This window comes from Carettochelys insculpta, chromosome 2 (assembly GCF_033958435.1).
Source record: "Carettochelys insculpta isolate YL-2023 chromosome 2, ASM3395843v1, whole genome shotgun sequence".
NCBI lineage: Eukaryota > Metazoa > Chordata > Testudines > Carettochelyidae > Carettochelys > Carettochelys insculpta.
In genome coordinates, this window is record NC_134138.1 from 134,265,717 (window position 1) to 134,409,895 (window position 144,179).

The 144,179-nt window shown below is 42.4% G+C and overlaps 1 protein-coding gene and 1 long non-coding RNA gene across 2 annotated transcripts in view; one reads left to right on the forward strand and one right to left on the reverse strand.

Moving 5' to 3' along the window:
* Positions 1–4,616: 4,616 nt before the first annotated feature.
* CDH6 (cadherin 6) lies at positions 4,617–71,361 on the reverse strand. The gene is made up of 11 exons (XM_074985950.1): positions 71,131–71,361; positions 35,533–35,827; positions 32,615–32,734; positions 29,523–29,690; positions 27,996–28,183; positions 24,564–24,817; positions 17,512–17,648; positions 13,445–13,566; positions 12,498–12,615; positions 12,152–12,403; positions 4,617–6,299 (listed from the first exon to the last, which is right to left on the reverse strand). The coding sequence occupies exons 1-11, from the start codon at positions 71,359–71,361 to the stop codon at positions 5,809–5,811; spliced, it is 2,376 nt and encodes a 791-aa protein (XP_074842051.1). The 3' UTR covers positions 4,617–5,808.
* A 62,004-nt stretch (positions 71,362–133,365) lies between these two features.
* The window catches only part of LOC142008988 (uncharacterized), an 11,556-nt gene continuing 742 nt past the window's right edge, over positions 133,366–144,179 (forward strand). The window contains exons 1-2 of the long non-coding RNA XR_012644296.1: positions 133,366–133,396; positions 139,639–139,801. This is a non-coding gene — a long non-coding RNA (uncharacterized LOC142008988). The remainder of the gene's footprint in view (positions 133,397–139,638; positions 139,802–144,179) is intronic.

The following is a 144,179-nucleotide window of genomic DNA, read 5'->3' on the forward strand; positions in this document are numbered from 1 at the left end:
AACTTTTAAAATGATGAAAATCTTATCACCCACAAATGTTCCTCTGCGCTGAACAGTGACTACTTCCCTCTGATTTCATGCTCTTGCTGCAGAACAAGGGAATGACAACTGAGAGTAACTGCATGACTGGAGCACTCCAGCTAGTAAATCTTCCTAGGCAGTGGCATCAATTTCAATTTATGCTTGGAAGTATTTTTAATTAAAAAAAATCAATACCAAAACCCATTTATTTTAGGGGTTGAAAAAAAACCCGCACATCGCAATAGGAGTTTGCCAGATTGACTTAGCTCGGCAGCACAGTTACAATGTACATAGCATTCAGTATAAGGCCCATTTCTGAACGTTTAATTTGAAAAGAGATAAAAGGAATCACAGAAATAAAATAGTACAAGCATCTTAAAGAGATTTGGGGATTTATTTTGTCAAAGAAAAAAACAACGTTGTGTTTGCTGTGTTGTCTCTTGTGTTCACCTGAATGTCTAATAATTCTATACAATTTGTTTCTTTAATAATCATTAAACTAGTAGATCATAGAAAACTAAGAGCTTATAGAAAGTGTATCCAGATGTATTTACAGCAATAGTGCAGTCCTGTAGGGAAGGATAAGAGTCCACTGGAATGGAAAGGATTTCCCTAAACTCTGGGCTTATTTGTTAAACCAAACCCACCGAAAGAGACATTTAAGTTTGCAGACTCCCTTTAAAATAAATACTGGCCAAAAACATGCAGTTATTGTAAAAACTCATCTGCAGTCTAACAACATTAGGGTTAACATGGTAGCGTTGCTGCTTTAAGTGTCACCCTGGCTCTGCTTAGCATACAGCTTGACTGTTTAGTTTTGCTCCCTCATTTTCTCTCACCCCACCTGCAACTCCTTGGCCTCCATCTCATTAGAAAAACAACACAATCCCCAAACGTGCATTGTAACCACCTGTTCCTGAATTCCCTGATGAGCAGCAGCCAATCTCCCCTCAACTTCACCCCTGACATCTTCCCCTTGGAGGAAACTGCCTCATGACCAGAATGTAGGACCAGACCACGTGTACAGTATTGCAGAACGGTGGTGAGGTTACAGAGTGTCTCGGCTATGCTTAAATTAAACCAAAAAGAGAGGGACCATAAACCATTCTTTTTTAAAAAAAGATCCTTTGCTGTATTAAGTTTTAAAAAGTGAGATAGCTACTGTATTTCCTGCCTACTAGGGCAAGCCGTAAAGCCACAGACGTTAAATATGGTTTTATTTTACCTTTGTTTTCACAATAGAAAAATCTTTATTTTTCTTTTGCTAATTTTTCTTTCTAACTGCTGAAGGGAAATTTAAAATGCTGTGGTTGTAACATTCATTGGAGGGGGAGGAAGCTTCTGTGTCATAATTTCTTGAAGGGCTGAAAGGAAAATTGCCCTTTCAAAATTTATGAAACAGTTTGCACCCATCAGGATAAACACAGCAACTGTTAGACTGTCAGCTCTCATAATTTGATAAAGAAACTCAGATTGAAGCGTTAATTTAAACACAATGGGCCATTGGGACTTTGGACCACCTGCTAGCATCGCAGCATCCAGATAAGAGTTCACAGAGACAGAGGTGACGTATAAAGCATAACAAAAAAAAGTAAAAAGTTGTCTTACAGCTGTTGAACTTTCTAGTGGTAGGGTCTTTTCTTGTTAGATTTTGCACCTAAATGGCACTGCTTCTGAGTTATTTTGCCTAAACAAGACAAATAGGAGTCTATCGTGCTCTTCTGAGAGAGCTCTTGTGCTCTTTGCACTCACAAAACACCTATTTGAATTCTGAAAGTGTAAGATCCGGCCCCAAGGAACTGACTATGCATTCATTACTGTCCCCAATGAAGATGGAAATAGCTAATCTACAAAAGGGCCATCTTTTTAGATGTTTATTATTTCTTCCCTCTCGCATGGAGACACACAGATCTCCAGACCTAATTCTACCTACTTGGCTATTAATATATCAATTATTATTTACTACAACTACGGGAGCTGTAAACACCCAATTTCATGTTTCTGCATAATTCAGTATTGCAGATAGATGCCAACCTTATGTTTCAAGATATAGCTTGTCACTTGAAAAATTATGAGCTCTGAAACTGGCTTTTTACATTTTTTCATGTTTTCCTATGGTCAGACAAGTGTATTAAGCAACATCAAGTATGAGGACTGAACTCTTGCTACATGAAGTCATTGGGCCTCTGTCTGGGCAGGGCTTGTCCACCTGAGAAATTTCCTGCATAGCTGTAGTGGAATAATTTTTCTGCTCTAGATATTCTTGTATAATTAGCCCATGTAGACACTATTCTGGAATAAAAATGACTTTACTCTGGAATAATTACTCCAATAATTGCTATGCCATATTTCTCCTTCCCCTTCACACTTACCTCACTAGACTTTTTTGGTGTTCTTCAACACCTTGCCTACTGTCAGGTCATCTATCTTGTCACTAGCCAGACTAAAAGCTAACTTTGTAGCTCATCTTCATCAGAGGTTCTTTTCTCCTGAACAGATATCCTAGTGATTGAGGGAGCAGTCTGCTTCTTTAACACAGTCCAGAAACCATCTTTGCAGGCTGTAATCTGTTATTGTTTGTCTAAAAGGGACAATTTTAACATCCTAGTCATTCAATAAAAATAATGTGGTGCAGTGTTTGCCATCCTCTGCCACCAGAGCACACAAGATGCAGTAAAAATGTTACTGCAAATATTTTATTTACTGAAATATGGCAATTTTAATGGTCATGGTTTTTGAAACTGCACTTTATGGTGTTATATAGGAAGAAGACAAGATTGAATTGTACCCCCTTCGCTGTGTGTAAGTAATGGTAAATGAGCCTCATCTGTGCAAATATCAGCACTTACAAGCTGGATGGGTAAAAGAATAATTCAGATGTGAGCAGTGGTGCACCTGCCTCATGAGAATTTCCTATAGGAATTTACTTGCTATTCAATTTGTCACCATAACACTGGTGCCGGTACAGTACATATCTATATCTATATCTATATCTATATATCTATATATAGATATATTTTTACAAAACAGACTTGTGTGGCCCATTCTCTGTATAATATGTTATGATTCCTGACAAGATAAAAGTTATTGGTCAGTAAAATGCAAAATTGTAGTCTGAACTACATCCAAAGTGTTACTAACTTAAGAAAACAAAACAACTTAAATGTTAACAGCATATTAAATGCACCAGCCATCTAACTTGCTGTTCTGCCTCGCTCAATGCCATAGGCTATGTCTAGATTGCAGCGATTTGTTGACAGAAGTTTTTGTTGGAAGATAGCGTCTGACAAAACTTCTGTCAACAGATCACTGCCAAGCGAATCACAGGAGCGATCCCTTCTGTTGACAAAATGGCCAACTGGAAGCACAGCAGACAGGGCTATCCACTGTCCTGGAAGTCCTGTCAACAGAGGGACCTGTGGACCATCCAGCCTGGTTTTCTGTTAAAAGAGGTGTTATGCCTTGTGGGGAGAGGGATATAGCTGTAAATGAAAGTGCTGAGTTCTGTCAATTTACTGTTGATAAAAGGTGTTCAGAATCTGGACACTGTGGGTTTTGTCGACAAAACCCTCCAGTATAGACATAGCCATACTGTTTAAAGGAAGACAGAAAGGGACAGATCTGTCAAGGTGTTTAGGTGCTTAAAAATGTAGGTAGGCACCTAGTGGGATTTTTCAAAAGGGCTTAATTGTCTTGTTCCCAATTGTGCAGTGGTGGACAATAGGAAGGAGATGCCTTCCTTATGACAGTTAATGACCCGAACATATACAGAATGATAGACCTTCTCATTCAATCCTAGTCTGTGTAAACTCAGATTATGTTTATAAATGTCTAGTCCTTTCTGGAATCTTACTAAACCCTTTGTCTTTCTATCCTGCAGAAATGAGGTCTGCAGATGGTAAAACATTTCTTTATTCTTTTAGTTTGCTTCCTTTTAATGTTTGTGTTGTCCTGGTATTACTGTAAAGGGTAAATTGGAGCTACTGACTGGTATTTAAGCTGATGTCCTTGTAGTTTCAAGAAAAAAACACCAGCACCTAACAATTGCAACAGATCACATAAAATTATTTTACTATGCAAATTATACTGTTTATGTAGCATGAATAAAACTGGTTGTATATGATGTATAAGGGGAAAAAATCACTCTTTCCTGAAAAGGTGTCATAAGGCTATGACCTTCGGGTTGCAAAACTGTAATAATCTATTTCAAAACAATCTATTTCAAATGACTGGCTCTGCAATGTAATTAGTGACAAATTCCTCTTGTTACTGTAACACAAAAATACATTTCTGATTACTTTTGCATCATGCATGTGAGCTGTAAAGAAGAGACACTGGCCTGTGCTGAATCCTATGGCCCCACTGTTCTGGCTTCGGCAAACATGGCAAATGAGGCAAGGAAATTAAGGAAACCAACTGGACAACTTGTGTTTAAAGAACCATCACTTGGGGTTAGTGAAACTTTTAATAATTCTCATTGATGCATATGTAAAGATAGTATTCTAAAACTCTTCTGGTTTTATCAACCAGAATAATGAATGTTTCTCATTTTCCTGTGCATTTAAGAGTCAAATTTTCCCTCCTATCCTCCTAATTAGAAATTACTTTCTATGATGAGAGTTTAGCACTTCCTCCTTCAAAGCAAATTTTAACCCCTCTCTTTCTCTAACCCTTGCAACATCCCTGTGAGGTAGGCATTATTTGCCCATTTTACAGAGGACAAGACTCAGACAGTAACCCATTTCATGCACACCTGCAGGAGAATAAAGGGTGCAAGGTGCCTCCTTTCTCCTCTGCGCTTGCTACCCAGGCCATCAGGAAGATGCTGCTGCTCCACTTCCATATGTGTGGGTGGGCAGAAGCAGAGGAATGGGTGGAGCCTCACTCTACCTACTTATATAGCTGAGCTGGTATGCCTGGAGGAAGTGATCTGTACCAGATATAGAATACAGCACAACTACATTCTGCTCCTTGCTCAAGTCTTGTTTCAAAACGAGTCTAATCCAGAGTGATGCAGTGACTTGCCCAATGCTACAAAGTGAGTCAGTATTAGAACTTGGCTAGAATTTAGCAATTCTGTGCTCTGAGCTACAGATCACACATATCTCACTGTGAATGCTGGGTAACAAGGATACAGCGATAGTGGTCTACAGGGAATTATATACATGATGTTGGCATGGTTTTATGCTTTGGCGAAAAATGGCAGATTCAAGAAAAATATTTAGAGTTAAATGGCAATTAGGTATCTTTAAATTTATGAATACAATTTACTCTCATGTTGTCTTATAGCCTTGCCAGCTTTTATAACAAATTCCTCCCCCACTACTTTTTACTATAATATTTAGATTTAACCATAATACCTCAGTACATTAGGATGTGCAATACAAAATGGACAGAGCAATTATCTGATCTGAATAATCTGAATACAGTAAGAAGATTAAGTGAGCTGGAACAGTAATATACTCCAAATTACAATATAAGCAGAACAAGTACAAATATTGCTTCCCTTCATTCCGATACCCCTCCCCAACCACTGTGCCTGTAAGACTGGCTTGGTAAACTGGGTGCCTTAAAAAATAAAATAAAAAAATTAAAAAAAAAGCCTGTTGGAAGCTCAAAATTAGACTAGAAAAAAGTTTTTTGACATTTGATCCACACAGACTGCAGTCATTAGACAACTGGAACTGATAGAATAGAAAGCCCTATCACAGAGCTGTGGATAAATAGAAAGAAATAGCTACTTCACATATTTTGATGCTGTTTCTGGAAATCAACAAAGGCAACACATTAAGAGTCTTTATCACTGTCCACACTGCCGTACATATCCGCCAGCTTTTTAAAACGAGGACCCCAGTCACTGAGGTAATCATAGTCCTGATCTCCATCTGTAGTCACCGACTCTAAGGAACTGAGGGATTCTGCCACAGAGCCATTACCTTCATATGCGTAGGTCGCTAATGAGTCATACGGAGGCGCAGTAGGATCTGTATCATTTTCCTTTAACCTTTGGTTAATGAAATCTCTGACATCGGTGTTATCTTGTACCACTGGAGTCCGGCGCGGTATAAAAAGTGCTTCTGGCACAATGTCCCTACGTAATTTATTGTCTTCTATGGCTTCAGGATTTCTCAGTGTGCCAATATCAAAAGCCTGTGTGTCTTCCTCTCCACCTCCTTCATCATTGTAACTGACGATGTTGTCTCTGATGTCCTCTTTGGAAATTATCAAAGGTTCTTTCTTCCGCTGCCGTCTCAGAGCTGCAAACAGTACCACTGTAACTGAAAACAAAAATAAAACGGAGAGATGGTGGGGAGTGCTAACTTGTCACCCAAGACAGAAATATTGCGCTGCTTGAACTCAACTTTCAGAAGTTACACTGCAAGCCAGAATTTTGGGGTTTTCTGATTTTGCCTTGTCTGCCTGTAATCACTTTGGGAGCAGAAAGTGGGCTAAATATTAGAAGAAAGAGGATTTTAAGCTAGTGGGAAGAGTCATATTTTCTCAGTGTTTGCATTTTTCCTTAGTGGCATAATAGCTTTGCTCCTTTGAAATTGCCAGCCTCGTCTCAAGGCAAACCTGTCCCCAGAAATATTGTAATAGAGAGTGCAAACTGGGCCGAATGCTGAAAATGCTACAAAACTTGCTCCAAGGACAACACTCTTGCATATTGGGACATGATGAAAGGTTAGAACTGAACATCTAAATTATTTTTTCAGCACTTCTTTTCCTGGAGAGAAGTGCAGCAGGTGGGGAAGATCTTCAGCTACTGTCAATTCTAAGAACGCTGTTGACTTCATGGAGCATTTACATTTACATGAGCAGCGGCTCTGTCCCCATGAAATTTCTCAAACAGCTTTTCCATTTTTTAATGCTCAGATGAATGGTGTTTTTTGAATTGTACCCAAGGCCCTGATACTGCAAATACCTTCATGAGGGTTGAGTCTTGAACCTTCGTACTCTCTCATTAACATCATTGCAATTCTGGAGTGGCATGGAGCTCCATTTGCACAGAGCTCATTGCAGTGCTGTGGCCTGAGATAAACTTTCCTATTGCCTTCTGAAGGCAAACTTTAGATATTTATCTGCATTCTACTTCTCATTTTTTTAAAATGCCATATGAATGTTTATCACAGAATACATATCAACAGCAACAATCTGGCACTGTATTCTTATTGTGTATTCTAGAATCATGTCATGGACCAGTGCCCCATTCTGTTACGTGATGCACAAACACACTACAGAAAGATGGTTCTTGCTACAGTGCTCATAGTGATTTGTTCAATACCAGAGCTGGGCAAATAACAGATTTTTCAGGTTGTTGACACTTCTGAAAAAGATGGGAAATAATTGCCTGTGGTTGAACGGAAACAATTTTTACTTCAGCAAACAGAAAAATAAAAAAGACTGTTTTGGGTCAAATGTTCTGTTCAACTCCAAATGAAACTTTTTGTTTTTCAAGCATTTTTTTAAAAATGTGCTTACATTTTTACAAATAATGTGATGCTACTGGGTTTTTAAGTGATTATGAAAGCCATTTATGTCACCATTGTATATAGTGGCACCAAATCTTGTGTCAGGTGAGGTGTCTAATGAAAGCTGGTAACCCCTGAATCTGTTTATGCTGCTTGTATATCTACGCCATGTTTGTCTGGTAAGGTATAAATGTTGACTTTATACCTGAACTAGAAACGTTTTAGAGCTAAAGGTACATAACAGGTGTGGTCTCGTCCCAGACTGGATGATGGACAAAGGCTCAGACGTTGAATACACACCTCAGGAATTTGGGACTTGTCATCTGGAATGCAGTTATTGGCAGTGCTGCAGCAGCCGACCTGCTCAGGTGACCTGGGCTATGCAAAGGGATTGATATCAGATGCCCAGATGTCCATTCTACATGCCATATAAATAGACTGGGACATGCTGGCGATACCAGTAACTCATGGAAGTTTGCCACAATAGCCGTGTCTACACGTGCACGCTACTTCGAAGTAGCGGCACTAACTTCGAAACAGTGCCCATCACGGCTACACATGGCGAGTGCTATTTCAAAGTTGAAATCGACGTTAGGTGGCAAGACGTCGAAGCTGCTAACCCCATGAGGGGATGGGAATAGCGCCCTACTTCGACGTTCAACGTCGAAGTAGGGCACGTGTAGACGATCCGCGTCCCGCAACATCGAAATAGTGGGGTCCACCATGGCGGCCATCAGCTGAGGGGTTGAGAGATGCTCTCTCTTCAGCCCCTGCGGGGCTCTATGGTCACCGTGTGCAGCAGCCCTTAGCCCAGGGCTTCTGGCTGCTGCTGTGGCAGCTGGGGATCCATGCTGCATGCACAGGGTCTGCAACCAGTTGTCGGCTCTGTGGATCTTGTGTTGTATAGTGCAACTGTGTCTGGGAGGGGCCCTTTAAGGGAGCGGCTTGCTGTTGAGTCCGCCCTGTGACCCTGTCTGCAGCTGTTCCTGGCACCCTTATTTCAATGTGTGCTACTTTGGCGTGTAGACGTTCCCTTGCAGCTCCTATTTCGATGTGGTGCTGCCCAACGTCGAAGCTGAACGTCGACATTGCCAGCCCTGGAGGACGTGTAGACGTCGCTACATCGAAATAGGCTATTTCGATGTAGCGTGCATGTGTAGATGTAGCCAATGTCTCACCTGATAAGGTTGCCCTCCATGGCCTATGGGATACTAAAGGAATTTTCCCTCCATGTGGAAAGCTATAAGATGGCCCTGGCAGTGACCATCTTTGTTCTCCAGTATCTAATAACTAAGCCTACGTGAACTGGGATCCTGTGCCTCATAGGGTATGTTTTCAGAGACTTTCAAGAAATCAGAGTATAACATCGCTGGCCTGCATCAATAACTTTAATTGATGTATGTAATATACCAATTTAACAATTTTTCTCTCTCACCCTATTCTTTCTTTCTTTCTTTCTTAATATACCATTAGATTTTAGATTCTAAAGGATCGGCACAGAATGCTGTTTTGAGTAAGATCCAAGCATATACTGACCTGAGACTGTGGCTGGACCCTTTGGGGCCCAGACGAATCTGTGTGGATTTGGTGAAATAGATTTGAACAACCTCTCACCTGGGTAAAGGGCATTGCTGGCTCTGGGCATTTGAAGCGGCTGGAGAACCTGTGGGTCTGCTTGTGTGGCTTCTGACTGGCCAGTGGGGCTGGCAGAGGTACTTTTGTGGCTTGTTTGACTTGCTTTAGTGAGAAGGAAATCAAAGCCTGGGCTGTAAGTGGCCCAGTTTTAAGCAATCCCAGGATTGATTGTCTCCGCTGTGCACAGAACCCCCATCATATTACACCACAATTAAGGGAAATTTGTAATCAGTCATTCTGAATTGAAAAATCAAAATGTGCCAGTTAGAAAATGTTAGAAATGCTTTTTTCAGTTTATCTTTTTTAAAAAACAAACAATTCAATGAAATCAACATGAATTTGTGAAATGTTTTGGTGTCATTGAAACAGCTGAGAAAATTCAGATCAATTTTTTCCCAGCTATGTTAAATAGTACTCTATACGTTTTCAAAAACTTCTATATAAATATACCTTTCTGGGCCTATTCCTGAAATGATTTATTGACTCACTATAGTGAGTACAAGCACTTCAGGGATTCAGCCCTTATTTTGTAGATCATCTCTCAGGCCAGCTATATTCCAAGATTCTTTATGTATCTAAAGGACATACAGCCAGCATCTGCTTCTGCAGCCCTCATGCCAAACTCTCACCAAAGTGAGTGGCAACTCTATCCATCGGACAGGTATAGTCTTTTATTTTTTAAAAAATCACTGATATGTCTTTACTACTTAAGTGGCATTGCTATGATTTGAAAAGAGCTGGCTTAGCTGATGAAGCTGGAAGTAGTGATGATAAAGGTTTGTCTCAATGGCAGGAATTGCAGATTCTCACAGAAAATGATGACATTAATTATATTATAGTCACCCCTATAGGTCCTAATCCACTCACGGCCCCTTTGTATGACAACTTGAGGGATGGTTCTTGTTTTAAAGAGCATACAATCTAAGAGGTTATGTGGAAGGGTGATGGTTGATGAAAGAAGCAATGTAGATCTGTGTGGTGGTCTAGGGAATCTGTGCAGGATTCGAATAATGGGGAGGTCAGTTTTGGATGGGATTCTGAAACTGAGAGCTAGTGGAATTTCTGAGGTGTGGGATAATGTTGTCTTGCTTCTCTGTAGTTTCTGTATGTAATTATTGTAAAGCATCCTGAGAACAAAAGTATTACTATACAAAGACACAATAGAATAATTTCATTAACAAGAATAATACCAGGTACTTGATACTCCACAAATTTTCTTTTCTGATGAACTTGCAAATAAAAATCTCAGTATCAGTTAGATGCTAAAATCAAAGTACAGCCAAACTATCCAAATCAATAGCATCCAAATCAATTTTTAACATTAGCTGAGAGCTTCTAGGAAGTTGTTGGAGCTTTCTCAAACTGCAAATAAAATCACCAATGTGGAGGCACCTTTGGTTAGATATAAATATTGAAAATGTGGTTCAGATCTGTTGTGGTCATTGCATCATGTGGAGTAAGGCTTGTACCTCCAAACCCTGAAGCTAGACAGCCATCAGAAAATGATGTACTCTAGTTAATTGAAAATCTGCTTATGCTGCATGATGACATGTGCAATAATTGACATAAAGTGCTGCTGAGAGCAGGAAATCAATTATTTTCAATTGACATTAAACTGGAATCGTTTAATGTCAGATTGATATTTCTGAGCATAGCTGTCATAAACTCATGAAAAATGATTTGTAGAATAGGACTGGCTTTTTTCCTGTTCAGTGGGTTCATATTAAGTGGGCTCCATTTTTAAAAGTAACGGCATCAACTTGAAAAGAAAAACTGTACTTGCAAATTAATAGAAAGATCGCCACTTAACTATCTGCTCAGTGTAAGGGGCGATGCACATCTGTGAAGCCCATGTGGAGCTCCACCACGTAGTCTGTGGGTCCTTTTGCAGGTTATTAAAGTAATTCTTCTGTGCTGCCCATTATGTTTGAGGGGGCCGGGTCTGAGCACTGCTGCCACCTACTTCTCACTGACCCCTGCCCATTTTCAAACCACTCGTGTGGTAGTGGGAGTAGAAGCACTGCAGTAGCTGCTCTCGCCCATCCCTTGCCCCCTTCCACGGGGGGCATCCCTTCCAAGGGGGCAAGGGATGGGCGAGAGCAGCTACTGCAGTGCTTCTACTCCCACTACCACACGAGTGGTTTGAAAATGGGCAGGGGTCGGTGAGAAGTAGGTGGCAGCAGTGCTCAGACCCGGCCCCCTCAAACATAATGGGCAGCACAGAAGAATTACTTTAATTCCAGGGCAGGGGGTAGATGGCCCATATGAGTGAGTGGGGTCACTCTCTGCCCCTCTTTACTTCCCTGGGCAGGTAGGTAGAGCATCTAACAAAGTCTCCCTAAGGCCTAGCTTTTTAAAATTGCACAGATTCCCAAAGTGGGCACTGGGAGCAGCAAACGGCAAAGGACTAGCTGCTCCTGGGTGTGTCTGGGCTGCATTATACGAGGAAAGGAAAGGGTATAAGAAGAGGCTTTTTCTCTCCCAGCTCTACTGCTTTGCTGGGGGCAGCCAGAATGCCAGTCCTCATCCACCCAGAATGGGAGGGAGAAGGACCTTGGCCCGAGGGTGAAATGCCCTGAAAGCTAAAGAGGACTCTACCCTATTTGTGTCTGCGTCATGCTGCGCCCTTTTAAAGGTTGTTGTAGTTGCCCCAACTCAATAGGTTTCTGTAGCACCTCCACAGTTGTCAACTTCAGCACTCTTCGTAATCTATGATGTAGTACTATAAATGCAGCCTGATGCATCTGGTGGCTTTGAATTTTATTAATCTGCTTCACAGTGCACTTTGTTTAGTCAACTTGCATCTGCCCAAACTGGGTGCAAAATGCTGCTCCCTATGTGAGTGAAAAACTGTGATCAGGAAATGTCCTCCATCTATTGGGCACTGATTATTATAGGCTTCTCCTTTGTTACAGGATAATTCAGGAGATAGCTCTCTGATGTGTCTGGCAAGTGCAGTGCCCCTTTTTCCTCCCAGCAGCCCCTGTAATTTCCCAGGAAAGAAACTCCTCTGGGTATATTACCTAGCAGTATAATGATGCAGAGAAGAATGGCAATCAGAGCCCCGGTGCTAAGGCCAGTTGGATGGACCAGGGCTTCTGCATTACAAGACTGCATCTTCCCCCGATGGTCACAGGCACACACTCGGATTGTCACTGTTTCAGTACTGCTCTGGACTGGGTAGTCACTGTCTGATATCACCACGGGCAGGAGATAAGTACTCATTTCGTGTCGGCTGTATCTGTTTTTTCTGGTGAAGATCCCTGCTGTGTTGTCTGAAAACACAAAGCAAATGGTACAGGAGGTCTCAACTGAGTGCTGAAAAAAACAAAGAACAACTAACAAAATAAAGTCGTCCTAGGAATTCACCTCTATTGTCCTGGATTGTAAAGTTTGAGCCACTGGTTGCCTCAGGAGCCAAGGAGAATGAAAACTGATGTCCATTGAAAGAATCATCCTTATCAACCGCACTTAGTGTCTGTATCAGCTGAAATGATAACAGTAAAATTACCCTACAATGACTGTGGGCCAGGTTCTCATTTACATTATGCCTGCTGCTGGCTCTAAAACTGTTAAGTGGTCTTAAAATGGGAATAGATATCATTTTCTTCTGCTGTAAGCCCTTGGTGCTGTCAGCCCGGCCTTACCCTGAATGAAAATTGGGCCTGTGGATGTGTCACCAATCTCTCATACTGCAGCTCTTCAGGCAAATAAGTTAATGACTTGGCCAGTGGCATGAGACTTCTGCCAAGTGCTGGGGACTGAACGGATTGTTGCCCTCCCAAGTGGGCAGAAAATCCCCAGTGGCAACAAGCTGCAAGAACAAAGGCGGAGACAGCAAAGCTGCACAAACCCTACTAATTTTAATGAGGAGCTGTATGGCTGTATCCTCTGTTTTGAACCGTCAAGCAACTGGTCGTGCAGCTGAGAACTAGGGCAATGTGGCAGCCTACAGGCAGGACTTGGGTTCAGACCTGTAACTATTCTTCAAGAGGGATAATGGAAGCACCATGGCATACAGATGCAGAATCCCATATTCAAGAGCAGAGAGAGGGAAGTGAATTGTAGATAGCACGACACACTACAAAAAGCGACCCCCCTTCGAATATGTAAAACAAACTGACACTTCAGATACAAGAATGCTAAATATAATTAGATATGACACAGTTGTTGTTTAATTTAATTTTGCACCATGACAGCTCATGGCAACACAACGTACACCTCCTAATGAGGTGATGCAAAAGTAATCCCTAAACAGAATTCATTTCTAATAGTGTTTTTTTGTTATTATTATGGAATACGAAGAATCAACACACCTGTTCTGCCTTTGCATTTTCACAGACAAAGGTCTCGTAAAACATAGCAAATTCTGGAGCGTTGTCATTTACATCCAGAACCTTAATGAACACAGGGACACGGCTGCTTTGTTTTGGGTTGTCTGCAATGATAAAAACAGAAAGGGAAAGCTGTATAGTTTTCATAGGACTCGGTGCTGGGGAAGAAAAAAAGAATAAGGGGGGGACTCATTCATACAAGGAGATTTTATTCATGTTCATGCAATCTACTGACATCAGAGGACTAAGGGTGGGGCCATTCCTTATAAATATATGGAGATATACCTATCTCACAGAAGTGGAAGGGACCTTCAGAGGTCAATGAGTCCACTCCCCTGCATTCACAGCAGGACCTATCACCACCCCTGACAGACATTTTTTTTAAGTGTATTGCCCCAGACCCTGGGTTTAGCAGGCTGATGCTCAAACCACTAAGCTATCCCACCCCCCCTTATAGTCTTATGCATGCTAAAGACATCTATGGCTGTGTCTAGACTAGCCCTGAACTTCGTAGGGGCATGGTAATTAGGGTGTTGAGAGATTACTAATGAAGTGCTGCGGTGCATATGCAGCACTTCATTAGTCAAAATCTCCCCTGTGGCAACTTGGACGTGTGAAACTTGGAAGTGCCAGTTTGCGTGTAGCAGCAGGTCAGACGCAGGTACTTCGGAGTGAGTGCGTTACATCAACGTCCCTTTTGAGGACTAAAGGGACTTCAATGTAGCACGGGCACTTCGAAGTACCTGCGGCTGACCCACGGCTATATGCAAGCCGGCATTTCGAAGTTTCACACTTCGAAGTTGCTGCGGGGGAGATTTTGACTAATGAAATGCTGCATGTGCACCGCAGCACTTCATTAGTAATCTCCCAACACCCTAATTACCATGCCCCCTATGAAGTTCAGGGCTAGTCTAGACACAGCCTATGTGTAAATTCAGCTGCAGGATCAGGTCCATACGGGGACAGATAATATGAGTGAGTAGCAGGAATGGGTCCAATATTTATAAAGTTATTTCAAATGAAGTGCTATATAAACGCCAACTATACTCATGACAGCTGGTTTCTGATCTCTTGTGGATTGATCTTTGTTTGTTGCTTTTCCAAAGTTGACACTAAAACACAACAGCTGAGGCACATAAGCCCTATGTAGTATGTTGCTTAGTTCTCTCATAGGGGCTGTATAAGGCAGCAACAGTAATAGACTGAAAAAGACTCTTAAAAATTCTTGAGGTTAAAATATTTACAGAAATACTGTTTACTTCATAAAGAAGCAACTCGAAAAATTCTCATTAATCCAAATCAACTTCAAAGATAAAAAAAGAACAGGAAGCAATGAATTGAGCTCTTCCAGTTTTAAAATAATAATAATGCAGAAAAGACTTTAGTAAGACCACCATCACAACCAAAATAAAAATCTGCAAATATGGGTTATCATTTATTTTACTGAGATGTCTTCATTTCCTGATTTGGTTTAAATTACTCCGAAGAACCATGCCATGAATAGTACTGAATGTACAGACTACTAATAAATCTGAAACATGAGGCAAAGGCAAAATTTTTCTGATAAAACAGATGAATAAAATACAGCAATTCTAGAGAATTTTATATATCTAAAAGTGTTCATGGGAATGTTTTTGGTAGAATTTGGTTTTGATTGTCACTTGTTATTTTATTATTTATATTCATAAAATTGGAACTTCCCCCAACTTATACTATATTAAAGAGCTTAGTGGTTCAGGCCAAACATTGTTCTTTAAACCTCTACATTTGCACTGAAGTTAATATGATTGAATTGGATATAACACGTTTTAACGTAGGCCACTGGACTAAATTCATCCCACATGAAAAATAACACTCAGAGTCTAAGACTATAGACTAAGCTGAAATCTCCATTAAAATGTAGTTATAAATTTTGAACTTTTATAATGGGCAAAATCCCAGCTCCTAATTTTTATTTGCATGGATCTGAAGATTTCACATGAACATGTATTTTCTAAGAATTGACTCAAATATGTGTGAGGGTTTTCATAGTAAGCCTGATTATACTTATTTGGCATACTGCTTTGTACAAGTAACCACATATTTTCATTTGTTTCTACCTGGTTCTGAATCTAACAATATAGTAAATAGAATTCCTATGAAAAATATATAATTCAATCTCACACATTGTCTTCAGAGGTGCGTAAGAGGTATGTAGATCCCATGTATTTCTACAATCTTCAAGCCTTGCTTCTTTTTTTCTTTTCTCCTTCTAAACCATTTTACATTAATGAAGAGATGCTTAACTTCTCTTTGGTCACAATCACTTGATTGTTATTAGACTATCCAGCAAAAAAATGCTACTGGATAGAGCAGGTAGCTTCCTCATCTTGATGCATAAGATTAACATATCTCCTTAGTTTGGGATCCACAGACTAAAATTCTAAATTCTCAATTTTGCCTGATTGCGATTGTCAAGTGTCTTCTGCAGTACAACTTCTTCTTTACTTTTCACAATGTAAGTGTAAAATTTTAAACTACCCTAAGAATTTCAAGAGAGAGGCAGTATGAGCCCTTGGAAGTGAATTCAAAGCATCTGCAGTTCCCACTACATTAAGACCTGGCGATTTTGTGAATTTGTAAACAGGCCCAAAGGCCCAGATCCTATGAAGTATTTAAGTACCTAACTTTTATTGATTTTAATGGGAATTAGGTGCCTAATTACGATTGAAGATCTGGGTCAGAGTGTCTCCAGGGGAATGTACACAAAATAAGACACCCAAACTTACTGGATATTTTAGAAAACGTTGGCCATAATCATTCTGTTCCTCCATGGTTTTCCAACAGGTATAAAATGAGGATGACTATACTCACCACTGTAAAGTTTTTCTCTTTCTGGGTTTACAAATGTGTGGGAATGTACTTGCTTACTATTATAATACTATAATACTACTATAATATATCTCAATATTTCTTTAGTTTAGTTCAATGGAATACATTAGCAATTTGATGGAATAGTGTGTCACTTAGCACCAATTTCTGATTGGCTTTAGGCCAGGTCCACACGAGTCTGAAAAATCAATCTAATATATACAATTCCAGATATGACAATTGTGCAGATGGAAGAAACATACACTAGATTGATTTTTCTGGCTATCCACACAGTGGGAGGTTGGCTGGAGAGTTTCTCCCATTGACCTCCCTCCCTTACTCCAATGAGGAATACCAGGGCCAACTATAGAGCCCTGATGGTTCGATTTAGCATGTCAGACACTAGGCATGCTAAATCAAACCTTGAAAGATCAACCCTGAATTAATCAATCCTCCAGTAAGTGTAGACATACCCTTAGTGTGGGCTCAGGGTTGGCCATCTTTTAAAGTTGTTTAGAGAGAGCTAAATGCCGAAATAGCCTATTTTCAAATAAACTCAAAATAAGGTACACAATTTCATAGTGGAAATTGTGTATTGTATTCAGTGCAATGTAGATGTAGCTTGGCTGTCTAACTTGCAAAATAATTGATATGCATGGTGCCACTACAGAGAGAGACTCGCTACATCTGAGCCAAAAATAATGGAATAGGTTAGTACCCATGGATGGGAATTTCAAAGGTTTCGATTGGAGTTGGAGGCTTAATTTTCACTGCATGGTAGTGGGATTTGGGCACATTTTGGCTCACATGAAAACTCCCTTGCAACACTACAGAACTGATTTTGGCCACACTGTGTGGACTACTTTCCTCCCAGCAACTTTGGTACATACAATTTGTCAGAAATCAGGAAACCCTACTGTAATTAAAGAATGGCTATGAGCATTTCTCCAGTCCGGTTGATTCAGAAACACATAAGCTTTCCGCCTGTTCAAGTATAAAAGTTGTCTCTTCATAAGATGTGGTCCTAGGAAGAAGAAAAAAGTGCAGAGCATCTGTTTCAGTCTTTCCCCTGGCTAGGTTAATATTGAGCAGACCCATCCATACAGCCTGACATCTTCCCAGCAGAGGTTTATGCACACTCAGCTAGAAGGCTAAATTCATTACGTCAGGGACAGCGGTGGTATTTAGGTTTGACTTACTGATCTCTGCTGCTATTACTGTAATGTTGTGCCATAGTAATGTTTCCCGGTCAAGGGGTTTTGAAGTAAATATTGAACCATTTCCAGAATTGATGTTGAATACTCTGTCCATATCTGTGTGCCGATCTACAGAGTACCTGAAAGCATAGAGACCATGGTTAGAAAAAAATGCCTTTACTTTAGTTTCTCTTTTTAAATGGTTTCTCAAGACTAGACATCAAACACCTAGTAAATTAGCTGTCTTTTTGTTTTCAGTGCAGACTTTGGCATCCTGATATATTAATACAAAGAGTCTGTTCTGAGCTGTTGGATAATGACAGATTGGAGGGTTTGATTTAGAGGGTGGGGCATTGTCACTGTATAAATGAATTACTGTAGAATTTACATAGTTCTGAGAAGCATCGAAGGTTTGCCTTTTACTGAGAAACATGGAGACTATATCTTGAAAGATAGGACATTCATTTATTTTAAGGCTGGATTAGCTTTCCCATTATAAATCTGTCCTTTCATAGTTTGATATCTCAGCTCTTTCAAATCACTTTTGACACAAAACTTGTCAGGTGAGGTGTATTTTTTGCCTTTACTTCTCCCCACCCCACTCAATTGGATTGGTTTAAAAAAACCCTGCAAAGACAGAGATCAGCATAGCTGATGATTCATTCCAAGCCAAATGCCACGTAAATGTAAATTCTAGCTCATTAAAAGAGAATCCAATTTATTTCCTGGTACCAATTAGAGATGGAGCTGAACACCACAGAACTTTGGGGGCATTCAGAATCTGAATATTGATTTGAATTTCTTATCTAGACTCTTTTTGTACTGAGTTCAATCTAAACCTTGGAGGTGAATGTCCCAGAGTCTTGTGAGGAAGTTCTAACATCTAGATCTAAATGTTGTTGCTCAAGTGCATCTCTTGTTAAAATGAAATTGCCACAGAACAAAGACATGACGGGAAAACTCCACTCTGGCAGAACTAGATTATTCTACTATTCTGTTCTTGCTTTAGACTCAGTCATGAGCCAACCTATATGCCTATGCATGTGAGTGAAGAGGCCTTACTCTCCTTTGTGGGCTACTTGTGTCACAGATCATCACAACCTTTGGAGAGCCATCATTGTCTTTTTTTTTATTTGTTTGTTTTGTTTTGTGTAACGGATCAGGTGGAGGTGGGAAGTGGGCCAGAATGTTCTGGAAAGTAAGTAGTGCCAAGAAAATGGCTTTTGAAGCTTACTTTTCCCATAGATTCAGAATTTTCAGCCTACAAAAAAAGTAAAAATTTCACCTTTCATTATGTTTTGGAATAAATTTTACAGGATAGAAACTCCTTTTTTTAAAAAAGACAAAACAAAACAAAAACGAAACAGCCACAGTAAAATGGTCTTGGTTCATCAAGATGCTTAAGCATGTGCTTAGATTTAAGTATTTATTTTCCTCCCCCATGCTCATGATTACTCATGCTTAAAGTAAGCGTGTGCATAATACCTTGCTCAATTAGGACTTTAGTATTGTGGGATTCTCTGATCATGGTCCTTACTCTACTAAAGCTCCCAGGATTTATCCCTACATGGCTGTATCTACACTACCCCACTCCTTTTGGAGGGGACATGATAATGAGGGATTTCAGCAGATGCTAAAGAGGTGCTGTCATGAATATGCATTGCCTCATTAGCATAATGGCAGATGCACACCATCTGAAAGTGCTGCTTTTGGAACGCACGCCGCCCCTGTATACAGGGCCTTTCGAAAGGACCCCCCTGATTTCAAAAGCCCCTTCTTTCCCTTTGATTTTAGGAAGAAGGGGCCTTTGATATCAGGTGGGTCATTTTGAAAGGCTGCAGGCTATATGGGCAGCGTGTGTTTTGAAAGCGGTACTTTCAAAGCATGCCTGGCTGCCATTATGCTAATGAGGTGCTGCATATTCATGGAAGTGCCTCATTAGCATCTGCTGAAGTGCCACATTACCATGCCCCCCCCAAAAGGTGGGGGGGCTAGTGTGGCCACAGCCCATGTCATCCAGTGCTGAAAACAACGAAGAAACCTTTTGTATCCAGTTCTTGAGCTATTCTGAATTTATCACAGCCATCACACTGAGGCGTCCTTTGGTAGATTCATATGTATTATTTTAAAATATGAGCGGTCAGAAGTCTCTGTGAACATTAGGTCATTTGTACAGCAGGCAGTTGTACTCAATAAAGCAATAATAGAACAGTGTCTTGATAAAAATACTAATTTTATTTCTTTATATTGAAGCAAAAATACAGTCAAAATCAATGCAGTTATAAATGTATTCTAATTATGCCATTAACCCTGACCTAGAAGGATGCTTTTAATAAGCTAGACTGTCACTGCCATCTCTCAGTTTGTATAAGCCTGGTCTCTTTTGATCAAGATCTGCTAATTATGTGGAATTGGTGGTGATTCTGATTTACGGATCATAACCTACTATGAATTAAGTAGACACCATGAAACTCATTTTTACATTTCTTTAATGAACTTACTGGTGTGTAGATGACAGATTTCAGGATTTTATACCCTTCAAACCATGGGTAACTGACAAGCTAGAAGGTTAATGAATATATGTATATTCTACAGTACCCTTAAACATAAATATACGATAAGAGGAGAATGAAGCCAGTACATGCAAGTAAACTGTCAGTAAAATAAGCAAAATAAATTCTTGCATTTATTTGTGGAATATTTTCATCTGGAATATTTTAGATAAATCGGCCACAGCAGGGAGACAGTTTCAATAAATGATGAACTACATTGTGCCTGTGAGGAGTTACAACAGCAAAAAACTCAATCAGAGATTTAAAGAAAGATCTGATAATACCATAAGGTGCACAATTTATTTGTTTTTGTTTTTAAATGTGAGAAGAATTGAGAGGCACAGATTATTAACTAGATATAAGCATTGTCCAAACAACACATTTTCACTAAAATATAGATGATGGGATGTTATTTAATTCTATATTGATTTTCTGTGTATGTGTATATGGGTATCTTTGTCGTTTCTCAATGTTTTGCCAGTAGTAGACATACTGGTCAGGAGTAAGCTAATGAAATGTGATTTCACTGAGAGTGGTAGATGGTGATCAGTTTACTTCTGGCTGTGGCAGATATTTCTGCAAAGTTCACTTCTTAGTCTTTCTTGCTTTTTTATCTTTGATACTCATCAGTTTGTTGTCTAATGCAACCACAAGTCAAGCAGATTCATGGGTCAGGAGGAAAGGGGTGTTTGAATTTTTCATAATGCATTATCATTCTGATATAATGAAGGATACTGTAATGGAAGATCAAAGGGGCTTCCAGCTAACTGAATTAGGGTTCATTATACTTAAAAAGGAAAATCTGCATTAAAGTGAAAAAAATGGAGGCTTTTCACTATAATCTCAAGTGTCTAAAGATTTTATTTTTGACTGTCAAGGGCAATGGACAATTAAGTGACAAGACCATACACAGTCTAATTAAATTCCTCCCCGAGCTCAAAGTGGAAGTCAGATTTGGGATTTATACTTGTGATGGGAAAAAATTGCCCTGTCAAGAATATGGAACCTCATCCTGTCCTCCCACATCCTGGGAGATCCTACAAGACACCATCACCATTGGAGCCTGATTAGGACCACAATTTATTGGAAATCCCACATATCACAGACTACTGCTTCCTTGGTTTCCCTCTTCCCCTTGTTCTTCTTTCTGTTCTTCTCTCACTTCGCTCCAGGGTCTCCTCTTCCTCATGTAATTCCTTCTCCTCCCTTGTTTTTTTAGTTCAGACAAATCAATAGGATATTAATTGATTTTCATTACCTTATTCTCAAATAAGGGGATTCTTTCACCTAAACAGTATCAGCCACTGTGAACCACACTGCAACTTTAAATATTTCCCTTTGCTGTTTCAAATCCATTGTTGTGTGTTGCACATGGTATTAGAGGATCAGACGCTCTACTGGAATGTCCAATTCCCCTTGCACAGGTTCTGTCTCATCTGCTCTTTCTGGGGCAAATCTTGGCTTGGAGTAAGGAGATGTCTGGTACCCATGAGTATGCAGGTTGCTTATACCATAGTTTACAAGAGTGCTCTATACAACAGATATGTCACAGATAGCTAGGTATAGCTAGGGCTCAAAACTCTACAGCATAGTTCCTGCTGCTTGTAGTGCAAATGAAACTTGGCGTGTGCTGCGAATGGCTTCTTGTGTGCAGTTCTTAACACACATGAAGCAGGGTCCACAGCAGCACTACATCCCTGGTTGCAAGGGTGGCTGGAGGAGATGGGGACTTACTGGGGTCTCCCATGAGCCAGCACGTCTGTGTGCTGATACACTGGAGAGCATGCACTGTGTCAGGTACAGAACCTGCACAGTTTATTTTCTCCCAGAGTTCCTTCAGGGCCTGCATACTGGTATGATGCCCCTCACAACAGGAAAGGGGTATAGTTACACCCTTGTCTACTGGCAACGTACATACTGTAAGCTTTTTTATTTTTTTTAGTTAAAAAAATAAACCTTTTAATTAAAAAAAAATGGATCTGCCAACACGGCACAACATGGTGATGGAGAACAAATGGCCTATGCAGTGTCTTTCTTTCATCATAAGGTGGTGCTGATGAGAGATTTTTTTTTTCTTCTGGTAAATTATATTTTCTTCTTTTACTTTGTCACTTTATTCTCCTTAGACAAAATTCAGCAAAAAAGATATATTAGAATTGTAAAAAGGTACAGAGAATGGCAACAACTATGCCTTTGGGTATGGAACAACTTCAGTATGAGGAGAGATTTAAAAAAAAATCTGTGACTGTGCATCTTGGAAAGAAACAAATAAATCATAACGGGTGCAGAGAAAGCGAAGAAGATAATTGTTATGTATCCCCTCATGTAACAAGCACCAGTGGTTACCCAATTAAATTAATAGTAAAAGGCTTTAAAACAAACAAAAGGAAGTACTTCTCCACAAAGCGCTCAGCCACCCTGTGGAACTCATTTTCAGGGGATGTTGTGAAGACCAAAAGTATAACCAGGTTTAAAAAAAGGATTAGACAGCTATTGAGGGACCTCTCTTCCATGAACCTATTAGCTAAGATGGTCAGGGATGCAACTCCATGCTCTGGGTGGCCCAAGTCTCTGAGTGCTAGACGATGAGACTTGATGACAAGTGCTTATCACTCAATAATTGCCCTTCTGCGTGAACTCTCTCTGAAGCATTTGGCATCGGCCACTTAAAACAGAACTAGACGGACCATTGGTCTAACCCACTAGGACTGGTCTTGTGTAAGATATGTCATATGACAGGAAGGAGTGTTTGGCTAGCTATAACAAAAATGCGGCAATCAGGATTACTATTTTACCATATTATTATTTGTATTGTAATAGCATCTAGAAACTCCAATGCAAAGCAGGGCCCCCTTGTTTGATATGCTGTACAAAAAGATCTTACAATCTTTTTTGATTTAGTTCCCTCATCAGTAAAGGGGAGATAATCTTTACCTATCTTACAAGGTTGGCTGAAACTAATTGATAGTTTAAAAGGACTCTGAGATGGGTCAATGGATGGTACTTTGTAGCAATGCACTGAATTAATCTTATACCTTAATTTTTTGACCTTTGATTTTATTATGGTACCTCTTCCAATTTGTACAGTAGTGCCTCGATTTATGTGAGGATTCTGTTCCAACACAGCCTCACATAACTCAAATTTTGCATGGGTTAGGGCTGTGTGTGTGTGTGTGGACTTGAGCTGGGCCATGCGCAGGTCAGAGGGGAGCATTGAACTGGGGCAGGTTCAGCTAGGGCCACTTGTGGGGGTGGTGAGCTAGATCCTTGCTCAGGTCGTAAGCCAGGACGTGGGGGGTTTGAACTGGGGCTAGGGGAGTTTGCAATTGGGTGGGAGGTTTGAACTGGAGCTGCGCATGGTGGGAGGGTTAAGCTGGAGCCGTAAGCTGGTGCTGAGCCAGCAGTGGGTTTGAGCCAGGGCCAGAGTGGTTCAGCTGGAGTTGTGCGTGACATGAGCCACAGCTGGGTGCAGTGGGGGGGGGATGAGCCGGAGCTGTGCACAGGGTGGTGAGGGAGGGGTTGAACAGGAGCCACAAAGGGCTGGGGGTGTTGAGCCAAGGCCAGGTGAGGGGGGAGAGGGATTTTGAGTTGCGCTTAACTAGCATTAATGTAAGTTAAGCACAACTTGAAATCACACATTTCAAGGGTTTACTGTATTTCCCCACAAGTTTTAGGAAAGTCTTCAGTGTTCACACTCATGATTGTTGTAAAATCAAGCAGCACCTGTATTTTCAATAGTGCTGGTACTGTATCTTACTCTTGCATGTATTTACAGAGCATATTTTCCATGTCCATCCTGCCTGGTGATCTGTTATCATGCATTAAAAAGAGGGTGTCACACAGTAAGATACCGCTCCTGCTCCAGAAATTAGCTACATTTAAAAAAAAACCTGTTTGATCTCTTGTCTTGGCAAAAACCTTCATCGCGTAAGCTACTCCGCAGTTATGTTCTTGCTCATATCATGTGCTAGTTCATGTCAAACAGGGGATAAGCTTTACTGAGTCTGAACTTCAACTTTCTCGTGACGTTTAATTGTCTGGTGATTTGCGTAATTTGCAACATCTGGGAGGTTGATAGTAAACTCGTGCACACCAGTGAATAACGTCACTAAAGTGAATGGAATGGGCTAAAATTCTGTGATTGTGTGTGTGAATGTGAGTTTGTGCACATAGTGTACAGGAACTGTTCAGTTTTGCCTTTCTGCCACTAGAAAATATAATTGTGGCACTCATTAATGTCTTTTCTTGTTGCTGTAGTGAAAGCATCTGGAGGAGCAAGTAGCTAAAAATTAGTTGAAACGCAAATCAGCTGCTATATGATGAGCATGCACACTGACTCATGTTTGTAAAATGTGTGGATGCATATATGTTTATACTATTGAAAGTATATAACACACACTTGATTGTTAAAGGGAAGGTGTTTTGCATGCGGATGTTCAAATAGCTGCAAATATAAAGCATTCACAAAGACATTTGAGGTAAGTTGAAATAGTCAAGGCTTACTTGACAGCATTTTTCGCAACATCAGGGTCTTGGGCTGTTACAGTTCCTATAATACTGTTTACATGCACATCTTCTTTCACTTCCAATATGTATGCTGGTCTGCTGAACACTGGGGGCTCATCCACATCCTCCACCAGAATTCTGACTGTAGTGGAGTCTTTGAATGGCCCCAAGTAGAGGAATTGGGGATCCACATGAGTGTTGGCGGCCTCCACTTTCAAAGTATACAGCTTTTTCTTTTCAAAATCCAAAGCCTTGGAAAATAAATAAAACATCATGAAACAAAAGCCAGTGAGATGTTTCTGGGGACCAACCATTTAAAATCACTTCAGACAGCACTACAGGTACCAAATGAACTGATGATGTACTGAAGAGGGCTGTGCAAGTTAATGGACACCCAAACCCTTCTTGATATTCTATTGCTAGACAAAAAGGGAGGGTTGGTATAAGGTGTTTTTATTTCTCCCTGCTGCTTCTGGAGTGTACTACAAAGAACTCATGGGGCAGAGAAGCATGCTGTGCTTGAAACTCATAAAAACATATGCTGAGACATACCAAATACTGACATCCCACCAGATTGTGCCAACTGTCGGATATTTTCAATCAATTCCAGGAAGATGCCCCTGACTCTCATCTCTGATTAATGGTCTCTGTCTCTTACCCACATATTTTCAAATCAAATAATCCCTTTTCAAATTAAAGTCTTTTGGGGGCAGTGAATGTGTCTTCCTGTATGTTTGCATAAGGCCCAACAGCAGGGAGCCATGATCCTAGCAGACACATAGTATAATATATGATGATAATACTGTACACTATATAGTTGTGACCTCAGTAGTTTTATTATGGTATCTCCCAAAAGTCCTAGTCAGTTTGTGACACACTGGCCGTGTCTACACTAGCCCCAAACTTTGAAATGGCCACGCAAATGGCCATTTCAAAGTTTACTAATGAAGCGCTGAAATGCATATTCATCACTTCATTAGCATGCAGGAGGCCGTGGCGCTTCGAAATTGATGCGGCTTGCCGCCGTGTGGCTCATCCCAACAGGGCTCCTTTTCAAAAGGACCCTGCCTGCTTCAAAGTCCCCTTATTCCCATCTGCTCATGGGAATAAGGGGACTTTGAAGTAGGCGGGGTCCTTTAGAAAAGGAGCCCCGTTGGGATGAGCCACGCGGCGGCGAGCTGCATCAATTTCGAAGCGCCGCGGCCGCCTGCATGCTAATGAAGCAATGAATATGCATTTCAGCGCTTCATTAGTAAACTTTGAAATGGCCATTTGAATGGCCATTTCGAACTGTGGGGCTAGTGTAAACGTAGCCACTGTCTTACAGGCTGGTAGTGGACATATTCTTGCCTTGAAGCACTCAGTATCTAAGGGTCAGAGATTCTCAGCTGGTGTAAATAGGTGCACTTCCTTTGAAATCAACAGAAGTAATCAGTGGAAGCAACAGAGTAATGTTGATTTAGATTAGCTGAGAATATAACTCTGAATATTAGTCAGGAATAATGCACTTCATATATGAGCTTTTGCAAAATGAATTTGCGTCCCTGGATCATTCTTGATATGAGAGATAATTAATGGAAAGCAAATTCCTCAATCTGGAATAATCTCAACACATTTACAGCCTTTCTCCTCCTGTTCCTGTTCCCCATGTAGCACAGGCTCAGGGCAAACATCTTGGTGAGAGCGCTGTGCTAAAAAATAAATTGGACACCTATTACTGAAATGTGACTCTGTGTGGTGTCATAAATGATTTATGGCGACCAGTCAAAGGGAATGTCGTGCCATGATAGGCTATGACCACAGCACATGTAGTTCTATTGCCTTCTTAAAACTACCGAAGAAAACATTTGGGGGAATATGCATGCACACACCTACTTGGCAGACAGTCTTCACCCCCGCCCCCTTTTTTTTTTTTTAAATATTTTGTGGAACTGAACTAAACGGAACACAGTCACTGTCTGAAGCAGACAAGCACATGGACAGAATTAGACAGATATCCATGATTAGACCCTACAAGGCATTTCTTAAGGCACAAGCAATGACGGGTGTCATCCTGATATCAACAAGCAAAGTTGCGTGTTTTGCAAATCCACACAATGTTTATTTCATGTTGGCTGAACTTGAACTGATAGAAGTTGAGATCTGTAACCTTATCGAGATTGCCTGATAGCTCACTAAAAACGTGATTATCTAAATCCTTTCTGACAGCCAAAGTGCAGTCTAGTAGATGATGCACACTGTGATCTTATAAAGCCTTGTGTTTTTTTTAAAAAACAGTGAATGTGCACTAATGGCTTTATTAATTACATTATATGCAAAATGTACATTAATAAATAATATGCTTTGATTTATTAGAGTCTAAATAATTCAAGACTTTCTGAGAGGTTAAAGATCATTTTAATAGGCAAAAGGAACCAGATGATTTCTGTTGGGTGATCTAACCCTTTCATAATAAGTAGAGCAAATGTTTGTTTTATTTCTTCTTTACCCACATTGGGGACAAAAAAGTACAGTCGGAGGGCACTTCAACTTTCTCAGTGAATGTTCTCAGGCAGTAGAACTTTCTGTCAGGTTGGTCCCACTTTATGAGCTAAAGATAGTGCCTTCCCATTCAAAATCTGTGCAAGCAGGTTTTGTGAAGGGGTTCTAAGGAGGAATGGGACTGGGAAAGTGGGAAGGGGAAGAAACCCTAATTGATTTGTTAAAAGTGGGCTTTGTACAGATGATTTGGAGGAGATTCCTAATAAATAATGTGTAAATCACTGAAAAATGGCAACCGCATGACAAACCAAACGTATGTCATGTAACAAGCAGTTCTACAGCGCCTTAGCGACCATAAGGTCATGTGCTGTTGTGGGTAAAACCCACTTCTTTGGATCACTGGAGCAGACAAAGAGAATCCAGGGTTTATATAGTGGGGGTGGAGGGGGAAGGAAGGAGGGAAAAAAGCCAAAGCTGCGTCTACACTACAGCAATCCTCTGAAAGAAGTTCTTCCGGACGAGATCTGAAAAAACTTCTTTCGTCCACAAAGCCCGCGCTCTTTCGAAAGAACAGGCCATCAATCAAAAAATCCGGTGCCAAGAGGAATGCTCTTTTGAAAAAAAAACGGCCCCTGGGGCATCTACACATGTGTTTTTTCCCCCAAAGAATCTTTCAGAAAAAGGTGCTCTTCCTCATCTGTGAGAGGAAGACGGCCACCAGGAAAAGCGCTGAGTTCTTCCAATTTAATATTGAAAGAGCACATTTTGCGTGTAGATGCTCTGCGGGATTTTTGGAAATAGCCCCAGCTTTTTCAAAAAAACTCACTAGTGTAGACGAAGCCCTACAGACTAACACAGCTACCCTTGGGTGACTACGTATGTCTTAAAGAGACTCTAATAGGTGGATTAAAATATTAAATTTGATTAACAATTGATTAAAATATGTACCTTTTTTACTGTTACAATTCCTTCTTGTGTGTCCTTGTCAGTGATAACCCCAAACATGTCTGAGCCATCTCCTTCAGTGATGCTGTATTTGATCTCAGCATTTTCACCCACATCGGCATCATTTGCTTTTATCCTGCCAACTGGTGATTCAGGTGCAGCAGATTCAGGTGTTTTGAACTGGTATGTGCCTACAGGAAATGAGAGAGCCATATTTGTTAGCTCGGATCATGGGCTATTGGAGTCAGTGTATAAAAGCTGGATGTGCTTGCCAGACACAGATACAGCAACAGACTGATCAGAAGATTTAAAAAGTTGATCTCCAGGTTTTTGCAAGAAATAAACTTCACCCCATGCCTTAGTTTCAGAAAAATAGAAGTCCTTAATATGACAACGAACATTTGTATTTTTCTACTTGCAAGTGATGCCAAAAACTGACACCTTTTCAGACAGTATCTAGGATTTCTTTTGGCTAATTGGAGATGAAATAGGAAAAAAAAAAAAAACCTTCTGGATGTTAAATGAAGCACAAAAAATAAAACTGTTAAAAAAAGAAATGTTAATAGCCTGTGTGATACTGTGACATTAAACCAAATCCAGGCCAGTCCTTTGTGTAAGTGTGCTGTACTGCAAACACTCCTAAGAAAAGTTACTTGGGGAATTTTGGCTTTGTGCTGATTCAGACAATAAGAGATGCTCATACACAAAGGTGTGGACAGCCTTCCTGGGGCAGAGAGTTACATTTCAACCTAAATCTATCAATTTAAATGGGAGCTGCAAGCCACAACTAAGGGCAGACTTTGGCACTAAATGAAAAGTTGTTTCCAATAACATTTTTGGTGACTTAACAGTCAAAACTTTCATATTTGTCTGATTGTATTTAGAGTTCAGTTCTCAAACAGCTATTCCTGCTCTTGGCTCAAGCGGGAAGGTTTGGTAAAACAAACATAAAAATGTGTGGGAGATTTTTGAACCAGGTTATGCCCATAATCAGTCAATAACACAAAGGAATGTTTCTTCTAAAGGCTTGTCTGTGCAGCACAGTAATGCGGTGGTGTTTCCTAGTGCATTTTCATGTAGCCCTATGTTACAGGACTCCCGCAGGGTAATTCACTGATTTCCAGGAAATTACTTCAGGGCTTGAGTTGACTCATATAAGTTAGTATATTTCAAAGCACAGTTATTAGGGATGGAGCAGAAAATTGTGCTAAAATAATTGCAGATATGCATAAACACAAAGTGTGACAGAAGGACCCCAGCAATACCTTTTAATGAGAAGAAAAAATAAGGACGATTTCTGTTTAGTAATGCGCATCTCATACAAGCCCTAACAAAGCAGTAAAAACATTATATGAAATATTTTCCATCCACTTTAGTCTAGCTCTGGTTCCAAGCCACTGCTCACTCTCTCTTTCTCTGGAAGCCCTATACTCAGCAGAATCACAGTTTATGACAGCAGAATAGCTGGAGGGGGGAATATCAAATTCTGGCTAGATTCAAAATTTTCAAAGAAACAAAAGCGTTCCATACTCTGGGGGAATCGTGGTGGATTGTCATTGACGTCAGTCAGCGTGATGTTCACGGTGGTGGTTCCTGAGAGTCCACCCATCTGGCCACCCATGTCTTTGGCCTGGATAACCACCTGGTACTGCTCCCTGTTTTCTCTGTCCATGTTGAGCAAAGCAGTTTTGATAATACCTGAGAAGGTGAGAGTTAAAGAAGGGAACATAGTTGACAGTGTACCGACTTTGACAGAAATGCTTGTTTAAAAAAAGAGGAAAAAAAAGACTGTCTCTGAGTAATCAGTAAACTTTGCCCAGTATAAATATTTACTGTTATAAGATGGCACATTAAATTACAGACTTGTCATTTTGTATTGCAGGCTGCTGCCTGTGTGACAGACACAATATTAAAAGCACCCCCACAAAGACGTTAAAGTGATTTGCATGCATTGATATTTTATATGACTTTTTATTCCCCTTTAACTCAGTGTGAAACTCTCTTGTTGAACTGGAAGAAGGGTTGTCTCTCGTTATAAGGTACTTCAGTTATTTTCCCCATCCCATCAACTTTTATTTTGACAGACATGGCAAAAACAAGAGAACTTCAGCAAAGCGTCATTAAGAGGCAGTACACCAATATTAAATGGCAGGGAAATTAATTAAGAAAGCAGCAAGCACCCAAGCATACAATATATATTTATATTTATACAGTGATTGAAATGCTCCTCCTAAATACTTTCTTATTCATACATATAAATGTCAGTTAGGCACCTAACTCCCACTGAAATATAGTCATTGCTATTTATAATAAAATGAAATGTTTATATTTATCTATATGCAGACACACCAACTCAAATCAGACTATGCCAGAACAACAGATGCAAAACCTGCAGGCAGAACTTCACTGCTACAATGATCAATGCCCACAAAACACAGCTTTCAAGATTCATGGATCCTACCCATGCCTATCACAACGTGTGGTGTGTCTCATTCAGTGCACTAAATGCCCCCGGGTACCAGCTGTGCAGGCAGCACCAGACAATCACAACAGGAACTCACACAGGATAATGATAAAAGACAAAAACACCCTATCCCCTTTGAGTGAACACTTTTCACAAAGGGATCACTACTTTTGATTCACGAGTCCTCAGCTTCAAAGGAAATCTGCGCAACATTTTCAAAAGAAGGGCATTTCAGCATTTTCACAGCCTGGCACCTTAAATTCTAACCTCTGCTAAACACTAAAAATCAGACAGACCCTAGATTTATAGCTTATTACAACAATCTGTAACCCTCTAACTCTCTCTTTTTGTCCCATAACTGCAGGGGTGCTAATGGGACACTCTTGCTTGAACAGTCTTTTATGGTATGGGTTAACTAGTTACGTGAAACAATCTATTGCACCTTGAATTTAGCTGGGACAATGGGAGTTGCTTTCCCAAACCTGAAGAAGAGTGGCATGTGGCTTGACTGCTTGTTTCTCTCACCAATAGAAGTTGGTCTATTAAAAGCTGTTATCTCACCCATCTTGTCTCTCTATATTTATCTGATCTCTTAAAACCAGATTATTTCCTCTTCTGTAGTCAGTAGAGATGAAATTGTAGTCCCACTGAAATGACCACCAAAAGTCCGATTAATTTCAGTGGGCCCAGATTTTACCCTAGTTTTGCTTTTGCTTCCTTTGGAACAGGGTAGAACCTTTGCTGTATTTATTTTTTTCCCATGCACTCTGTCTGCTAAGAAACCACTGCATGGCCAGCTACAGCATTTGATCCCTCCTCTTTATTATCCCTTTGGATGATGAAAGATGGACAATGCCAGACCAGAACCACTGTTCTATCTAGAGAAGAATCGCTCAGAGTACCTTATGCTTCAGAGAAAGGGTAGCCCACAACTATAACCGATAACTATAGAGGCTATTGGACATACAGGTTGGGTCTACATGGAGCTGCTCTCCCAGCAGCTCTATGCTAATAAGCAGCCTCACAATGGCAAATGGCTGCTCATTAGCATATTCCCACAGCTCACTAGCATAGCTGCAGAGATCTCGCTCTTGGCAGAGGGGGGTGCTGGCAGTAAAGAGGCTGTCTGGACATGCCTCTGCCAGGAAAAACCCCCTCTATCACCAGTCCTTTATGCCTGAAAAAATTTGAGGGTAGAGGTGTTTACTCCCATGTTGACTGGATACACCTCTCAGGACATAATTATGGTTGACCAGGAAAAAAAAAAACAAATTTATGAGCAATTTTGAGGTTCCAAAATTTGTTTTATTTACACATCAGAAATATACCAAAACCTTGCGTGAAGAAAATGAGCAACCCCTGCCAGAATAGCCAAAATCCCAGTGGTTACAGCACTCACCTGGATTTCCCATGAATGCCTGAGTGTGTGAACATGTGTGCATAGCAGTTCCATCTTTGACTTGAAAAACTTTCCTAACAAAAGTTTCATCAACACAGATATGTTTCCACAGAAAGCTTCAGTTTTGACAAATCAGTATTTTCTCATGCAAATCTCCCAAACAGCTCTAGACAAGACTCAAGAAGGCTGGATCATGAGAAATGTTATGTAGGGTGGGGAGCACCAAACACACCTCTTCTATCATAATTTGAAATTATGTTTTTCCCCCAGAAGATCAACATAAAATATGTATCTGTACATTGCATATATACAGAAAAATAATTTTAATCCTTTTATTGGCACAAGTTTTAAATAAACACCAAGAAGAAAGAAAATGTGGCTTCATATAGCTGGTACGATGAGCCATGGTTAATCTTTCTACCTGTCTTCCCTCTTCTTTCCTCATTGGAGCAACATTTTTGAACTGAGCAACACCTGGTTTAATCTAAAGCTCTGAAAACTGTGTGTGCCTACTGTTTGTTGAAAATGATTGAAAATGATTCACATCCAATGCTAATAATATTTATTAGGCATTGATGTTCAGATTAAAATAATATAGGTGTCATGATTACAGATGTATTGCTCTACTGGGTTGGTCAGATTTTGCACTCACTAAAACGTAATCTCTTTGAAGTTTTTGTTTAATATGTCCTAGCTTGGCTTAACATGTCATTTTAAATCACAGACACTGTCAGAGAATGACAGATAAGGCCTTCTGACCTGACTCAGACTCCACTGAGAAATATGGTTGTCCCTGGAGAATGCTGTACACAACTTTAGCACTGTTTCCATACGTAGGGTCATCGGCATCGGTCGCAGTGACTTGCACAACAAATGTACCTGAAATGATAAATAAAAACCATTACTGTTTGTCAGTAGACAGAACAATTTATAGTATAGTTGCTTAAAATTTATCCAGCTGGACCTGCTTTCATGTTCCTGCTCTTTTTGCCATTAGATTGCTACTCTGATGGGTCAAAATGCCTTTAAATAATTTCAACAAACACCAATTTGTGTGGGTGAATAATATTCTTTCCTTGTACCTGTTATTTGCTTGCTTATTTATAGAGAACATTTGGTTTGCATATGGTACATTTACTGCTATGTGAACTTGCAAACAGGAATAATGCTGTGAAAGTGAGTTTTACCCATGAAAGCTCATGACCTAATGAATTTGTCAGTCTCTAAGGTGCCACAGGACTGCTTGTTATTTGAGAAGATATGGACCTACCCCTCTGCGACTACTGGCCTTTCAGAATCTGTCACCCTGCCCTTGTGAGTGCTAATAGACTATTAAAAGTAACTCATCTCTTCCATTAGGGAGGCTGATGTTTTAGCCATGAGAAATTGCACATATACATCTTGTCTTTCCCAGCTGGGCTGGAATAATCATCCATTTCTGTGGTTCCCTTATGTGTGGAAAGGACTTGGAAATGGGTGTGCAAAAAGCCTTGGGGGGTTAATTTTCTAAAACTGTAATTTGCCCTTATGCTGTATTATTATTATTTTTCTGTGCAAGTGAAATTCTCTTTTAGATGATCCCAGGAGTAATTTGCAGCTGGCAAATCCCTAGAGCTATATTACCAGGGAGCCACAAGGGCCCTGGCTGGCTGGAATTGCACAAATGCCCATGTGCCTTAAGAAACTGCTGTGTGCTCTACAAAACTTGGGCACTGGAGTGCAGGTGACAACCGCTATGTCCTTTATGAAAGAATTTGGGCAAACTGCATATGGCCTTTCAAGTACCCACTGGTCGGCATTTTAATTGGGAGCCAAAAGATCAAGCCCCACTGCATTTAAACTATTAATCACAAAGCACTGAAGAGCTCCTTCTCTATTGACAATTCATCTGTGACCCAGAAAAGACTCTTTAAATTAGTCCTAGAGGAATCTCAGAAAGACAAGAGTTTGGGAATATATTATAAATAACTGGTTATCTTAAGTCTGGAAAACCAATCTGAGAATTTAAAAAGCCTCTGCTTGTGACACTTTGGAATTTTCTCCTTGAAGTCCCAATGGGAACCCAGGAGTGTAGCAATATGATGGGGTAGCGGGGCAGGATTGCAAGGTGGTGGGGAAACAAAATAAAAGCTACATTTTTAAACATGGGATTTTTTTTTTTGAAATGCAGTTCTGGTTAAATGTAAGTTTTGGTCAAAGATTTAACTATGTTCTCATTTTATCTAAGCTTCTTTTACCCATTCCTCTACTTAAAGGACACCAGCCCAATATTGAATGGAAAGACAAACTCCAGCTGCTGTAAGGGCCATAAAAAGTTCAATGGTCTAGACCAGAGTTTCCCAAAGTGTGGTCCATGGCCCAGTACTGGTCTCTGGAAAAAAAATACCAGTCGTTCGAAAATTTACAAATTGTCATTATGTACTATGATTATTGTGACTAAATAATAAACAGTGAACATTTATTGATTTTTTCATTCTTCTTTTTTTAAATATGTGTTTATATTTTTGGGCTGCCAAAAAAGAGTACTGAAAAAACCAGGACTCAACTATATAAAGTTTGGGAAACTCTGGTGTAGACTCTACACAAAGCCTAAATCCTGTTTCATATTTTCCATAAAATGTAGTTGTTCGAAACCCAAGGATTTGAACAGCCTTCATGCTTGTGGGTGTTTGAAATTTGAAATCAAATCAAGAACTGAATTTGAAAACTGGAATGGGTCAAACCAAAACCTTAAATCTGAATAAGATGGTTGTTTAAGGGATATATCCAAATTTGTAATCCTGAATTCACCTCTCTTAGAAAAATAACTGCCATTCAGTTCTAGAGGAAGTGTTTGTTGTACCAAAACCAGTCTTCGTTTTGGGAATGTGAAGAGGTTTTTTCTCTTTTTTTTTAAACAAAGTATCCACTCTTCAGATTCAATAATGCCATATCCTAATGTAAAGTGTGAGGGTTATGTTTTGACTTTGATAGGGGTAAGGTTGCATTCACAGACAAACTCCATGAATGAGCTGAGAGAAGATGTCTTTTACTCCTTTTTTTTGCATATTTCTTGAGGTTTATTTTAATCCTTTACTTGATGCTGTTTAATTAATGCTTCTCTTCAAGGACATTGTTTCAGATTAGAAATGTGCTGTGTTGCTATTCTATCTCCCAGTTCTCTCTAAAAAGACACAAGGGACAAAAAACTGAACCTCTCCAAGTCTCTGAAAAGGGAGTCCCCTGAGTCTCCAAAGGTGAATTTTAATCCATTCATTTGAAATCTGATTTTTACCTGCTTTTGTTGATTCTGAGGGCCTCAGCTAAAGCCCAGTGAAGTCCATGAAAAGACATGGGTTCGCTTCAGTGGGAAATGGGGCGTACTTTTTGTGTTCAATTAGAAACATTCAGTTATGGAGGGTCAAAGGGAATTTAACAATGTACCGCAAAAGGAGGAAAGAGTTGACAGGTATGCTGACTTTCTTTTGTGGGCAATGCGTTCTACCTCCCCCACTGTTTTCTGTGAGCATTAGACATTCTGTTTAAGGCCTAGCACGTACATTGGGGATCTGATTTTCCCAGGGGCTGAATTCTCCATAACTCGATAACATTTGCTCAATATCTCTGAATAACGGACACTAAATCAGCTCCTCTAAAAGAACCCAGATCAGACAGTGAGCTACTGGGCTTCCACCTACCGACATCTGACATTTCTGGGACACTGGCGTTGTAAACATCCTTTGTAAACATTGGCTCGTTGTCATTGATGTCATGGATCTTAATGATGAACTCAGACTCTGGCTCCACTGGTCGTCCAGTCCTCCTGTTTATAGCTTGGGCACGAAGTATATAAACAGGCTTCTCTTCCCTGTCCAGTCTCTTTGTGGCCTGTATATCTCCAGTATTTTCATTGATAATGAAAAGGTCTCCTGCACCATCTCCAGAAAGGATGTATTTAAGTGAGCCATCTCCTCTGTCCTGGTCTGAATGCAGCTAGTAGTGAAATGGGAAGAATAAAATAAAAAAAAAAGGAAAAATCAATATTTGAGACATCATTCTATCATCTATATCTGTCATTTTGATGCATGATTTACCATTATTCATTCCAAGTCATAGTGGATCTACATAACTTTTGTATTGTATTATTCATTTCAATCCTCTCTAGTCCTTGATCTGTAAAGCTATAAGCAGTGTCTCAGATCAGGCAAAATTCAGCAGGGTGATCTGTATTTTGAAGGGGATTGTTCTGAAAAAGAAGATGGCTAAAACACCTTCCACATAAATGCATAACTGGTAAAAAGCGGCGTAACCTCACAGAAATATTACATGGAAAGAAACTAGCTTATTGCTGGGCTTCCCTTTAGCTAAAGGTCAGGGATGCATATTCTAGGACATTTCACTGCACTGACTACAGCATGACCAAGCAAGCTGCAGTAATGCATCATCAGTGCTTTACACAGGGCCGGGAGACTCCAACTTCAGATGGGAATTAGAGGGACAGATGCACTGCTGCCTTGAATTCAACTGGGTTGAATGGAATTTATACCATCAGTGAACTTGGCCCAATTTCGTAATTATTCTTATCGGTACATAGTGACATTAATAAGCACCTAGGACTAAACTGTACTGTGCCCATGAAATCCCCATGGCAGAGCAACAACTGGTCCAGGAGCTCTACTGTCCTTTCAAAAAATTGTTCCAGCCTTCCCATTAAAGAATGTTGAAGGGCTGCACCAGCGGCAAGAAATCCACTGGGAAGGAAATTTCTCCTCTGCCTGCTCGGCCCTCCCACTTTGGTATCCTGGTCTCTCTGCTGCTCCTGTGACCCTTCTCACAGGAACCATGTTGCCATTAGCCCACCAACCCATGCCTTTGCAAGGTCCTCTCTTTCTGAAGGGTGGTCACTGCTTAGTGGTGTTTTTAGCATTTCAGCATTAACCAAAGACTTTCTGTGCAGTACTAGTGGAAAGAAAGCATGCTCTGCAGTGCTGCAGGAGAGTCAAGAGAGTGGGAAGACTCAACAGTGGGAGAATGATCATATATTATTGTCTACTTATTTCACAGTGTCTTCAGACTTGCGCTGCCTGGTGTACTACAGCAAACTTCCAGGGAAGCACTAGAACTTGAAGCCACAACTCCACCATCAACAGGCTTCAAGAGTGGCAAGCTATGCATAGGTCCCGTGGATTTGTGTCCTTCTTGGTAAGAGTATCTAGAGTCTAAACAATCAAACAAAAAACATTCACTGCAGTATCTGTTTGAAGAGGGGTACCTTTAATGCAAGCTAGCAACCCTTTAGCTCATGCACACAGGAACCACACAGGGGTGTTACCACACAGCACTGTGGTATGTACTGCGATGCACATCCTCCTAGCCCAAAGTGTGAGACAGTGTGAGACAAGCCCTAAGGTACCACACAGCACACAACATTCCAAGAAGAGAAGCAACAAATAACAAGTCAGCATATATGGCAAGCCGAGCACTGAGGCGTGGGGGTCATGGGAGGATGCCAACGTAAGAGGTCAGCAGTGGAGGTTCCAGCATCTTTACCTGACTTGAAATAAGACCTATAGACCCTCAAAGGATTGGGGTGATGGCAGATGGTCATTATACACAACATGAACTACTGTTGCCCAAATCGTCCTCTTTGTTTCCGGGCAATCTAGGTTAGTGAGTGGGCAGGCATGAACGGCCCTTCTTGATCTCAGTGGGTCGAAAGAGTGTCATAACCAAGACAGTCTCCCAGAATAGAGCAGTCTTCCTAACTGCACTTGAACACCTGAAATTTGCGGGTGATACTGACGAAACCACAGAAGTGTTTTGATTGGCTGTAGAGGGAGTGCATGGCTCTCATAATCGTTGTGTGCAATCAGCATACATCTCACTTTATGTGCCCTTGATTTATACGTGTGTTACTTTGTAATACTGATAGGAAAAAAGAAATTACGCAGACAGAAGCTAGCAGAATCTGGCAACCCTGCACAATGGCAATGGTAAACAAAATGTCTTCTGGGCCACACATAAAATCCTGATGGGCCACCTGCAGCCCTTGGCCTGCAGGTTGCCCATAAATGCCCTAGAACCTCCTACTGCCTTTCCGGTCAGATGAGAACACCTCACAAAAATCCCTCCCACCATCAATTCAAATGAATCATTGATAGCGCTAGGAGAAGCCTTAATGTAGATAAGGCTCCCTGAACTAGTCTCATTTTTATCACCATGTTAACTGAGCTTGATTTCAGCCAAAATCCACTTATGAACCATATCTACACTGGCACAAAACTTCAAAATGGCCATTTCGAAGATTACTAATGAGGTGTTGAAATGCATATTCAGTGCCTCATTAGCAAGCCGCTGGCCACAGCTCTTTGAAATTGCCATGTTTCGCGCCTGCGTGGCTCATCCAGATGGGGGTTCTTTTTGAAAGAACCCCACCAAATTTGAAATCCTCTTATTCCTATCAGCTGATTTGAATTTTGAAAAGGACCCCCGTCTGGATGAGCCACTTGGGAGCGAAAAATGGCAATTTTGAAGAGCTGTGGCCGGCAGCATGCTAATGAGGCTCTGAATATGCATTTCAGCACCTCATTAGTAATCTTTGAAATGGTCATTTACATGGCCATTTCGAAGTTTTGTGCCAGAGTAGACGTAGCCATGGAAGATTGTCTACACCTCAACTGCTATCATTGCAGTGGGAATTTTTTCTTAACAGTCCCTAATGTAAATAAAGCCTACAATGACTAGAAAACTAGTGGAAATAGAATATTCCCAAGAATGAAGAAAGTGAAAATTTAGCAAGTGAGAAGGTTACCAGAATTTTTTGACACAGTGTACATTTTTTATTTGGATGAGGTTTTTTTGTTAATAACTATAATGGTATGCTTATTTTGACATTATTCACCTCCTAGATCTCTCTGTCTACAATAAAGAGATACATATCAGATGCAGTCCCAGCTGAATAAGAGGAGACAAAGCAATCTTATTTTTTTTGTTCTCATCAATAGTTGTTTAGTTTTCTTTTGTAATTGCATCCTGTTTAAGATGGACTGTCACTCCATACATCAGGACAACACATATTTGAATTCAATAATTAATTAACGTTTTCATGTTTTAGTTAAAGATTCAGCACCTCCACCCCTTCAGTTAAAGTATTAAAGCTCAAAATGAACATGTTCTGAAACTGCCAATGGATTCCGCTGGAAGACAAGGGAAGACAAGGCCAGCCGTGACATTCATGTTACTGCCAAGGCAACAAAGTAAGTGTGAAAAAGAGAATCACTTAAATGACAGACATTCTATTCTATTCATGTTCTGGTATATTAAGCAACACATGTTAAGGGTGAAATATTTCAGAAGTATTATTTAAAAAACACATACATGCAGTTTTGGCTAAGCCAGATTTGTAATTGCATCCAGTCTTAAAACTTTCCCAAAGATGGGAGAGAATAAATTATTGACAACTGATTGTTGGCAAAGCAGTAATTTATTTATTTATTACAATTCAGAGGTGTGCAACAGATTATTTTCCACATAACAACACATACTGCATAGACCTGAAACTAGCTGTGATTCTCATCTTTCATGCAGCTACTGAAGACCCAGCTTGCTACTATGTGTAGTCTTCTTGAATTTGATTCATGATAATTCTAAAAAAGTTCCAGAGGGATCCATTTAAATCAGTAAATAGGAACTTTTCTCTACAACTTTGATAACAGAAATTTGAAGGATGTGTCTGTAAAGTAAGTCTTGTCTAAATTTTCTCACATCTGACAAGATCCAGAGCAAAAGAAGACAGGACTAGTGACAGGATTTTGGGCTCCAGAACTGGGTCCCAAGAACACAGAAAGGGTAAAGAGACAAGCTGAGGATCAAGCTGGAGTCAGAGTCAGATGTCAAGCTAGAGCTGCAGAGAGTCAGGAATCAGGCTGAGGGTCTATACCTGGTATCAGATTCTGTGCTGGGATTCCAGGGGTTGATTGTGAGTTAGAATCCAAACTAAGGACACAGCCTACATCTATACTGCCACAGAAGACCGACCTGCTCAGGGTCCATCTTCCAGGGCTTTTTTTCACACACATGCAAAACAGCGCTTGCTGGGACCAAAGTCGACCCCGGAACAAATGGGCTGCATTCTACCAAGCAGAATATGAGTGAAGTGGTGAGTAGTAAGGATTAAGGAAGGTCAACGGAAGATTAAGAAAGAGGAGGGAAGGTCAACAGTAGATTAAGGAAGGTCAATGGGAGAAATGCTCCCATCAACCTTCTTCCATGTAGAGGGCTGCTGAGAAGTTGATGTTAGCTACTCAACTGGCATAGCTACGCCAGTTGAGTAGCTAAAATTGACTTATCAATCGTCAACTGCTATGTCTAGCATAGACACAGCCGAAGCCTGAGAGTTCTGAAACACAGAAGCAGGGCAGGCATGGCAGCTAGCTAAGGATCCACACTCTTGCCTGGGCACATGAGCTTCTATAGGATCTAAGAGCCAATCAGGGATCACTAGGACAACTGCCAATCAGATCATTCTGGGTTGGCGTGTCCAGTGGCATGCACCCACTGAGCATAGAGCCGCCAGGTTATAGCAGTGTGGAGCTACTGACTTCTCAGTAGCCAGGCAAACCTGGGGTCAATTTCTCACAATACTTAGAGTATAAAAACAGAATTTTAAATATGAATTTTTATATTTGTTCCTGTTTCTTTAATAAGGTACTTGGTATATGTTAGAAAAAAATCCAAAAATTGACTCTGAAGAGAGTTTTCTTTTCTACCAAGAATAAATTTAAAACATTCTCCTGTGAGGAGAATGTCTAAAAATCAGATTTGTTACTCTAGATACTGTTATCTGTGTATGTTCCTGGCTATTTCTTTGGGAGAAAAGTTTTATTGAGGCAAAACCAATGTTTCTTTTTTTCTTTTTTAGTGTGTTACGATGTCCTAGTGCCAATATGCTGTTTAGGTGCCTATATGAAGAGGAAGATTGCTACTATAACTACATAGAAAAGTTGTAAAACTAAAACTTAAAAGAAAACCAAAGGATCATGCCTGAAAATACAGTATAAAATAAACGGATGGCATCACATTCTCTGCCCACACAGCACCTAGCACAGTGGCTGTTATGCAGAATAAAACTAATAAATAAAATATACTTCTTAACATGAAGTCATTTTTCCCCATGTGGAAGGCATATTGTAGAAGGAAGTTCACTATAAACAGATGTATCTATTCATCATCATCAAATTCACATCACCTACCAGACACCATACAATGAAGTTCCACATTCTGGCTCAATCCTAAAACTCCATTAAGCCCTGTGGTAGTCCCGCTGGTGATGCCAGGTATGGTCAACGTGTGAATCACTTTGCATTTTGATAAGGCATGGCATGCTGAGGTTTTTTTGTCCCATTCTGGCAACATAGTTGAAGAGTGTGCAAAACTGCTTTAGAATGTAGTGAGTGATTGGAAGAAGGCCAGAAATCTGTAATGCTTTGTTATTTTGAAACACTTTTATGTTCAGAATTTGGCACAGATAGTGCATGTTGAACGTCTCTAGCTGCTTCAAATCTGCCTTGAAGTGATTCCAGACTTCTGACCCATATAGAAGTGTGCACAATACACAAATCTGACAGACCTTACAATTTTTCTCAATGCAGAAACATTTTTGCAGCCACGGGCAAAACATGGACTTCATCAGGAGGCAGTGAGAGCTATTAATCGGAGGACATCTGGTTTACCGTGACTGTTTGAACTCTCCTTGCATGTATGTAGGTGAACTTGTCAAAGCTCTGCATTGTATTTGATCCTGCCAACACTGGGAGCTCTGACCTTGGTCTTCTGCCAAGAGATGTTCAGCTCAACAGTGCGGTAGAAAACCTGGAAGACTTGAAGTGTGGAGCTGAAATTATCCAGCTTCTTCATAAACTAGGTTGTCATGGACATAGTCTTGGCTGGTGAACATTTCTTGACCAACCTTGAATCTGACACATGGTGCAGCAACTCAACAGCTTCACAAAATAGTGCCTGGAAAAGAATGTATCCCTGCCACACACCTGGGAATGTGCAGAAATGTGGCAACACACACACTTGTATCAGTGGTGTGCATGTCACATTTAGTAGAGCATGTGGGATACCAGTTCTTTTCAGTGCAAGCCAAAGTACTCAACTTGAACAAAAGCTGCTTTGATGTCAAAATTAAATTTTCACTGCAATTTCGCAAGAACCAGGAGGTTAAGAGCAGTGAAACCTGATTATAGTGGATTATGATCTCTGTAAACAAATGGGCTGCATCCTACCAGGCAGAATGTGACTGAAGTCCTTGACAGGGAATGATAACAATGCAATCAGTCAGTGACTGCTACAGTTGGGGCTTGCCTACACTACCTTCCTACTTCAAAGGGAGCATGGTAAGTAGCGTGTTGGGACTTTATTAATGAAGTGCTGCGCTGCATATGATAAACTTCAAAGTGCTGGCTCGCATCTAGCTGTGGCTCACCCACTGGTACTTTGAAGTGCCCGGGGAACTTCAAAGTCCATTTACTCCTCCAGGACTACTCTGGCCCTTCAAAGTACCAGTGGGTGAGTCATGGCTAGACGTGAGCTGGCACTTCGAAGTTTAACACTTTGAAGTTGCCGCGGTGTGTGGAATTTGCTTAATGAAGTGCTGCATATGTAGGACAGTACTTCATTAATAAACTCCCAACACCCTACTTACCATGCTCCCTTCAGAGTAGGGAGCTAGTGTAGACAAGCCCTTGGTGAGAGATCTTTTACCTTTGTACAGGGCACTATAATGCCACATTTATATTCTGCTGGTACTCCTCTGTAATAGGATGGCCTAAGCCTGGAGTCTAGCTGCTTGAGGCCTTGCTGTTCTGCCTCATTCTTCCCCAGAAGAGACAAGAGGCTGTGTCTTCCTGGCAGCCTAGAGCGGCTGCTGGTGCAGCAAACCAGGGGCTTCAGGGGCCACATAAAAGGAAGCAGCAGAGGCAGATCAACCAATTGCTGCCTGGAGTTTGAAGAGGGAAGTACCAGGAGCCTGGGTAGCCGAAAGAGCAGTAGGACTGCAGGTGGCTCAGAGTGGGAAAGACTGAGCTCAAGGAAGGCTGCTGAAGACCAGGTGCCCAGTTGGCTGGAAGAGCAGCAACACCATGGATGGATCAGGGTGGGCAGGCTAAATCCAGAGGACTGAGCCAAGGACCAAGTCAGATTGGTTGAGGGTACCACAATGGATCCTGTCAGTTTTGTTGAAGTGTGAGACCAGGGCAGGCTTCTGAAAGGATACCAACCGAGGGTATCCGGATGGACTCTGGTTGGGCTCTTAAAAAGGCAGCGTATATAAGAAGGAAACCTTGATGCTATGGCCCCATACAATGCCATGAGAAGGAACTAGTGACTTTATACCCTATAAGGGGAGGGGCTGTGTGTATGAGTAGGCCAGAAGGCTGAGTCAGTGAACACTTGACCACAAAGGGATGCCAGCAAGAGGTGGGTGCTGCTCGGCCCAAAACTGAGTTACTGCAGACACACATTGGCCAAAGACGATCACTCACGAGAATCTGGTACTGACCCTGTTACATTGCTCTTTTAAGAGCAGATGATGCAGGGCAATGTTCATTGATATCCAGGCATCCTTGAACAGCCAAGGTGGAATATCATCAGGACCCATAACATAGCTATTCCATAATTTTTGGGTGTCATTTTGCTTCACTATGAACTGGATGGTGTGAAGTGCTTAATGTCCCCAGAGAGCTCACCCTAAGTGCCTTCAATTAAGTCAGCAGGAGCTAATGTTGTTCAGCTCTCCCAAAGCTGCACTTTATAACAGCTTTTTTATAAATTCATTATAACAGTATGCTGTATTAGCTTATTCTAAAGAATCCCAAGTGGAAAGGAACTCAGAATTGGTCATCACATCACTGCATGAATTATCCCTCCTCAATGGATAGTTTATCCTTTTCATTTCTGAATAATCTGCCATCTTTCTTCTCCAGTTTTTAAGAGGACACATATATACACATAAGCCCAAATACAGTTTGAACCTCTCGAGTCAGGCATGCTAGCGGCCTGACTGGTGCTGAATGAGAAAATCTTCCAGACCATGGGAGGTCATTGTTGTCTAGCTGCATTACTAACACTTCCACTGCTCGCAGGGCTCTTAGAAGACATTTAGGGGTAAATTAGAGCAAAATAACAGCACAGAACACAGAGCCAGGACTGGGGGCTGTAAGCAGACCTTATTAGGACTATGGGAAACTTGGTCACACCCATGATATCTGGTCATCTGGCTAACTAAAATCTTGCTGGGTTACGGATGTTGCCAGATGAGGGAGTGCAGGAAGAGAGAAATTCAAAATGTGCAATAGAAACAACTTCTGTTGGCCCCATAAAAGATATTACCTCATGAAGCTTGTTTCTCTAATACCCTTGGTCCAATACTTAAGCAGGCTATTTAGGGATTTGGGGCAAAAAAGAAAAAAAAAAAAACCGGATGGTTCTTGGTCCTGCCAAGAAGGCAGGGGACTGGGCTCAATGACCTCCCAAGGTCCCTTCTAGCTCTAGGAGATCTGTATCTCCATACTTATGTGACAGTAAATTAATTTGCTTATTATGCAAAGCATAATAGAAAATTTTCACTATGTCATCAATCAGTGGCATAGCTTGAGGATGAACTACAAATAAAAGATTTTATATTAAAGGCACACATTCACCTAATTTCTCTGTAAGACTATGGTTAAATTAAACTATCTGGTTCACTTTTAATGATTAACTATTCAGCCATTCCCATTTCAACTTCCCCACATTTGTCCAGGGCCAAAAAGTTCAAATGTGGGTCCTTAAAGTTAGATCCACATTTAGCCACCCCAATTAGAGAATTCCATAGTTGCTTAAATGTAGACTGGAGACTGTTTTTCCTTTAGACATGGATATTTAAAAAGTAATACCACTTCAAAATTGCCAGCAAACTGAGATAATTAATAGACTTCTGCTTAGAAATGTCACTGGCAGTGTTTGTCCTGAAGCAAAAATAATGACAATGACATATGCACAGAGATACAAAGAATGCAAGAAGGAAAAAAGATAGAAGGGAATGTTTTGGCCAAAGTATCTGTATTATTTTTTTCAGATGCATGAATATATTTACAGCTTGCCTATTTATTGTGAATAGATAATTTCACTTAACACAAAAATGACAGCAATTTTTTACTGAGATTTTAAAACAAAAATCAAGCCACAACACAAATGGAAAATATTCCCACAAAGTATGTTCCTGTTTTTTTTCAGGGTGCTTTTCTTCAGTCAATATTCTTTTCAAGATAAGATAGCAATACTTGGCTCTTAAATAATGCTTTATATTTTCAGCCTCAAAGTACAGAGCAAACATGAAATAATCCTCACATCTCCCATGCAAGGGAGGCAGGTATTATTCATTCAAGTTTGTTTTCTCCATAAGACCATTCTTCCTTCATGTCACCTTTCTCCCCAAATGCTCATTTTTACTGTTCTACCTGCCCCCAGCACAGCCACAGGTTTCCCTTTATCTTTCAGTATTTTGTTCTTTCCTATTGGATATCATTTCTGGTTTCTACTCTTCATCATATTTCTTCCATTGCCATCACCTCTCACTTCCCTTGCATCACGTCCTTTCATTTTTTGCCTTCCCTTTCTGTGCCACACTAAATCTTTCCCTTCGTGACTTCACATCCCTTTCCATTCATGTATATATCTTCATCCTGACTTTATCCTCTCTCATTTGTTCCACCCCTTTCTCTCTCCCCAGCTATGTTTCCTCTCTTAAGCATCACTCAGCCTCCTTTGTTCACCCTATGACCGTGGAAAGCTAGGTCCTGACAGAGTATTAAATTGAGAGGAATGGCCTGAAGGTTAGGGCTGAATTCTCTGCTCTGCCATAGACTTCTTGCATCACTTTAGGCAAATCACTTAAACACTCTTTACCTCAGATCTCTTACCTCACAGGGGTGTGTTAGGATTCATGCATTAAGTGTTCCAGTACAATGGTAATCGTGGATGGGGGTGGGAGGTCGTGTAAGTCCTTTAGATAGGTTGTTTTTCTCTTGGGGATAATGTTTTGATTTGATGGGCAGCTACTGTTCTTTCAGCCCCTCCACGCAATTAGTGGTTGATGCAAGTGTTTTCCTCCTTTCTCCATGGAGGGCTGTGCATAGGAGAGGAGGAACTATCTGCCTCCCAAATCTTCCTGGCTTCCCAATGCAGAGACTAGCTTGTGATACAGATGGTGCTGCACACAACCCTTCTAACCCCACACCTCTGCAGTGAGTAGTATGGAGGGTGAGCATCTCTTCCATTTTTTCACCTGGACAGTCCCTTATTTAAGCTGTCTCACAGGAACACTGACTTTCTTAAGGAAATGGGCAACTTGTCCTGTATTTTGTGGGGCTCCTGTGCCCCACACCCAGCATCTTGAGGCAGCAGCCTCCCCCCCGTTACCAGGGACCTCCTCTGCTGGGCAGTTGGACTGTCCCCTGGCATGCCAAGGTGGCAGCTTCTTCTGCTGGCAAGCTTTGCCACAGGGCAGCTGCCTTGTTCTCTGGTACTCTATGCCTAGGACAGGGAAGCTCTCCGAGGGCAGCTGCCCTGTTCCCTGGCATGGCAGCCCCTGCTGCCAGGGACCCCTGACTCAGGGAGCTCCTGCATTCCCTTCCCCCACCCCTGCAAGAAGTGTGAGGAGCCTCTATTCTCGGCACCTCCCAGTCAGGGAGTTGCAGAGCCCCCATCCTCCACTCCCCCTCATTGGGCAGCTGTGGAGCCTCCATCCCTGGTGTCTCACCGTGGGGGCAGCTCCCACCACTGAGGAGCCCATCAACCCCAAAGGCTGGTGTCCCAAATTTGCCATAGGAAAATGTGGTCATCCTAGTAGTGTGTCATGATTCCTTAGGCTGGGAAAGGCCAGCTGGGCTTGTCACCTTTTACCGTGCTCTTTAAGCGATCATCCCTGCCCAGAAAGTTCAGCAGCTAATCAGCTTTACTAGGATAGGGCAAGAAAACAATTGGGAGGTGTCAGCATTCTCATTTCTTAGAGCCTGCTCACTTTTCTCCCTCTTGGACTCTGCAGCTGGTGTGGTTTAAGCAGTGACAATCTCCTATCCGTTTTCTGTTCTGCATAGAACCCATTGTTCAGTGGGTCACTGAGGCAGGATGGGGTTCCCTGGGAGGGGAGAATCCCAGAATGTGGGGCAGTACTGCAAGGGAAGGGGCATTGTAGGCCTGGAGGGACATGAGGTCTGAAGTGGTAAAGAATACAGGTAACTGAGGGCAAGATACTAGCCAACAGGCGATGCTCCAGAGCTGGACAACCTAACTCCTGGACAGACCATCAGGAGGTGCAACATTGGTGAGTCATGAACTGTTACACAGTCACTTTAAAAATGGCACCTTAGTTCTCGTCTGAATTTGTCTAGCTTCCACTGTCCAACCACTAGCTTTTGTTAGGCCTTTTACCATGGTAGAGGGCTGTTTAGCCTAGTAGTCAATCTTCTTCTCTTGAAGCTCCTTATAGATTATGCTGAAACTGCTTCAACCCTATTTTGGATGAAACTAAGTAGACTGGGTTTGTTCCACAGTGGTGCTATAGCTCCCAGAAGTGCTAGTCATGGGCCAGGGCCCTATTGTGCTAGGTGCTGTACAAATGAATAAGGGAGACTGACATCATGAGCCAATCCAGGGGTGCAGCTGACCCCTGTATATTAAATAAGCAATGGTAGGTAGGATAGGGAATAGGTCATGAAGAGCCCTGGAAGTGAAGACAAGTAGCTTATGTTGGCTACAACAGAGGTGCCGCAGCGATGGAAAGAGAGGGTAACCTGGCAAGAGCAACTGGCTAGGAAAATGATCTTTGCAGCAAAGGGTGGTCATTTAGGACTCCTAGGCTCAACTGCCTGCTCTGCCACAGACTTCCTTTGTGACCTTGGACAAGTTACTCTGTACCTCAGGTCCCTTATTTGGGTGGGTTATGGAGCTGAGTGACAGGCAGGATGATGGGGGAAAAGGAGATAATGGGAAATGCTTGGAGTTAGATGAGATTTAGAGTTCTCATTGAGTCTGAGCTGACGGCTAGATATCCACAAGGTGATGTCAAAATGACAGGCTGAGGTTGTCATTTGGACAGCAGGAAATGAACTATGGACTAGATCTGAGAGTCATCAGCATATAGATGGCAGCTGAATTGTGTTTGTTGATTAAATTACTCCAAGGTAATATGTAGAGGCAACAGAATAAGGGACCAAGAACAGAACCCTGTGGAACTGCTACTGGAAGGCAGATGAAGCGTATCCTCCAAAAGATATGTTGAGTTTCAGATTAAAGCAGTAAGAGGAGAACCAGGAGAGGACAGAGCCATGGAAGCCAAAGAAGGACAAGATTTCAAGAGCTTTGTTGATGGTGTCAAAGATGGCTGACAGATCAAGAAGGGATGAGGATAGAGTACCAGGTTTGAGCTTTGGCTAAAGATGCAATGTGTGTTGCTAAAATGAGCTCAGTTTACTGTGTGATCCTGATTGTTCCAGGGCAGGGATTCCCAACGTAGGGCTTGGGACCCAAACATGGGTCATAATTAGATTTTTTAAGGGTCGCCAACAGCTTGGAGTTGTATGTGGCTTTTAAAGGAGCCATTTGCAGCTCCTTAACGCTGCCTCATCTAGCAGCTCTCTCTATCAACAGAAAAGCAATTATGCATTACAAAGACAGCTTCTCCACCTTTGTTATTTATAGTCATCCCAGGCAAGCCACTTAATAGACTCTTACGGTAAGTAATTTTTGCCCTCCTCGTCCCTTCCCCCATTTTGCTCCCCTTCTGTTCCATGTAGCTGATTTGTCAGCTCTCATTTGTTTGTTTGTATCTTCTCCAGCTCCTGAGTGTGGCTCTCCCCCAGCCCCTGAGTGTGGGGTTCAAGCTAGGAGAGTGGGAAGAGGAAGTTTGGGAATGAGGGTCTTTCCCTCACCACAACTCAGATCAACTATAAAAATAAAATAATAATTAACTATAATAAATGCAGCATTATTATTTTATTATTAATGTATTTTCCCTTTTTCTGTGAAGTAACTACTATGACTATATTAACATGAGGGTGCACAACTTTATATTGTTGCCTCAGGTGCAAATGTGTTACGGCACTCCTCCCCTGTTTTTGAATTGCCTTGGGTCACCAAGTCTTCCTGAATTGTCAAAATGGGCCCCGGTTTGGAAAAGGTTGGGAACCGCTGGTCTAGGGTGTAAAACTGACCTTTTATCATTAATTACTATTCAACCAATTTTTGCATCAGATACAAATTATAGCAGCAATTATTTCATATTTTCTTTTAGACCATTTATAAAGATATAGAGTAGCACTGGGTATAATGGAATAGCATTGTGTGGGATTCAACTAGAAACAGCCCCACTGGATTGTGATTCCCATTTATAGTCATTTCTGGAGATCTATCAGTTAGCCCAGTTTTTAATCAATTTCAGAAGAGCTGTTCCAGGACAGGGATCTACCAGGTTTAGCAATGGGAAGCACTGCTCATCAATAACAGCATGGTTCAGAACCAGGACTACTCTATTTAAATGACTGACACGTATTTCAGCACTTTATGCTCTGTGGATGTGTGTTTCATGTCAGTTGGCATGTCACTGTAATTCTGAGTGACATCCCCTTTTCATTTTATACCTATGTTTGTACAAATAGTACATATTAATAGATGAATTTAGCAAAGGCATTAGTGCTCACTTGCTATAAATAAGAGCAGAGCCATGACATCATCCCCAAACTCGAAACAAAATGTGGCTATTATGTATTCTCTCTCATATATATATAGATGAGGGGAAAGAAAGGAGAGATTTAAAATTAATTATTACAGAGTGTGTACACTTCAGTGGTCAAGAATTAAAATCCAAACCTCTGAAGACTTGAAAACCATAAAAAAAAGCACACAAGTCATTTGTTATTGGAGACATTTTCTCATCATGCAAATTTAGTATTGCAATTCAACAGTCGGTGCATTCAAGTATGATTCTTCAAGACTAACTAGGAAAATTAGTTCCGAGTATCACCATTTGTATATTAAAAACAAACACACACACACGTAATGATGCACATTTATGTATGTCTCCACAACAAAATACAAAGTATATGAGGGGAAAGATAAACTTGCAGCTAACATACAGGACTGGAGGGGTTTAATACTGCCTCTGTCACAAACTGCCAGCCTGCAGGGCTTGTGGAACAATTTTTATAGTGTGGGTGCTGATTACTACTTCAAGCCAGGGGTGTGGCAAGAACCACAGCACAATATGTTCTAGCATCCCTGCCTGTGTGACCTTGGGCAAAACATGTTAGTGCCTCTATTTCCATATCTATAAAACAAGGATAATTACTAGTGCCAAACTCACAGAGGATCTGTATATTGTTTACAAAAACCTTGCCTGGAAGGGGCCCTGTTTGAATTTGAGGAAAGAATGCTTGTGTGACCTAGTTGAAGGACTGGACTACAGCTAAGTTAGGGCTGAACAGTGTCTTTGACCCCACCCTATGTATGGGGCAAAGTGTAATTTTGCTGCCCCCAGAGCAGATCAGGAATAGACCGTGACTCTGAGTCACAATCTGCCTGTCAGTTTTATTCCTGCTCTGGGAGGAACACGTCCTGTACCATCCCTGTATTATGCACAGAATAGACGGGCTACAGTGTGCTCTAATGGGCAGAATAACAGACTGGGACACAAGAGACTTAGTTTCTATTTCTAGATATGATACTGGCCTGTTGGGTGACTGTGAGCAAGTCACTTGATCTCCTGGAACCTCCATTCTCCCTTCTGTAAAATGGGGATAATGATACTAACTGCCTCTGTAAAGTGTTCTGAGATCTACTGATGAAAAGAATTTGTTGTTAATACTACTAACTATTAACTTGTTATTCCTCCTGGTGTGTCAGCAAAGATGTGCTGACCAGCACACTGAAGAAATGCAGTCTATTCGCTGTCCATTCCCCACCTCTGCAGGGGTGATAATAAAAGATCTGTGATGGCTGCTTCTTCCCTGTTCTATAGCCAGCCAGCCCAAGGTGGTAAGGAAGTATCTTGTAGTGACTCACTTCCCTGCAGCAGAGCAACTTGATGAACAACACTCCGGCCCTGCTTTACACAAACCTCCACCATGCCATTTAGGAATGGAAGCTCCAATGCTTAAATAATTTAAAACTAGGCTGAACAAATTATCGTAGGAAAATTTGCCACACTGCCACTCTGGAGGATGGATGACATATGAGCTAACGTTTTCCATGGCTCAATTGTACAGGTTGTAATTTGCTCATGTTTGTATTTATAGGATTTTGAGAGACAGGTACAATATGCACTGCCTCAGTCCTAAAAGGAGAAGTGCTGGAACACACTTCCTTCCTGAAAGAAGGGAAGCTGGAAAGTCTTCCAGTAACTGACAAGTACTGGGATGCCATTGCAAGTCCCCAGCCAACTGCCAGCACGATAATACGGATCGTGACTAAGTCCAGCTAATGCCCTCAGGGAGACTTTTTCTGACAACATGGTGGCTGGGTGAGAGATTATCCTAAGGCTCAAGGCATAGGAGGCAAAATGTCTGCCCAGAGTTACAAAGAAAGAAATTAATACATGTGCACTTCTTGGGCATGTTGTACCGTACCAGGGAGATTTCTTTTCCAAGGCACAACAGACAGCTAACTGCCTAACTCTTCAAGATTTTTCATGGGAATTCAGAGTGCCAAACCACAATTTCTGCCTTGGAAATCCTCTCCCTTAAATCCACAGGCACTGCTTCAATGGGCAGTGTGCATGCAGCTCAAGAAAGCCTAGCTTTTATATTCCATTTTGCCAAACCAGAGCACAATAGTCCACATGTACTGATATTGTACTGATATCTCTGTCTAACTCAAAGGTAAGCATATGGGTTGACATATGCAAGAAGAAATATCTAACTGGATGGTTACATTTAATATGGTTTCACTGCATAAACATATTAATGAATAACTATATTAACTGCATTCCATATTTCTCTCCATTAGATACCCTACTTAATAAATGGCACAGATAAAGCATCCCTTCATTTTTAACATCCTTGGAAGCAGAAACAAACTGTCCAAGTTTAAATGTGTACCACAGCATCACTATTACATTTTATTTTGTGGACTTGATCCAAATCTCATTGAATTAAATGGAGTGTCTCCCACTGGCATCAGTGGGTTTTATATCAGGCCCTGTATTATCAGGTTAACATAAGCTGTTGCATAAGACAGGAAGTAGTAGAAGGAAATTGTTTCCTGAAGAAATGAGTGTCTTCCTTTAGCTGCCAACCCTGCAAAGAATTATCCATGTGACTAATAAATGTCTTCAGAATCTGACGCTCAGCATTCTAATTAAATGTTGGCAAAACCAATGCGTGCTATATGCCCATGGCCTACATTACAGAGTTAAATTGACATATGCTGACTTACATCAACCTAATTGACAGTATCTACAGTACAGCCGTGTTCCTGCCAACATAAGTGTCCTAATATCCCGACATAATAATGCTACCTCCACGAGAGATGTAGGACTTGTGCCGGGGTAGTTAGGGTGAAGGAATGTGTAGACACTGTAACATATATTGATTGTTTGCGATCATTCTTGTTGATTTCACAGCACTGTGTTCGAGTCCTGAGTGTGACAAGAAAGGCAGATAGGCTCTTATTTGTGAGCCCTGCACCGGTCTCACAGCTCAGGCTGTCGCCCCAGGGAGGGTGGAGGGCTACACATACGAACTGCCTATCCCCTGATTCCTGGATTCCAGATGGGCTACTGCTCAGGCTATGAGGTGGGAGCCCAGCTGCCCCCATGGCTCCCACCTCTCTTCTAAGAGTCTGACAGGGAGCCCACAACCAAAGCTAGGACTGCTGCTGGGCTCCCAGCCAAGAGCCCCATGAGGAGCCGAGAGCCCACTCTCAGTCTCTCCTACTGCCACTCTTCAGACAGTGGAAGTGCTCCTGGTGAGGATGCCCCAGTAACAGAAAGAGGGCAATGTTGACATGGCAAAACCACCGTAATTACTGCAGTAGCTGTAAGATGTCCTAACACAGGTTGACTTAGGTTTGTAGTAGAGCTGTGCCCTCACATTGGTGGGAGCAAGGCTGTAGTGTAGACACTGTCATCATTAGGTCAACTTAAGGCAGCTTACATTGATCTAATTCTGTAGTGTAGACCAGGTCTTAGGCTGTTCTGCTGTCTCCACAGACTTACCTGGGAAACTTTACAGTGGTTATCAGGTGTCAAAATTGTTTTTCAAATCGTTCACTTGAAATAACTTCTTTATGATTTATTTAATTCCAAAATAATGTTAGTTTTTGCTTGTGAATTCCCCAGCCTCCAAAAAAGCCTTGACACTCAGTTAAACAATGGAGACACATAGTGTCTCAGCTTTAAATACTATTGCATCACCTATGATCTTAGTTCTCTATGGATTATCACAGCTTCAGGGGTTAGATGAAATATGTAATCAGTGAGAACAGCTGTCCTCATGGGAAGACCCACACATGAAGATGAACTATAAATTAAATACAAATGAAATAAATGAAAGCAATCCCTTGACCTAAAAATCCAGGAATGTTTTTACTGAGATAGTTGAATAAAACATTATACTTCTTCAGCAGGTAACAGCCTCTTACTACTCTCTAATGGATGGGCTTGAAAGAAAATTCTCATCTTTTGCTTACTGTCAAAGGTGACCCCATGATTGTCTGAATGCTTGATGTTCGCAATCATGTCCGGCTATGTTTGTGTGTACCTTACTTGTAATAGATAAACAGAGATGGAGCCAAGCAAGTGAGAATGCACGGTTAGCTTCAAAACCAAACTTTTCCTGAGTTAAGAGGAGGTGTGCAGGTCCTTGATTCTTCTTCACTCCAGTCTCTAAATGAGTCTATTTACACGAACATACCTTGCACCAGATCCACATTAAAAGCTGAGGAAGGTGAGTCTGGGTATGGAAATCTCTGCAAGAGTTCTCTTGTGAAAATTCTTCCATAATGTCATATTCCACAATGTTGTCCACTAGTAGAAAAAGCTTCAGGGCCCATCCACAAAGTGGACAGATTCCCAGGAGTCTACAGGAACTGAGGTCCCTGTTCTTCCACTTCAGCTCTGGTCCCTCACATCCCCCTGCCCAAGGAAGGGGCTCCATTAGAATCACGTGAAGAGGGATTCCTCTGGCCAAAGATGCCCTTTGGTACATTCTCCCACCATATAGGTTGAGTGATATTTGGTCCTAGGTTACTAATATTTTATGAACTAGGAATTTCTCCCTAGTTTCTCAGTGGGACTGCAGTATTTGTATCAAGCCCTGTGGGTTGTGCAGGATCCAGTACTGGGTTTCATTGTTATTATTCAGTATACTGCATTTTTAGAGATGTCTTCAAAGCTATACTTTTTTTTCCCTCTCTGGAGTCTCTGTGTTGGAACAATAGAAAACCAAGCACCAACAAAGCACCCTAAATCTTTTTAAAGAAACTATTCCAAAAGATATTTTCCAAAAGCAGTATAATAAATGATGTTATGAGGTGATGAAAAACTCTTATCAGAGCTCACTTGGAATGACCCACATAACTTACAAGTGGTTTCTTTATCCATGAGTAATGTAGCCAGGGACAAGCTCACGCTAACAAAAAACTGTACTGCAGATAACACTGACTTGTATTTACAGAGTTTCTCTGGATAGGGACAGAGAGGGAGCCGTGCTAGTCTATATACTATCAAAACAAAAAGAAGTCAAGTAGCACTTTAAAGACTAGCAAAATAATTCATTAGGTGATCTTTTGTGGACAGACCCACTTCTTCAGACCATAGCCATACCAGAACAGACTCAATATTCTTCAATAGCTATGGTCTGAAGAAGTGGGTCTGTCCCACGAAAGATCACCTAATGAATTATTTTGCTAGTCTTTAAAGTGCTAATTGACTGCTTTTTGTTTTGATCTGGATAGGGAGTTTGACTTCTCCCACCCCACTCATCTGCAAGAAGGCATTCTGCGGGAGTTACTGTTGTTTTTATAACTCGCCATCAGAAATCTGATATGAAAGCCGCAGGGGACCATGTTGTGGAAATTAGCTATGCTGCTCCCCAGTACAATCTCTCCTGTTTCTAGTTCTTTAAATCCATGGAAGCCCAACTCATTAGAGCTCTGGTGGATTGACTTCCAAGGGGTCTTAGGCAGGAGCAAATGAGGCATGGGGCCACAGGTCTAGATATTTTGCCTCCTCCCCTACTTCTGGAAGAGGAGAGGGAGAACTTCATTTTTATTACTAATACATGTGCTGCATTCTATTTAGCCACACACAAAGGATATTACAAATTATTTTGCTTGACTTCCTTTTGCCCTCCAGCATAAATAGATGAAATGAGACAGGCAGGAAAGCCATCCCAAAGGAGACCCTGGGGAGATTATTTGAACATGAGTGAGTGCGTGGCTAACGGTATCAGTCAATAGCCTCTTCTTTCAAACAGACATCTCCTGGTGAATGACAACACCTACGGTTCAGTGACGGGAGAGGATAGCACTCACATTCTACAGGGCTGAGGGCTCTGAAAGTATCAGATGGGTAGAAATCATTCTCATGTGCAGTAACCAATCCAGCAAGACTCCTGCAGCTTGCTCTGGATCAGGCCCCTCGTTAAGACACAGTGAAAAATGTGGATCCCTGTGTTCCACAAGCATGTCCGAATGTGGACGGACTATAACAACTGAATGATGTGACTCAAGAATGTGCTTGCTATATAAACAGTGAAACCCAAAGCAGAGCGAATCTTAGGTCCAGCTACCACTGTTTCCCCTCCCCTGACTTACATCTTTAACCTCAGGCCCCTCAAGCACTTCATTCTTTGACACCTTTTGTTTCTCCATGAAAAAAATTTTAGAGTGAGGGGACTGGTGCTACCTCTGCCACTATCTTCAGGGGGATACTTCATTTTCCTCCACTGACCCCACCTCCTTCTCCCATCTCTGAGTGTGCCTAGAAATACCAGCTCTGTTGAACACTGAGACACATTCAGCACACGCTGAGGTTTCTGTTTCCATGCGTGAAAGCAAAAAGCTGCAATCTCCATTAGTGCAGTGAGATTGACAGCAGCCATTCATGTTATAGCATATCTTTTCAAGTGCATATTTTGAAATGTTAAGCCAAAGTTCTCAAACTACTGTTGCCCCAGTGTCAACCAAGGACAGAAACAACAATCACAAAAAGTAAAGGAAGTAGCTTGAAATACTGGGATTATATATTTTAAACAAAATTTCCCTAAACTTCATGGTTTGATATTTCTGGAGAATAAATTACAGCCATTAACAGTGGACTAACAATTGCCAATGGAGGGAACTTGGATCCAGAAATAAGGGACTATTTACAGATTAGTATCCATATTTTCTGCAGATGCTGAATTTATTACCTTAAGCTTATGCCTAATTTATTGCTTGTATTGCGGTAATGCCTAGGAGCCCTCATCAGGGAGCAAGTCACCAGTGTGCTCAGTGTTATAAAAACATAACAAAAAGATGGGTCCTGCTCCTAGGACAGTAAAAACTAAGTAACTTTGATGTCATGTAAATTTGTCCTGCACTGCCTGATGCTGTGTATGGTATTTTGGGGGCTGGAATTTCAGAGGAGAGGAAGTACCATATGACAAATGAGTTCAATGCAAAACACCAGCAAGAGGGAGGCAGAATGGTACAGTGGTTACAGTACTAACCTAAGCTTTAGGAACCCCCAATATAATTCCCTGTTCTGCCACAGACCTCCTATGTGACCTTGGGCAACTCACCCTAGAGTGCTTAATGCATGCCAGAGCTGATCCCCGGAATAGCTAGGCCTGACAGTTCATTGCCTGAAGCCTCTTTGGCAGCTTGGTGCACCAGCTATGAATGTAAAATTTGCTTGAGCCCCAGCACCTCTCTCATTACAAATTAAGCCCTGAGAGTAAGATTCACTCTTAAAAAATGCTTAAGCACTTAACTCTTTTTTAGAGTGAAGGGAATTAGGATACGTCTATACTTACTGGAAGATAGACCTGGTCAGGGTCAATCTTCCAGGGTATGATTTAGTGCATCTAGTGGGGATGCGCTAAATTGAACCATCAGGACTTGACAGTCGACCCTGGTACTCCTCATTCTTGCGAGGAGTAAGGGAAGTTGATGGAAGAGTTTCTGCCTGATAAATCAATTTTAGATATATTGATTCCCTTTACGCACTTTCCATAGCTGGACCTGTGTATTTAGGATCAATGTTCAGGTCTAGGGTAGAATAGATTTAGACTGCTAAATATCTTTGGTGGTGTCTACACTACAGCTCCCTTTCAAAAGGACGTCTTTCGAAACTTAACGTCAAAAGATGGCTTTTTGAAGCAGAGCGTCCACACAGGCAAATGGGGATCGAAGATTTGATCTGCCCTTTTGAACGGCCCCCACTGAACTATCGAAAAAGAGTGTCCTCATGTGCCAGGGTGCTCTTTCGAAAGTACAGGGGCAGGAAGCGCTATGGGCAGGGTCACATGGTGGACGAGCCCTTCTGGGGCTGCTGCCTGATGTCCCTTTAAAGGGCCCCTGACCCCAAGCCTCGGCCTGCACACACCTAGGGCCAGCTACCTGTGCCCAGGCATGCAGGCAAAGTGAGCAGAGGAGGCACCCCAGACCCCGAGCAGGTCCCTCCTGCATCGAGGCCATGGCCAGCATGCTGGCCACAGTCCTGGCCACCATGCACCAATGGGTCCGGTTGGCCATCCTACTACCCACCCTCCTGGAGGCCATCCTCAGGGCACGACATCTGCACCCAGTTGACCGGGTCACCCACCGCTTATGGGACTTCCTCACAAGCAACAACTGGTGGGATGGATGATGCTGGAGGGCTGGGGTGATGACTCGTGGCTATAGAACTTCAGGATGATCAAGGGGACATTTCTGGAGCTGTGCCACTGGCTTGCCCCAGTCCTCCAGTGCTATGACACCTGTGTGAAGTCGGTACTCCCACTCCAGGAAAGGGTGGCCATCACCCTTTGCAAACTGGCACCCCAGACAGTCATTGATCCATCAGCCACCAGTTTGGGGTGGATAGGGTCACCATAAGGGCTGTCCTCCATGAGGTAAGCTATGCCCACGTTGTACCCCCACCACATGCAGGAGTCTGGGGGTACCCCGGCAAGAGGCACCATCAGGGGTTGGGGGCAGCCCCTACCAGAGACAGACACAGTAGCCCCAGGGAGGCCCACCCTGTAGGGGCCAGGGACGGAGAGATGGGGGCTCCAGGGAGGCCCACCCTGCAGGGGCCAAGGGAGGGGACAGGGACGGGCGGGCACACTGCACGCCACCCCACACCCACAAGCATGTGCCCCCCCATGTCCTGCAGGTCGTTTGGGCCATCAATAGGGTCCTCCTGCGGAAGCTGGTCTGCATCAGGGACCTGGCTGACACCATCCGGGGTTCAATGAGTTGGGCTTCCCGAACTGCTTTAGTGCCCTGGATGGCACACACATTGCCATCTGGGCCCCAGAGCACAGTGGTGGGACTTATGTAAACTGCAAGGGCTACCACTCCATGGTCCTGCGGCACTTGTCGATGCCACCAGTCAGTTCCAGAACATCTGTGTGGGCTGGTCTGGCTGCATCCATGACACCAAGGTGTTCCAGAACTTGGAGCTGGGCTGCCGCATGGCCGAGGGGACCTTCATTCCCCTGTGGGAGCTCCCTGTCGGGGACATCACAATGCCACCCTGCATTGTGGCGGATGAGACCTACCACCTGTGGGCCTGGCTGATTAGGCCATACATGGGACACATGCAGCCTAGACAGGACATTTTTGATGAGTGGCTGAACCAGGCCCGCAATAGAGTTGAGTGGGCGTTTGGCTGCTTGAAGGGGCACTTCTGATGCCTCCTCACCAGGCTGGAGTTGGACCTCCACAGCGTCCCAGCAATGGTCGAGGACTGCTGCACCCTGCACAACTTGGTGAGGTGAAGCATGAGCCATTTGTGCAGAGGTGGGCCATCGAGGCAGGGCGTGGGTAAGAGCAGCCCTCTGGCACCCTGTGCCACTAGGCTCAGCAGGACAGGGTGTGGGTATGGGAGGCCCTGTGCCAGGCGTTAGAGTGGGGACCACATTAACTCCCCCATCCTGAGCACACATCCCCACCACCACCCCCATGCACACGTGTCCCCACCCCCACCCCCACACATGCACAGGGGACTTGGGTTAAACTGCACTGTAAACACTTTAATTTCACATGACAGTGGTCTGTGCCTGTGCCAAGTGCAGGGAACTATATCCGTGGGGTGGGGAGGGGGGAACTGTGAATGGGGGCACGGAGGGAGCTATATATGAGGGGAACTGCAAACCTGTGAACGGTGGAGGCAGAGGGAACTATATACCGGGGCATTGCGGACCCAGACGGGTGCCTTCTGAGATCTAGAAGGGCTGAGGGTCAGGGGTTGTACCCGTCGATGGGGGTTGAGGGCTGGGATCCCGATTGCCTGTGCTCGTCTTTCCCCATCCCCATTTTCAGGGTCCCCATTGAGGCTGGAATGGAGCTGGCAGCCCAGGAAGGTAGGGGCGCAGCTGGGGCGAGGCCCCTGTGGGCTCCATGGGGTTAGCACCCCTTGCCCTCGATGGTGGGGCTGGTCCAGCTGCTGGCTGCAGGAGCTGTGGAAACAGAAGAGAAGAGGAGAATGGGCCATTAGTCGTGGATGCAGGACCCCGTGTCCCCGCCCACCCCCATCCTGGGGACCCTGTGATACCCATGTCCTTGGGTTCCCCGTATAGGTGCCAATGGTGTGGGTTCCTTCCGTCTGCTCCTCCAGTCCCTCCATGGCCAGCTGGCCCATGGTGCTGTCCCAGCTGTGTGATGCTGAGTGCCGCACATCAGGCCCCCAGGGCCCAGGGAGTGTAGCCATACCAGGTCCACATGCACTGGGGCTGGTGGCCATGTGGGAAGCCTGCAGCCATCCCAGGAGGGACTCGACACCCCCTCCTCAGGCCCCAAGCTGGCTGGCGTGCACACCACCTACCTGTGGCTCCCTCCGGGAAGTCGGGCAATACACGGGCGGATGGGACCTGGCTGGACTGCCTGTACAGGATGTCAATGATGAGGGCCCCCTCACTTGAGCACTCGTCATCGATGGTGGGGCTGAGTCGCCATCCCGACGGCAGGTGCCTGGCGCTGGCTGCTGGCTCCAGGAGCTCCTCGCCCTCAGTCATCATCTCCGGCTCGGTGATGGGTTCAGCTGTGTCCAGCACAATGACTGCAGGTCCGGTCTCCTTTGGTCCCAGCAGGTGGCAGAGCTCTTACAGTAGGGGCAGCTTGTGGGAGCTGCCCCCAAACCACCCGGCTGCATCCCAGGCCTTGCAATACCCAACACAGTTCTTTCACTTTTGAATGCACCTGGTCAGGGGTGCAGGTGGGGTGGCCCCGGCCGGTCAGGCCCTTCGACAGCTGCTCAAATGCCACGGCATTGTTGCACCAGACCCTGCTGTGGTAGAGAACCTCCTCATCCTCCCATAGGAAGAGGCGGTCCTAGAGCTTGGCCTCTGTCCAGGAGGGAGCCTGGTGCTTCGGGGCCTGGCTCACCTCCTGGGAGGGCTCCCTGCTGTCCTTGGGGGGCCCCGGGCTAGGCAAGGGTCTGGGTGGCTGGCCATGGGCCAAGGAGGGTGAGAGGCTGGCTCAGGCACTGCAGGAGCCAGAGAGCTACAGAGCAGAGTGGGGTCCCTGCTGCTTGCATGCTCTTAGCTTCCTGCTTGAAGCTTGTGGGAGCCTGCATCTTTAAATGCAGCTGGACACTGGAGCCATAGAGCTCCACTTATGCTGAGAGCAGTGCTGTCACCTGCCAGCTGATCGCCTCCATGGCAGACTTCCTCTTTCGAAAAAGCCATCTGTGGAGCATCTACCCTTGCTCGCTTTTGAAATAATCTTTCCAAGGGGGGCTGCTCTTCTGACTGCAGGAATGCAGGACCGACTTTGACAGAACTCCCCTGTTCTTTTGATGTTACTTTTGAAGGAGCGCAGGGTGTGTGTAGACGCTCCGTGGGTTATTTCGAAAGAAGGCCGTCTCCTGACCTCGATTTCCAATATACTTGCTAGTGTAGATGTAGCCTCTGTGAATCCCAGCCTAGTCTCTCTGCTTCCATCCTCCGTCTAGGTCCCTATCTAACAAGGGCCTTGAGAGGATAAGAACACCAGCTGCTAGAGTGATGGGGCCACCTACATACCTCAAATAAACAAACAGAGGTATGCTGCAAAGTACCAGCAGCCAGTGAATAACACTTTGAACATCTTTGCTGTATATGATCCATGGCGATACTATAGGACTTTTGCAGGGCCCAGAAGGAGATGTTTAGGAATCTCTTCTGGTGAGTAGGACGTGGCCCTGAACGTGAGTAATGTCATGATTGGCTCATTAGTGCAAGACAGGTGAAATTTAGTTCAAAAGACACAAAGCAAGGAACTAAAGGCAGTAGCCCACATAGTTAACAGAGAGAACACGTTAAATCACTCTCATATCTGTTCGCTAGGCTTTTCTAAGTTGGGAAGGCTGAGGAGACTAGAGACGTGGTATGGTGAAATGTGGTTTGGTGTTGGGAGAGATATGGTTTCGGTAATATAGTTGGTGGGGAGGGTGGGGAAATAATGCGCTGAAATTGCTTCTATAAAATTATGTAATGCACCCAGAGGATGGTTGCAGCACACAAACTGACGTAGATCAATAAAAAGGAGGATCGGATAATGGTGAAGGAGTTTCTACCTGCCCCATCATTTCTCACTTTCTTAGCACAACTGGGACTGCTTCTGTATTCTCTGCCTGGGTCTTTGACCTCTCAAGTGTCCCTTTATTTCAAACATTGTCTCTGTTCCACAGAAGCCAACAATACAGAGAGCTACCGTCAACACTAGTAAATCTTTCAAAGAGGAATATACGTCTAAGGTGTGTACATGTGAATGTGTGAGGTTCAATGTGAGAATGAAGGGCGGTTGGGAAAGTCAAATGGAACATAAAATATGAATGATGGAGATGAAGAATGAAAGAAGTGCAGAAGTGTCTGCAGGGTGAGCAGAGACATTTGTTCTAGCTCTGCTCAGCCTATTGAAGCAAAACACAGGTGCACTAGCATGAACAAAAGACTCAGTGGCTAGCAACTCCTATTTTCCAATCCTGGCCCTGCTGCTCATTTGCATCATGGTTTTGGGCAAGTCAGTTAACCTCTATGTGAATCAGTTTTTACCTTAGAAAAAAGGATGGTGGTAACATTTACTTCACAACAGCATGATACTAACATTTACCAAACATGCGCACACTGTTTGGAAAAGCACATAAAAGCCTGTGGGTGAGACCCTTACCCTTAAAACTCCCATAACCAGACATTAGGGGGTGCATCTCCACTTGCCTTCCTCTTCTGAAAGAGGTATGCGAATGAGGTAAATCAAAAATACAAATGGGTATACATTTGCATGACACCTCATTTGCATATTCTAGTTTCAAAAGAGGTTCTTTCGAAAGAAAGCCAGTGCAGACTCTGCTCTTTCGAAAGTAAACCCCATCTTTGAAAGAATCCTTCTTCCCATATCTCATCAGAATATGTAATTGAGGTGTCAGAGATGCAAATGTATGCTTCATTTGCATTTTCGATTTGCCTCATTTGCATACAAGTGTAGACGCACCCGAGAAGATTTCTGTGGGGAGGCACTGAGGTAGACAGTCCTATGGCTGTATTTCAAGCATCCTCCCTTCACTCTCCCTTTTAAGCCCTTTTAAGGGTGGTGGAGTGCACGGGCTGGTAAGAGGGAGCCACAGCACTAGGGAGATTCCAGGCAGCTCTGCCATCCATGCAGACAAGTTCCCATGTTGCTCAAGTTATAACGGGGGCCTTTCCACCTCCCAGAACAGCTCCCTCTGCCTGGATTGTGAGTTCTGTGCTTCACCACCTCAAGCCCCTTGTGGGTGCTCACAGTAATCTTTTTCTTCTTTAATATGGCTTTATTGCTACCTGGAATGTGATTTGGATTTCAGCAAGTAAGTCTTGAGTTTTTGGAACTGCATCCTTATCCTTCTCTGATCACGAGTGAATGCTGACTGCTCTTAGCTGCATGCAAATAAGGGAAATTGAAAATGCAAATGAGGTGCAGATTTACTCATCTGTTGCCTCATTTGCATATTCTTCTTTTGAAAGAAGAAAAGCAGTGTAGATGTGGCTCTTTCGAAAGTAAACCCCATCTTTGAAAGAACCGTTCTTCCCATAATAAAAGGGAAGAAGAGTTCTTCTGAAGATTGGATTTACTTTCAAAAGAGCTACGTCGACACTGCTTTTCTTCTTTCAAAAGAAGAATATGCAAATGAGGTGTCAGATAGGTAAATCTGCACCTCGTTTGCATTTTTGATTTCCCTCATTTGCATGCCTCTTTGGAAGGAGGAATGCAAGTGTAGACACAGCCATTAAGTCCTGGAAAATCTTACACTCCCACTGTTTTGAGACAAAGTTGAGCAACACATTTATCTGGTGTGTTATGGGTGAAATTCCTTGAATTTGAAATTCTAATTGGCTTTCTGTGGATTACTGGAAAATGTAAGGGTCAGGTGCCAGTCTTCAGGAGAACATGCTATTCCAATTGCCTCTGAAAAGCTATGTCTACACGTGAATGCTACATCAAAATAGCTTATTTTGATGTAGCGACATCGAAATAAGCTATTTCGACGCATAATGTCTACATGTCCTCCAGGGCTGGTGCCGTCGACATTCAACATCGACATTGGGCAGCACTACATCGAAGCAGGCGCTGCAGGGGAGCGTCTACACACCAAAGCGGCCCACATCGAAATAAGGGTGCCAGAAGCAGCTGCAGACAGGGTCACAGGGCGGACTCAACAGTAAGCCGCTCCCTTAGAGGGCCCCTCCCAGACACACTTGCACTAAACAGCACAAGATCCACAGAGCCGACAACTGGTTGCAGACCCTGTGCATGCAGCATGGATCCCCAGCTGCAGCAGCAGCAGCCAGAAGCCTTGGGCTAAGGGCTGCTGCACACGGTGACCATAGAGCCCCGCAAGGGCTGGAGAGAGTGTCTCTCAACCCCTCAGCTGATGGCCGCCATGGCGGACCCCACTATTTTGATGTTGTGGGACGCGGATCGGCTACACGTGCTCTACTTGGAAGTTCAACATCGAAGTAGGGCGCTATTCCCATCTCCTCATGAGGATAACGACTTTGACGTCTCACCGTCTTATGTCGATTTCAACTTCGAAATAGCGCTCGCCACGTGTAGACGTGGCGGGCGCTATTTCGAAGTTGGCGCGGCTACTTCAAAGTAGCCGGCACGTGTAGACGCAGCTAAAGAGAACCAAAGGTAAAACTCAGTGTAGCCTCTTTCCAAGAAGTCCTATTACAGCCAAAAGAGGTAGAAATTGAATCTAAACAAAAAGACTGCTGTTTTTGACAAAATAATTCTATATACTCTTTCTGCATTGTCAAATCACAGAGTAGAGAATAGACTTTGACTTTATTTTTGTAGGAAACAGAGTTGTCATTAGTGGATGATTTTTTTTCTTTATGAGGTATTCAGAGAGCAACATCCAATAGCTTACACACAGACATGTTGCTTGAATTAAAAGAACATCAGTAAGACATAGCATGATGAAAAACAAAGTTAGAAGTTCTTTCGAGCACCAGACTTTTGGTGACAAAGCAGTTTTAGCACTGTCTTCCATGTTGTCAAAAACCAGCTATTGCTGGGAGCTATCATTGGTGGATAAATTGGATTTAAGATTTGTTCAGATCTTTCTTGTCAGTCAAAAAGAAGATGCACCTAATTCTCTTATTAGACAATAACTTGCAAATATATGCTTTATCAAACCTGCTTATCCTGCCTGTGAATGGACCTATGTTGCAGATGTTATTTCTGATAGACATCAGGTAAGTCATGATGCTGTCTTGTTAAAGGCATCAACAATATGAAATTTGCATGACACAGTATCTATGTATTATCTTCACTCTCATCCTCCAGTTCAGTCTTAACAAAATGTATATTTCCATATCTGCACCCACACTCCAAAATCCCCCAGGGATTTAAAGGAGCATTTCCCCTAACCCTGTTCAATTTCATTGAGGTGATACCAGTACACTCAGTTTCCTTTTTTAAACCTAAGTCAGATTTTTGCTGATTCATGATGTGAAACGGTACTGTATCCATCTGTATTTTATGCTCCTATATTCCTTCTATTTTATTTTGGGACCGAGCCCCTGTGAAGTATTATAATTCCTGAACCAGAAGAAAAGACATCACCCTACCCATCAATCACACTCCAGCAAATAGCCACAGCCTGCAAGTTAGTCAGCAGCACAATGAATAATTCCAGCCAAGAGCTTAGGAACTAACTGATAGTGGAGACTTTAAAAAAAAGCTTCATGTCTTGGTATATAGGCATGAAAGATATAAGTGCAGTGACTGGATAATAATAACAGTGGCTTTCATAAGGTAGCCCTCACATGCAAGTAACACCTACTGATGTCAATGTGAACTGTGTATGCGCAGAACTTGCAAAATCATGCCCTGTGTTATATGCAGCTTAGGGGGCTCACTGTCAAGGACCCTGAACGCAAAAGTGAGGCCCAGCTTTGCAAAGAGCTCAGTTCTCTCTGATGTACAGCCACTGGAAAAAAAGTAGCTGGTGTTTAGAGCCCACTGGCAGACAGCTCCCTCTTCTTCCCCAGCACCTCCCACCTACTGGCAGCCCTGCTGATCAACTTGTACCCCTCTCTCCCTGCGCCATGCATGCCCAGAGCAATCAGCTGTTTCAGCATGTTCAGGAGAAATAGGGAGGAGCAACGTCAGGGCATACTCAGGGGAGGGAAGAGGTGGAGCAGGAAGATATAGGGTGAGAACTTGGGGAAGGAGTAGGGGCCAGGACTGGGGTGGAATGGGGGCAGGAAGAGAAGGGATGTGGTTTTTGGGGGAAAGGATCAGGTAGGGGTGGGGCCTGAGGAAAAATGGGGAGGGGGATTGAGCAACACTTGGCTCAGAGGAAGCCAGCATCTATGTCTCAGGAACCTGCATAGGAGACAAATCTTCAAAAGTACTTATACTGTAAGCTCTTTGGGGCAGAGACAGTATGTTTGTACAATGACTAGCATAATGAGGTGAGCACAGTGCCTACGTCTCCACGTTATGAACTGCAGTAATATAATAATATGAGGCAGCTCAATTTGTGACGATAACAGCCAAATCATCACAAGAGCTCAGCGTCTACAGTCTGGGGCAGATTACCAAAATGTTTAAATTTCCACCTCCTCAGTAAAATCTGCCCTGATTGTGGATGTTGAGCTCTTGTGAAAATCTGGACCCAAAGCAGGGATCTAGGGGTCACAGAGGACCACAAGGCACAAGCTAACTATGAGTCAACAATATGGCACTGTTGCAAACAAAAAAAAAAAAAAATCATTCTGAAATGAATCAACAGGAGTGTAATGTGCAAGACGCAAGAAATAATTATTTTGCTCCACTCTGTGCTGATTAGGCCTCAGCTGGAGTACTGTGTCCAGTTCTGGGTACTACATTTCAGGAAAGATGTAGAGAAACTGGAGAAAAGTCAGTGAAGAGCAACAAAAATGATGCCCATAAAACATGCCTTATGAGGGACAACTGAAAGAGCTGGGTTTGTTTAGTTTGGAAAACAGAAGAGTGAGAAAGGTCTTGATAACTGGTTTCAAGTACTTAAAAGGGTGTCACACAGGGGGCAGGAATTGTTCAGTGGTTAGTGCCTTGGCTTTGTAAACACACAGTTGTGAGTTTAGCCCCTTGAAGGGGCTTCTCAAGGGTTTGGAGCAGGTTAGCTTAAAAAAAAAATTGTCAGGGACAGTGATAGGTCCTGCTGTGAGTGCAGGGGACGGGACTTGATGGCCTCTTGAGGTTCCTTCCAGATCTAGTATTCTGAGATTTTATCATGTCCTTACTGCTCCTTGACCCCTTTCTCACCCTTAGATCTTTATCTTAAAATGAATTCATTCCTGCTCCATGGTGGTGTATTGAGAGACCCAAGAATAAGAGGGAATCCATTCCTGACCCCCTGAAGTTTGTGGCAAAGTTCCCAGGGCAGGATTTTACCCTTCCTATTTTTGATTTGTGGAATAGGCAGAACATGGTTAGAGGCTGGGCATGCTCCCATCCATCTCTCATGTCTCAACATATTTTTGGAAGGACCTCTTCTATGTTCCTTTCCCAGAGCAGCCACAGCCAGCTAATAGCTTGAGGGGAAAAAAGATCTTATAGGGCTCAGTAGCAGCCGTAGCTGGCTGAAGGCTTCACAGCTTCTGGTAAAGAGTCAGCACTGAAATGCAGGGTCTGGGTATATTTTTCCATGCTTCCTGCAATATCATTGGTGATGGGGTTTCCCTTCTTTTGCCCCTCTCTTACTACCTGAGGCTCTTCACTACCCAGCCTTGCTCTCAATAGTGTTTTCCCTAACGCCTTTCTTTGTCTTTCTCACACCTCAAGATTCCTTTCCCATCTCCCACCTCAATCTCAGTCCGTGAAACGACTCTTCTCCTATAGTGATGATCTTATAGTCTATATAGATAAATTAAGGGGCAAAGGTGTGGAATCTTTAATGGAGACAGATTTTCCTCTCAGCTTTTTATTCAGGTAATTGAGCTAAATAGACGTTAAACATAAAGAGGTAGGGTGACAATCTGTCCTGTATTGGGTGGATGGTCCTGTATCTGGGGCACCAAAAAGGTGTCCCAACTTGACTTATTTTTTAAAAGGGATGACTTGTTCCATATTTGGGCCCTCTCCCCCAACCCCCATTGACCGTTTCTACCAGCAGCTGCGCAGGCGCAGCTGCTAGCGGAAGTCACTTCCCCAGACTCCGGGAAGCATGGGGGAGCGTGGGCAGCAGCTGCTTCCCTGGGGCTCCTGGGGAGTGCTGATGACTGCTGCCTCTTTCCCAGCTCCACGGGGCTTGACAGAACTGGGAGGAGCTGCCCCTCGCCCCATAATTCCCTGCTCCGCATTTGGGACAGGGAGATATGGTTGCCCTTTAAAAAGGTTTTCAATCTGTTTGAATAAAAAAAAATTTCCTCTCAGTTAAATCAGATCTCATGTGTATGGTGTCCTGGATGTCAGAGCGCAACTAATTCCCTAGCCATCTGCAGTGTCCCAAAAAGACAGAACAGACAGAACTGGATTTCAAACATAAAACACAAGCTAAATTCTTCCCTATACACACAGTGTGCTTTTGTTGTCTTTATACAGCAAAATATTGTTAACCCCCACTAGTATTTTTTATGTTCCCCAGACCACCAGTTAAGACTCCCACCCTTGGACATAAAACATGCTAGATAAAAGTAAGTTCGTTAATCTTCATTCGTCCACACCAGTCAAAGTTCAGTAAAACTGCACGGTTATTTTTTCTTTAGCCATTCAGCAATTTTTTTCCCTTTACCCTTACTCAAACACCGAACTATGTCAGATAACAAATGACTGCTCTTTCATGCCTCTTGGCTAATTGTTCAAAGACAAGGGTGTGAACAGCATTGGCACTTGGAGGATGTGTGAAAGGCCACTTCTGAACAGCCCAGGGACACAGAGTCAATGACATTTATATATCATGTGTCATTTCCATGCTTTGCCACAGTGAGTACGGCAAAGTGCCAGGTCCAGACAGAAGAGTTACGCTAAAAATAACATTCTGGCCCCTCACATTTATTCTCTCTCAGTGACTCCACATCAGATTTTCTTGGGTTATGGGTCCACAGAGGCTTTTTTGTGACTGCTGCTTTCCAAACTCTTCCTGCAGTCCTATTCTCTCCCCCCACAGGATGGGAGTCAATGACATTTACCTGAATTTTACTCTGGGGAGAAGAGGGCTACTGTGATTTTGTGGATTTGCTATTGGAACCTACAGTTTGAAGGCAGTCTGTGTCGATAATATAAAACATATATTTACATAAATAGGTTTCTTTCACAATCTTGTGACTTTATTAACAAAAATCCCTGACTGTTGACCTTGGATTTTTCTTCTTTTCTCCTTTCTCACTCTCTCATCTTTGGACTTCTTATTTTTTGCTCTTTCTGTTGATTACTTCTTGTTCGCAACTCTGTTTTTGGTCCCCTTCATTTGCTCCCCCTTTCTTCATCTCCAACTTCCATCTCTCTCTCCTCGTTTACTTTTTCCTCCAATCTTCCTCCTCATCCTCCTTTCTTCCTCGCTCTCCCCTCTACTAGCTTCTTTATTCTCTCTTGCTCGCTCGCTCACTTTCTCTCTCCCCCTTCCGCTTTCCCTATCCCAACCACTCTATTTGGCTCACTCCTATGTAGCCTAATTAGAAGGACTTTTCATGATCACTTATTATCCCATTGGGCCAACAGTGCAGTAGGTGAATAGCTCTTTCTTTACTAGAATGATGACTTTCAGCTGGTTGTGGGATGTCATATTCACCTCTGGCTTAACAGCTCATCAGCAAGCATGAGGAAAAGGCACTTACTCTGATGGGAATGTTCCAAGCTCTGTGGAGGGAGCTGAAACTACAAGCCCCCATGATCTTGTCCAGGGTTCTTGAGAGGAAGCTAGAGCAGGCACAGCCCCACCTTGGATCAGAAAACCAAGCTGTCTTATTTCTGCCTTGTTTATAATTAGCTTCTGCATTCTGGACTTAGTTGGAAATTTCACAGATTCTATATTGCTGCTGGCAGCAGCACAAACAGCCACTGTGGGCCGTAGGGCAAGGAGGGAGGAAGAAGTGATGAAGTGCCGGGGCCTAAGGCATTCAGCCTGGACTATGGCACTGGGAAAATTTCCCGCTCCTTCTCCCCCTCCCCAGCTGCACGCAGCAGCACTGCCACAGCAATTCAAAGGTGCCTGGAGTTCTAGCCATCACTGTGGCCAAAATAGCAGCAGCAGTGGCCAGAGCTCTGGGCCCCTTTGAAATGCCAGGCCAAGGGGCAATTGTCCCCTTTGCCTCCTTCCCATCAGCAGGCCTGGCTGTAGGCACCCTCAGCCTTGCTGTGGGTAAGCTGTTTTGTCTCAGTGAAGGGTGAGTAAATGACTCTACAGCACAAGGGGAGCATACAGAGTCTGGAGGAAGGGGCTAACTATTGCAATTCTTTGATCACAGAAAATGTCTGTATTGCTCTGTTGCTCCCTAATGTGCCAAGCTTGGCATGTCACATGCTCTTCCAGTAGGCTGTGTCTACACTAGCCCCCATCCTTTCGGAGGGGGCATGTTAATGAGGCAGTTTGAAAGATGCTAATGAGGCACTGACATGAATATGCAGTGCATCATTAGCATAATGGCAGCCACGCGCGATTCGAAAGTGCTGCTTTCAGAGCACACGCCGCTCGTGCAGACAGGGGCCTTTCAAAAGGGCCCCCTAACTTCGAAAGCCCCTTCTTCCTATGTGGTTTTAGGAAGAAGGGGGTTTTGAAGTCAAGGGGTCCTTTCAAAAGGCCTCCCATCTACCCGGGCGGCATGTGTTCTGAAAGCAGCATTTTCAAATTGTGCGCAGCTGCCATTATGCTAATAAGGCACTGCATATTCATGTCAGTGCCTCATTAGCATCTTCCAAACTCCTTCATTAACATGCGAGGGGGCTAGTGTGGACACAGCCATAGTGTGGACACAGCCATAGGTACTGTGTGTGGCACAGCAAGTCACTGAGATTTCAGGGGAGCCTCCCAACACTGTAAAAATGTGGCAGTAGTAGAGAAGCTAAAGTGGGGAATGAACAATGAAATAACTCTTGTCAAAATAAGGCCACTTCAAGTGTCTAGTGCTCTCTGGTCTGAGCCTCTTTATTTATAATCTTGACACAAGTGTTAGCTCACTTCATGGAGATTGCACATGCATTCATTATGTATTTAGTTGAAATACCATGGACTAGATACTCATTTGGTATACACTGGTATGACTCCGTTAAAGTCAGTGGAGAGATGGCAGATTACATTATCTCAGAATCTAGGCCAGAATTTCCTAAGGTAAATTAGTTTGCAGTCCTTATTTTAAGATAAAAACTAATCAAAAGCTTTAGACTTAACACAAATGAACAGCTGTGAGCCTCACTTGTGAGGCTGGTGGATATTCATTTCTCTGTGTTGTTCTAATGTAGCTCATCTTTGTGTTGCATTTGCCTCATGTGAGCTATTCATCATAACAAAGGGATCAGATAGCAGCACAAGGAAATGCAGAGTACATCATTCCTGCCCAATCATTATAACTGGCTTCCTAAAGATTTCCCAAATCAGAATGTAACTTTACCTAAAAGACTCTTACCTTTCCAACATATTGATAGTCTGAGCCCGTGTATTCCTCCAAGAGAAAGAACTGATTCCACATCCAGCTCCTCTTGGAACGAACAAGCTCCTTTCTGTTATTTCCAAACAGTTCCAAAACCTTCTCCTTTTCTGGGAAGCCCCTAGTTCTTTTGGATAAAGGAGTTGAAAAACTTTGGTGAGGCTGACCAATCCAGAAAAGAAGCCAGAAGCAATGGTAAGTTATCATCATGACAGCGTAAATGGGTCTATATGCAGTGATTTCTTTCTTGGCCTCAAAGCAATCTACTTTACTGCACTGAATCCAGGTTCATTCCTTCTTCCTTCTTTAATGATCTTTGCAGCCTCAAAGCGTCTCTGGAAGAAAACATGACAACATATCAAGCATTTGCAGAGGTACTTAACACTCAGAGCTACAGCAAATAAGCCAAAGAGGTAGATCAGTAATCATAATTGCTGAAAAGCTATAAGTTGCTTTTAGTTCTCAAATGCTGCAAGTGGGCCTTCAAATAAAGTAAAATAAACTCTGAGTTGAGCAGGAGGAGGCAGATCTGCTACTTACTTTCTCTTTCTTCCATTACTTAAAATGATCAGATGAAGTGGGTCTGTCCCAGGAAAGCTCATCACCGACTAAATCATTTTGTTAATCTTTAAAGTGCTACATTTCTGCTGCTTTGTTTTGTTAAAAATACTGGTTTGAGTTACTGTCTTGGGCTATGTCTACACAGCAGTGTTAATTCAAAATAATCCATTCTGGAACAGTTATTCCAAAGTAGCTTATTTCAAAATAACACAACTACATACACAAGAATGCATTTTGAAACAGTAAGCAGCTGTTTTGAAAGAGCATGTATGAACACATAATGCCTATTTCAAACTAGTGCCATTTGACGGCATTGTGGCTTATTTCAAAATTACACTATTCCGTGTCTTGACAGTGCCTATTTTGAAATAGGTGTTATTCCTCCTGCAATGAGGTTGATGCAATTTGAAACAATGTACCTTCTATTTTGAATTTATTTTGAAATAGCATTTGTGTAGTGCAGATACTTGCAAAGTTATCTCGAAATAATGGGTGTTATTTAGAAATAACTTTGCTGTGTAGATGTAGCCTTGATGAGCTGAAGTGGGTTACTGCACTGTCTCTTTCATGTCTAGCTTTCAGGATGCATCTGAGTTTGGCGGTCTTGGTCATATCACACATCATGTGAAAGGTATAGCTCACATCACAAACACTACTGGAAGGGGTACAGAAAATGTGCTGATGGATGTGGTTGAAGAACTTGTCTGGCTCAGAATTAATACATTCTGTTCACATTAAAGTCAATCTGAATATTGCCATTGACTTCAGTTGTGCCAGGATTTCAACCTAGGGCACCAGTCCAGGTGAAAGGGTTAGTGAAACTACCTTACACATTACAAGGGCAGTTTTCATTTCATTTTTTTTCCAATCTTTCTGTTAAATTCCCTTTATCTCAGTTTTTATTTATCAGAATTTTCCAGATCCAAAGAAGTGGATCTGTCTCATGAAAGCTCATCATCTAACAAATTATTTTGTAAGTCTTAAAATGCTATAGGACTGTTTTATGATTTGCGGGGTATTAATAGTCATTAGTTGGTACTATCCTTGTTATTCCTTATTTGGCCACTCCTGAGGATATGTGAAAATTATCACAAACACTAGCAGTTTCATAAATTTAAGTAAGAATAATTATGAGTCCTTCAAAATATGTTCCATGAGAGTGTTGTTTGTAATAATTCGTGTTTTATTTTCTTTTTTAAAGTTTCACACATCCAGTCCAGGAGCAGAAGTAATATCATGTGACTTAGGTGACCAACCACACAGCATGAATAATGAGCAGTGAACATTTCTGAATACCAAACACAAATAAAAATACATTAATTTCTTACAACGTGATTTTTGTACTGCCCTGTTCCAGTCGAAATAAATACGAAACAAAACTTGGATGAAACAGCAGTTTTTGCAAAGAAACTGCAAGAATTTATTCTGTTCAGTCTAAATACAAAACCACAAATCATTCTGAGTTTGCCTAAAATTCAGTGTAGCATCTCTCAAAATGTTTGCAAAGGAAGACTTCTGTGAAGATGGCCCAACATTTCATCAAAATCCAAAAACAAGAAAAGAATATAGTTTTTGTTTCTGTTGTAAACATTTTACAGAGCTTAGTCAGATAACGACATCTGTTAAGTGTCACATTCTGCCCCGAATTTATGTCTGTCTGCTTCCAAAGATGTAAGTCAGGAAGAATCTGGTCCTTGAGATGTAGTGACTAAAAGTTTTGAGTGATAAAACGTGTGGTATTGGGGTTAGCCACTGTTTCCTGTCTCTTGCCATTTCACAAAATAACCCCAAATCTCTTAAATTTCTTTTTTGACTACAGCATTTTCTATATTTTACTTATACTATATTCTACATTCTTTATATTAAAAATACCATTTAGTTCTTTTAGAGGCATACCTAGTAATAAAACAAACCTATTTAAAATAATGACCTTTGACTACTCTGCAGGGTTAAATACAATAAACAGTTAACCTATAAAAAGTCTGTGTTGTCCTAAGACAACTTAACAGGAGAAATGAAAAGTGTATCTTTAATATAGTGGCACAGTCCCTTCTTGATGCATAGGGGATTTTTGCTCTTAATTCTTTTTTAACATTCGTTAGAGAAATAGGAATACTTTAGCCCTGCTCTCCATGGGAGTTGTGTACATTTGGGCTGGGGCTGAATTTGCCCCATGAATCACAGATGTAGCAATCAGAGTAAATATCTCTGGAGGAATGGACAGTGAGAAAGAGAATAATCACGTCTTAAGCATCTGAAGGCATAATAGTAAATGCATTACTTATATAAATGCAGAGGCAGTGAGGTAGGCTAACGGACAGAGACTGGAACTAGTGTAATTTGTACCTCCTTCCATTCCACACAATATATACAATGTGTTACGCCACCTCAAATGCCCTCTAGACTCACTACAGAAATATCTACACTGCAGGTGAAGGTGTGATTGCAGTGAAGGTGTGACTGAAGGTGTGTAGCTTTATCCTACCTAGAATACCTAAAAATGGCAGGGATGACATGGCAGCACTCGCTCCAGTGCATACTAAGAATGCAAGTACGTACCAACCATTCTGGGCAGCCCTGTACTGCCCATGCTTAAGCTTTGGCCACCTTCAATGTCACTGCTATTTTTTGGTGCACTAGTGAGATTAAAGCTGATGTTTGAATGCCTACATGAGCTATAAACACCCCTTCAACTGCAACATAGATACACCCTCAGACTCCCCCAGCTCACCACCATTCCAATGTAAACTCCTTCTCATGCACAAACTCAGTGTTTGGGCTATTCTCTAGGGTAAGATGAAGTAGAACATTCCATCTCCCACAGTATTTACAATTCTCATTTTCTGGTCAGGAGTTTTCCTGACAGCACATGTTAGCATGTGGCTGCAAATTCCACAGGTGAGTTAATTAGTGCCCTGGCTGTTTGCAGCTCTGGCAAGCTTCCATTTGACAGCGTGCTTGTCATGATATTTGCTCTGAGCGCAGATGTGAAATGATGCATCAGTTAGCTCTGGCTGCGTGCACATGGGTCCCCTTACTGGGGAGGAAAGGTCTGAGGTACAGTACACAGCATACAAGTAAACCTATTATTTAGTCATTAGTGCAGCCTGGATGTGTCACTGGGGCACAGGATAGTGGAAAGCATCATTGTTTCAGCCACCCCCATCATTCTTTTCATTACACCTGTGCACTAATCCTGCAGAGGGGCATTATCTCTGTGCTCCTGTACATAACACTTCGTCAGCAGTGCTGGCAAGGGCGGAACAGCATGGACAAGGCTCACACCAGTCATTTAAAGCAACAGTCCTTTGTCAATTGCCAGGAAACCATTATTCCTGCGGGGGGTGTTTTCTGCACTTGAAGCCAGATATATTTCATAACTGTGGTGTCATGGGAGAGGTTTTATAGCAGCTCTTGTTGAAATACAGCTTGTGAGGATGATATCACAGCTGTGAAATATACCTTTTTATTTTTCCCAGCTGAAACCTGCAAGAAATGTTACAGTAAGGGTATGAGCCTGAAAAAAGATCTATGTAGTTATGTACACTTTGTAAATCCTTGTCCCACTGACATCTATATGGATGGCAACTAGTCAGCATTTCCTTTAAGAAAAAAGCCTGAAACGTATAATATATGTATTATATGTGATATCTTAAGACCAGGGCATTTCTGCCCTAGAACTGCTGTTGTTTCAGACTTGTCCAGTGCAAGTGTTGCAGACTAGGTCATAGTTCCCTACCTAGCTAAGTGACTGAGGTAAGATGTGACCATTCTCTGTGCTGCACCTTTATGAACAGATGAGTCTCCATGTTGGTGGTTGTGAGGTAGCTGTCATTCTGTCTTTCAGCTCCAATGCAGACTGTTCCAGGCACTGTGTTCTGAGTTTCTGTCCCTCGTGAGAATTTATATTATACTTTTTTTTGTTCATTGTTTCTTTAATCCAAAAAACCATCATTCTGGCAGAGGAATATTTTACTTTGTGGGTGTAGGAAAATATAAGTCTTTTCCTTATTTTTTCAAAATAATAGAAAAAGAGACAAAAGCCATAAGCAGGACATTTAAATGACCCTCTCTCAAACTCCAGGTTATCAAGTATTTGAGAACTAGGCATCTAAACCCAGAGAAATCCAAAAATCGGTGGGAGTTTTCTCATGATGGCACTTTCACTGTACATGGAATAAGTTTTCAGTGAGACAACTTGCACATATGAAGTTAAAATACATGCCTAACTTGCAAGATCAAAACCTTAGTTACTTAATGGCTAAATTATGTCAACTCAATTCAAAATTACTTCTCCCAGGTAATGCTATTCATAATCAATCTTTTTATCTACACACAATATATGAAACACAAAAATCTTACACATGAAGATAACATGTTTAAGCGACACATATTTATATACTTATTTTCTTTGTGTGTGTGTGTGAGAGAGAGAAAAGCACATAAACATTTCCCCATTAGTTCAAAAAGCAGGACCCGTACTCAGCCTCTATTAGGAATAAAATGCTGGTATTCTGCTCTGTTTAAATGTTCTGCCTGTTTGTAAGTAAATGCCCTGCCTGTGAGCAAGTCTATATGACCCCACCATCAGGCCTGATTTATACTCAATAATAAAAGAGACAAATTGTCTCCGTGCCCCAACGAGAGCTGTATGACCTGGAGATGACAGAAACCTGCCTTCCACTGGCCTCTCCCAGGGTTCTACTAGGGCATTTTTAATTTATACATGGGACTTCATAGGAAATACACAATACTGCACTGGTGATTACCTGAATTAGCACATCTGCTGGCCATGCCCCCCACCCCCTTTGAGGTAACACTAGCAGAAGATCTGGGCATTGAGCAAAACTAGATCACTGGGGTGTGGAAAACCCTCCTACATCTCTGGATTACACTGACAGAAAGGAGCATAATCATAGTTTGAGTATAATCTAGCTTGTCTATAAAACTCAATAAATCCTATAGGGCAGATCTTTATCTGGTGCAAACTAGCACAGAGTGATATATACCAGACAAGTATTTCCCCCATGTTTGCTTTGATATGGAAGTCCAGTTCTTATAAGTCCATAGAAAAGAGACACGCCCTTCAATATTCAGAGCCTAACCATCTACCTAGCTCAGGACACACAAATACATAAAAAGCCACTTAGAAGATGTACACACATGACAGCCCTCTGTCAATAGAAATCACTCTTAGAAGAGATTTCCCAACAAAACTTCTGTGGACAGAGTGCGGCCACACACAAAATCCAATCAGAAGTGCACTCTGCTCTGTTGACAGAGGAGCTGGACTGCCTGGCTCCTCTCTCAACAAAACAGGCACCCAGAAACACAGCAGACGGGTGGCCATTGTTCTGGATGCCCTCTTGAGAGAAGGCCTCCTAGAGCATCCACACAGCTTTTTTTGTTGACAGAATTTGACAAAAGCAGCACTATGCCTCATGGCTGAGAGGCAAAACGCTGCTGGCAAAAGTGCTGAGTTTTGTTGAGAAACTGTCATCAAAACTCATTTTGTGTGTGGCCATTCCACCAGTTTTTTCAACAAAACCAGGGTTTTGTTGGCAGAACTCACTAGTGTAACCGTAGCTACACACAAATTACCTATGTCTACTAAAGCAAACTTCAGACACAAAGAAAAGACTCAATATGGCTACGTCTACACGTGCCCCAAACTTCGAAATGGCCATGCAAATGGCCATTTCGAAGTTTACTAATGAAGCACTGAAATGCATATTCAGCGCTTCATTAGCATGCGGGCGGCAGCCGCGCTTCGAAATTGACGCTCCTTGCCGCCGCGCGGTGCGTCCAGACGGGGCTCCTTTTCGAAAGGATGCTGCCTACTTCGAAGTCCCCTTATTCCCATGAGCTCATTTGCATGGCCATTTCGAAGTTTGGGGCACGTGTAGACACAGCCAATAACTACCATTTCATGAGAGAGAAAGGGTTGAAGGGGCAATCACTGAAGCAAAAGGAGGTATTGCAGCTCTTCTGAGAAAATGGAGGTCTCCAAATATGTCATTTTTATGGGTATTAAAGAATTTGTGATAGTTTAGGTAATGGACAAGTTTCTTTGTTCAGGTGCGCTGGTGTTGTAAACTGGTCCATGAAGGACTTGGACTTAAATGGTGGTTGTTGAGTTTTGCCCACTTTTATGAGAAGTTAGATCTGAAATGCTGATTAATAGTTTTCTTGCGTGAATTAACTTTTATGGGTCTGCAATCCAAATGTTTTTCCTTTCATTCTCCAGCCTTTGTAAATAACAACCACAAATAAGGAAAGCAGATTTTTTTTAAGAGAACAGATATCTTGCTGAAAGTTTAATCTTTGCAATGTCCATCTATGCTGTGAAATCTTTGTAATTCAAATCCCTATGCTGTAGTGTCAGGGTTTTTGTTCCAGAAACACATTGAAATCATGATACAAGACAAGGCTGAGAGAAAATGAAAACGGAACAGCATGTGTTTTTAAATGATAGGTACATTGTTAAGACCCTGAACACACAATGTCTTTGCAGCCATCAACAGCTGTCTTTCAAAGAAATGTTTACTCAGTTCACTCAGGTGGAAAAAAGATACAGAACTTTCTATGAAAATAAATCAATGTACCAGAAACAAGAAACCACAGACACATATCCTTCTCAGGGTTTGCTAGCATGGACTCCCTGACCCCAGGAGAAGTCCAGTTGGCTCAATGATAGTGATCCTGAACACATGCTACGTCTACTTTGGTCTTAACATGAAAACACATGTAAAAGAAAAACAGTTAAAAATGTTTCCTTGATGGCTGGAGTAGGTTTCACAGGATAGACAACCGCATGACCTTTGGGTACGAGAACATGAAGTGGTTGATAAGGGAATCAAATGGTGTTTGTGCTCTTAAAATATTTTGAACATTGTAATAAGCTTTTAAATATCCTTATCATTAGTATTTATCATAATTATTTATTTTTGTCTAAAGGTCCCATTGTACGAGGCATTGTACATACTCATCATGAAAAACCATCACTGACCTGAGAAGTCTATCGTATAAGCTGAAAAGAGGAAGAAAGGATGGGAAAATGGAAGTGTTAGTTACATTGTACAGAAGGAAAACTGAGGCATGGTGCTATTATGTGACTTGCCCAAGGTCATACAAGAACATCTGTTGCAGAAAAGGGTCTTGAACCTGAGTCACAATTCACTACCATAACCGTAAAGCAAATGTTCCTTCCTAGGAAACCATGTGCTAACCAAGACTTAATATTTCTGCTTTTTTAATGCAATTCTCTTTAACTGCATGTTCTAGGCAAGATCTGCCTGCATAGCAGAAGGCAGTGTTGCAGGGTCCATAGGAGGAGACATTACGATACTTAGATATGTAGATCAAAGCAGTAGCTCCACTATCTTGATGGCAGTGTGCTATTCATTCTATAGGCACTGAAATGGATGGGGGTGGTGGGGCATGGCTCTTCCCATCACCTAATCCCATCCCATTTCTTCTCAGGCCACATCTACACACACCTCTCACTTTGGGAAGGGACACGCTAATGAGGTGCTTTGGAACAGGTTAACGAGGTGCTGACATGCATAATGGCAGCCAGTCGCACTTTGAAAGTGCTGCTTTCAAAACGCAGACTGGCTGTATAGACGTGGGTGCTTCGAAATAAAGCCCACACTTTGAAACTCCCTTATTCCCAAAGCAAATTGGACATTAGGGAATTCCGAAGTGTGGAGTTTATTTCAAAGCACCTGCGTCTAGACAGGCAGTCTGCATTTTGAAAGCAGCACTACGCTAATGAAGTGCTGAAAATGCATGTTAGCCCCTCATTAACCTGCTCTGAAGTACCTCATTAACATGCCCCTTCTCAAAGGGAGGGGCATGTGTGGACACGGCTTTGGGGAGCTAGCCCTGGATAGCTCAAGCAAGAAGCAGGAACTGGATTGACCAAAGGATTTTTGCCACACCCTGTGCAGCACAGCCTCCCTCTTGGGCACCACGTCACATCATTGTGGCCTTGCACCAGGAACTACCAGAATCTGTTCTACTACGTAAGCAGTGTTGTCTCACGCAACGTTTCCTAAATACATTATAAACGAACAAAGGGACTGGTATGTTACTAATATGTAGTAACGAGGAATCCATTAAATTACATCTTTAGCCTATCCCTTGAAGACAGTAGGTTAAAAGAGTACAGGAATCTACTATGATTAATAGAAAAACAAATTGGCACTACGTATTACAACTAGATGTATCTGGTGCGTGGGTCTTTTATCTTCAATATTGCTAGTCAGATAGGAAAAGATGTGGGTGAAACAAGGTCTTGCTTTCAATTTGCGAAATGTTTGCAGCTGGATGAGAAAAGATCCTTTAAGTGATATGAATACTGAAGGAAAAAAAAAACTTTCTTGCTGCATTTCATGAAAGTTTGCAACTTCATCATCCCTGTGTGAATGGTACAGCCATTTTCAGATGTGCAGTAAGTAACCATAGTACTTACATATCTTTTTTTAAACGGTTGGCTTCTTTACTATTTCTTTGACAATATGATGGGAAATCTGAGTTGGCTTCAAAGAAACAGGATATCCAGCCTGCTCCAGGGCCAGTGGATACCTTGTTCTTCTATCAGACTCTAGTGTCCTATGACACCACAGCAACCGGCTAAGATGTCCAAGCATGATGAGTGATTTTGTGTGCCTCAGTGTTCAAGTGATGCACTTGAGTCAACATAAAAGGCTTTGATTTTTGGAGTATTCAGCTGTGATCTTCAGCAAATCAATCCCCTTTAAACACCAGAAATGACAATTCATTCTCGGAAATGTTGTCTGGGAGCCGTTTGCAGATTCCCTGATAAGCATTTCCGGAAGGACCAAGTTGATCTATAGGCAGCAGATCTCCTCCATGTGCAAAATGGGCTTATGGATGTTTTAACAGTTTCTTCTGAGGTAATCTCAACCTGTTAATGAAGACTAGGATATCAGGCACATGTCTGACCCAAAGAACACCAGGACAGAACACAAAGGTTCTTGTTTACATAGGAAGAAGAGATTTTTTTATCAAAGCCTAACTACTCTGACACCAGTAGATAGCTGGCTCACTAAAATACAGAAAAAAAATGTAGTAAAAAGTAACTTCTTTGATAAGAATATAGCAGTTGTAGCCCTTGACTGCCTATTTTGTACTTGCTGTTTTATGTTTGCATCCTTCCCTTTCCCAGGTGTAAGCATTCATTGGATGTGTTTACACTAGCCCCCTTCAAGGGGGCATGCTAAGCAGGCAGGTCGGAGGAGGCTAATAAAGTGCTGTGGTGCATATGCAGCACTTCATGAGCATAATGGCCACTGTGGGAACTTGGAAGCATTTACAGGCAGTGTAACCACAGGCACTTTGAAGTACCTGTTGAACTTTGAATTTCCTTTACTCCCAAAATATTCTGGGAGTAAGAGACCTTCAGAGTTCAGCAGGTACTTTGAAACGGCTGCAGCTACATTGTCTGTCAGCACTTTGAACTAAGCAACTTCAAAGTTCCCGTGGTGGGTATTATGCTAATGAGGTGCTGCATATGCATTGCAGCACCTCATTAGCCTCCTCTGATCGGGCTTATTATCATGCCCCTTTTGAAGAAGGGGGCTAGTGTAGACACACCTATTATGTTTTTCTTTCCTTATTGTTAAGGGGATATGGTATATTTTCTTAGGGTATATCTCTACAACAAAGTTATTTTGAAATAGTAGCTGATATTTTGGAATAACTATATGAGCATCTACACAAGGCAACCGCTATTTTGAAATAATTTTGAAATAGTGGATGCCTTATTTTGAAATTAGTAGACCTTACTGTATGAGGAAGACCACCTATTTTTAAATAGGTATTTTGAATTAGGGTTTGTGTAGACAGGGAATAGAGCCTAATTCAGAATAAACCATAGTGCATTCAATAGCTCTGTTTCAAAACAGGCTTTATTGATGATCTGTTAGACGCTAGGCTTATCTACACTACCACCTTCCTTTGAAGGAAGGATGGTAATTAGGGTGTTGGGAGTTTACTAGCGAAGTGCTGAGCTGCATACGCAGCCCTTCATTAAGCGAATTCCCCCCCTCAGCAACTTCGAAGTTTTAAACTTCAAAATACCGCCTCCCATCTAGCCGTGGCTCACCTTCGAAGTACCGGTGGGTGAGCCATGGCTAGATGTGTGCCGATACTTGGAAGTTTAAAAACTTCAAAGCTGCCGTGGCGGGGGAATTTGCTTAATGAAGTGCTGCGTATGCATGACAGCACTTCATTAGTAAACTCCCAACACCCTAATTCCTATCCTTCCTTCGAAGGAAGGTTGTAGTGTAGACAAGCCAACTGAATGCTATTTCGAAATGCATTTTGTGTGTAGCTGCGCTATTTTGAATAAGCTATTCCAAAACACCTCTTCTGGAATAACACTGCCATTTAGGCATAGCCTTAGTGATATTTATCCAGAATAGGCAGAGGGAGCATGAGTCACTAAATCAGTGAAAGAACAAGGATAGTTCTTCACATTGACTCTGTGCCTGATATGCCTTGTCCTGTGTGAAGTTACATCAATGAAAATGGATTTAGAATGTTACCCAGTGAGATTACATCACCTACACTAGGAGCAGCATTTTGCACCCACTTTGCTCAGGTATAGGTGACCAAACAATGGCACACAAGCCAAAAAAAAAAAAGACAGCTTGTTAAAAATATATGATTAAAAATAATAAAAGCAATATTAGCAGTACTTCATTTATTAGTTCAGACACTCTTAGGAGATCCGGGCCTTAGTTCTCAGGCAGAAGCACGAACGGGCTGTACTAGAAGGCTCCTAGCATAATGCTGACAAGGCTCCTAGCATAATTCTAACAATAGTGAAGCTCCATGGAATGCTTGCAAATGTATAAAAGCTGCCCCTGTTTTTTCTTTTTAAGCACCATGTCTTGTAACCAGCACAAAGTAGAGCTAGACTCAATGGAGGTCTAAACACCTGTGGGTAATCTTTACTGAACACAGTGGCTAGTGCAAATGAACCTGTAGCCATATTACAGACAGTGTGAAAAATTCCTAATAACCTCAGTGTCAGCAGCTCAAAACAGCAAATAGCAAGTGAGATGAGCCGCACATGTTGTTCATAGAAAGTGATTACATGCAGTTCTATGCAACCAGGTGTGTGCTAGGATTCTCAACACAGCAATTAAAGCCAGGAGGTATTAATAAAGAAGGATTACACTATAAATCTCTCTGAGACTTTGGTCAGGCTACTTAACTCTGTCATGTCAGTTTACAAATCAGTGAATGATGACTTACCCCCCCACCCCCTCTTGGAAATGCTGTGAACAGCTGACATGTTTCTGAAGCTCTGGAAAGGTAAGTATGAAGTATTATTTGATGCAGGGTGGCCTCCAGGCTGGACGCAGTTCACCAGGGTTCACCACTGACAGGCTGCCAGATGCTTTGCTTGCCTATGCGTCAGCAGGTATGGCTGCTTGCAGCTCCCAGTGGCTGCAGTACGCTGTTCTGAGCCAATGAGAGCAGTGGGAAGCAGTGCAGTCTGGGCTACAACTTCCTGCAGCTCCCATTGGCTGTGAACAGTGAACCACAGCCAATGGGAGCTGCAAGCAGCCATACCTGTGAATGTGCAGGTAAATAAAGCATCTTGCGGCCCGTCAGGGGACCAACCCTAACAAACTGTATCCAGCCTGCAGGTGGCTTATTGCGTGCCCCTGATGTAACGTTATTACAGTAAAAGCCCAATAGTCCAGCACCTGGCTAACTGGCACAGTTGGTTAACTAGCATGCTGTGGGGCCAGCAGTGCAGGCCAGCTGCCCATCTGGAGCCACTGGAGTGGGCCAGCTGTCCCACTACTGTCTAGCCAGGGTGGAGAACGGTGGGGTTGGCTGTCATCCCCAGCTCAAATAACCAGCATGTTTTATCATCTGGCGTCCCCCGTTTCCCAGGGATGACAGATAATAAAGCTTGTACTGTACTTGTATATTAGCTTTCCAAAGTACTTCTTACTTAATGGTTTTAGGTATTCTATCATATTTGTTAAAGCTTGGGTATCCACAAAAGAATAAAAATAAGAACATTAATCCTTGACAATTAACTTTTGAAGTAAAATAAGCAGCATTAGTAAATGCCAGTGCATTAAAAAGTCATTAACAAGTCACTTAGACTGAGAAAATCTAACGCAGTGTGTGGTTTCTCTTGTTTTTTGTGTGGGTAGGTGTATTTATATGATATATACTATACACACACACATACACACAATATACAGGAAAGGTTATCTGAGCTACGTAACTAATGCTATATACTCGTATTTGCAGTCAGGGCACAATTCTTTTGCTCGTTGAAGCCCATTGGAAAACTCCTTTTTGCTTTGGTAAAGGTCCAGCTTCTCATTAACAGTTTGACTCTTCTAATATTAGACATTGTTCTAGATTCTGATCTGTTTTACTGGGCTGTATTTTGACTTGTTTACTTTTCAATAGTACGAGCAATATGTTTGGTGTGTACAGAGCAGGGGGTGAATAACTTCAGTGGACTTATTATGGATTTTCTTTTCCTTGTGTAACTGAGACCAGAATCCAGCCCTGCTGCTTCAAATCCAATATATTGCATGCCCTGCTGAATGTTCTTGATGGGAAAGAAATTGAGAAATAGGGTAACTTTCTTAATGCTTGCTAACTGTGCATACATCATGTGTGTCAAACTGGGGATTAGGCACTTCCAAAACAAGATCTACTCTTATGTTACAAACATCTGAAGAAGCTTATCCTAACTCCTCAAAGTATGTGATGCAAGTGGTTGCTCTCTGCTCAGGACTTAAAGGCACATTTGTCCATGTAAACCACCAAAGACTGGGAAATTGGCTGCCTTAGCTCAAGAGAGGGATGTTTTTGATTCTGAATTAATTCAGAGGAGGAGACTGGATGGGCAAGCTAGATCAAAGGAACTGCTGAAGCAGTTTGGAGGTCCAGAAAAAAAGAAATTCTATTTCTGCATAACTTCACACAAGTAAACAGAGCTTTTTCTTAAAGAACAACATTGATCTGGAGGAAGAGGACTTTCTTCTGGCCTGGGAAACTCTTTTGTACAAAGAGTGTTCTGATATAATGCAACAGCATATTAAGTTGTCATTTACAAAGCAAATCCTTAATCAAAGGGAAAATTAACTGGTATCATTTAATTCGACAAATAATTACCATTAGAATCACAGGTGAGCTAGCTCTCTAGAACTCCATAAGGCAACATAATTTGACCTACAATGGTGTGCTAAATAGAATTCCATTCAGCTATTCTTTTCCCCACAAAAGGGGAAAGGCTAAACTTGAATATTTTAATTTTCTTTAAAAATTCAGAATCTCTTTGACTATTTGACCCAAACCCAAACTACATGGGTATTTATGAACTTCTCTCTAATGCAATTCACTCACACTAGAGTTCTAGTGTGAAATCCCTGCCCCACTGAGATCAATAGGAGCTTTTTGTTATTGACTTTGCTGGAGCACTGGTTATTGCTGCTCCTAGTAACTCCTATTTTCCCATTACTGGAACTTAAAAGATGTGGAAAAGGTACCCAAAAAAGTTACTTGAATAAAAGTACAAAAAGTTACTTGAGTGCAATCTAGATGTGTTGTGTGTGTACTTTTTCTCCACAGGCGGTGCGCGATTCGAAAAGCCGCACTTTTGAATCACTGCGGCTGCCATTACGCTAATGAGGTGCTGCATATTCATTGTAGCACCTCATTAGCATCTTTCGAACTCGCTCATTAACATGCCCTTTTCAAAAGACCTAGTCCTAGAGAAAGTGTGTAAGCCTTGTCAATTTGTTACTAACCACTTACTGCATATATCTGCAAGAAATTGGGGATGTGGCGGGGAGTCAAAGGGTAAGGTCTAGCATAAAGCATAACAAAATTTGTTCCCTTTAAGATAGAAAATGTTATACAATGAAGAGATTTCTGCTTGTGTTGAATGAGCAATTTATCAGGGAAATCTTTTAAGGCTGGTTGGTGAGTGGGATGAAAATGAGACAGCTGACACATACTTTCTAAAATAGTGGGATTTTAGTTGGTGGGGGGGAGAGAACAATAAACAAACTGATTATTTATGTTACAAATTTCTTAACTTGTTCTTTGAAAGATTGTGACTGGCTTAATTTCTTTTCTGTCTCCTTCTATGCAAATCTCTGAGTTAAATTCTGTGGTTTTTGTAGTCAGAGGTAATTGCACTGCAAAAGCAATCCCTGAAGGACAGCTGGTCAAACGTTGCCAAAATTTCAGAGCAATATTTGAGGGGGCGGGGGAGGGAGAATAATGTGAACACCTTTTTACAGAAGTATTGTGCTCCCTTTCCACGCAACACATACCAGTGGGAATTATGGCAGTCAGACAGAAGTTTACCCAGGGCTAGCTGGAAGGGCATGCTAGCAAAGCAGCTCCAACACCGATTGTTATGGGTGCAGCATAAACTCCTCAGAATGGTCAGTTTGGCAGTTGGGACACAGTCACATCCGTGCTCTGTATCTCTTCCTTGTTGGTAGCACTGACAATAGTGTTAATTAGGAGCAGAGTCTGTGCTCTCAGTACCTAACCAGCAGGACAAGGAGACTCCTGGTGCCCTTTTGCTAACACTCTGTATAGGCCATGTTTACACTAGAGCATTTTGTTGACAAAACCTGTGGAGCATCCACATTCCCAATGCATTCTGTCAACAGTAAATCGACAGAACTCTACACTTCTGTCAACAACGTTCTGTGTTCCCCATGAGGCACAATGCCTCTGTTGATGGATTCTGTCAGCAGAAAGCCAGTCTGGATGCTCTGGGGGGCCCTCTTGACAGACAGGGCTTCTGGGACACTAGGAAGCCCTGTCTGCTGTGCTTCTGCTTGGCCGTTTTGTCGAGAGAGCAGCTGGGAAATCCAGCCACTCTCACAGAGTGGATTGCTCTTTCGATCTGCTTGGCAGAAGAGATCTTCTGACAGAAACTTCTTTTAGCAGATTGCTCTAGTGTAGACATAGCAATACAGAGTCAGGCATAACTGTACCATTGTGTTTGTGGAAATTTTCTTCTGGATGACTTATAGGTGCACTTGAGGCCACAGTATCAATTTTTTTTTGTTTCACTCTCCCAAGGAAGAACAAATCTCATGGCAGTGGGATAAATACATTTTCAGATTTATTTATTTTTAATGAAAAAGACCTCTACTGCTGTCTGTAAATCTTACTCTTGCTGTAAACCTTTTATTTATAGAATTGATCTTCCCTTCCCTCCCACCCCTATGAAACTGCATTAAACCTTAATGGGAAAATCTTTTACAATAAGATTGTAACTAATACATAGTTGAAAACCCATTACTCTTTGCTATTATTTTTCTTTCTTCCTTAGTGACTTTCTAGCTGATCAGAATTATCTGGCTTTGTAGTCATGCAATTAAAAATGAGCTATATTCAGATTTTACAAATTCAACAACATAAGAAGGCATAAATGAAACATTCAGATTCAATGACAGCTACAAATGCGCTCAGTAAAGGAAGAGAACTACACTAACAACCTTTGCTGAACTGCAGAGTGTCAGAGAACACCTCCTGATTTTTTTTTCTCATTACCACAGTTTTCATTCTCTCTGCTGGTTGTTAAACACGCAATGATGGAGACAATTCTGTTTCAGGACATTTAGACTTTTTGTACATATATCTTAAAAGTGTTTTTAGCTTTAGGAGTGAAGGACTGTTGCCTCTGTAGTGTGTTTGTGTATCTCAGGTAAGAATCACAATAAAATTGCAAGAGTTAGTGATATTGGATTTCTTTTAAAGCCCCAGAATGTAACTATTATCTCCAAATTTTAAAGGAATCTTCTAGCTAAATGATTGCTGGGAAAGTTTGAAAATATCAGTTTGAGTACATTCTTATGACTCTCAAAAAGCAAAGATACATATTTTTAAAAAAATTCTTGTGACTTTTAAAGCCATTTGCATGACTTTTTGGGATCTGACTCTTTTGAGGATAGGGGACACTATGGCTATGTCTACTCTACAGCGATCTGTCGACAGAAATTACTGTCAAAAGATATCTCCTGACAAAAACTTAAGTCGACAGATCCAGGCCACACAGGAAAGCAGATCACTCTGTTGATGTGCTCGGTCGACAGAGAGAAGTTGGAGTACTCAGATGCTCTCTTGACAGAACAGCCACCCGCAAGCACAGCAGACCTGGAAGCAGACATGGAAGGCCAGTCTGTTCACAGAGGGCCCCCGAACTATCAACATGGCTTTTTGGTCAACAGATTCTGTTGAGAAAGGTGTGCTGCTCCATGGGGGAGAGGAAGAAGGCTGTCAATAAATGTGCTAAATTCTGTTGACAGTATGTTGACACAATGTATTTTTACTGTGGACACTCCATGAGTTTTGTCAACAAAATTCTTTAGTGTAGACGTAGCCTATAAGCTTAGGTGCCAGATCTCAGAGGAATTGATAAGAAGGGAAGGGCAGAAGGAGAAAACTGGCTGATGGATCATAACATGGGTAAAAAGCTAAGAAAATTCTGCTGACCTCAAGCAACAGCAAAGAATATCTAGTAACTATTTTGCTCCTAATCACTATTTTGTCAAAAGGAACAAAGAAGAACATGTGACAGGTGGAGTAAAGTTAGTTATTACTTCTGAGGTACGAAAACAGTTTTCTACAGGTTTTGGTCTGCTCAGCACTTAGGACCCAAGAGTCCACTTTACTGTCACTGTGAAACTGCTTAGATCGGGGTCAGCAACCTTCCAAATGCAGAGCGCTGAAGATTGACCTTTTGACCTCTGTGTACGCGCTGAGTGCTGGTGATACTTTTTCAAGTTACTAATAGCCCTACTTACAACAGCTTCATTACAAATAAATGAAAATGCGGACCTCTACCAGTCAGGGGGTGGTTGGTAGCATTAGCTACTTTTTTGTTAGTCTGCCGGAGGCATGGCTTTGAGGAAACTCCTGGCTGCATGGGGAACGAGGGGTGGGGCTGAGCTCCCATCTCACATGCTGACTTATTGGCACTGTAGGCTTTTTTTGACAACCTTCCCTTGCTTGCGTGCACACAAGGTCTCCAGATCACCAGATACCTTCAACCAAACACTGGCTCCCTGAAGTTTTTGTCCTTTCCCCATGTGATCACGTCAAGTTTTGTTCCCTCTGGCCTCCTTTCTGCTGTTCTACCATTTCTATCTCACACAAACCGCTCCCATGCCCTCTCTCCTGTGTTTCACACCTATGTACCTGGCTGACATTCCACCCACTTACCTCTCAAGTCACCTCCTCACCTCAGTGCTATTCAAGGAGCCCTGCCTACTCCTAATTCTACATCCACAGGAATCTCTAACAGTGAGGGAACTGGATGTGGTGCAAATGTTCAGGAGCTGGCAGAATTAGAGGATCCATTCCAGAACTCTGCACCTTTTCGCTTTTCTGAAAATGGCAGATTTGCAGAGGCCCTGCACGCTTCAGAGCTCAGGCAAATGAGGTCACTGCAAGGAGTGTACATCCTTTAGAGAAGTCAAGTGTGCTGGTGAAGTTTTGACACCCTTTGAAAAATCGCTGCGGCAAGATCAGTTTAAAACTGCTGCAAAAAAAATGGACTTTCCACTACAGATTTCAAGCTTGTTTTAATGTGTCTTTAAAGTAATGGAATTTTGGCTCCCTGCCAAGAATACTTGGAAGAAATGGAACAGAATCTCTCTTGCCATATTAAACATTACACACTGGATTAAGGCTAATTAAACAATGTTTGTTTTTAAAGGGACATTCATGTCAAGAGCTTTTCCTACAGCTTTTGTGTTTGTCACACTATATAATTTTAGTAACAGCCTCTCAGAGGCTTGAAAATAATATTTCATTCCTTTTCAGTTTTTGGCACTGATCTTGCAGCTACTGTAATCAAATGGATTTTTCACCATTGACTTCATCAGGAGCATGACTGGGCACCTGATCAATTTGCACTTGCCAAATATTTATTTTTCCTCTTTCTTCTGCTCTTCACCACCTTTTATTCCTTATGGTGCATACACCAGTTTGGCATTGGGTTGCAACAAATTCTCACCACTAGGTGAAATGGGTGCAGCTTCACTTGAATCAATGGATTTGCATCTTCTCACACTATGTAGGTAAATCTAGCCACCCCCTTTTTTTCTTCTCCCAAGATTAATTGATAACAGATAACAGAACTGGCAGAGTTCTGGAAACAAGTTTTAGTAGTTAGGATGAGTTGAAAATTATCACTAATATAGCAGGAAAAATATTGCATTAAGGATGGTTATTACATAGCCTCTTAATATGTTGATTACTGTGAGTAATAATACCTAGACCTTAGACAACAGTTTTCATCAGTAGATCTTTAGAATCAATAAAATTACCTTAATTTTACAAGTGAAGAAAAATGAGGCCTGGCGAGGGAAGTGGCTGGTCCCAGGTGACTGAGGCTAGTAGTAGTAGGCATCCTTCAGTCTACGTAGACTATGGATCGCACCCTTCATAGTTCCATTTGGGATCATCATTTGCAGTGTCGACTGACTGTGAAGGCCCAAACGAGAGTGACACTCCTTGCTGCATCTGTTGCATGTGTAATGGGTGTCTGGCAGGTCCTTACTGTGCTTTCTGTGGGCTCGCTTCTCCTCTGCTAGCTGTCTGATCCTCATCTCACCCTTCTGAAGGCCCTTGTGTAGTTCCTGTCTCCATCTACTGCGATCGTCTGCCAGCTCCTCCCAGCTGTCTGGCTCGATGTCTACTTCCCTGAGGTCTCTCTTGCAAACATCTTTGTAGCGCAACTGGGGGCATCTGGGAGGTCTTTTGCCAGAGGCTAGCTTGCCATACAGGATGTCTTTTGGGATCCTTCCATCATTCATCCTGCGGATATGGCGAAGCCGGCGGAGCCACCGCTGCCTGAGGAGGGTGTGCATGGTTGGGATTCCAGCTTGCTCAAGGACGGCGGTGTTGGGCACTCTGTCCTTCCATGATATTCCAAGGATGAGCCTGAGGCAGCGCAAGTGGAAGACGTTCAGCCTCTTTTCCTGGCGGGAGTACAGGGTCCAAGCCTCGCTGCCGTAAAGGAGGGTGCTGAGGATGCGGGCTCTGTAGACTTGCATTTTGGTGTGAGTGTACAGCTTGTTGTTATTCCACACTCTCTCGCTGAGTCTGGACAGAGTTGTGGCCGCTTTTCCCATCCTCCTATTTAGCTCAGTCTCCAATGACAGGGTGTCAGTGATGGTGGACCCGAGGTAAACGAACTTGTGGACGACCTCTAACGAAAAGTTGTCAATGCTGATTGATGGAGGTTCACCAACGTCCTGACCAAGTACGTTTGTCTTCTTTAGGCTGATGGAAAGCCCGCAGTCCTTGCATGCTTTGGAGAACTGATCCAGCAGTTTCTGAAGCTGGTCTTCTGTGCGTGACACTACAGCAGCATCATCCTCGAACAGCATATCTTTGATGAGGACTTCCCGCACCTTAGACTTAGCTTTCAGCCTTGCAAGATTAAACAGTTTCCCATCAGATCTTGCGTGCAAAAAGATGCCCTCTGTTGAAGATCCAAAGGCATGCTTCAGGAGGAGTGTGAAGAAGATCCCAAACAATGGCAGAGCAAGAATGCATCCTTGTTTGACACCACTCCTGATGCTGAAAACATCCGATAATGTGCCGTCATATTGGATGGTTCCTCTCACGTCTTCATGGAAAGACTGGATCATCTTGAGTAACTGTGGTGGACAGCCTATCTTGTGGAGCAGTTTGAACAGTCCATCCCTGCTGACCAAGTCGAAGGCCTTGGTCAGGTTGATGAAGACAATATAGAGTGGCTTCCTCTGCTCCCTGCATTTCTCCTGCAGTTGCCTCAGAGAGAAGACCATGTCAATGGTAGATCTCTCTGTGCAGAATCTGCACTGTGATTCGGGATACACCCTCTCAGCAATCTTCTGGAGTCTGCCGAGGATGATGCAAGTGAACAGTTTACCAGTGATGCTTAGGAGGGAGATTCCTCGGTAATTGTTGCAGTTGCTTCTGTCTCCTTTGTTCTTATACAACGTTACAATGTTAGTGTCATGCATATCCTGTGGAACCTCTCCCTCTCCAGCACAGACACAGTAGCTCATGTAGGGGTTCCAGGAGGTTGTTCATGGCACACTTTATTACCTCTGGTGGTATACCATCCTGGCTTGGGGCCTTTCCTACTGCAATGCTGCCAATGGCTTTCTTCAGTTCCTCCATAGTTGGTTCCTGATCCAGTTCGTCCATTACTGGTAGGAGCTTGACGGCATCGAGGGCTGTATCAACCACAATGTTCTCACGTGAGTACAGCTCGGAGTAGTGCTCGACCTAGCGCTCCATCTGTTAGGCTTTGTCAGTGATGACTTCACAAGATTTGGATTTCAGAGGTGCCATCTTGTTCTGGGTGGGTCCTAATGCCTTCTTGATGCCCTTGTACATTCTCCTGAGATTACCAGAGTCAGCACTGGTCTGGATGCTGCTGCATAGCTCGAGCCAGTATTTGTTGGCACAGCGCCTGGCCGCCTACTGTACTGTTTTTCTGGCTGCTCTGAGTGCTTGCAGGGTACTCTGGCTCAGCGAGCTTTTGTGCTCCAGGAGTGCAGCGTGCTTCTTTTCGATGTCTGGAATCGTCTCATCGGAGTTAGCTTTGAACAAGTCATTTGCGTTTCTAGCTCTTCTTCCAAACACCGACAAGGCCGTGTTGTAAATTGTATCCCTCAGATGCTCTCACCTGGATGTCACAGCAGCACCCCCAGGGCTCCTGCACAGATTCTCCTTGAGGGTATCTCTGAACTTTTTGGCTCTCTGAGTTTGCTGTCTTTCTGGCATCAATGCAGGGCCTTCCAGTTGGTTTAGAGTGGTACAGCTTCTTGGGTCTCACCTTGAGTTTGGAGCAAACTAGCGGGTAATCTGTATCGCAATCGGCACTATGATAGCTGCGTGTCAGAAGGACGTTTTTGAGGTTATCACATCTAGTGATGACCACGTCTAGTTGATGCCAGTTTTTTGAGTGTGGGTGTCTCCATGACACTCTGTGCTGTGGCTTGGTTTGGAAAAATGTGTTTGTGATGCACAGATTGTGGCACGTGCAAAGTTCAAGATGACGCTGTCCATTTTCATTCATTTTTCCCCACACCAAAGTGGCCAAAGCAGGAAGGCTATGAGTCACGATTGGCTCCAACTTTCGCATTGAAGTCACCCAAAATGTACAGTTGTTTGCGAGCAGGTATTTGCGCTATGGCAGCACTAAGCACGTCACAGAACTTGTCTTTTACTTCTAGTGTGGCGTACAGGGTTGGAGTGTAAGTGTGGATCAGGTGGACAGGACCGGCACAAGTTTGAAGTATGACCTGAAGGAGTCTTTCTGATCCACCCATGACTAATTCCACCATTTGTAAAAGGGTGTTTCTGATGGCAAAGCCAACATCATGCTCCCTGGGTTCTTCTTGGGCTTTACCCTGCCAGAAAAAGGTGTAGTCCTTCTCCTTTAGAGATCCCAAATCTGCGAGTCTCGTCTCTTGCAGAGCAGCAATGTCAACTTGGAGCCTCTTCAGTTCCTCATTGATGACAGCGGTCTTTCGGGTGTTGCTGATGTCCTGAAGATCTTCAGTCAAACCGGTCAGCATGGTCCGCACATACCAGCAAGCAAGCTTAAAACTTTGATGGTTTCCTTTTCTTGTTGATTTTCTTATTGGTTTGCCTGGTGCTCAAATTTCAGTCACTTGTCAGGTTTGGGAACCTTCAGCCTCACGCACCCAGTGAGGAAGGTGAACTGTGGTGGGACAGTACCCTACTGGCTGGGGGCTGCCCAGCTTGAGGTGGGCGGTGACTGTCCAGTGAGATGTAATGATCTCTCCCACTGTCGAAGTCAACCCCTGGTGCTTGTTCTCTATGCCAATCGAGCAAGAACTTATAACCGGTATCTATTACCTTCTGTGTTGGTTCAACGCTGTTAAGCGATGCTGGAGTACCTCTCCAGGTGCGAGCCTAGGCAATATTTTGGGGACCCTGGGCTGCCCAGACACCAGTGTCCCTCTCTCGGCTTTACTGATATAGTCCAAAGGAGAGGATAACCTCTGTCTGGTACTAGCTCAGCTGCAGGAGTTGCCGGGTTGATGCCAGAAGTTGGCACAGAACCACCTTAGGACTCCCCTATGGATTTTCTGTCAGGGTTTACTCCCTTTATCCTTGCTCCTTCCCAGGATAACCCACAAGGCAGTGGGGCATGGAGAATGTGGGTAAAGATCCCACTACCTCTTGCAACTCCCTGGCACCGTATGTCCCCATAGCTCCCCGTGGCCCGACGACCTCCTCACCTCCCCACGACCCTCCTCCGCACCCCTCTGCCTCCCATCACCTCCCAACGCCCCCAGATCCCCCGCCCACCCCCTTCCCCCCATCCACTCCCATGTCCCCCCACCTCACCACACTGCCCCCCTAACAGCTCTCATTGCCCCCAGATCCCCCCTCCCCTGGCCTCTCTGCACCTGGCCGCGTGCTGCTGCAGCCCTATGTCCTCCAGGAAGGTGCCGATCTCGCAGCCCAGCTGTGCCCTGGGTCCCCGCCAAAGCTTCCAACTCTTCTTCTGGCTGCGGCTGCCCCCAGAGCCCCACGGAGCTACTACGAGCCACGAGTGCAAGGATCGCAGGACTGGGCCTGAAAGACCAAGCAATCTGAGCCGGGCATGCCACCACCATCCTCCGTGGGCGCGGCCATCTGCACAGCCGTACCACATGCACCCAAACCACATGCCCACCACCAACACCCCTCGGTCTTGCCCCCTGCCCCCCACACTCCCCCAAGCCCACCTGCGTCCCGCTGCCCACGCTGCACCCTGGGGGCAGCGGGTCTCTCAGCTCCGGCCAGCAGTTGGGAGCACCGCTGCCATGAGGCTAGCAGCAGAGAATAGGAAGGTAAAGTTGAAAAGTGATGCTTAAAGTCATATTTCACCAGCTGATTCAACTCTTAAGGCAGAGCAAATTGAGGCCCTCAACTTGCTGAATTTGAAAATTGCCATTAAAGGGCACACTGAACTCAACAAATAGCCCTGTTTTTTTACCACTGGAAGTGCCTGCATGCTTTTACTCCATGGCTATGGTTACACTACAGCGATCTGTTGACAGAATGCGGCCACACACAAAAGCTAATCAGAAGAGTGCTCTGCTCTGTTGACAGAGTGGTTGGACTGCCCGGCTACTCCCTTAACAAACCAGGCACCTGGAAGCACTGCAGACAGGGCTGCCCATTGTTCCAGATGCCCTGTCTGTCAAGAGACGCTCCTGCAGAGCGTCCATACAGGCTTTTTGTTGACAGAATCTGTCAACAGCAGCATTATGCCTCATAACTGTCAACAAAACACCTTGTGTGTGTGGATGTTCCAGTGTTGTCAACAAAAGTGGGGTTTTGTCGGCAAAACTTGCTAGTGTAACCTTGTGAAGTGTATAGTAACAGAGAGAAAGCCAAGCTAGTCTATATACCATCATAACAAAAAAGCAGTCCAGTAGCACTTTGAAGACTAACAAAATAATTTATTATGTGATGAGCTTTCATGGGACAGACCCACTTCTTCAGACCATAGCCAGACCAGAACAGACTCAATATTTAAGGCACAGAGAACCAAAAACAGTAATCAAGGTTGACAAATCAGAAAAATATTATCAAGGTGAGCAAATCAGCAAGTAGAGGGGCAGAAGGGGCTGGGCGGGGGTGGGGAGAGTCAAGAATTAGATTAAGCCAAGCATACAAAAGAGCCCCCATAACAGATCTAAAAAATTCCCATCCCAGTTCAAACCACTTGTTAATGTGTCGAATTTGAATATAAAAGAGTTCACCAGCCTCTCTTTCCAAAGTAGCGTGAAAATTCCTCTTCAGTAAAAACAGAATGGCCCACTTCGTTAAAGTGCTGACTGACCGGTTTGTGAATCAGGAGTGTTTTTATGCCCATTAATTCTTTGTCTAAGAGTTTGAATGCTGTCTAATATACAAAGCATCTGGGCATTGTTGGCACATGATGGCATATATGATGTTAGTTGAGGAACATGAGAATGTGCCTGTGATTCTGTGAATAACCTGGTTAGGTCCAGTGATGGTATCTCCAGAATAGGTATGTGCACAAAGTTGGCAATGGGCTTTGTTGCAAGGAAAAGTTCCAGGACTGGTGTTCCTGCGGTATAGACTGTGGTTGTAGGTGAGAATCCTCATAAGGTTGGGAGGTTGTCTGTAGGAAAGAACAGGCCTGACAACTATGCCTTCTGGAGTGTGGCATCTTGTGAAGTGTGTGTTAGAGACCAGGAAAAACTGACATTTGCTGCACATCTGTGCCCTGATTTGCTCTTTTGCATCTCTGAGTTGGGGCGGGGGTGCGAAGGAGAAGAGTCACTGCTTCTATCTTTGCTTCCGCTGGGTGAGAGGAGGAGGAGGTGTGTTCCTCATCTTTCTCTGCTTTAGCTACTAGATTATCATTCTTCTCAGGGAAAATAAGTGACTAAGAGATGTTCTTTTTTGTTCACTGCTATCACTATTTATTGTTGGTATTGCAATACCTCCAGTCATGGACCAGGACCCTACTGTGCTTGGAACTACACCAATACACAAACAAAAAAAATAAAGGGTCTCATTGCATCTTGTGTTGCTAGATACCAAATTAACACTTTCATTCCCAGTCCCTACTTCTCTAATGTTTTGCTCATCCAGTCCATTAATTCCATTTAAGATTATAGATACACTGCCCATTTTTTCGTAGCAGAACATAAGGTATGCATAGCTAGGTGCTGCAGTGCAAAGCAGAGCCTTTTATCTACTGCAAAGGGAGGCTCTTACATCCCTCGTCCAGCCTGGGGATGAAATGATCTGATCTGTGAGTGTCTCTGCTCTTGTTCACGGTTGTAGGGTGTAGATTGTACAGTGCCATTCTAGCCCTTAATGTCTAATCGTAAAATAAAGTCCAATTACTGCGAGAAGATGGTCCCATTAGGGGTTAATGGAGCAGTTTGATACAAGCTGCTGCATTCCATATCACCGGTGACAAATTCCCACTTCATCAAACACATACATGTTCTCTGTTTGTGTATAATTTTATCTGTAGTGCATTGATTTGTACAAGTGACTTGCCATCATTGATAACAAATCATAAGAAAGAAAAGAAATGAGCTTTATTACTTTAACAAAACGGACCTGTTGTCTTAACCCAAAATCATGTCTCCTGCCTTCAGTAACAGAGAAACCAAAGAATTGAAACTAAACTAATCCCAATGCCAAAGATGTGCAGAGCCCAGGAGATTCCACTCCCTCTCAGTATATACTGTGCATGCCAGGGAGAGTTGAAAATGAATGCGTGTGATACCGCTCTCTCAGCCTGACCATCATTAAAATTTCATGGTTACTTTTAAGGTAACTATCACCTTCCACCTTAGGAGTTAAGAGCATCTAGCGGGGCCTCAATGCTCTTTTCAACTAGTTACACTCTTCATTTTAAAGATGGGGGGGAAAATTGACACAGAAGATCAGATTTACAAGGTAAATAGGTGTATCATGAGATCCCTGGGGCTGGGAGCTAGGTATTTCTTTAGTTTGCAAAAGAAGCGGCTTGTTTAAAAGCAAGGCAGAACATCTGTTTTGAACCTGCAAATCCTCCAAACTCCATCCAAATGGATTGCCAGCAATCCGTAGCTGAACACAGCCACAGCATAGCAACAAAATAGATGTACTAGGGAGGAAAGTGATGCTGGCTTGTTTCTTTTGTGCACATTCTTCTAGAAGTATTTTCAGAGGTGTCGAAGGCTCTGGTGTAGCAAAGCACTCAACAATCTACTTAACCTGAAATATGAGACAGCCTGTTGCTGTCAATGAAACTACTCACATGCCTAAAGTTACGCACATGCTTGAGTGCTTTGCTGAACCGAGGTCTCCATTGTTACAAATCTCTTCTCCGAAGAGCATAATGAGGAGAATCTACTCATCCTTCAATGAGTGAGGCAGTGATGTGACACTGATGGAAAAAGGTTTTTTTAAAAAGCACATTCAAGCACTGGGGGTTTCAAATGATTGTCAGTTATATCTCTTGCTCATTGAAACAAACGGCTACGTTTTCAAATGAGTTCATTTTAGTTATGACCAAACACCCACTTGGCATTTTTGTTCAGATACTGAAGACTGTCAGTTTGAGACTGTGGCTTGTCCTGAAAAATTGAAAGGTGTCCCTCACTTTTGGAGCCCTTTGAGCCTCTCAAATAAATCACCTCAGCAAGTGATTTTACAGTAGAAATATCTGTTGCTCATATTTGTCTCTAGTTATCTATATCGACCTAGCCCTTAATAATAAACCATAGTTCAATTAGTTTGGGAGGGAATACATAGGAAGCAAATCCTAGTCCATTAAAAGGGCAGGGGGAGCCCGCACATCCAATTGTCCTCCAGAAGGTTTAAAAAAAAAAAACAAAAAACACCACACAAGAAGAATTGTGAAATTTGGCCAGATCGATTCACAAGATTGTCGTCAGAATTTTCTCGTCTTAGTTCTGTGGGGTCTGCTGTGATTTTTCCGCTTTGAAACAAGTCCAAAACTTTGAAATGACAGTTTAAGGAAACTGTCTTTCAAATCAAAGTTATAACTGTTCATAAATGTAGGCAAATAAACTATTTCCGAACCGAGAGAGCTGGAACTAAAAAGCTGATGGGTGCTATTTTTAACCAAACAACCAAAAAAGACCAAAAAACAAGCAAGCTATCATGTTTACAACACTGATTCCATACTAATTTCAGATTTTTAGAAACCATCTGGAATAAGGCAAAAGATGTTAGAGGGTGGCACAGCTGGACTACAATGTGAGTTACATCAGGACCACTTACTGGATGCAGGTGTTGGGTTGTAAACCTGAAATTAAATCCGACTGTGAGGTTTTTTTTGTCTTATTCCATGGAAGCAAATGGAATGGCACCTCAGAGCTGAGGCCCTCTCAAAGTGTGGTCTATGATAGTCAACTTGGAAACAGGTATGTGAGCAGAGCTCACCTGTTTCTGTTCTTAAGGGCTCTAGCAGCTTAAAAACAGTGGGCTGGAGAGGGAGCAGTTGCTGAGTTTTTAATGGCCCTAGAACTCGGAGATTGTGCATTGTGCTTTACATTGCCACAGTTCGTGACCTTGCCTGGCACATGCAGTGCTAATTATACCAAGGAACTGAGCAGATGTGAAGGAAAATTTAGCTTCCTCTCATCCCAGCTATCACAACTCCTTTCTGTAAGTGGAGGATTATGATACTTTAGGGGCATAATGTACATAGCTGCATGTGGCTGCAGTAATGATGGGATTTTTTTTCCTTCAGCTGAAGGAACGATGATTGATTCAGTTGGCTGCAACCTCTAACGAACACAGAGGTTAATTGGAGCCAAAGGCACAGCGGTGGTTGAGTCGCATTATTTTGCGGTACGCTCATGTTCTGTCATTAATTTTCCTATTTGTTTGACTTGCAAAAACATAAACCAGCTAGAAGAGAAAAAGCAAAGGGGTCAATTATGCCTCTCATGAGACAGAGCTGCCCAGCAAATGGGGAGGAGCTGCACTGCCCAAGTGCTTGGGGGGGCACTCAGATTCTTTTAAGGCAACACTCCTGAGGAGAACCGGGTGGGGGGGACACGCTGTGCAGGAGCACTTGCTTCATCTGGGCTTGTTGCAGTGAGCTGGCCCCCATAATGCTCTCCTCTGTTCTAGCTGGTGTGTGGGAGACTCAGCCGTGGTCCTGTGTAGACACGCTTGGGCCATTCTTGCTGATTTCCATAACAGCAGTGGTTAGCCTCAGTCAGGGTTTGGGCCTCATTGTGCTGTACCTTCTACGTAAGTGAACCTGTGGTCTGTCTAGCCCAGTGTCTTGTTTGTAACAGTGGCTAACCAATGATTTAGAGCAGCAGTTCTCAAACCTATCTGACTGGGTTCCCCTTCTTTGTGTCTGTAGTTGCTGACTGCCTGCTTCCACACCACCCCTGTCCCACAAGTACACATATCACTGCTCACCTCTGAAACTAGAGAGGACAGCAGCAGCTGCTGGCCAGGCCCCAGCTCTGAAGGCAGTGCTGTCTCAGAAGCAGCACAGAAGTTAGGGAGGCAACGGGCACAGTGATATTTGTCAGTATCCAGGGCTGACTCCCAGTGAGGTGTGTGGAGGGCCGAGCCCAGTTGCCGTGGTGCCGACTGCCATTTAACCCTGCGTCCTAGATATGCAGAGTCTTTCTACATGAAGCCCAACCACCTGGAGCTGACAGCCAGAGCTCTTGGGCAGGGTAAGGCACAGAGTTTGCACATCCTTTGCCGCATTTCCACAACTCCCTTAGGAGGCCTGCCTCATAACGTGAAAGCTGCTGATTTCAAAGAAAAAGGCAAGAAACCTTCTCTTCTATCCTCATGTATTTTCATACTCAGAAACAGATTTGAAGAATTGGAAGTGATATCAAATCTCTTGTTTTTCTTTTTCTAATATATCTGATTATTTTCCTATCCCTCTTTTGATTTGCTAAGTTCTTGGTCTCAGTGATGTCCAGAAACAATAGGTTCTGCATCTTACATATTCTATGGAAAAAAAACAAAACTACATCCTCTTACCAGTTTTGATAAACTTTCAGAACAGGATAACAGGTTTGTGTTGTGGTAGCAATGCAAAGAGGACATAACACAGGGCATTGTAGACAATAATCAAACTGAATAAGCTGGAGTACTGACTGACATATATATATCCGGCAGTGGGTTTGTATACTCTTTTCCATTCATTTAAAAGGAATAACCGATTCCATTGTCTTGCACCATATCCAAATCAAGTATATAACTTGCAATGGTCTACATGTGGTTTCATCGCAAGTTGACAGAGGTTTGGCATCCTTGCATGCCATCCCAGATCTGTGCAGGCAGCAAGCACAGCAGCTCTCAAGTGAGCTGTCAAATGGGTGGCATTTGTTAAGACATGGCAGCACCTAGCAGGTTTATTGTAGACCAAGCACAGTACTTGTATCCTACAGACTGTACTGGACCACTAATGCCTGTAACAGACAGAACACAGTCAATGGTGGTACTGGACAAAGATACTCCCTCTGAAATGTGCCTTTCCATAAATACAAATAAGTTACATATCAGCCTCTGATGTTTCTAGGTGCCATCCTCTGACATATCTAGAGGTCACCCATTGCCTTGTACACACTGGTTTGATCAAAACATGTCTATGCATCATGCTGTCATTCTGACCTCATCTTTAGTGGGTCAGTATGTTCCTGCTATCTGTGGGGAATGGTCTGGGTCTGAGGTGTTCTGGTAGCATCTTTCTGGAATGCGAGTGAATGACTTCTCTGTGCCTACCTCTGTTTTTAGGAATGTGTGTTTCTGCAGCATCAGCCCTGTGCTTATCAAATTGTACGAGCAGGGCCTGCCTCTTGCTCACGATCTAACTTTGTTTTATATCACCAAAGTTTTGACACTTCAGCTCAGACCTCATACTTAGCCTCTGATACAGGGGCTTCTGTTTTTTATTACTACAATATACTAGTCAGACTAATGCACAGCTTCCCAAAACCACAATTGCTTATAATACAAAATTTAGCAAGTCTGTAGTCTTAAGTACTATGTATAACAGTATTTGTTATACTACTTGCCTATGGATAAGAAGGGAGGTTTTCATGTAGCTGATAAATATCCAAGTGTTGGACAAGATGTTATTCTCCTACCTACTTAACCTTCTCCCATATTTTAAGTCACCTTTACAAGATTATTCTTTAACTTGTACCATTCCAGGACCAGTGTCTCCTTGTCCACCCATCTGATAATAACTGGGGGTGGGGACGTGAAAGTTACCTTGGATGGATGAGAAAAATAATTCTGTTCACCAAGAGAAAACACAAGTAACATTTTAAGGATTGCCTTAGTGTGAGTACTTCACATGAAGAATTATGCTAGCTTTCTGGAAGATTTCACTAAACCTTTGTGATCTTTTAGTTCTGTATATAAAAAGATACATTGAAATCACACTCTGGTGTTATGACTGCCACAGACAGACATCCACCTTTCTTTGATTTTTTGTTGCATATTTTATTGGTGTTCTGAAATATATCAATGAATTCTCGAAGTCTAAATATATACACTGCAAATATAATGGAAAATGACATTTAGATTTTCCTAGCAACTTTCAAAACAATGAATTGCGTATCTCTTTGGGTTCAGTTTTTTGAAAGGGAAGGATCTAATTACCTATCCCCTCAGAAAACTTTGCACCCTGCCACCTAGTCTGCTCTCTGAATGCAAATTCGCAGGGTGATCATAGCTTATCACCATCATTCCAAATCAGAGGGAAGAGATGGAAAGGGTAAATAACATTCAAACCGAATATTTCTGAATGTACTTCAGTCACAGTTTTTCATATTCATTAAAAGGCATTGCGGTGACTAAATGAAAAGTGACATTTTCCCCATAGGCCTATAAAAATAATAAAGGTATTAAATTACTGAATGGTGTATTTTAGATGAAAATATAACAAGAGAATAGAATGAACAGGGGCCCATTTTGAAACATCACATTTTAAGTCATTGTTTTTATGCAATAAAAGATGCAATCTGTCCATAATTTGGAGCAGCTGAGTCAATATACAACATAACATGATATATATCCTTTGCGTGGGGATGAGGGACCTGCTTATTTTAATTGTATAAAATTCCCATGGATTCCAACTTCCATTTTATTTTAATATTGTGAGTAAGCGCTCATGAAATAAGCACAGCAGATACCTATTCATTCAGAGCAGTGTTTGAAAAGCACTGGACCGACCATGGGGAGGAAGGGTATGGTGAAACAGTGTCTGAGCCATTTTAACGGACCCTGGTTCATGGATCTGTCTCTAACAGGCAGATCAAAACTTAGTTGCCTGAAGGCAGCTTTGGTACATGAGGGTAAAAGGACACTTCACCTCCTTGAATTGACTGCAGAGAACGGTGGAGTAAGTCTTATGCCATCTGACAATTTACCATCAAGGGGAAGCACCTTAAGGGTGTGGGGGAGGAACAGGCATTGAAATGGTGCCATGCTAACCTAACACAGGGCAAAACTTGTTCCTGTAAGTAAAATAGCAATAACTTCATTAGCTTAATAAGGTTGTCTGACCTGGTGATTTGGTACATGCTTTTTTGCTTATTTAAAATGATCAGGACCAATTATGGTTGTCTTAACCATACAATGATATGGTCCAAATTGTTCTGTTGTGTATCAATTCAGTGAATGAAAAGGTGTTAAGTGGACTGCTTGGAGGAAAAGACTGGTGACATAGCAGCACTGTTACCTTGTCCTTGGGCATAATGTAGTAAGAACTGTCCAGGCTGCAGCTACATTCTGGCCATAAGCAGTGCTAACAAAGCAGGCAAGGCCAAAGGAAAAGGTATGGTTAGGAGAAAACTGGCCATTCTCTGTACTTCATTGCATGTTTCAGAACAGAGTGCTATGTGATGATGCTACCAGAGCATTAACTGAAGCAGCCTGAGGCAACTTGAGAGAGCATTACTTTGTTGTATGTGTATGAAAGAGGGATGCTAAAATGCCTGGAGCAAGAGCTGGTGCTACCAACATTTGTCCTTGTGACTCCTTGTGCGCAGGGCCTGCATGAAGTTTTCTGTTAACCAGGTCCCGAGGGTGCCAGATAAAGGAGGGACAACCTGTAGAACCTGTATTTCTCTCACTAATTCCCTCTTCCACTGTTCTCTTCTACTTCTTCATCCAGATATACAGAACATGCACATTTGGGTGGGGGAGAATATACTTACATGAAATAAACTAGCAAAGAAACCAATTTGTTTTAATTTAAAGATTGAAGGAAAACACCCTCACATTTTGGAGTGATGAAAAGTACCATGACAGTCTGCATATAAATGCAAAAGAAGAACCTCTCAAAGTGTAATTTCTTTGTGTAAGGCTTCAGGCAGGTACCTAGAAGCATTTTCCCACTGAATAAAGAATGAATAGACACTTCAGTTCATTAAGGTGCCAATATTTGTCCACTTGAGGGAGCTCGAGGCTTTCCAAAACAGCAATGCTTGAAGGCTAAGCCTTCTAGTCAGAGCCTGTCCACTGGCTTTTTGAGAAGCAGATCTTTGGAGGGGCACCCAATTACACAGATAATTTGATTATGGATGTGAAATGACTGTCAATCTTAAACAAAGAAATGGATCCCTCACTGAGATATAGTGTACATACTTCATTCTTTTTTTTTTTTAAAGTTATGTATTTAATTGTGAACAAAAAAGCTGTTTTGAGCTCTTAAAGCAACTCAGCTGGAAGCAAAGAAATTAGCATGAAGTGAAATATTTATGGGAGCTTAGTATTGCTTAAGACTCATTATTTTCCCTGCCGTAAGACACCCGGGCCAATTAACTATTTCCAATTAAGTAGCCTAAAACAATAGTGAGCAGCCAGAAATAACTGATAAATGGTCATGAGTAGACTCTGAAAAGCAGAAGAATTGGTGTCGAGGTCGATTATTTTAAGAGGCCAGAACAGACATTACTATACGATGAAAAAGGCGTATATTGTACAAGAGAATTACAAAAAGATATTACATGCACCAAAAAGACTAACTTTAGCTTTACAGAAGGTACTTTGCTATTCCTGAATGTACCATTTCTACTACACTTTTTTATTGTGTATGTGAAATTTTCACCTTCCTCTTTAAATGGCATTTTCTCAAATTCAGCCACTTTTTGAGTTAATTGGCAAAGAAAAAAAAAAGTCAGTAAATTTAACATTGGGAAAAGAAATATATTTCCTTTTTACCCTTGCATGATGCAAAGATTACACATGCTCCAGGTTCTGTCAGATATTCAAGTTTTTCATTTACAGATTTTTTTTTAAATTATGAGCATAGTTCTTTGCATTTGTGTTTTTACATGTTCTTAAAGGAGACCTGTGGTTACTATTGTATGAAGTTATCTGTACAAATTAGCCTTGGAAGTTCACTTTCACTGTGACAAACAGTATGATAGATGGGAAACATTTTCACTATAATGAACGTGGCATGGAGTGGACTAAATATTACTGTTGCTTACACTGTTTGGTTGGACACACTGTTGGTGTTAACAGCGTAATTAACATGAGACATAGGACAGGGTCAGAGTACTTCTTTTTGGTGACCTAACTCTCAACACTTGAGAGAAACTATAAAAATAAATTTACAGAATATTGCATAATCTAGTAAGAACTGTGGAAAGAGCATGCAATCCAAAAAGCTGCATTTGTTATGCTCACGATTTTTTTCCTTTTCCTGATACTATTAGACAACAGAAGCTGCACTGTGATATCACAAAAAAAGAGTTGGGAGAGAGGAGGAGAACGGAAGAAAGGGTAAAGTGTTGCGATCAGCTAAAAATCTTAACAAGTGCCTACTTAGCAAGCCCAGAAGTGACTTCCGTTGCTTATAAATTTATTACTAGCTAGCAAATTCTTTCCAGATGGTATTGTGGGCACACACCTCAATGTTTCAAAGTTCAGCCATTATTGAGCTATCTGCAGGGAAAGAACAGCATGCTTGTTTGTTTGAAGACTTGGATAATTCAAAGAACACTAAACAGATTCTCTTCAAACCTCTGTTAATGATTCACCTCTTAGACCCAAGTCCCACAAAAACTTATGTAACAGAGAGAAAGCTGTGCTAGTCTATATACTATCGAAACAAAAAAGCAGAAAAGTAGCACTTTAAAGACTAACAAAATAATTTATTAGGTGAACTTTCGTGGGACAGACCCACTTCTTCAGACCATAGCCATACCAGAACAGACTCAATATTTAAGGCACAGAGAACCAAAAATCGTAATCAAGGTTGACAAATCAGGAAAAAAAAAAAAAAAAAAAAATGATCAAGGTGAGAAAAACAGAGAGCAGAGATTTGCTCACCTTGAACATTTTTTTTTTTTCTGATTTGTCAACCTTGATTACTATTTTTGGTTCTCTGTGCCTTAAATATTGAGTCTGTTCTGGTATGGCTATGGTCTGAAGAAGTGGGTCTGTCCCACAAAAGCTCACCTTATAAATTATTTTGTTAGTCTTTAAAGTGCTACTTTTCTGCTTTTTTGTTTTAAAAAATGTACGTATGTAAGTAGTTGTATGTGCACCATTTGTGCAGAAATATACTTGACTGCAGATGTAGCTGCAAGAACAGTGCCAATCAGGGACAATTTGAATTAACTGATGTTTTTGAAAGTTATTTTAAACAGTTAAAGTATAAACAGTTTTGCATCTGTAACTGTTTGCTACTATATGAATATTAGAACATATGTTTGTTGTGATATTATGCACTAATGTGTTTGTAACTGTAATTCAATATTAAATGATTTCCAAAATTAGAGGTGTAAAAATTTTGCCTTTAATTACTATTCATATTTCATGGCAAGCTAGAAATGTTATTTATCTTTCTCACTTCTGGTCTAGTCTGACGACTATTCAAACTAATAGAAAAACATTCACCAGGTTCAATCACCTAGGCTTGAGTTCTGTGTGACTAGCTTTTAGCTGTGTCTACACGTGCACGCTACTTCGAAGTAGCGGCACTAACTTCGAAATAGCGCCCGTCGCGGCTACACGCGTCGGGCGCTATTTCGAAGTTAACTTCGACGTTAGGCGGCGAGACGTCGAAGTCGCTAACCTCATGAGGGGATCGGAATAGCGCCCTACTTCAACGTTCAACGTCGAAGTAGGGACCGTGTAGACGATCCACGTCCCGCAACTTCGAAATTGTGGGGTCCTCCATGGCAGCCATCAGCTGGGGGGTTGAGAGACGCTGTCTCTCCAGCCCGTGCGGGGCTCTATGGTCACCGTGGGCAGCAGCCCTTAGCCCAGGGCTTCTGGCTGCTGCTGCTGCAGCGGGGGATTCATGCTGCATGCACAGGGTCTGCAACTCGTTGTCGGCTCTGTGTATCTTGTGCTGTTTAGTACAAGTGTGTCTGGGAGGGGCCCTTTAAGGGAGCGGCTGGCTGTTGAGTCCGCCCTGTGACCCTGTCTGCAGCTGTGCCTGGCACCCCTATTTCGATGTGTGCTACTGTGGCGTGTAGACGTTCCCTCGCTGCGCCTATTTCGATGTGGTGCTGCGCAACGTCGATGTTGAACATCGACGTTGCCAGCCCTGGAGGACGTGTAGATGTTATTCATCAAAATAGCCTATTTCGATGTCGCCACATTGAAATAGGCTACTTCGATGTAGGCTTCACGTGTAGACGTAGCCTTTAAGCCCTAAGGTGCCTACTACCTTGGTATCTATGTCAATAGTGTCACTATTAGCAAACATTCCCTGGAAGAGACATGAGCAATTAAATGTATTACACAATTCAAAGGAAGCTGAAAGTACAGGAAAAGTACAATTTTCTCTTATTATTATTTTAACAGGTTATCTTTGTATTAACAAGATGGCTTTAAACATCTTGCCGAAGTTGACATATTCTTTAATTACAATAGTCATGCTGCCAGCCTACCTTCACAATGGCAAATGCCCCAATGGTAAAGAACACACAGATTCAATCTGCTTCTTATTTCACGGTGATCTTTCCATTCATAATTATTTTTGTCTGCAGACTTTTTTTTTTAAAAAAAAAAAGTGGGCTGTTGTTTCTATACTGTTGTTCCATTTGACCACATGAGGATTAGCATACAAATGAGGTTTTGATCATAGATTTTGGGGTTTTAAAATCATCCCCATTTTGTACAGCATATTTATATTCTTTTACCTTGTCTTTGGGTTCCTTGAAAAACATGTTACCCTAGCCTACAGGATATAAACATCTTCTATTTACCATGGTTTCAAGATTGTTTTAGAAATCTAACTATTTATTTCTTCCAGGTAACATAATATATACCTTATCTATCCACCCACCTAACTACAGCTTGTATGGCATATATTTATGATAGTTTCCATGGTTTTAGGACAGCATCTAGCATAAAAATTTTATTTTAAAAAGGCTGTTCCACACAGCTGTAAGTGAAAAACAAGGTATTAGCACAGCAGTGGGTTTGCAGTCTGCACCACACCATCCACTACTATACAATATATACTGCCATATTTTTCACCACATACAGATCACTTGCAGAATTCTCATTAGTTATAGCTCTGACAGGACTCTCAACATCAATATTAGAGCTGGCTGAAAACATTCCAGCTTCTCTGTGGTAGAACAGAACAAATTTTATTACAAAAAAAGAATCTTCCACCTGTTTTCTAGTCATCATGCCAGCTTCATCTTCACATAAAAGCCCAAACTTCAAAGGCTCTGCATAGCCTTAATTCTTACTGATGATTATGAAAGCAAAGAAGGCTCTAGATGGCAGAACTGGGTCCTAGCTAACTCAGTGTCCAACTGCCTGATGAATGGATGGTCAACACCACCAACCACTTCCAAAGACAACATTTTTCTATGGTGTCTGATTTAAAATACAGATGAGCTCCTTCTCTTTTACAGTTAAACAAAAATAATAATCATATTAGAATTGGAGACTTGTGGTATTTAGAGGTGGATGAAGTGTTCTATCCCACTATGTACTACCAGTAACTTAGGTGTCTTCCTCTACCATTCCTTTAAAAATAATGAGTGATTAATCAGCCCACCTTCATGCAACCTTCACCATGATGAATGTCAAGTTCACTCTGGCCAAATGCATCTTAGTCATGAAGGGTGTGCTGCAAGCTCAAGTGTATTGTATATTTTAGCTCTTAGATCTTTGGATGATTAGCCAGCTCCACCTGTTTCCCAAGTCTTTTTAATACCTAGGAACTCAGTGGCTATTTATCTTTATCCCATGTATCTGGGGGTCTGTGTGCCTGTATGTATATCACTTCCAGAGTCACGGATACACGAAACATTTTGTGTTTAGCCAACACAATTACTCCTATTGGAATGCTGCAATTAAGTGTATAGCTGAGGCATATCCTGCAAATCTGTGGATATCTGCTTCATGTCCATGGGTATACACATCTGTGGATGTCAGTGCAGATATCCAGGTGTCATATTTGTGGCTACAGATGTGGATGGGCATGTGAATTTTGTATCTGCACAGGGCTCTATGTGCCAGGGTATTCGGGGGCAGGAGGCTGTGTGGTTAAATCAGCCCTGTGCTCCAGTGAGTTTATGTTCCTGCAGTACCTACTGAAGTGAGAAGACAATGCATCTCAACCAGAGCTGGGATGAATCTGCATTAAAGATGACCCAGATGGTAGTGCTGTGATGCGTGTGAGAGATTGCCTATAGTGTGAGTTAATGCATGATAACAGGGTTTGATTTCTGTAACACATCAGTATGTTGCACATCAAATGATCTGCATAGATCCTGCAATTTAAAGTGCACCAGACAAAGTTTTTTATGCCACCAGATTCTACACTGATCCATTTATGAAGCTGCATGGTAGGGTAATGTGTGTTAATGTGCTGAAGTCCTTTGTGGAGAAGTGTTGTTCAAGTAACTTTATAATTTAATTGGAGATACACATCTCCTAGAATGGGAAGGGACCTTGGGAGGTCATCTAGTCCAGTACCCAGCCCTCTTGACAAGAGCAAGCACTGTCCCTGACATCTATTTGCCTCAGCCCTCAAATGGCCTCCTCAAGGATTGAGCTCACAACTCTGGATTTTGCAGGCCAATGCTCAGGCCACTGAGCTATCCCTCCCCCCAGTGCCAATGACCTTTTGAAAGAGTTTGTACTTCATGGTTCTACATGGAGAAGAACCTAAACAGCATATAATCGCCAACTGGAGAAAACATTTTACAAGGTATGGACACACTTTCTATACAGGATAACCAATTTTTCTCCATAGGAATTCAACATTACATCTATTGTTAGCAGGATTCAAAGAGCAGATACAGGGCCAAATTCCTCTCATTTGTACCTTGGCATTTTCCCTAGACCAGCAGTTCTCAACCTGTTCCACACAGGGACCCATTTTGACAGTTCAGGAAGACTTGATGATCTAAGGCAATTCAAAAACAGCAGGGTGTGGGGGGAGGCAGGGAAGATAGAGCCATAACTAGCTTATTTTGCACCTGAGGCAAGAATATATTTGTGCCCCCTCATGTTTATATATTAATAATAGTTATTTCATAGAGAAGGGGAAATATATTCATAAATAACACAACACATACTGTAGTAAAGCAGAATTGTGGCGGTAGAAAGACATTCATCCCCAAACTGCTCCCCCCGACTTAAATCCCACAACCAGGGGCTTGGGGAGTCACACTCGGGTTAGGGGAGTCACACTCAGGGGCTGCAGGGGGCTAGAGAAGTCACACTCAAGGGTTAGAAGAGTCACACAAGGGCTGGAGGGGACTAGAGAGGGCTACAAGAGGAACACTCGAGCTGGAGGAGTCACACTCAGGGGCTGCAGGGGGCTAGAGGAGTCATACTCAGAGGCTAAGAGTCACTCAGGGGCTGAAAGGGGCTAAGGGTGTCTCACTCAGGGGCTAGAGGAGTCACACTTAGGGGCTAGGAGTCACTCATAGGCTGTGGGGAGCTGGGGAGGCATAGGGACCTCTGCAGCCAGAAGCTGGCTGGGGCATGGAGCTCTGGCCAGCAGCGCCAGCCTCCTGGGTGTGGGGGGTGGGGGGGAACCCTGATCCCTGCAGCTGGAAGCCAGGTGGGGTACAGCCCCAGCTGGTATGGGGGTAACCCCAATCCCCCCCAGCTGGAAGCTGGTTGTGGCCAGAGTGGGGGGACCCCTGACCACTGTGACTGGAAGCCAATTGGGGCAGAGCTCTGGTCCTCTGTGCCAGCTGCAGGAACCCTGTTGGGGTCTCTGGTGACCCCCATCTCCTGCAGAGGCTGGAAGCCAGGGAGCTGATGAGCTCTGCCCTCCATCTTACCTGATCTGGGCACTGCTCCTCAGGTATGCAATTGTCTGCTCTGCAGCTGAAATGGTTCCCTGTTTAATTGATTGGATTAATAGCCATCAGGCAGTTAAGCCAATTAAGAAATTGAGAACCACTTCAGGAGTGTAAATGGCTTCTTAATAGCCACCTGTGGAGTCACTCAGCCCACTCAGTGACCCTTTTGAAATGTAATTCCGACCCACGTTTGGGTCCCGACCCATAGCTTGGGAAACCCTGCCCGAGACGTACAGACCAAAGACCTATTTTCTTTCCAAAAAAAGTGGATTTAGAATTATATATTTGTAAACTGTGCAACTTATGCCAAATCTGAACACATTATTGTAAATTTTGGGTAAAAAAAAAAGTCTAAGTACTTATCTATGAGATCAACACTTATTACTGTACAGTACACAGAAAGCGTCTGCTGACATATTTAACATTCTTTCCTACTAATTAACCATAACCCTTCAGACACCGAACATACCATTATTTTTACATGGGCTAATATTTATTTTATTTAGCTTGTGTGTAGTCATATACCTTAATATCCTAATTATCTGATGTTTGAAAAGCATTTGAACTGCATAGCATGATGTTAGTACTAAATGATATTGTCATCTTTCTTTGCTACAGTTTCCTCCTTGTTAACAACCTGTGGCCAGGAAATCCAAGTTTCTGGAACATAAGTGTAAATCTACATTCACAAGACTGAGGCAATCAAAATGGAGACTGCAACATTACAAATTCTTGTGTGTAACTTGTCAGTTCAAAAGGAAATTTTGATGTTACACTGTTAAATATTAATTAGGCAGGAATTAATCAGTGATCAACAAATGATGGGATTGCCAACTCATGCACTAAAAGATCATGAGTTAGGCCATAACTCCTGCCCCCGACCCAAATCAAAATGAACAAAGCCTCCTTCACCATAAGATTATTTAGATAATAATTGTTGGGTTCTTTTTATTTGCCACACTTAGGGCTGTCAATCACAGTAAAATCATGATTAGCCTAAAATTAATCATGATTAAAAGCAAATAGCTGTTTCAATTGCATTATTTACAAATAGATATCAATAGATCCTAAAATATTTTGGATCTTCTACATTTTCAAAAATATTGATTTCAGTTGCACCACAGAATAGTGCTCACCTTAGTCATTTATTTTACAAATATCTGCACTATAAAGATAAAAATAGTATTTTAAATAGTCTCCCACAGGTGCTGTAGTGCAGTCTCTTTACCATGACATTGCAACTTACAAATTCCCTTTGAGGTTTTTTGTTGTTACACAACTACACTCAAAACCAAAATGAAGTAAAACTTTACAGCCTACAAGCCCACTCAGTCCTATTTCTTGTTCAATCATTTGCTTAGAGAAACAAGTTTGTTTACATTTGTGGGAGATAATGCTTGTCCACTTGTTATTTATAAACTCATCTGAATGAGAGAACACATATTTGCATGGTACTTTTGTAGCCACCGTCGCAAGGTATTTACTTGTCAGATACGCTCAATATTCACATGCCCCTTCGTGCTTTGGCCACCATTCCACAGGACATACTTCAATACTGATGGTTCTCATTAAAACTAATTAAAATTTGTGGCTGAACTGCTTTGGGGAGAATTGTATGTCTCCTGCTCTGTATTATCCACCATTCTGTCATATATTTCACGTTATAACAGTCTCGGCAGATGTTCCAGCACATATTCTTTTTAAGAACATTTTCCAGCACATTTGTCAAAACACAAAGACAATTCCGATGTGAGGTTTCTAAAGATAGCCACAGCACTCGACCCATGATTTAAGAATCCGACAACCCTTCCAAAATCTTAAAAGGAGTTGTGAAGCGCACTTTTAGAAGTCTTAAAAGAGCAACAATACAATGTGGAAACTATAGAACCCAAACCACTGGAAAAGAAAAGTCAACCTTCTGCTGAAGGCACCTGATTCAGATTATAAAAATAAACATGCATCATTCCATTCCGCTTTGGACTATTATCGAGCAGAACCTATCAGCAGCAGGAATGCATGTCCTCCAGAATGGCGGTTGAAGCATAAGGGACATGTGCAACCTTCATATATCTGGCATATAAATATTTTATGACACTGGCTTCAACAGTGCCGTGTGAATGCTGTGAGATTGTAAACAAAAGGAGTGCAACGTTATCTCCTGAAAATGTAAACAAATGTTTGCCTGACCCATTGGTTGAACAAGACATAACACTTTGCAAGCATGTAGGCTCTAAAGTTTTAAACTGTTTTGGTTTTGAGTACAGTTGTGTAACATAAATAAATAAATAAATAAATCTACATTTTAAATTGAAATTTCCAGAAAAAGTCATTGCCCTACAGTGCTTGTATTTTTGAATGCCCCCATTACTATTTTTATAGTGTATATCTCTGTAACAAAAATAAACAGTGAGAATTTTGTTGTGTTGCAATTTAAATTAATATATTTGAAAATGTAGAAATCATTCAAAAATATTTGAACAAGCGGTTTTCTATTGTTTAACAATGCAATTAGTTATATAATTAATCTTGATTTTTGATCATTCTACAGCTCTAGCTATCTTGTAAAATTCAAGTTTTTAAGCTTCTTCTTTACCATGAAGGCTAGAAACTTATTATCTCATTTAAATGAAAGAAATCATCACTCCAAGAACTGGGGCTTTAAGAAAAAATAAATGTGATAAGAAACTAACAAATAAGAAAAATGGAATCAGTGCTTTTGGAAAGACTTATAAAGAAGGTTATTATCACTATTGTCATTTCACTGAAGTCACTGGATGAAATCCTGTCCCTGCTGAAGTCAAAGGGAATTTTGTCATTGACTTCAACTAGGCCAAAATTTTACTCAATGAAGTTGCAACAGTGTAAAACTCGTGTGAGATCAGAATCCAGGCTCAGTGACTTCCCCAGAAACTGTACATGCACAACCAGGGGTCAGGCTTTATATCCTTTATTAGATCTATACTGTGTTATGCCAGATGATGTGGCCCTAACGATGGAATTTAGCCCAATGTAAGGATATCAGAGCACCTCAGATGAGAGCAGAAGAAACCTAAGGAAAGTATGTGTATACATATGTGAGAGAGAAAGAATTCAGAAATTTGGTTCCATTCTATTTGATAGTGCCTGCATGCATTATTATTTTTCTCTCTTCAAGGCAGCACCCTTATAAAATCCTTCAATGGTAGATCATACAATAACTATATCTGAAAATATTAAAATTTGAACCTACAAACCTTTCCTTATATGACTAGTTCTTGCTGGCTTCAGTGAAAAAGGAAGCTCCAGCTGCTTCATGTAATTCAACAACAGTTTAGTGTGATGTGATGGTTTAAAGAGAAATGAAATCTGTTTTTAACTGAATTTGAGCAAGGATCATTCAAGAGAGCAAGGACCTGCATGACTGCACCCTATGTTATTTCAAAACTGCCCTTAAGGTCTGTGCTTAAACTCAAGACCTACTGTAGCTTCCCCCGCCCGCATGAATTCTCACAAGCATGTATTTAAAGGGCACCCTTGACAATGTGGTCCGCTGTCTCGGGGTATGCTTAGTGCAGGTCTTTCACCTGCACGGCTGACAAATAGGAAAAGTAAATTTCCACCTGTGATAACTTCATCTTCTGAAATGTAATGAATAAAGGTCCCTCTTAAATAACTCAGTGTTTTGGACAGAACCCCAGGTATTCAGGAATCTTTCCCTTTCCTGCATTTTTGAAAGTCAGAATATGACCTGGCATCAGCATTTTTTTCTGGACTGATATAATGATTGTGCAGTGCAGCTGGCTGACAGCCCTAGGGACTCGAGTTATCTATTTGTTGGCTCACATTAGCTTGCTTAAGTGCCGTAACCTTGTTCTGCAAGACCGTGTCTGGGACAACAGGGTAGCGCTGTACTCCAGGCCTCTCCCTTATTATCCTCTCTAAGGCTGTATCCAAAAGGTGTTCATTAAATGCATTTGTGATATGAACACTTGTGCATTAAGAAATAAATTGAAACCAATTACACATAATCCCCTCAACACCTATCAACTGGTAGCAGCTTTTGGTCATCTCCCCCTGAACTGGGCTGCAGGTGAGTGGGCAATTTGATGGTAAAATGCTTTGTGTACCCTCTTCTTACTCCCTGTATTGGTATCAATACATTGAAGATTGCAAACTGCCAGCCAGCAAATCAGGTGATGCAGTGGCACCAAGGAGGCTGGAAGAATAGCATCCTATTAAAACAAAGGATTGGCAAGTGAAAGCAGCCTGTGGGGTGAGGAAGAGAAACTGCTCCTGAAATGGCTTTTAAACAAGGTGGTGGTAAATTTTAACAAGGCTATTTAAGAGCCTTCTAAAGTGTGGGGTTCTGTCCCCCTCCCAGCATCTGTCATTTGACAGTGCTATGGAGAAGATGTAACTGCTCTCTAAAAGCCTGTTTAAAAGACTTATAAAAAGAAATATAAAATGACATTCCATATAAACCTGCCTAAATGGCAGTTTACTCTTTAGTCCACCCCAACAGTATCTTGTTTTTTTTTTTAACTTCTGCGCTGGCAGACTGAATGGTGACACAGTGGTATGAGAACAGCGGGTGTCAGACTCCACTCAAGCTGTGTGGAAGTCAGGTCCAGGAAGCCAGTTCTCATCTCCAGTAGAGCTGGGAGTACTGTCCTCTTAGGTTTTTAAAAGGGAAAAACACAGGTACCCAAAGGTAACTCTTCCAGTGTGAGGTTGCTTCCCTGTCCCCAAAAACCCCCATTTAGTTACGACACCAGCTACATACTCAGACTGAGGACCACAGTGATTGGCCACACTTCTGACTCTGCAAAAAGCACAAAAACAAAAAACTGAGAAAAAATTGAGTACAGTAGAGCCTCAATATTCGTGAGCACCCGGAGTGGCTGCTTCGCCAGGGCCCCAGGCAGGAGCACCAACAGCTGCCGCTTCCCCCAGGGCTCCGGGCAGGAGTCGCGGCAGATGGGGGCTGCCATATTCGTGAAATTCAACATTTGCGAGGGTTCTCAACATGGAACCCTCATGAATGTTGAGACCCTACTCTATTTGCACATATAATAACATGGTTTGTACCTGCATTTTGGTAATGCAGCAACTCTCAATTTCAGATGTACACTTTGTAAATCCAGACTTAGCCTATATGAGGAAGTCTGCCACTCTAAAAAAAAAAAAAAAATGTATTCTAGAACTTTCTGGGCATTTTCAGTTAGGAAGAAATAATGCCTGGGCCAAAGTTTCCTACTGTATTGTCAGACCCTCCACCCATATAACTCAATGTGTTCTTCCAGTTGTAACACTGGCAGACCCAGCTCACTAGCACCAAGGATTGAACCTACAATCAGAGGGACTAAAGTCATGTGTTCTACCACATGAGCTAACAGCCAGCCCTGTTTCTACTGTCACTGTAGAGCAGTGACTTCACTCACCCTAGTATGAGGTCTCAGTGCCTCTGGGTACTACACAATTATGCCAGTAGGACTATACACTTGAGTTAACCAGCTAAAGGTCTGGATCATAACTCTTTTTCATATAATTACCTGCACTCTCATTATGTACACAGGTCAACTACTTATTTTTAATGGGCAATGACTGCTTAACTGCTGATTTGGGGACTTATGCATATGTATGTTAAATTGCAAGCACAAATATTACAGCTGGATTGACACCTGAAGAAAGCCTCAAACTGGAAATCATTTTTCGATTTCAAATCTCCATCCCTTCCAGAAGAGTCTGAGGCAGTTTGGATCTAGGGCAGAGGTGAGCAATCCATGGCCCGGTGGCTGCATGTAACCCACTGGAATTCTATGCATGGCCCACAAGACTTTGTTTACTGTTACCCATGCACAGGGTTGCCAGATTCTTCTAGTTTCCATCCATGTAGTTTTATTCCTATTGGTATTACACTTTGCAGTGGGACTTTAACCTTAGTTCTATCCATGAAAAACAATGGAGTGTGAAAGTGAGGGCAGAATTTAGTCTGAAGAGCTCTACAAGCACATTTCTTGACCTCCTCACTGTTTCCCAAAGGCTCTTTTTATGTACTTCTTGCTTCTCTCTCATTTTACAGTGTACTTCTTGCAATTTTGTGTTCTGCTTTTATCCTGTGCGGTATGATGTCCTTACACTGTGGTTGATCCTGAAGCCCTCCACATCAGGCACTCTCATACACTGCTACAAGCATCTTATGCACTTAGGGTCATCCCTTATTAAAGGAAACTTACAATCCCCCTGTGTGTGAAAATCCCATTGACTTCAAGTGGGAGTTTCTCACAGCAGAGACTTGCTGGACCAGGCCTATTAAGAAGGAATTAACTAAACTATCTGATGCCTTTTAGCAAAAAATACATATTTCAAATTGACCCAGGCACCTACAACGTGTTGCTTACAAGCTACAATTAAACAACAGTTAATTTAGCCAGTTTTTTTTCTAATAACATATTCTGAACAGCTAATAATCCATGCATCCTCCTTTCTTTGACATATTTGCCACCTCTTCAGGACAGGGACTGTACTTTACCAATCCACTGCCATGCACAATCATTAGTTGGGCATGTGAGCTTTAAATTAAATATCAAATATGCAGAACAGTTTGAATGAATGATTCATCCTTCAGGACAGTTGATCATAAGCTGTTGGCCAGGCCTGTTTATTCATGTTGTGTGATTGGTCAATGAAGTCACATGATAGTGCTTCTGTTCAACTACTGAGAATATTTAAACTGGAGAAAGTGGGACAAAAATAAACCATGTGACTAACTTCTTCAAAAAGGACAAAACACCTAACACACTGATGGCAACACATATGAAAACAATGAATGCTAAGACATTATCGTTTTATGAAAGAAAAGGGAGCTTGTCCCCAGAAACATGAACAGAAGGCAAACTGGTCTGAGCCATTACAAATGGGAGACAAGCTGCCAATGAGCATCTCTGCTAAGATCTAGTCCACATTATGAAAATGATTGGCAGCTTCAACCGTAGAGCTCTTTTATGTAAGCATTTCCTGTTGTTGATTTACTTTATGAGCCAGATTCTGAGCTGGTATAAATCAGCATAGCTTCCTTGAAGTCAGTTGAAAGTCAGCCTCAACGGGTGTAAATTAATATAGTTCATTTGATTAAAAAATTATTGAAAAGCACAAGAGGAACAAACTCCTGAGCTTAGCTACAATCTGAATCTAAAGAACATAACCCTTATCGATATGCTCCAGGTTCCTGTTTGCAAAACTCTGAGGGTATGTCCATACTTAACAGGGAGTTGGCACGCTGCAATTGATTTTCTGGGGATCGATTTTGCCACGTGTGAAGACATGGCAAAATTGATCTCTCTGGGCTCAGCCAGTCGACTCTGGAACTCCATGTTGCTTTGTGGATTAAGAGATGTCTGTGCGAGCCTGAAGAGGCCCGATTAACACCAGGGAAGAAAGTCGATCCAGATACATTGATTCTATCTAAGCAAACAGCTTTGATTGACTGATTGCTAGTGTAGATCAGGCCTTAAGGCTTGAATCTCAGTGATGTTAATGGAACACGACAGCATTTAAGCATGTGCTTAATACAGGCCGCAAAGGAGAATACTGATTGCAGTGCATGGAGTTACTCACAACAACAACTTTCTGAAAGGATAATATAGACCAAAGAAGACAACAAAAATAGAAACAGTTCATCGATCACTTTCTGGAAAGTCAGAAACAATGAAAAATGTCTCTTTATAATGTGCTTAATATTAATTTCCTTGAAGAAGGACCAGCCACTTTCAGACCATGGATTTAGTGTCTAGAACTTAAAGCCCTTGAGCTCACAACAGAGCCGTTGATTAAAAGAGAAGCAGCAGAGTCAAAGCTAGAGAGTTATTGTTCAATCAGGGCCAAGGAAAGCATCAGTAATGCTTAAATAACAGCATCTCCTTTGAATCTTGCACTAATACGCTAAGTAGTAATAGTCAAGCAAACAAACCTTTCTTACTGAAAGCCAGTTCAGCCACCAGCCTCTAGTGAACATTCTTTTCCCTTTGCACTGCAGGGTAAGACCACACTGTTTAACCCCTAAAATAACCATGAGCATGAAGTCCAGTGAAGAATAACTCAGAAATGGAAATAAATCTTTCTGTGACGGACCTACATTTGAAGGGATCTGAGACATGGGGATATTAAGGTCATTTTAAAATAAACATCTACAGAACAGGAAGTAATTGCAGCACTTTTCTCTCTCTCTATGTGTATATATATATAATAGCCTTGAAGCAAATGGGCCAGATTTTGCTGGCAGATAATTATAAACGAGAAGCACCTTTTTTGTAACGTTCATGGAATTACTTTGGTTTTCTGCTGGTGCAAATGAGCATAATTTCATTTCATATCTGTTCTCGGGTTATTTCCTCATGTCTTCCCTCTCCACCCTGCAGCATACTGCCACTTCTGCTAGGGTCAGAGGCTGCAGGTTGACCTCATTTCCTCCCTACTTCTCCCTGGTAAGGGCAGCAGTGCTCCCTAATTGGAATCTGTCTGATCATCAACCCAGTCACTGCCACAAGTTAACTCCTTGCATGATATAAATAATGATCAAAGAAGAGAATTGCTCTCTAGAATAGTCTGCAAAGAAAGTCTTAGTTATGTCTGTCTAGATTCCACTCTCTGGAATAGTGGTTTTCAACTATTGCATCACTGTAACCACCCACAGGCACACTTGAACCTGGGACCTCTGGAGCTTAGTGCAGGAGCTTCTACAGTTTGAGTTAAAAGCCACCTGGTACTCAACTAAGGCTGTAGAGACTCCATCTTTCTCTGTGTAAGTGGCCTAGGTGCCACTCACTACATGGGGCAGTGAACTATACCTAGGTGTGTGAGTTACACCATGACATAATGGAGTGCCATGAGGACTGTCCAAGTGTGGTGTGAAATGTCATTAATTTCCCCTTGCTGCAGCTCTTTGCAGAGCCACCATAGAAGGAAACTGATGACCCCGTACCAGCTGGGGTTCAAGCCGCAAGGATTCACGCTCCTTGCTGTGGCAAGAGAAGAGGGCGGAAGGGAGAGAGCCTCTTGGAGCTGGGACACATAGAAATGTTTGTCTCATTGAAGCATGCCCTGTTATTGAAAAGGCTGGGAACCACTGCTCCAGGATAACATTTGCTGGACACAATCAGTTCTTAGGCATGCAAAAGTGGGGCCCAAACCTGCTAGGTGCCCAGCACTTCCAATTACTATTAACTTCAGCAGAGGTGACATGCTGGGCACCTAGCAGAAGGTAATCCTCGTTTTGCAGAATATGACTCAACACACAGGGGCTGGGGCTGATTCTTCTCCACACAAGACCATAGAAGAGCTTTCGTTTATTTCAAAATGGGTCCTAGGCACAGGTCCTCAAAGAGCAGTAAAACAAAATGTTGCTTGAAAAGTGCAGAATGCATATTTCTTTTGGATACAGCTGAAAACAACAAATAAAACTGCTAACCTGCATAAGGTCTTCTTCCTAGATGCAAATTAAGATTTAAATATCAAAATGATAGGCTTCTGCTAATCCTTCATAGACAGCCATAAATTGTTAATCAGACTCTAGGCAGTGTTGTTTAATACCAACTTTAATAAAATAGCTGCCTGGAGCAGAAAGACAGTTGGGATTCTGACTCTGAAAGTTTGGTAGCCTCTTCCACATTTTTGTAGCCTGAGGCTCTCAGACTAACATTGATAGCAACCCCTTTGAAATATGCTCATTTTTTAGACTTCTAAATTATTAAACACCTTATTAGTGGAAAGATTATATGGGAGGGGGTGGAAATAATTTCAGTATGAAGGAAAATGGATTGGAAAAGGAAGAAAATTTGAGGGAATTTACATAAAAATCCAGCTCTGTTGTTGATATACAGAGGTAATTTATAATTCAGTTAAGAAATGAACCCATCAACTTCTATCACAATGCATGACAAATTGCTATTGTTGAGCGATCCTGCTACAAATTACATAGAATCTTTCCTGTCATAGTGAAACTTCTCTGTCACTTACCCTTGTGGTGACATTGGAGGTTTTTATTATTATCATTTCCCTATTGTTCCACAGGACTTTCCTGCTGGGAAAAATATCTTTCACTAACATTGTGCACTAATGACGTCAAAGAAGTTATATTATGTGACATAATTGTGATACCTATCCAAAGAAGCTGTTCTGAATAGTGAAAAAAATATCTTCCCTTTATTTACTTGTCAGTGAGGTGAACAGGTTTTGTATTTAAAAAAAAAAAAAATCCATAAGTACAATGCATTTTTGCTCTATGTCCAAAGCTGTTTATTAGCCTGCTAATTGGTTGGTTTAATGTGCAACTCAAAGAACACTCACTGCCTTGAAGTGCCTGTTTATGATGTCATGGATATTAGTGCGCATTTCTTAACTGCAAAACAGGACAGTTCCCCCATCCCCACCCCGCAACCCCCTGCCACTCTGTGGCTCTGACTGGTTTCTGTAAACAGCAGGATAATCATTTTGCCACATAGAAGAAGATAAGAAAAAACAATGTAAACAATTTAAAAAGTCTTTTTAATTTAATAACAGATTTGGAGCTGTACTTTGTGCTAAATTAGCACTGCAAACCTCATATCCATGCATGGCAAGGTTCCTTGTTCATTACTGCTTAATTAATCAGTCATGTTTCCCTCTAAATGAAAGTTTTCTCTCTCTCCCTATCATCTCTAATATCTCATTGCAGACAACATATCAAGTTAATCTTGCTTGCGTTAGAAAGTTATTTCTGAGGGCCCAACTCTTATTGGCAATAACTCATTTTAGAGCCCTGTGCGGAAACACAATTTGTATATGCCTCCAATCTACGATTCTCAAAATAGGTCCCCAGATACCGGTGAATTTGCAGGGCTCTACTCATTTTTTATCGCAGCTTGTGTCTGAATCCCGTTTGTTCAGCTCTTGTGAGAAAAGATGAAGAGGACAGTGATTGAAAACATGCACTTTTTACCCTTTTTTTTGCTAAAGGAATATTGTGTTCCCTCCACAGAAGTCAGAGATAGAAAAGACCTGTTAGGTCATCTAGTCTTTTTTGACAGTACTGATCTGGCTTGAGTCAAACAGTGTTATGCTACCTTTTCTGAACCTGAGGTGTCTGACAGCAATCTACAACATGTGCTGCACATTCATGGTCTCAAACTCTAGGGTGTGGTTCACGATTGGCTTATGCTACTGAGAACCCTGCATGCATTTGAAGCCTGTTACTGAAGTCACCCTCTTAGAAGGAGCCACAGAATAACTAACCCTCTGGTGTCCTGACCACGTGGGACTGTCCCAGCCCTTTGTACAATAGTAAGCACAAGAGCGGGGAGGAAGGAGAGCAAAGATAGGGGGAGCAATGGCAAGAAACAAATTTACAGCTGAAATGCTGGTCTGGGATGGAAAGGTATTTGTAACATCTCTTGTTAAATCTGAATACATCAATAAACACATACAATGTACTTGTCTATTTAACATTTAACGAGCAATCATAACTAACTATAAGCAACTCCTGAGAAGCCCTACTGTGTAAATTTGCTCTGCTAGGGTTCAGTATACTATTTCCCCTGAACATGAGGGTGAGTGCTGTATTTTAACCTTCTAGATTCGTGACAGTCAGCTTCTGACGTTACGCTTATCAGCCTGGTTGAAATTACAGCCAGTTGCTAAGGAAAGCTATGCTACCTAAAAGTGAATGAGATACCTGGCAGCTTGAAGCATATCTGACAAATGGATTACAGTAAACTAATGAGGCACCATTTTAGAAATCCTGCAAAAGACATCCTGAAAGTTTTAAAATATGATAATATAGTTTCATTTCACAGCAGAATTAAATTATGTGGGAAACAAGTAGAAGCCTGTGATTTTTTTTTTTTTTGAGCAAGGAAAAAGAAAAGCCTTTCTAGAATTCAAAGAACACCCTTTCGTTTCTGACAGGGAAGCACTGCATTAAAAGCAGTACACCTTTTCAAAGAAACCTGAGATTACAGGTGTCTGTGAAATAGTGCCATTGCTTGTAAATATTAATAAATGAGATAACCTGGGCCCAATTTTGCCCTTGGGGGTGTTATTCCTACAGGAATTCTGCACCACTGCACAATGCAGAATTGTGCAGAAATTAATAGTGTGCGCAGAGAATTTACTTTCCCCCACAGAAATGGTCTGCAGTGCTGCTGGTTGCCACTAGAGGCTGTTGGACCCAGCAGTGCTGCCCACCTCGCACATAGAAGACACTGGGCAGGGGGAGAGGGAAAAAAGGAGGGAGCTACAGGGTTTCTGGCAGCTGCATTTCCCCATCTGCCAGGTGGGAATTAAATAGCTGTACACAGCTTATTACTTGTAAACCTGGGACCAAGCATCAGACTCTTTCTCCCTGTGGATTGCTGGGTTCTGAGGGGGAGGAGGAAGCTGTCGGCTGGAGGGTGCAGAGCTGGACTCTGGGTGGGGCCGGTGTCTAGGTTCTGGGGTGAAAAGGAGTGGGATTATCTGGGCAAGCAGGGGCCCTTTGGTTGTGCTCTAGGGAAAGGGGGTGTGCTTCCCTGGGCAAGATCAGGCCCCTCAGCTGGGCTCTGGTCTGTGAGTGTGGGGAAGGAGTGCAGGGATTTGGGCAAGGAAGCACCTCATGGTTGGGTGCAAGGGAGAAGGGCTTGTGGGTGTCAGGCCCTCCCCAGCTGGACTTTGGGAGGCAAATGGGCCAGAGAAGCAGGAACTGGGTTGTCACAGGGTTGTTAAAGAAACTCTCTACTGCCAGAGAATATTTTTGTGTGTGTCTTTATACTTGCTGACAGGTATTTTGAAATAAATTACCCAAATAATTGAAACTGGTGTGATTATGTTTTGTTATTCAGACAAAAAACATTTGTAGAATGTTAAAATATTGTGCACAGAAGTTTTAATTTTTTGGCACATAATGTCCTCAGGCGTAATGTGTGTACACAGCTTTCATTAAACTCTAGAGGTACATATGGGCATATAAACACCAAATCTTGAAGGCTTCAAACATATGTCTAAACCTTTAGCTCCTGAATATGGATATATTCCAGAACGGAACCCTTGTTCAAAGAAACCTGAGATTGAAGGTGTCTGTGAAACAGTGCCATTCCTTGTAAGCATTAATAAATAAGATGCACTGGGCCCGATTTTACCCTTGAGGGTGTTATTCCTGCAGGGATTCTGCATCCTGGCACAATGCAGAATTGTGTAGAAATTAATAGTGTGCACCCAGAATTTTCTCCCCTCCCCTCCCCTGCAGGCAAACCTCTATAGTAGATTGCTCTATCCCCACACAAAATATCTTCTATATTTCCATTTCCTGCCCCATCTCTGCTAATTAACAAAGGCCACCTTGTCCTTGAAGATTTGTGGTGAAGTCCAACTCGTAGCCATGCAAGTTGTTCTATAAAATCAGTGCAAGATTTTGAATGAGCAGTGGTGACTAAGCCCCACGGTGGTTTGTTGTTATGTCTAAATAATTAATTTCCTCCTCCTTCCTGTGTTATTTAGTGATACCTCACCCAGTGTTTTGGAGGTCACAATCTGGTCACCAGAGAAGCAATTGTGGTGGTGTCATATGTTGCAGAGTAAACTGATGAGAACCCTCCAGTAAAACAGTGAAGCAAATGAACAGCCCTGTCAATTTTGTGCACTTAGTGCTATTCCAGATCTGGGCCTGGCAGAAAGAGGCCAGCAGCATGAGGAAAAAGTTCCCATGTTTACCAAGAAATAGTTTAATAACCAGCAGGGATGAAAAAGGAAATACAGGAACAGTTACTTGCACTTAAAAAGAGCTCTGACAAAATGAACAATTGTGTAAAAATTATTTGGTGCATTGTCTAAAAGAGCAAGGTTAGTGGGCTCACACCTTTCTTCTCCTTCTCCCTTGAGGCAGTGACAAATAAAGCGAGCACTCATTTCACAAAAGGAAGTAGTCATTTCATGAAAGTGATTCTAAATGCGTGTATTCCTTCTCTGCGATTTCACCAATTGCTGGTTGTAACTGACAAAAAAAGGAGGTATGCTTTCTCCAGCTCTGATTACTGCCGGTCCATTTGTCTAGTGCAGTGGTTCTCAAGCTGGGGTCTGCAGATGCCTGCAGGTCTGAGAAGGTATTGCAGGTGATCCGTGAAAAAAAAAATACAGGATAAATAAAAATGATTACAGAAAATAAGTTATCAATAAATTACAAAATTACAATCAATTCTTATTTTAAATTAAATATCTTCAAATAATGTTATTTGCTGTCTGAAAATCTGTGTTGTGGTTTCCTTTTTCATTTAATAAAGTGTACATAGTGGCTAGAATTGGCTTTGATGGGGGCCAGCAAACAGTTTGGGGGACTAATTGGGAGCCCATGAATGCTTTGGAGGACCTGATTGGCAGTCCACACTATCGAAAAGGTTGGGAATCTCTGGGCTAGTAGACCGAGTACACAGGTGCTTCTTAGAACTAATCCAGCCATCCCATTGTCACATCTGTCATCATTTACACTACCTTCAATGCCACAAGACCTGAGTGCTAATGACACACTATTTCTGGACAAATAACCTCGCGGTGGCTGTGTTTCCAAACCCATGCAATGGAACTACTGGTTGAACCTCTCTAGCCCAGTACTCTCTCATCAGGCAATATCCATAATGTGATATGATTTTAGTTAGCCAGATGACCACTTATCACGGGTGTGGCCAAGTTTCCCATGGTTCCATAAAGTCTATTTACTGTCTCCACTCTGAGCTGTCAGTGTCCTGTGCTGTTATTTAACTATAATTTGCCCCTAAACATATTCTAAGAGCCCAGTAAACACTGGAGGGTTGGTAATATGGTAGACAATAATGACCTCCTGCAGGCTGACAAATTCTCTTGTTTGGCACCAGTCAAGTAGCCAAGGGTGCTGAATGAGAGAGGTTCAACCTGTAGTGTATGCAGTATTGTAGCCACGTTGGTCCTATTATATTGGCCGCATCAGGTGGGTGGACCAACTTCTGCGTCAAAGAGTTATAGATGGTAAGGCCTTTGGGGATGATGTTTTTATTTTTGCATTTGTTCAGGAAGTAGATGTCAGTGTTAAGTTTTGGTTCCAGTTTTCCTCATATTGTGGAGGAAATCTGATATCCTTCACAGTTGTATGCAGCAGTGTAGCTGCAGCCAGGTTGGTCCCAAGATATTAGTGAGACAAGATGGGTGAGGTAATACACTTTATTCTACTGACTTCTGAACAACTACCTTACTTGCCTTGTTTCTCCAAGGGAAATAGTAATGTGGCCCTATGTAACAGGGATGACTTATGGAAATGAGATTGTCTTGACAGGCTGAGGAGTAAGAGACCATAATGTGATTCTTTGGTTTGCTGCACTGGGTGCCCATAACCATAATATAACATGGGGGAAGGAGCAGCCTCTGTGGGGCTAATAATACTTTACCCCTAGCCACACATATAAGTGGGAAACAGTCAAAGCACTGGCTCCACCATCCATCCTACTGGCAAGTGTAGCTGAGTCAGAACAGAAGTGACTAGTACCATGTAGATGACTGACTCAGATTGCTACATCCAAAAGTAAAGGGGAAGTAGGTGATAACTCATTCCAGTTCCTGGTTTATTCTAAAGCTGGTCAAAAACCAGGAAAAAAAACTCTTAGATTCAGTTTTCACAAAACTTTTGTATTTTTCAGCTATGGCTAGAGCTTGTCAAAGTACAGGCAAGGTGTTGGAGTATTATAAAAATATTAGTCCACCCCAACCTTGAATTTTTAATATTCAACCTTGAATTCTGAACTTTGACCAGCTCCTAGAGTAGCGCAAATGAGCAAAAAACAGAGAGGATGATCTATTGGTAAGGGTGCTAGCATGGGACTCTGCTGACCCACAGTCAAACCAATGCTCTGCTACGGACTTCCTCCATGACCTTGGGCAAGTCCCTGAGCTTTTCTGAACCTACGCATTGCCTATCACGCCACGATGTTACAAGCATAAATATATTCAAAGGTTGTGGGTGATCACACTGTCATAATGGGGGCAATCCTAGAACTTTGTGTTGTCCATTACACAGAGCAAAGCCAAAACTGACTCCTTGGCACCATAAAAATACAAACAAATGATTTGCTAGAGGATATTACTGATTCTCTTTTCTTACATTTATGAAGAAATTATTAATTTTTCTTCATTCAAACTGGCAAGATGGTACTTATCAGCAACCCTACAATAACAAATTAATGTGCACATAAGAAAAAACAAATTCAGTAAGGAAACAGATTTCACGTGCAAGTTTCAGGAGGAAATTAAAGGCAGCAGTGTGCTTTTTTAAAAATCTGATGGAAAATATCTTGATTCCTTTCAAGATGTAAGAACATTCTCCCTTAGGCTATAACTTCTGTGTTTGTACCTGGGCTCAACCTCATTTAGGCTTACAATCCTGATTCAGATTCTCTTGATCATAGCAGAGCACATGCAGCCTAACCAACTTTAATGCAGAACAGATTTCTTTTTCCGTCTCCTTATTGAATGCAAAGTAGAGGCTCCTTCAGAGACACATATTTGCATCTCAGTTTTATTTCTCTTCATGTCCGGGCGTAACCCTCACACTAAAGCAGATCACGTTGATTGAAAAGCATTTGTTCTTGCAGTAGCCATTAACGGATGGTTGAAGTGCAGCATTTGTTAAGCAGGAGTCTATTTTTCACTCAGATGAGCTTACACCTGCAATACCTCTGGAAGGTAGACTAGTGTCTAATGTGTATGCCAATTTTCAATCTCCACTGACCCTTCTCCTGCCTACTCCTGTTCAGGTTCCATCATTAGGTGCAACAGTGGAAATGCTGGAAAGGCATACTACCTATTATCTCTCTCACAGCTGTAAACATTATTGCAAAACTATGTTATCCTGTCTCCCTGGGGAAAGGCTGGGAGGAGATAGTGGACGTTTACATTGCAAATTAAATCTAAATCACACTCCAGCTACAATTAAACATTTTCTGTGTGTTTGTATAACCGGGCAAAACAACCTCATTAATCCATGAAATAATCTGCCCGATATGCCAAAGTAAAGCTAAATATTACACAGGTTACTTAAACCGCAGCATGGCGAGCATAGTTCCTGAAGAATGGGAGAAGACGGAAATGTATATAGGCTGTGTGTACCAGGGGGAGTAAAAAATGGAGGAGGAGGTATTTGGCTTGTGTCTTTCAGGGCTGCATGCGCAGCAAGGGAATATAATTTCAGTATAATTCTGGATTGTTCACCAGTGCCATCAGGTGTTCTGGCCCCGTCACAGTTAAGTCATCACTTCCTTGCTAACATACCTTTTCAGGATCCCAGCGAAACACACAAAAGACAGGGACTAATAACCCCCCCTAATTTATAATCCCAACTATACATACAAAATGATGGGAACTAATTTAGCTATAACTAGTCAAGAGAGATCTGGGAGTCATTGGGGATAGTTCTCTGAAAACATCCTCTCAATGTGCAACAGCAGCCAAAAAAGCACACAGAATGTTAGGAATCATAAAAAAACGTATAGAGAATAAGACAGAAAATATCTTATTGCCTCTATATAAATCCATGGTAGGCCCACATCTTGAATATGGCATACATATGTTGTCACCCCATCTCAAAAAAAAGATATTGGTTTTGGAAAACGTTCAGAAAACAGCAACAGAAATGATAAGGGGTTTGGAATGGTGTTATGTATGAAAGATTAAAAAGACTAAGACTTTTCATCTTAGAAAAAAGGAAACTAAGGGAGAATATGATGAGGTCTATAAAACTGACAGGTATGGAAAAAGTAAATAAGTTATTTACTTGTTCCCTTACTAGAAGGCCTATGAGTCAGGAAATGAAATTCATGGGTAGCCAGGTTAAAACTAACAAAAGGAAGTTTTTCTTCCCACAAGGCATGGTGGGCCTGTGGAACTCATTGCCAGAGGATGTTGTAAAGGCCAGGACTTTAACAGGATTCAAAAAAGAGCTAGATTCATTCATAGAGGTTAGGTCCACCAATGGCTCTTAGCCAGGATGGACAAGAACGGTGTCCTTAGCCCGTTTGTCAGAGGTTGGAAGTGGATGACAGGGGAGGGATCACTTGATGATTACCTGTTCTGTTCACCCACTCTGGGGCATCTGGGATTGGCCATTGTCAAAACACAGGATACTGGGCTAGATGGTCTGACCCAATATGGCCGTTCTTACATTCAGCACAGTGCCCTTGCAATAACTGAGAAAGGAGACCTAAGCTCTGACTCTCCATGCTGGAAGGGCTGCCCCTGCCCGCTAGAAGATCCCCACAAGAAGGAAAGAGTATCTCATTGCTCGGAATTACCCCTTCCAGGAGATTTAGAGGTTGTGGGATCCCAAAAGTAAAGTCGGCCTGCTCACTTTTGTAACACAAGGTCTGAGTGCTAGGACATAGGCTCCTGAAGGAGAATAATGCCTGGTGTTGTGGGAAGATCCTTTAAATTGTAAGAGGCCTCCAATAAAACACATTACATTTGGGGCAGTTTTAGTGAACATTCTCATCATGAAACTCCCCCCAAAAAAATCATATTCAGCACCCGGTGCTGGACAAGATTTACAAAGGAACCTGTGCAATGCCAATCAACTGGAAAAAAAGAGAATAGTGACAATTGGCAGCACCCAGTGTAGAGACAATGGCTAATTCTGCTGTCATTCCAATATATGAAATTAATGAAGCAATGCAGGTGATCATAATTAGGCTAAATATTGGGCTACAGAGGGACAAAACGGGGGAATGCCAATGCACTAGAGAAGCTTGCAAGGAAAAATGCTGTCATTAACTTTAACAGATGTAGGAGGGGCTATAGGGAAGGGGAAGCTTTTAAAATGTGACTTAGCAAGCATAAGAACCCTAGAACAAAACTTCTTGTATTTATTTCAGGAAGTGGTCTCTAAACAAGCTCTAATGCAATGCCGCAAACAATACAACTGGTTTCTTCTGAAGTACCCCTGTTAGCATAAGGCTCCTGATGCTTTGCATTTGTCATACAATATTCAACAGGGCGTATTTAACTGAAATAGGGGTTGATAATCTGCTTTTGTGCCTTTTTGTTAGTCAAATAAGGCAGAAAGCATCTGACTTGAAACACTATTTAAAAAGAAACCTCTGCACTTCAAACTGAATCACTTCTCTGTCTTATAAACCAGGGCTCCATACTTCTCCAGAGCCTCAGAACACACTGCTATGACTAAGCACACCAGCTCCTGCCAGATTTTATCTTGCCTGGAACACATTTCAAACTTTGGAACCAATGTCTAAACTACCAGTCAAACCCCACACAGAGGCAGCAGAAGAGACTGATTCACCCGCATGCTGAGCTCCTCATCTATTCTAAGTCAGAGTTTCAGGGATTTATCCTAGGGATGGTAAGGACGGTAAGCAAAGGAACAGCACACAGTGCTGCACAGCAGGGAAGATTAATCACTGCTCAAGCTAACTGGCTAGTTTTTAAGAGTTGTGAGGCCAAGTGATTAGAAACACTAAAACCCCTCGAGCAAAGCCACACAGCTATACTTGCTATCCTAGTGTTCAGGGGGTTAATTTAAGAAATCTGTCCACTACAATAGATTTGGTGCTGCACTCCCTCCACGCTCCTTCTCATGCATAATAATAGTAATCAAAGACACCTTAAACCATTAATACTTTATATCTTGCCTCATTGCAGCAGACTCATTGATGGAATTACCGTCATTATGCTTCATGCTTTGTACCAACATAGCAGGTGGGCACCACAGTATTTTACTAACTTTGTTTTTTCAAAGATTGCTTTTCACCTTAGTAATCAGTCTTCATTTCTGACGAGATTCATATTTTTTTTCTCATCTTGAGCTTTGGCATTGAGAAATTGCAATAGAAACCAAATGTCAACATAGACAGCCCACCACAAGTCAGCTAAGAGCTGAACGCTATCATTTAAACATGTGCCAGTGTTCTCCTAGACACAGATTATTAACACTAGCCTGCTACACAGGTAGGCAGGCATGAATTAAGCCATGCAATGGAGATCCATCCAAATCCAACCATTCCTGAAATCTATAAGTAGGAGAAAATCAGCATGGTGACATTATGTTCACTCACAAGATGGAAATAAATTTAATGAAAATTGAGGGGAAGGAGCATGGGGGAGGCTCATGACTTGAGGATGCATCATATCCTTGAGTTGTACATTAACTTCATTGCTTGTAGAAGCAGTGATATGTGCATGTTCTGCTAACCATTCAGAAGTTCTATAAATACTCCATTAGTTGAAATATGTGGAACAGAAAAAAAAAATCTTTAATGTGAATGTTTGGAAGCTGTGCAAGTGAAGGAGGCAGAAATTAGATGCCCATTTCTAACAGTGAACTAGGTGGTAGAAAATGACTGTCCCTACATATGTAACCTTTGGAGGACTCGTACTGAACTACATGAAAGCCATAAACTGGTGTAAAATCTAAAATATCTACAGCAGCATTTCTCAACGACCACTCCGCGCACCAGCACCCGTTCCTTTGAAACCTCTCTGAGATAGTTTAGGAAGGCAGCAAGATGCTCCCTGGTACCAAAAAGGTTGAGAAACGTTGATCTAGAGAGAGAGAGAGACTAATAAACCCCTTAGAGGGTCCCTCGATGACTGAAAAGGATATTTGCAAAGAATTACAGCTAGACTAAATCAGTAGTGTTTTCCTTGAAAGTGTACTGCTGCTTCTGATCAGTTTGCTTTCTCCCACAATCACAAGCCAGTAGAAATACACACAGAATGATTGAAATGAAGTGTAAAGCCAAGAGCATATGAGATTACTGCATATTTTTATAGTTGCCCTGGCAGCTAACATTGGGAAGAGAGAGAAAAGGGATTCCCTGAAATATTTATTAGCACATTTGGGCTGTTTAAAGAAACTATCCAATTAGATCCCCGTCAGGCCTATTAATGTTTATATGACTGAAGAAGGAATCTGCTTGATTTACATCCCCAGCCTTCCACTCTTTTCACACATGCAAACTTACTGTCTCGATTGCCTTTAGAAAGGATTGAAAAAAAAAGTGGGGGGAAGCACAACTACCCATGACATTATACTGCTCATGAACAGATGTTAAATCACATTTATGGAATACTTAAACTAATAAGCAAGCACTTTCACTGTGGTACTGACTGCACAACAGATATTTCACTCCCGAGAATGCATGGCATAAGCCTTTATCTCGATGGGATTAGTTATGTTCACTTTGACTGTAACTAGGAGCTCTACCCAATCTCCACCCCAAACTACCATATTTCCAAGGGCTATTAAATACGGTCCCAAAGAAGAAATAATTATGTGTGTGCATGTATATTTGTGTACTCTCGCAATACTAGATGTGCGTACGTGTGTTGTCATTAACTATTCCTGAATTGGCATCCTACCTTTCCAGTTTTGCTGCAATACCTGTACGTTAAAGGAAGAGCTGACCTTACACCTAAGAAGCCTTTAAAATGCCAGCAAAACCTTAAATCCTACACGTCAGTAGAGAGGTGCCTCCTTCTCTCATCCTGGATAAGAGTAGCAGGACTGGTGTCAGGGAGGGTGTAATGCTGGTCATTAAACTTCTTGATCCTTGAATGTCAGCGGGAATTACTGAGGGGACCATCCACTTGCACTTACAAAGCGCTGCAATGAGCTCCCCATAAAATATGGAATTGACTGCAGCAGTGACGAGACTTCTGCCCACGGCCCCGACCGCTAGAGGAACTGCTTCTTTCCTGATGCAACTCTTTGCAGGAGACGTGTGTACGACAATTAGCAAAACCACAGCGCGGGTCAGTCACCCCAGTGCCTTGGACTGGGTCTGACTGCCGGGCCTGTCCGCCTCCCGCCGCCAGCGCCCCGCCGGAAGGACTTCTCCGACTGCCTGCGCCTGGGCGGCTGCGGCAGGACCCCCGCCCGATTTATCCCCCTCGGACGCCCCTTCTTTCAACTGTGCTCCGCGGCGCCGCGCCCGGCGGACCCCGCTCCGTGCTTGTCGGCAACCTGCTCTCGCCTCCCAGGCACTTTCTCCACCAGCTGCCGCTCGGGAGTCCCCCCCCCACGCAAGTGGTTTGCTCGTGCCACGGATCGGCAGCGGGACGCCGACTCTCGTTGCCCTCCTTGACACGCCACCTCAGGCGCGGCGCGCTCCGCTCCGCGCGGTCCTCGCCACCCCTGCCCCGACTGAGCCCCGCTCCGGCGCCCCCTCCCCGCCGCCGCCCCCTGCCGCACGGGGCTGACAACTTTGGCAAGAACGTTCCCGCCCGAGAGAGCCCCGGGGCAGCCGGGCGGGCGGCGCCCCCGCCCACGTGCCCGCAGCAGCGCAGCGCCGAATCTTACCCGGGAGAAGAGAAGGAAGCGGCCGGGCGCGCAGCCCAGGGCAGTGACACAGCGCGCAGGGTGGAAGCAGCGCTGCTCCTCCGCCTGCTCCCGCCACTGCTAGAGCTACTCGCGTCTAACGGGCTCGCGCTCTCCCAGCATCACTTTTAACTCTGGCATGCAGGAAGGCCGAGCCGAGGGGGCTCTCCAGCTGATTGGTTTCCATCCCGGGCTCCTGATTAATAGCGGGGGAAGAAAAGGAACCCTCCCTCTTTCCCGCACACATACATGCAGGGCTCTGCTGCAGCTGCTGGTGCTGCAGCAGCACTCAGTATGGGAAGGTTGAGGGCTGGGGGATAGCAGGCACTTCCAGGCACACAGCGATTTGCAAGTGAATGCGGTGGGAGGGTACAGAGGGGAGGGCTTTATTAAACACTTCCCCCCCCTCCAGATACTGACTCTGTTTGAAGCCTAAAGCAATCAGCTCTGGCTAATCTGCCGGTGGTGATAGTGACAACAGACAATGGAGGTTAAGACATGCTCATAACTTATATTTGTGTGTGACTGTGATGGAGCAGGGGGTTGTTTAATCCTGAAATGCAATGTCTGTCCTTTTGTCATCAAAAATGACCGTGCGCTTGTTTTTTTCCTTAGTAACTTCTAGGGTGTTCAACTCAAGAATTCATGGTGAAATGCTGTCTTGCATGACAGCACGTGGATGCGGTGGCCTGTGTGGACATTGCATGAAGCTTCTGCCTAGGTTACAAAGCCCCTATAAAATCATGAATGCAATCTGCCCTTGGTGGCATGAGGCAGATGAGTTTGTGCAGCACCTAGCACAATGTTCCCCTGAAAGGAGGCATTGAAGGATAAATATACATATTAAATAAGAAGATGGAAATTCCTTCTCAGTTATATTTTACCTATCAGAAGTATAATGCATTCTCCCCCCCGTGCCCCCCACCACCATGTAGAGCACTGTTCCCTGTAGTCAGGGTTTTTTTTCTTGTGCTTTGAACAGTTTCATTGTTAAAATTACAAGCTGTGAAGAGTCTAACACTTGCCTTTGAGAGGATTCCACAGCCCAGAGCAGAATTATTATGGGTTTTTCCCCTGATTATTCAGCCTGTGATTTTGCCTTTCTCCATTTCTCAGTTACTCCTCATTACACTCCACCCCCCTCCACCCCAAACACAAATCCAAGTTATATTTTTTCCCAATTTAGGTTAAAATTAGGTATGGAGCTTCTTGGCATCAGCCCTCAGGCCAGGGGAGGTGAGACTGACATGGCTTTAATCCACCTTTGTGCCCTGCTCCAGGGACCCTGGAAAAATGCTAGCCCTGTTGGGGCCCATAGTTTCAGCAGTCTCCTCCTAGCTGTGCTTTTAGTCAAACCACAGCCTGTAATCTCTGCAGTGCTGAGACCCTGCCCCTGTCATCCCCCGAGTCGTATCACTCCTATATCAGCCATTATTATGAAGAGATCCTGGAAGACAACTTTAAGGCTGTCCTTCCCAATCGCTTTGTTGAAGGTGTCCTCCCTTAGCCAGACACAGTACTTGTAGGGTCGCTTTAGCTCGGAAAAATGATTGAGAACAGCATCAAGTGTCCAGAGTGAGATTGCAAATGTCACTCTTAGAGTCTACCTCTCAAATATCTCCAGACAATATTTATGCAAAGTCGCCATAGCAGTTACCACTTAGCCAAGTCGTACCTGTTTAGGTATTTAAAAATTCTTTATAGATCATTCCTTGCAGTGTATGGATCTTTTTTGGTCGTTCTTCTTTGAACTTTGCTCTGTTTTCCTGTTATATGTTTTGGGTAATGAAAAGCCTAGAACTAGATGCAATATGTCAAGTTCAGTTACACCAGATCTTTATAGGCAGACGATACTCTTTCTGACATAATTTATACACAACCTCTTTCTTTTGCTGCGATGTCACATTGTAAATATTGCTGCCCATTGTGATAATAAGATTTCTTTTTTGTATGGGCCTTCCCTTGTTGAATCAATGTCATTGTATTGTTTTCCCAGTATCCTCGGACCACTGCTCATTTTTCCAAGATGGATTTCTACACTCTGGTGAAAAATGAGTCATTTTTCCTTTAGTATACTCAGTGTGTATTCAAAAGTTTCTGCATATTTTGAGAAGATATATGACTAAGAATAGTACTTTTGTGGCTATGTTGAGAGGGTTTTATTTTTCCTTTTATTTTCAAAGTGACCTTGACAAGGTCATGTTCTTCCTCGTCGCCATTCATCTTTTAAATTACACAATGATATTAGAATTCCCACACTGGATCAGGTCATTAGTCCATGAAGTGTCCTGTGCCTGACACTTGAGCTGAGTGAAATGTTCAGCTAGCCTTATAAAAATTACTCCTAAGTCAGCACTATCTGAAATTGACAGCGCTGGTACTGAGGCCAAGAATTTAGCAAGATTCAAAGAAGGATCAGATGTTTACGTGGCTAACAAGAGTAGCCAGAGTTGTTACAGTTAATACTAACTAAAAGAGTAGTGAATGGGAGATAAAAAGCTCATTTTTCACATCTTAAACCAATCTCCAGCTAAGGATTAGGAAGGGACCTTCAAGAGAGGCCAGGCTATCTCATATCTGCCTACTGCAGGGTCCTTTCATCTTCCTCTAAAGCATCTTGTGTCGGCCACTGTCAGAGGCAGGAAACCAGACTAGATAGATCATGGTCCAGATCCAGCATGACAGATTTTATGTTCCCGTGGCTTTAATTTGAATTTTCCGTGAATCGGCCATTATGTCTCAAATTTGTTAACTGTGGGTTAGACATCCTGCAAATTTTCCTGTCCCCAGTTTTCTCCATAGTCAGTGTACCTGGCAAGTCGCAAGACATTTTGGCATTCCAGTCCAAAAATATATACGATAAGAAAGTGAGATCTAATGCTGATTTGAGGTGAAGGAGTGTCTCAGGGTAGGCAGAGGCTAGCTATGGTTCTCAGTAAGTTCCTGGCCATGTAAGCCAATCTGCAAACCTTAATTTTCAAACCCTACCTGAACTAAAAGCTGCAGCATTCTCATTGTTCTACCTAATAAGCAATTTAATATCAAATATATATACTATCCTGGAACTACATCATGCTTTTCTAAGTAGATGGCCTGGATGCTTTTCCCATCACTATCTTCAGTGATCCTTCAGAGAGAGTCAGCAACCTTCCCTTACGCAAAATTTTCTTTAATGTTGCTCAGGAAGGGGACAAGATTTCTGGTTTACCCCTGCAAGCAATCAACTGATGCCAGGAATTATGAAGTGAGAATAATATTATATATGCGTAGCATACCTACCAGTGTAACTGATGGTCACAAAGTTATCTAAATCTTTAAAAATCCAGCCACACGGTTTGTCTCATTGACCTCCCAGAGTAATAAGTTCCACAGGTGGGCTGCATACTGCACAAATATTTCCTTTTGGTTTGCTTTTAATTTATCACGCCTTTATTTCAAAGAGTGTCTTCCTGTTCTCGTACTGTGGGAGCAAGTGAAATGAAGTGCCTGGCTAGTTTTCACTGTGTATTTCTTCATCCTAGGTATCTTGATTATAGTTTTCTCCATCCCACGCTATTTAACCCCAGTCTTTCAAATCTTTAAACCCAATTTTGCAAACATTTATCATGTGCTTATAGTTACTCTCATATGAAGTCCTATTGGAACATGAGAATAACTGCTGGACTATTAAGACCAGTATTTGCATGTGAACCCGCTCGGCATTTTTATTACCCTTTTCTGAACATTTCCTCTTTCCATTGTATTTCTTGAACAGATATAACCAAATCTGGGGCCCAAAATTAGTCTAATGAATTATAGTGTATCATTCTGTTTTGATACCTTTGGCCTTGGTGTCCTTTAAGAAGAGAAATCTTTAATGTAACACTAAATCATGGCTTACTTTAAATCCTGCCAAAGCTTCAAAAGCCCTTCCTAATGATTGCCTACGTCATTCTCTTCGTAGGTGTGACTATGTTGTAGACTGGTCAAAATTTGCTGACAGAGCAGTTTCATACCAGAAAGTTGGTGGAGTTGAAGTGTTCTACAAGACCATGTTAAATCCATCAGAAGTTCTGATTCATACCTGCCTGGATCTTCACTAGCCTTCCTAGTGGGGATCTTCAGAGCTTCAGCTCCCTGAGTCCCCAGTCTCCCTGGTTCCCTATGTTTCCAAGCTCTCCATGGCCATAGCAGCTAGCAAGTCTCCAGGCAGCCAGATCCCCAAGGAATCAGGCATCCTGGAAGCAAGTCAAAAATATAATTTTGGTTCTTCCAAAATGAATTTAGCACCTGAACATTTCAAATTTGTGGCCTTTCATCCTGATTTCAGATTAAATCATTTTTTTTTATGGGAAGCAAAATTCTGTTTTTCTGGTTATCTCCAGGGCTGATGCGGGGGTGAGTTAGGAGAACAATTGCATCAACTTTCCAACCTTAGGGGAACCCCCAAAACATCTGTAATATCTGTGTGTAAATAAAATGAAATGGGAAGGGGTAGGGCCCCAGCAAACGTGATGTATTAGAGACTCAATTTTTTCTTTATGGGCCTGGCCATATCTATTATATGATTCCCACTGTAGATATTTCTTTGGCATTTTGTGTATGTCTGAAGTGTGCAAGACATCATGCAATGTGTTTATTTATTTATTAATATATTTTTTACATGATTACCACTTCAAAAATTGAATAATTCTTATGGCTATGTCTACATAGAGCCATGATGCCGGCAGCGTGATGCAAAGGAAGGCTCTTGAAAATGCAAATGGCTGCTCATTTGCATAATTGCATAGCTAATGTGCTGTGTAGATGTGGTTCTATCACCAAAAACCTCCTTTGTTGGCAGCCCCTTACCCCTGATTTTTTCCAGGGATAAGGGGCTGCTGACAAAGGGGGTTTTCATGACAGAACCAAGTATACATGGCATGTTTTCTGACGATAGCAGCCTCTGCCAGCAGGGCAATCCCACGGGAGTATGCAAATTAGCCATACGACTGCACAAATGAGCAACCATTTGCATTTTCGCGAGCCTTCCTTTGCATTATGCTGCCAGCAGCGCAGCTCCATGTAGACGAAGCCTATCTGAACATCCCTTTCTCCCCCCACACCCGCAACCTGAAATTATTTCCTCTGCTTTCTCGTGATATTTGTGTAGAGATAGAAAAACCAACCCCAGTCTTTTCATGAAACTCATACTAACTTGGGTATGTTCCAAAAAATGTCAAACACCTCTGAATTTCCTGTTTGTTCCAATTCCAGTAGTACTGAAATATCACAAGAAAAGTTTTCCTTGTGGTGTTTATCATTCCATTAATCAAAGATATCTCATGAGGGCACCAGCTAGAGAGCTGCAGCTATGCTGCACATAAACACACACATTTTGGGTTGGTTATGTGAACTAACATTTGAGGTTCATGTCTCACTAATTTCAAACTTCTGTTTGTAAGGTTTAGCTCCATATTCTTCTTCCTTACTCTTTACAGACCCAGGAGAGTGTGGATGTCACAAATACAATGGTGCAAAGACTGGGTGTTTTAGTGCCAAGGCAGGTCAATGAAGTTATAATGACTCTCATCAGCATTCCAACAGCCTGTTGGCATTTCCACTTTCAGCACAATGGCTCGTAGAATGCAAACAAATTTCTTGCCTTTTAAAATACCATGAAATCAAATAAATCTTTTCAAGTTTGATCTTTAAAACCAAAAGCGTCAACTGATCAGAATTAGCAAGGGGCACACAGAGCTGGGTTAATAGGATAATAGCAGGTAGCATGTCAGTTTAAATTCTTATAGCTAAATAATGAGTACACATCACAACCAGTTTATGACCAAATTCCTCCATTAGTCCTTTGGCTAAACTTAGAATCTTGATGGTTTCCCACTCACTGACATCTCATTAGTCAGCGATCCTCTAATTTTGTTGTTATAGTAGCTATTAGTCAGGGGAATAAAGACTGAGAAAATGAGTTGGAGATGTCACTCCTACCCCAGGTGAAACTTGGCTTTCTCCTTGTGAACTTATGGCAATGAAGTTAAGTACGATGAAATGTTGGTAGCTTTGTCAAACACTGTGGCTGCATCTATACCAGCAAGTTCTTTCGAAACATTTTTTGAAAGAAGGGGGCTTTTTCAAAAGAGCCCATGGAGCGTCTACACACAAAAAGTGTTCTTTCTAAAGTAAATCAAAAGAATGTGGTGCACCTTTCGAAATCAGTCTTCCTTTTCCTGTTCAGGAAGAGCGCCTCCTTTCGACATGCTCTTTCAAACGGAAATGTATGTAGATATGCTGCAGGGCCCTTCTTTCAAAAGAACAGTCTTCATTTTTGATCCCTGGCCTGGTGTTTTGAAAGAGCACGGGCTGTGTGGATGCTGTCTTTCAAAAAAGCAGATCACACTTTCGATCGGCTTTTTCATCTGTGGACCTGCACTTTTTCGAAAGAAACTCTTTTGGAAGAGATCTTCTGGAACAGCTTCTTTCAACACATCTCTGTAGTGTAGATGTAGCCTGAGAGTTTGGGAACATTTTATGAATTTTTCATTTATTTTTATGAAATGGTGCACTTTCCAAAATGTTCTTTTATTGTAAAACTCTCAAAATAATACCACAGAGCTAATTTGTTGGAGGGAGTGACAGGGCCAGGGGAGATAAAGTCAGCCACTTATTCCCTGAATCCCTGAAGCTAGCAAAAAAGCCAGAATGTGACTGTTTCGCTTTTGCAGTGTATTTTATTTTTACCATTTTTTATTTGTGTTACAGTGATGTCCAGAGGTCGTAACTGAATTTAGAGCCACATTATGCTGGTCACAGAAGCACACGAGAGAGAGAGAGTCTCTGCCCCAAAAATCTAGCAGTCTAAATGGACAAGACAGAAAGTGGGGAACCAAAGAAGTTTAGCAACTTATCATCATGCTCACGTCAGGTGAGAGTGTCTGTCTGTGAGATCTCATTGCCTCCCTTCTATAGTCCTTCCCAAAGATCTGGGGTTTGCATTTGGTTTTTTGCATGGCAGTCTTCCCCCTCTCAAATTATGTAGCTGAAAAAATCAGAATCTCTTGCAAGTCCCTCCCTCCCCTGCCACTAGTTAAATCAGCGGTGGGCAACATGCAGCCTGTTGGGGCTCCACCAGCGGCCCATGGACACCTTGGCTGCCCCCCTTCTCTTTGCACTCTAGCGCTGTGGAGCCCCACACGTCCTACTCCTACTCCCATCTCCCAGTACTTAGGGGAAGCTGCAAATCACCTGATTTGCGCTCTATCTCCACTCCACCCCACCCCTCCCAGAGCTGGAATTCTGCAAATCAGCTGTTTGTGGCTTTGCAGCCCTGTGAGAGAGGGGAAGGAGTGGGGATGCAGCGTGAATCAGGTGAGTCACATGCTGCAGAAGTGCTGGGAGGGAGGTGGAGGAGCAGGTTAAGTGCAGGGCTCCAGTGCCCCAGTGAGCTAGAGGTGCATAGAGGATGGGGTGACCAGAGGGCTGCAGGGCCACAGGTGGAACACCAATGGGCCTTGGGCCGCTGAAGCCCAGTCAGGAGAAAGAGGTTCATTCATGCAGCCATTTGTGGTTGCCCATCCCTGAGTTAGATCCTTCCACTTCCAGAAAGGTCTGTGAGGGTTTTTTTGTTTTTGTTTTTGTTTTTTGCTTTTTCACTTATGTGTAGCGCCCTCCTGATTTTTCTGTGGGTTAACAGCTCCTGACTGGTGTTCCCTGTAAGCTGAGTGCTTGGGTGGCCACCTAGGAGAGATTCAGGTGCCATCCAGCTGATTAGCACAGCACCCACAACCACCCACAATAGGCAGCATGTGTTTCTATGGGTGGTGCAAATCCACCCATGCCTTGCAGCACATAACAAAATGCCTATGAATGGAAAAAATAGAGGGAATGCTGCCCCTGACCCAAACAAGATTCCCAAACGCTTCAGCATTCAGTGTTCTGCCATTAATTCTGTCTTAGATAAACAACATATGAAAGAAAATAATCCACCAGCTATTTAGGGGCAGCACACCACTCTAAGATGGTGGCTGTGGAGACAGCAGAAGCTTCTCTCTCCTCATATTTTATAATTGCCCACTGTTTATGATGCAAGAAAAGAAAGATTTTGAGTTCAAAGAGGACTTCAAAATGTGAACCTGTCAAAGCTGCTGCATTATATTTGCTTTGGATGGTCCATTAGCATCGCTAACACAGCTTATGCTATTTTGGCTGATAGAGGTCCTACTGTGTGCGACTGAGGAAGAAAAAAACCTGAAGTTTTGTATTAGATAGCACGTGACTCAAAAAAGCAATTATCTCACTCTTTAAAGGCTGCAAAATATAGTTGTATTTTCTGTTGAGAGCACAGTAGATGTGCACAGCTTAAAGGCAAATGGGGGACTTACAGATGAAAAGTTCAAACCTCTTCATTCCCCCTCCCTTCTTCACCACCCCTATGATCTCCCCGTGATAGTTTGAGAAAAAATCTGGGGCACTTGTTTCTCTTATTTTTTCTGGGTTGCTGCTTTATCTCCATTTTTGGTAGAGCAGTAATGATATCCAGTGGCTGCTTAGATGAATCACTTGATGGATATTCCTTAGGGATATCCCAGAGAAATGCATCCCAGCCAAGACTTATTTCCTCAGTTCACTGTGTGAATTTGAAACATATATGCTGCCAGCAGTGATCAGCTTGATACTGGTCAAGTTTCTATTATTGTTTCCTTCTGGTCCACTTCTGCAGCCCTTCTGTTTCCTTCACCCACACCAGCAATTAATCATTGCAATGAATCTTTACTTTCTGGGGGTGGGAGGGAGAGGACACACAGGAATTCTTTCCCACCTTGTGTTGTATGTTCCAGTTCCTTTACATTTGCTATAGCTGCTGGCTTACACTGTGTTGGTTTTTTAAAAAGTAGTTACAGGATCTTCTTGAGTACTTTGCAAGAGAAAAAGAGGCCACACATTTTACTCTTGAAAATTTGTAAGATGCGGAGTTGGGGTGGGAGGGGACAGGTGACAGGTGTCCTTTCCCCCTGTCTTCCTGATTACAAAATCTTCATATTGAATATATATATATACACACACACGCACACACACACAGAGGGTTACAGACATCTAAAAGAATCAATAGGGTGGGTTCTTTTACATCTGCTGTTTTTTCTTTAAAAAGTTTGAAGTCTTCAAAGATTGTTTATAGAGAAGAAGTAGGTCTGTCCCACGAAAGCTCATCACCTAATAAATTATTTTGTTAGTCTTTAAAGTGCTACTGGACTGCTTTTTTGTTTTGCTTATAGAGAATGAGCTGCTCCTTCTTTTCATGTCTAGACTAGTGTTTTCAACCTGGTTCATCCTGACAATGTCCAAAACTTGTTTCCATCAGTGATCGAGTGATGACAGAAAACAATTCAAATAAGTTTTTCTACAAAAAGTATCTTTCTATAATCCCTACTACTTCTCTCTGTTGTAGAATTGCCCTCTTAGAGGAACCTCTTTATTTCTCAGCAGGCCTTTCTCAGGCTGTTCCTTTAGCCCTGTCAGAGCAAAACAGTGGTATCCCAATAGAAGGCATTTTTCAGGTGGCATTTCCTAGCCATGCATCTTTGTGTCTTCTAGCACTTAGGCACCAAGAATGTTTTCCATCTCTTACTATAAAGATAGCACATTCTCATCCTAAATGGTTACCATTCAGCACCCTGTTCGCAAGTACCTGCCAGTCTCAGGGTATCTCTACACAACGAGGTAAATTCAAATTTCAAGGCTTTAGATAGATACTAAAACTTGACTGTCGTCACGTGTAATATTAACTCAATTTATTGAGCCATAATGCCAATTACAGAATATTGATATTATGGGACGGGTATAGAGTCTGTCTCGAATTTAAAATCTTGAATCCAGGCTACTGCGGAAGCACCATGTCCTCAATTTGAATTTGTTAGCCATCAGAAGTGTCCCATATGTATCCCACAAAGCTATGCAGTGACCCTCCAAATATGGCTGCTTCATTGGGCGCCGCTGTCAGGTGTGCATGAAGAAGGTCAAATTAAGCCTGAAAAGTTCCAGTTGAATTTGAATTTGAATTAAAATTTGAATTGGAATTTAGCGGCCCGGCCCAGCCCTGCAAATAAAAAGGGTGTCCATTATGAAAAAATTCCCTTTGCCCATCGCGTCGCACCACATTGATAGCCATCGCACTGCATCATTAGCAGTTATCCATAGCCCTGTACTGCAATCATGAACACTCAGGGTAGTGTTTTGACTAGCACTTCTGAGGCTCGCAAGAGCACCCCAGCTTGGACCCACTAGGAGGTTCTGGATCTCATTGCCATGTGGGGAGACCAATCGGTGGCGAAGAGACTTCGGGTAGCCATCTATCATCAGATGGCACGCAAGATGGCAGCCTGAGTTTACTCCTGGCACTCTGTGCAGTGCCACATGAAGGTTAAAGAACTCCAGCAGGCCTATCAAAAAGTCCAGGAAGCCAAACAGCAGTCGGGGCGGCTCCACAGACCTGCCTCCATTATCAACAGCTCCTCATGCTTATGGGGAGCGACCCCACCATGGAACCCGAATTACAATACTTATGGAGGACCTGGTATGGATTCTGGGCTAAGCATGGAGGAGCAGTGTGGCCTGGAAGTAGAGGGTAATGTGGAGGAGGAAGGGAGCAACAATCAGGGCACAAAGAAAGTTGTTCTGGACAGCCTGGAGCTCTTCACCATCGACCTGGAACTGGTCCTCTCAACAGTCCTCCCTCCATTCTGGGACCCTCCACGTCAGTCCCTTCCATGCTGCTCACCTCCATGCTGATCCCCAAGCCCTCTGTAGCAAGCAGTTTGGGTGAGTCTTTATTCTGCATGCTAGAAGCAGGCTGGGGGTGGGTATAGCTATAGGGTTGTGTGTAGGGACAAATTTGCTAGCTGTGGTTCTGTGCCCCTCAGAAGAGTGCGTTAGTGTTTCTTGGGATGGAGCGCTTCTCCTTTTTGGAGATCTCCTCAAAGGCCCCATCCAGGCATTCCTGTATTTTTTTCATGAGACTTTTGGGCAGGCCTGACTTGTTGCAGCTTCCACAGTAGCACACCTTGCCACGCCAGGCAATGAGATAACAATCTGGTGTCATGGCACCACACAGCATTTTAGCAAATTTTCCAGACTTTTGGTCACACAGCAGGAGAAGATGTTCTTTCTCCATATCTGTTAGTTTTAGGAGGGTGACATCTTCTTTGGCAACCTGCAGAAGCAGAGGAATTTGCATCTTTTTTTTTTTTTGTTATGCTTCCTGCCTCTTTATATTTGTCTGCAGCATCCGGCAGGTGCTTCACTCCCCA

What these genes read in the sequence shown, in the direction of transcription:
- CDH6 (XM_074985950.1), bottom strand. Translation starts at nt 71,361, where the DNA reads ATGATGATAACTTACCATTGCTTCTGGCTTCTTTTCTGGATTGGTCAG. An exon ending in AGTAATAGCAGCAGAGATCA is followed by an intron (nt 13,567 to 17,511) that starts GTAAGTCAAACC and finishes TTATCATTGCAG; the next exon opens with ACAACCCAAAACAAAGCAGC. An exon ending in TACAATCCAGGACAATAGAG is followed by an intron (nt 12,404 to 12,497) that starts GTGAATTCCTAG and finishes TTGTGTTTTCAG; the next exon opens with ACAACACAGCAGGGATCTTC.